Genomic DNA, 144,179 nt, shown 5'->3' on the forward strand with positions numbered 1-144,179 from the left:
ATACCCAGGACTGGTATATTGTTATTTTTACCATGGTAAACACAAGATAAATACCATTTTAATAACCTCTCATATGTATTTAGAAAAAAATGTAGTACAGATAATATAACAATAACCCATATAACCTTATGTTGCCTCCTGAAACACTAGTGTGTGCATTATGCAGCAACGAGTAACAGGTGGCATCGTTGTTTAGTGTTTAGTATTCTATTACAATATTTTAAAAAATGCTTTGAATCATTAAACTTACATTGCTGATTCCTCCCCTTTTATTGTTACAAAATAGAGTTGGAAAAGTAATTATTATAAAACACCAAGAAGAAATGATTGGCAAGGAATAGAAAGGAAAAGAGGAAAGGATGAATAACAAGATTAGCAATAGAACAAGCTATTTAAATTGGACAAAACAAACAGAATGCAGAAGCTAGCAGAACTAAGCCGCACAGTAGTAAAGGATTCAAAATGCTACTATTGGGAGACCAGCTAACTCATTTCTCTTCACACAAATTCTTCTGAGAAGATAAAGATAAAATCCCTTCAAGTTTGAGTTTGGCCTCTGGACACTACTATGTACCTATTTTGAGAACATGACAGAGCCCACTCCACCCACTCTAGTGGTCCCTTATCCCACATAATAACGAGATCTAATAAGTGAAGCTTTTCAAGATTAGCCGAGCTGATCAATTGTTGAGAACAAAATCTTTGCAGCTGCTTTTGTGTTCCCTTTTGCAGGAGTCTAAGGAGTCAAATTGTGTTTGAAGCTTTCTAAAGATCCTGGTTCTGGCTAGGACCACTTCACGTCGATCCTGCTTTACCTTGAAATAGTGAAGACCATCCAAATTTAGTATATACTCCTGCTATTTAGAGGTAGCACCGTGTCATTTCCTAAGGCTTTCATGTTCTTCCCGGAGCTCCTTGTTTTCATCACTCATTTTGATTTAAGACCCTTTAAGATTCTCAGATGCAATATATTAAATTCTGCCACCTCTCTTTTAAATTCCTTGGATTAATCAAAACACATAATATATTACTCTCCCCCACCTTACATTAATGCTGATCTTTAAACCCAACAGTATAATTTGTGAAGAACAAAAAAAAAATAAAAAATTGATGGGCGTGCTGTGGGAATTTCCGGCTCTTAGGAGACCTTCTCAGCTATTCTTCCAGATTGTAGCAACAAATAAAATTTCACAAAGTGTCACATACCAATATAACAAATACAGATCTGATAAATTTGAAACTCAGACTCTCTCAAGCAAAATAGCAAAGTTCTACTAATAAGCGCTTCTTTTATATACAGAAGGTCCAAAAAACCATAAAATATTAAACCTTTACAAACAAATTGGCTTTAAATTACATTAAAAGGAGAAAAAACCTCTCTGTAAAATACGCAGTCATACAGGTAGTCCTCGACTTACAATTGCTCATTTAGTGACCGTTCAAAGTTACAACAGCACTGAAAAGAGTGACTCATGACAATTTTTCGCACTTATGACAGTTGCAGAATCCCCATGGTCACGTCATCAAAATTCAAATGCTTGGCAACTGACTTATATTTGTGACTGTTGCAGCATTCCAGGGTCATGGGTTCACGTTTAGTGACCTTCTGACAAATAAAGTCAATGCATTAGCGAGATTCACTTAACAACTAGGTTACTAACTTAACCACTGCAGTGATTCACTTAACAGCTGTGGAAAGAAAGGCTGTAAAATGGGGCAAAATTCATTTAACAAATGTCTCATTTAGCAACAGAAGTTTTGGGCTCAATTGTGGTCATAATTTGAGAACTTCTAGTACTTCATAATCTTCCGTTTCACAATACATAGGTTGTATTCCTCAGTCACTGAGTACAACTGCCACATTTCATTTGTGTTGGCTAGAACTGTCTGGTACTCTAAATGCATTATTTTGCAAAGGTATTTGAGTGGGTTTATCAAGAGAGGCTAACAACTCTCATGAGTACTGAAAGTGGCAGAGATAAATAACATGCTACTCTAGTAGGTAATGGCCCAAAGCTGAAGCACACCAGAAATAGCCAATTATCTTTTGTCTAAATGTTGCATTTTGTTACCTATTTACAATGTTTGGAGAGGATATTAGAGCATTACAGGGACATGGTGATAATGTGTAGCATAGTGAGAGGGGTTGAGACGGATTTTTTTTTCCTGCTTTAAGGGATGTTTGCAAATTTGAAAGGTTTATTTTCACTGATCATAAATGTGACAAATAGGTGTATTTTGGACAAATACTCTCAACCAATCCATCAAAGAAAAAGCCTCCAAAACTTGCAAATTTTTGGTGATGGATCTTGGAGGGTTCTGAAGTTGCAAAATGGTTCCTTATGGAATCAAATATCGAATAAAGTCTCTGCCACCTAAACCAAATTGAAGGAGAATATCCAATTACTTCAGGGTGTTGTGGCCCATGAGCAGCCAGCAGAGCTGGCAGCAGATTCAGACAGTGAGGAGGTTGGGAAGGAACATGGGCCAGTCCTGGAGTCTGGGGAAGACTCTGTGTCAGAGGCAGAGAGGGGGCCAGAGCCTTATGCCAGTTATCAGCTGCCTTCAGAGTCAGACATCAGTAAGGCAGATGAACAGCTGGAGCCTGTTCCCAGTGTGCGCATGCGTAGAGTTGCTAGACAGGGAGCAGTAAAGAACGGGTCGACGTGGGAGTAAGGCCACAGGTGGATGATGAATGGCCCCTCCCAGAAGAAATGAAAGAGAAGCGAAAGGGGAATGGAGTTTGCAGGAGACAATTAGTTCGCTTAATGGGCTCATGACTCTGTGAGACTCCTTGCCAAGTTTTGCAGATATTGTCCTGGCAGCTCTCCAAGCCAGATAAGGTCTGTGACTATAAATCCTCCTTTGCTGTACGTGAATGAACAGAATTCGCAGTAAATTAATAAAAGAGGTTTTTGTCAGGATTAGGAGTTTGCTTCATGCTCTTGGGAAGCCTAGGTCAGACCACAGGGGTGTCAAACTCGTGATGACACATTGTTACCACATGACATACTGCAATTTCCTCCCACTTGTTAAACTGGGGGTGGGCGGGGCCAGCACGTGATGCATCCGGCCCATGGGCTGCGAGTTTCACACCGTGAGTTACTGGCACTCCTTGGGCAAATGTCTATGTATCCTAGAACTTGAGTCTTAAGCACTGTCCTTTATTGCTGAAGTTTATCTCCTGCAATTCATGCTAATATCTAAAATTGAGCTCTCTCTGCTTTTGGGAAGCGGACTGTGGTTGTGCCAAGTATATTTCCACGCCGCATTTATTTTTCCTCATGATTTGGAAAATAATTCTTCCTAATTAGAATGTAGGACCCCATTGTAGATTAGGACAGACAAATTACGCTTAAAATATGCTGCAGCTCTGCAAGATTAGGGGTAATTCATTATTTCACAGTCTCTAAAATGCATGCACGAAGCATTTTAAAACATTTACAACACATGTAAATGCAATGACTCACAAGTTAAAAAGCCCACAGGACTGGAAATTGAACATTTAATACTGCAACAAGATAGCATCTTCTACAGCTCACAAGGACAGTCAGGTTGTTTTGTTGCACTCACAAACCTAGCCATCATCTAAACAACACCCCACAGTAATGAGTGACTTTTATCCTCCTATGGCCTGAAAGGATGCAAAGTGTTGAAACAAGGATTGGATGATATCCTGGGCAATTGGGGGTGATGAAGTAATTCTAAATTTCTTGAACTGTTGGAACACACTGGAAACGGTGCTAGCAACTTTAAGATGCAGAGAAGAGAACTTTCGCCCAGGACTTTTAGCAATTATATTTGACTTGGAGAGAACACTGTTCGAAATGTGAAAACTGATGGAAAGATGAAATAAATGTTAAGAAGGTCAATTATAAAAAAATCTTTAGCTGTTATTTGCAATGTTGCTGGAAGATATTTTGCTAATAATTAAAAGATACCATCAATTCCAAGAGGATTCCACACTGCAGAAGGGAGCCGATGTGTTGCAGATGATGAAACACACATTGAAATGCAGATCATATGAATAACATGCTTGCATACAATCACAAGATGCAAGTAGGAAAGCCCAGGGAGTTACATTATGACTTAATTGGAATGTACTGTATGTTTTGTCATTTTCCATGACATAGCAATTTGTATTGGATACCTATGGATATCAATGTGATTAGCAGAGTTAAGAAAGCTATCACACAAGCTAATCTGAAGATCTAGTGTGATACAGTGAAAAGCACATGTTGACTTTTTTTCCTGTTTGAATGCAAGCCAGACATTTGTATGTCTATGAAAACAACAAATGGGAAGACCTGCTCATTCTGGTCCATTTCATGAATATGTTCTGTATCTGCTGTACAGTTGATGGGGCAGATAATCAGACGCAGAATGATTAAAAAATGGCAACAACTGCTGTGTCTCATGCTTAATTATCAGTCTTAATGTGTTGCAGTGAATTTCAGAGTTGTATCTTGACAGTTTGGAGCCCCTGTACTCAAAGTGAGGCTCTTCATCACTTAAGACTGCAAACAGTGGAGATGTTAAACAATCTCAGGTTTTCAGAAGGACAGTAGCAATTCATCTACCTCAGCGTTAAAATCATGTTATTCTCCTAGAACACTTGCATGATACAAATCAGGTACATTGAGTTGTGAGCCACCCCAAAGTCATTTGCTGAGATGGGAGGATAGATAAACAAACAAACAAACAAATAATAAATAAATAAATATTAGATTAATCTTAATTCCAAAGAACAGATCCACCCCACATATTGTTGTTTCATAAGCTGTAGATTCAGAGCAATTATTTAAGTAACATTGAAAACATGACACATTTTTTTTGCTGCTCATTTCAGTGGGTTACGAATTGTTCTTAATCGCACCTGTTTTACATAGTTTACAATGGAGATTCCAGTTTATCCCATGGCACTAAGTCACAACGTTAATGTAAACAAGGCTCTGTCTTTGCCTTTTCCAAAACATACACACACAAAAACCCAGGTTGGATCAAAGAAGGTTGATGACAATAGGCAAGATATATACACATGCAGTTAGTGCTCCCTATTTAAAGCATGGTTGCTTTCCAGATGTTTGATCCTAAGGCAGAATAGCATTGTCTTATTTCTTGGCTATGTGACTTTGTCTCACATCTCTTATAAATGCATGAAAGGCTTTTAGGAGTACTCGTCCGCTGATGTATAAGGAGAATTGATGTAACTTGACACTGCTGAACTAGCTTTGGAACTCCTGCATGAATACCCATTTGTGTTGGCTTCTTGTGCTCCTTTCTTGCGCATGGATTTGCTGCTTTCACCATCACCAGATTCAAACACTACCGACATGCTGGATTCCATCCTGGTAACGGTGAATAAACTGCTTTGCCTGGTAGGATGGAATCTCGTTGTCTTAAGCTCCAGTTCATCATAACTAGATACTTCAATGAAAGGACACCATTGAAAAGCTCTCTTGAAACCAGCCCGGAACCTGAAAAACACATGCATATATAGTACATACATACATACCACATACATAGGGTGTGTACTTGATATTTGAGATATCTCATAGAAAACATTTTTTTGAAAGAGGCGAGTTAATCAAATATACATTTCTAGATATCTGAGTTTAGTTCTGGGCTTCAGGAATGTTTCAGGAATGTATACAAACTGAAGTATGTCCAGCATGAAAAAGGAATATGATAGAGATTGTCAATTGCGGAATGGTTTAGAGATATTAAACCTAGAGGGGAAAAAAAATTAAAAGGGGAACATGATAGTGGCCTTTAAACATCAGAAGACGGAAGCAACTTGCTCTTGATTACTCCAGAAGGTAGAATTAGAGCTAATGGATAAAAACTGTAATGAACTTGGCTCAACAAAAGAAGAAACTTTCTAATTGTAACAGATGCATAGAGACTTCTTAATAGCAGGATTGAAAAAAAGGACTGGATTCCCATCTGCTGAAACTACTAGAAACCTAATAAAACAGAATGCAAATCCAGCTGCATCTCTGCATCTAATTTCAAAGTAAGTGTCAGACTGTGCTGCCCAGCTATCAGGGGCTAATTCACAATTTCCTTAATGCACAACGTCATCAGAAGAGCGGAAATAATCATCTGAAAAGTTATGGGTTAGATATTTTAGCAGCCCCTCCTCCCTTTCAGCTGGTTAATTTAGAGCTGGTTTCCATATACAAGGGATTGGCAACCTGCGGCTCTGGAGCTGCATGTGGCTCTTTCATCCCTCTGTTGTGGCTCCCTGTCACCGGTTGGCTCCACAATGAATAGGGCTTTCGGTTAGGAGAGGTAGAGGAAAAAGGATGCCGTGCTAGGAGGAGGCTCTATGGTGGGGGGAATTGGACTTCTGGTTGGCTCCAGAATTGAATGTGGGGCTTCCAGTTATGACCTTTGTGACTCTTTGAGTGTTTAAGGTTGCCAATCCCTGATATATACAGAATATTAGATATGATCTAAGATTAATATTGTTCTTACATGGTATTTTACACGTGATCCTAATGATTATCTTCGTAACGGGAAATCTGGTTGTTAGTGTAGGGGTGGCTAAGTTAAACTACAACTGTGCATATGATCTTACTTTAGTTTTTCTTTGCTTTACGAACAGTACCTGTCAAGTTTGTAGATACAAGGACTGGTTGCAAAGTATTTTTTATCACCATTGCTAAACGTGGCAGTCGCTAAACAAGGACTACCTGTATTTTCTGTGGATTAAAAGCCCTTCATATAGGAAACAAAAGGGGCAAAACTTCTTGGATTTGTACAGACATGTACTTTCTTATACTTTTGTATGTGTGCAGAATCACAAAATGCCTTTGCTCCGTCCAAAAAAAGTAATACAATTGAGGAACCATGTTTATAACTTGTAGCCTTGCCCTCATTATAAAACATCCAACACTTATTTCAAAATATGATCAAGCATCCCTGATGAATTAGGTCCATCCTGCCCTTTCTGCTAGCAGGTCCCATTTGTGTCCTAAATAACTACCTTGAAATACCACTTCAGAGACTGGATAATTCTGACTACAATTTATTTTTTTAAAAAGAACATAATTTGCAGTCCCTGACTAATATGTGGATCAGGTGAGTGGTACATACAAGTAATAAATAAATAAATAAAAATGTGGATGAGAAAGCAGTTCAAACTGAATGCTTTCTGGAATTTTGCAGTGGTAATTATAAAAGTGCCTATCTTGAAGAGGAATGTGTAGAAAATGTAATGTTTTAGCAGTAATTTTGAAAAAGATACTTTTAAAGGGAAGTATTTAAAATACACGCGGACTGAGAGTAGATGACAATATAACAAGTTGAGTAAATCAAAATAAAACTTCATGTGTATAGTTTGAAAGCAAATATTGAGTGGTTGAAGTTTGTTAAATGAAAATTATAAGAATGTTTATGGAATGGACGTAAACCAAACACTGACTCATCCATTTCAATTACCGCTGAGCTACAGCTCAGTTGATTCAACTCATGCCTAATTGTAGCTTGAATTTGCAAAGCAGTATTGCAAATAACACCGCGGAATGCAAAAAAAGCACGGAAAGGAAGCTCTCTTTAGATAAATTACTTGCAATATAAATTCATCGTGAATTTTTTGGGATAAATAATAAATGTTTCAATACATTTTCAGTTTGGATGGGAAGGCAGAAAGAACAACACAGCAGCATTTCTGTGCCAGATGCAAATCTTGATGGGATTATGTGGGTGTTAAATAAGATTGCAACAGGCAGGTGTTCGAACAAGATGCTGAAGGGCTGTGCTTGTTGTGTTTCTGCTATCATCTAAAAATATTTGCATATATATGGCAGGAATTAATGTCCCCTTTGAAATGTCTATCAAAATGGAATTAGGTTCTGATTTTTGTTTGTGTATCAATTTTGCTTGTATTGCACAGACAAGTCGCCTATTCCCATCTGTATTTTTGAATTTTGCTGGCTCTCAGGTTGGGTATCATGTAATATTAGACAGATTCTCTCAGACAGCATCTTCTACTTAAAACATCTGACCAAAAGAATCACAAGATTGATGAGAAGTCTTATATCCCTTTCATGTGTGAATTGTTTTCCATTTATATTTTATTTATATCACATATAAATTTAATGCAATTGTATTTATGTGTTGTAAGCATTTGCTGTTTCATGTAAGAGTTACAGATTCAAGTAGCATTTTTAAAAGTAATCAGATAACATTGGTTTTGTACAAGACAGAGAACATGCCTTGTCACTACCTTATTTTTTTAATATTGATTTTGATATAACATGCCTGTGCCAGTAAATAAATATTCTCGTATCTATTCTATGTTTTCCTATTGGTTCAAATTTCGTTTATGAAATTCAATTTGGTTTAAACATTATTTCACATCTACCTGACCCATCAAAGCGGGGAGGCAGGGAATGCTGTGGGCCCCATCCCGGAGGGAACTACAAGTGGTGGGGCCCAGAAGAACGGCCTTCTCTGTGGTGGCTCCCTCTCTCTGGAACATCATTCCCCCTGAGATTAGAATGGCCCTCACTCTAACACTCTTTTGGAAGGCGCTGAAGATCTGGTTCTGCCAGTGGACCTGGGGAACCCAGAGTGGGATGGAGCCCATTAAATGGCTTGTGTGATCTGCTGTCGCTGGGGTGGGAGATGATTTTATTATATTAATTTATTGGAGTCTTTTTATTAGTTTTACTGTTTTAAATGGGGTTTTATACTTTGTAAACCGCCTTGAGTTGCCATGGGCGAATAGGGAGCAATATAAATTCAATGATTTCAAGTTTCGTTAGGTCATATTGTACTTTAGAGTTTACAGAAAAGTAAAATCAGACTTTCTTCCAACTTTGCGGGATCTTACTTTTACTTACTTTACTTACTTACTTACTCTTCTCGTGAGGTTGGAAGGTCTGATTTTACCTTCTTTTTTAACCCCATGAACTTTTTGGGCTTCCCTACACGTTTTTTTCATTTGCAACCCAGCTTTTCAATTTCTTCAGTGAAAGAAAAGTATCTTGAGCTGTGGGGAGAAACACTGTGGAGCTGGAAAGCAGGTTTGTTTGGAAACCCCTCTTGCAATTTTTAAGGAGTGCCTTTGGCAAGCGAGGGAAGTGGGGGGATGATGTGCCATGCTCTGCAATTCCGTGGTGGCACAATTTGTTAAATCCAGACAGGTTTGGCATTCTAGCAAACAGCTGGGCACTCGCATGTGAGAGAGTTTGTAGCTCAGCAGGGAAGGGGAGAGGCCAGCCTGGTGCGTCTCCACCTGTCTGTATAAGGGCTCTGGCACCCAAAGGAGCATGGGCAGCACAGGGCTCTCAGGCACGGCACCAAAGGAGCATATTGCAGCATCTCTGGCATCATTTGTAAGTGTGAACGACTACTGTGATGCTGCAAAAGATGTAACTTTGGGACCAGGTTGTAAGTAGTTTTGGCAGGGATTTGGAACTTCGAATGATCACTAAGTGAACTGTCGTAACAGGAAGATTACCTGTAAAAGGTGACAAAAAGGATACAGGAAGGAAATGAATATAGATTGAAGAATGTCAATAGAAGTGTATATAAGGAGGACACAGAATATTATTTGATATGGAACAAATTTTATGAGTGGTTAGAGACAAGAGGTAGAAATTAGATGAAGAAAGATCATTGCTATGTATGAATTAAATATAAAGATTCATAATTATAAATATGCCAATATAATCAACAGAAGTATAAATAAGCCAATGTTAAGAGAAATTTAGGTAAAACTGTATGTACGTATGTATGTAGGAATAAAATAATAATAACAATAAAAAGAAATGCGTATTTCTAAACAACTGCTCTAAGGATTTGGGTAAATATTTTTTTTTATAATGAAGAGATCTATAATACCCTTTTTCCTTCTCTCTTGATTTCCAGGATGAACAATGAATAAATGAAATTCATTTAATATAGAAGAATGAAAAAAGAAAATTTTCAGGCTTCCCAACTCTAAATAGATTATTCTTAAATTACAACCTTACCTTTTATTGAGACAACAGTAGATAATGGGATTATACATAGTAGAACTCATAGCGAGCCAAAACGTTGCTAGGTAGATCTGCTGAATGTATTTCCACCGATTCCAATTTTCATAGATTCCAGTAAGAATGAAGTAAATGTGATATGGCAACCAGCAGATGGCAAATGTCAATACAACCACAATCATCATTTTTACAACCTGGAAGCAAACAGATGGAGGGGGAAAAAAAAGAGAGGATTTTCCTAATTTTTACAACTCTGTAGTCTGTAAGTGCCTTTTAATATTACCAACACTAAACCCTAGGCTGCTATGGCTGGAATATTAAATTTATTTAGATAGTTAAAAATTTGGAAAAACAAAAACAGAATGATATAAAAGGAATTAATTTATTTTGACATTTCCCTCTTTGCTTTGCACAGATAACAGAGAGTATTTTGATATGGATTTGAGCCTTCTGCACTTTACCTATGGGCTGAATGATTAAGTCTGACATCTGGCTAGATAGCTGTTGTGCTTTGCAGGATAGCTGAATCAAATAGCCATTGGTATAAAATGAACAAATAAAATAGCAGCTTAACATATGGCACCACAGATGACATCTCTTGGGAATATTCAGATAGATGGGAAATTCCAATAAAAGAAATAATGTTGCTTAGAGTTGAACTATAGAATTCTGGGTGTTCTCTGAGCTTGGTTGTTCGTTTGCTGACATTTCATTATCCAACTAGGTAACATCATAAGTGTGAATGAGTATGAGGCTTTCTCCCTGTTTATATACAGTAGTTTGCCCTGCCAGTTTTGGAGGGAGTGTGGCTTTCTTCTGGGTAGTTCCTTGATTAGAAAATATTGTTTTCTGCTTGATTGTTTGTCTGGTGCTAATCTTTGCTTATCTGAGTGTTGGCTGGTGGAAAGGATGAGTTCTGATCTTTTTGTTGCTTAGCTTTTTATTGTCTCTTTTGAATGGTATATAAATATGCTTTAGCTCAGTGCGTCTATTGGTGTCTGATTTGTCAGAAATGTCCAAAAATCCTCTGGTATTTTGGGATTTAGATTTGTCTAGGATCAGTCTCCAAAAATTGAAGAAGAAGAAGAAGAAAAAAGATGCTATTAGTTTCCCAGCTGAAACTGTGGCTGCTCATATGTTGTGAGATTAAAGAATTTTTCTTGTGTTTTTAGGACTGCAAGTTGATATTCATGGATACGTTCATGGATGTGCTAGTCAGCATTCATGGAAGTTTTCTGCCTATGTAGTGGTTGTTACAGTCCTTCCTCTGTATATTGTAGTTAACTCCTGTATTTTTTTTTTAAATAGGCAACTAGTTTTTTTCCCATTTGCTTAGGATGTTTTGAAAGGTGTCAGTTTGTGTCCTACAGTGATATCATATGGTTGTGATTGTTGGTTGTTTCTGAAATGTTTTTATTTGTGGTAGCGTTATCATTTTCATACTTTGTATTGGTTGTGCCATAAAAATGTAATCCCTAAAATAAGTTACTCACAATTGAAAAACAAAGACAAGGGCTCCAGTTCCAGCCTCACCCACTCAGCTATCAAAATATTGCATACCTCTTAAGGAAAACACTTAGTAATCAGTGATTAAAATCTTTGAAAGAACCCCATTTCTCTCTCTGGCATGTTTCTTTGGTTGATACCTGATGGACTTGTGGCTTCTTTCTGCCCAATACTAACATTGATGTTCAGTGGTGGGTTTCAAATTTTTTTAGAACCTCTTCTGTAGATGTGGCCTGCTTTGTGGGAGTGGTTTGCTGGTCATGTGACTGGGTGGGAGTAGCTTGCCAGTCATGTGACTAAGTGGGAGTGGCTTGGCAGCCATGTGACTGGGTGGGCATGGCCAACTGGTAAAATGTGGCAAAACTCACTTAACAACGCTCTTGCTTAGCAACCAAAATGTTGGCTCAGAAACTCAGGCATTTGAAGCACACAAAATTTAAAGCTGTCAAGTTACAAGACCCTTGCACCCCTAACCCTTTAGAAAAAAAACCCCAGGGGTGTTCAAACTTGACAGCTTTAAGACTTGTGGACTTCAACTCCCAGAATTCCTCCTCTCACTCTTCATCTTGCTGATGTGCGGACGGGCAGGGGGAGGGAGCTGGAACAGGTTCTAAATGGCACTGTAGATTTGTGGAACCTCTTCTATAGAAGAGGTTAGAACTGGAAGGAGCCCACCCCTGTTGATGTTTGCTCCCATCTAGTTTCCCCATTTGTATTGTCTATCAGTTCCATACAGAACTGTAGGATGAAAGGTTTCCACAACTCTAATTTTCTATCTTTTTTTTAACAGATTCCACAGGCGTGGGCAGCTGGGGGCTCACATGGGTTTGGGCGATCCTCTAGCTAGGATTCTGCCTGGTTGGGCAAACCCTCAAATGCCATGCCTGGCTGGCCACACCCACACCTCCCTGCCCCTTCCACCCCTTCCCTCCCCTCTCTGGAGTCTCCACATGGCCCATTCATCATGCCAGGTAAGTTCAGGGCCCGCACAGAGGCCCAAGGTGGGGGAAAACAGGCCTACTGGAGGTTCCAGAAGTCCAAAAACAGGCCTGTTTCCAGCCTCACAAGGGCCTCCGAAGCAGTTTTCGGTCTCTCAGAGGCTCAAGGAAAGCCTCTGAAACCTGGGGAGGGTGAAAAACGCTCCCCCTTTGGTGCAGGAGGCTGACTAGGCGACACCCACTATGGCCAAACCCACCAGGGGCCACACCCACCAAGCAACGGGGCAGCGAACCCATTGCGGCAATTTTTGAAACCCACTCCTGGGTATCCAGACTGCTTTGCACCACTGCAGAATCAGCCATTTGCTTCTATCACACTTGTTTTGTGCATTCATTGCAATCATTTTCACTACAATCATTTTTAAGGTGTAGTTGGAGCCCAACAAACCTGAAGGACCGTGAGGTGGGAGGGAAAGGTTACATTATATGTGTGTTTTGCATTCTGTTGCACTTCCTTGGCTGTACCAATACTTATTTATTTAGTATAAATGAATATTTATTTATTCGTTTGCATTTAGAGGCTGCTCAATTGCAACCATCACCAGGCCACTTACATTATAAAATTAAATAAACATATAGAGAGAAAAATCATAAATATTTGAAATGTTTTCCAAAATGCTCCTAAGAAACATAGACCTCCTAAGAAACATAGCACCTTATTTCCAGAACTGGCAGTTTTCAGTGATTTTCAGAATGCCATCAAGATGGGAATTGAACAGATTTCTTTTTGTGGGGAGGAGAGAAGGGTGTTGTATTCCAGAAGGCAGAAACGTCAACAAAGAAGCTATACTTTCTACCTCCTGAGGACCTAGCCAAGAGGCCTGGAAATAATTGAAGAGACTTAGAGGTATTCTTCTAGCTCTTACTGGGTGGTAATGTACAATTGAAGAGAGATGGCTCCCAGATATCCAGCACTAATTCTATAAATGGCTTCATAAATTATAACTATCATTTTGAATAGTACCTAAAAGCCAACAAGTATAGCTTGTAAACAAGTGTAGATAGTAAGGCATGGATAACAAATGGGCGTAATGTGATCCACTCGTTATTTCCTAATCTGCTGTGTTCTGGATCACCTGTAGCTCTGAGTGGACTTCAATGGCATTATGGATGACTTGTAGTAGCCCAGTACTGAGATAAGTAGCTTAAGTTGACAGAAGGATTATGTTCTCGGTAAGTGGTACATAAGATGGATCTTGTAAAGACCTTCCTGGCTACAGCTGCTGTCTACTTTGAGCTGTGAGTTCAGGATGTCCCTCTAATTTCATATTAATTTCAAATTGGGATGCACAATTCCATCCAAGACCAAAGATTAAAAATCCCCAGATCTAGGGCCCTAAATAACTACAGTTACTTGATCTTGGCACAATTGACCCTGAGCTTGTTTCTCCCCACCCAAATCCAAATATCCTTCAAATATTGGTTTCTGGCATTGAAAACATCACTTGGACAGCCTGGGAAGAATTATACTAGGTAGCATGGTGTACTGATATATTAGATCCTAAACCAATGGATAACTCAGGCATTGTTTTTATCTAAATGTTAAATGGGAGAGTAGAGGGCATTGAGCTCCAAGGCAGTCCATTAGTTCAACATCTATCCCCATCAACATTTATTGGAACTGGCCCCAGAAGAAGGAAAACCACTGTAAAAGAGTGCCATCTATGTCAAAACTGAACAGCCCTCTTCAACAGATGGGGAGGAATACAACATCATCTATCTCATCTATCTATTTCAACAGTTCCAAGAAGACTCCACTCCACTCAGGTGACCCTGATGACACAGATAAACCTCCAGGTGACCTTAATGACTCACTAAACTAATGCAATTGACCATCAGTCTGTAAGGAGTATAAAACCTTCCATTCTCCACCATCCAGTCAGAGCTGAAGAAGCTTCTTGGATGAGAAGCAAAACATCTTCAAAGAAAAACCAAAAAGTCCAATTGCCTCTTGAAAAAACAACCATGACCTGGATGACTGAGAATCTCCATAGACATTGAGGACAAGGATAGATGCATCATTCCCATCTACATTCCAAAATGATAATCAAAGAGTGATCAATGTCATTTCGACACGACATTCTGACCTAAAACCCAACTGAAGCGTGTCCAAATCGTAATATGTAAGTCACATGTATAAATAAGATATCACCTATTCCAAGCTATTTAGCTCTCATCAGCTAGCCATACCCTTACTGCGATTTGAACCTGTGCTGTATTACATATTAGGCAGCTGTGTTAGCCACTAAGCCACAAGCTCTCCTCCTTTATCAGCTTATTATATATATAATTTCCCAAATGCCAAACTTATGCAAAGGTGACTCCTCTGGTCCTCTTTATGGTGAAATAGAAATATTCATCTTAGAATTAACTTTTTTGTTGTTAGTGTTCCACTTCAAAACACTAGTTCGTTCATCTTTAAATTTCATGGCATTCCAGGGCCACGTCTAGAGTACTATTTTCTTATAAAATTTTTCACCTGTCTTAATTTTCAGAAGTGTTTACTTTTCTGACTACATTATGGTATCTTTATTGAACAGAATGCTGCTGAAAATGATTTTTGGGCATAAATCATAGCATAATTTCCAAGGTAAATTACAACTCTACACTCCATTACTCCTTGTCCCAAGAGGAAACATCATTCTGTGCACATAACTGGAAGAATTACAGTTTCATTCATCAAAATGAGAAAGCCTTTGGTGATTGGTCAAATTGATTCAATGGCTCTGTAAAATGCTTCCCCTGCTTTGCTTCATAAGAAACAGGCAATGGTTTTTAACTGAACATTCAGATATTTCAATTTAAAGCACAAAGCATGTCAATATATATTTCTCTATGCATACATTTGTTTTTCTGACAAGATTGTTCAAATCACCACTCAGTCTTCAAGGTCACAGAGCAACAATTTTGGGCCAATCAATATGTCATTCCCTAATTTGTGAAGCTGCGATTATGACAGTTATTGCAAGATTAAATTGAGGAGAAGACAGGAAGAGAAGTAGGAATGAAAGCTGTTAAAAGATAACATTTCCTCTCTGATGGCTGCATCCTGTAAGGTGAAAAAGGTAAAAGTTCCCCTCGCACATATGTGCTAGTCATGCCTGACTCTAGAGGGCAGTGCTCATCTCTATTTCAAAGCCGAAGAGCCAGCACTGTCAGAAGATGTCTCCATGGTCATGTGGCTGGCCTGACTAAATGCCGAAGGTGCACGGAATGCTGTTACCTTCCCACCAAAGGTGGTTCCTATTTTTGTACTTGCACTTTTACATGTTTTTGAACTGCTAGGTTGGCAGAAGCTGGGACAAGTAACGGGAGCTCACTCTGTTACATGGCGCTAGGGATTCGAACCGCCGAACTACCAACCTTTCTGATCAACAAGCTCAGCGTCTTCGCCACCGTGTCCCCTTTGCACCTTGTATGCTGCATTAAAAATATAGCTTATTATTATTTTTCTAAATAAGCAAAGGATGTTATGGGACTCGCTCACAATTTGCCCCACATAAACTTTATGAGAATGATTACCGCAAAGAATAAAATCTGAAGCAAACTTGAATAATAGTCTTCATTGCAAGCACCTGCAAGGGAGTTCAGAGAATGGATTTGGCACAGGAGGCTCTGACTCAAAGCCAGCTGAGGCTGTAGAGAACTGTGAACAGGAGCTCTTACATGGAAAGATTTTGCATGGAATCCCACTTAACTCAATATTTCTGCTCATATTTAGGGGCTTATGCACATATTTTATTATGTGCATAATGCACATTTTTTCAGTTGTCTGCTGTATGGCCTGCAGCTCCCTCACACAATCTTTATTCCTCAAACACACTTTTATTGTGTCAATGACCATATGTTGGGAAAGGCCCATTGCAAAAGGGATCACTAAACCAAAAAGATTAAACTAAATGAATAGAAAATGAATGAATTATGAATAATTAAATATTGTAATGACTTTATTTGTGAAGGGGTTCTTTTTTTTTTTTACTTTCCCGCCAACAATGCTTATTCTTTCATAACATGTACTCTCCCATAGATATGCAAATGTGCTTCATGAATGGAAGAGATAACAAAGAGGAAAATAAGCAGCAATGTGATGGGTTTGTTGCTGGTGGGCAAAAGAATTTAGGCTGCAAGCTGTGCACATAAAAGATAATATGCAAAACTTGTTATCTCTTCTAAGGAAGACAAGAGGGACATGGGGGCTCAGTGGCTAAGAAGCTGAGCTTGTCGATCGGAAAGGTCAGCAGTTCAGCGGTTTGAATCCCTAGCACCGCATAATGGAGTGAGCTCCTGTTATTTGTCCCAGCTTCTGCCAACCTTGCAGTTTGAAAGCACGTAAAAATGCAAATAGAAAAATAGGAACCACCTTTGGTGGGAAGGTAACAGCGTTCTGTGCCCCTTTGGTGTTTAGTCATGGCAGCCACATGACCACAGAGATATCTTCGGACAGTGCTGGTTCTTTGGCTTTGAAACAGAGATGAGCACCACCCCTAGAGTCAGGAACGACTAGCACATATGTGCGAGGGAAACCTTTACCTTTACCTTACTGCAGGGTACTTCTGACTGCCAGCTGCCTTCAATTTGTCAGTTCAAATCTCACCAGGCTCAAGGCTGACTCAGCCTTCCATCCTTCCAAGGTGGGTAAAATGAGGACAATTGGGGGCAATATGCTGACTCTGTAAACCACTTAGAGAGGGCTGTAAAAGCACTGTGAAGCGGTATATAAGTCTAGGTGCTAGTGCTATTTCATTCCAAGCGAAGAAGATACCCTATTTCATATTTCATAAAAGCAGCTTCCGAGTGTGCTTTCCTGAAATCTTTGTTGAAAGACCACCTTAAAAATTTATCCAGTCATGATAATTAGTCTAACTTTATTTCCTCTAATCAATTGGACTAAAAAAATGAAAATGTATTCTTCCTACATTTCTAACCTGCCAATCTGCAGGTAATAATCAGCATTTTTGGTGAAAGATGTGATAGTGGATTAAAAAAAATCTTTTCAGTCAGGGATTCTTGAAATATGAATTACGTCAGAAATTAAGGAATACAAAATTATGTATTTATATGTGGAACTCTCTAGGTCTATGGCACTTGTGCCACAGGTATCATGGGGAGCCATTTGTTAGGGTACACAAAGTGTTGCCTTGTCAGCTCCAGCACGTGCCAGCTGACTTCAGCCTTCATCTTTGGCCGTTTTTCACCCTCCGGAGGCTTCCCTGAAGCCTCCAGAGGACGAAAAACAACCCAAAACGCAAACGGGAAGTTAGGGAATGGACTTCCGGTTTGCATATTGGGCCATTTTTCTCCCTCCATAGGCTTCAGGGAAGCCTTCTGAACCCTTTGGAGAGCAAAAAACAGCTCTACGGGCAAACCAGAAATCCGTTCCCGAACTTCCGGTTTGCTCATAAAGCCGTTTTTTGCCCTCCGGAGTGGGTGGGGGAGGCCATTTTCATCCTCCCCAGGCTCCTAGAAAGCTTCTGGAGTTTGGGGAGGCAAAAAATGGGTCCATCACAGACCAAAAGTGGGGGGGGGAGGGCAGGGGCCATGCACACATAGTATTATGGGTGTAGGCATGCCCATTCATGACCCCTTTGCACTCCCCTTGCTTTTGGCACACGATGGCTAGCCATCACTGCTCTAGGTAAAGAAACATTATTAAGATATTATCAGAAGCTCTCCTTCCCTGAACAAACTCATTTCCTTATTAATTCTTACTTCTTAACAATATCTGTTTATGGGAAATATAGATTTGCCTCAACGTGGGATTTATCTACTTTGTATGCTGATTAGGAAGTTTTTACAATGTGAAACAACAGGCAGGAGAGGATTGTCTACTTTCTATTCATCAGCATTTATCTCTTATAAATGATCACCTCCCATCAGTCTTAAATTTTCCTTTCCCATGCAAAGTCAGATTAGACGGCCTAAAAGAGTCAGTGAGTGTATCCGGAGGACAGCAGTGATGATCAGATATTTGTTCTTAATTCTTCTGCGCCATGATAAGGTACATCTGTACCATCTTTTGCCTTATTTTATGATGACATTTATTTGGCAATGTGGAACTGCCCACCGCGAGACATTTATCAGCTGCCAAAGAATATTGCAGAATGCTGCTGTGTATTTGAAACATTGCCAGTACTGATTCTACAAGATAGATTTATTTCCCCCCCTTGCAGATGTGATTCATCACTGAAAACTGTGCTGATCTGACACATGTCCATCATTTATTTGGAATATTAGCTGGAATTGAATGGATAAAGCATTAGGAAATTTATTCTCTTCCATTGACATTAGGGAAGCGTGCCAGTGTGTGGAAACATATCTGCATCATCATGCTTGAAAACAATTAAGTACTAAGTTACACATCAATGGCACGTTGCCTCATTAAGTGTATAAATCATAGATTAAATGCTGGAAATTTAGTACATTGTTATTTTGTCTGCAGTTACAGATATCAGCATAATACAAGGAAATGAGGTGCAAGGAGCGTGCAAGTGCAGAAATGAAGGAATTAACAAGCTTAATTTGAATTAGAGATGAGAATGACAATGCAGATGATTCTCTTGCCTTTCTTATACTTGGAATGAGAAAAATATATATAGAATGGAGTCCTGATCTCGGGGAAAGATAGGAACAAAATCAATTCTTTCAAGGCATCTCCTCCACTGAAACTGATGAAAATAAAAGCAGCACAAATAAGTAACTATATTGCATTTAGAAGAATGAGCTTCCACAATTAGGTGGGGAAAAAACTTGTGGCCATAGACTAAATACAGCCAGTATTACTGAATTGGAATGAATGTGCTTACAGATAGAAGCTGAAGTTTCACTATCATTCCAAAGGTAATGAGCATTATTGGAAGACATTTCCTTGCTCTATTTCTCTTATTATTTATTTATTATATTTATGTATTATATTTGTTATTATATTATTTATGTATTATATTTGTTATTATATTTATTTATGTATTATATTTTTATTATAGTTATTTATTTATTATATTTTTATTATATTTGTTATATTTATTTATGTATTATATTTTTATTATAGTTATTTATTATATTATAGTTATTTATTATATTATAGTTATTTATTACATTTATTGGCTTCCCATTTTACCTTAGGGTAACTCTGAGCTTACAGTTATATCTCAGTTAAAATAAAAATGTTAAAATCAAACTTTAAAACTAAAGATCCATGGGGAGGGTGGGTGGTGGAGTGGGTGGAGGGAGGTGGTATCTGTTATTACTCAAATCAACCACCTCCATTGTGCTGTTTCCCCACTGGGGCACAGCCACATCTCTAAGCCTTACAAAAACCTAGGATGGTTGAAGCCAGATGTTCCAGTGGGCAGGAGCAACAACAGAGAAGGTCATCCTTCTGGACCCTGCCAGCCAGAATAACCGAGCTGACGGAATCCGCAGCACGCCTCCTTGGCCAGCACAAGTGGTACGGGCCAATCCCAATGGTTCACTGGAACCGGCAGTGACTCAGGCCTGTCACGTCCCCAAAACAGTTCTCGGCACCATCTTGTTTTTCACTTCTGTGCATGCTCAGAACAATTTTTATTGCACTGTGCATGTGCGTGCCGCACGCCCATGAGCAAACTGGCAGTAGTGCCTGCCGGAACCCACCCCTGGGTGAGATGATCCCTCAAATAACCTGGACCCATGCCCATGAAGGGCTTTAAAAGTGATAATTAACACTTTGAATTGCACCCGGAAGATTAATTGTTTGCCTCCCACTGAAACAACTGAAAATCCAATTTTATACTCCTAGGGATAATATACTATACTCTCCCCTCTTGAAGGGTCTAGGGAAAAAGAGGCCTTGGAGCCTGTAAATCCAAAGCTTCTGCCTAACAGTGTTGTTCCATATTGTTTTCCAAGCTAATTGCCATCAACAGGCCTCTTCCTTCAATCTATTTATGCCCCAGGGGTGGATTCCAACTGTTGCTACTGTCGGTTTGATCAGGGATGTGCTGCATGTGCGCGCTTAATGTGCGCTACATGTGAATGCGCAGTACTAAAAATGCTTCTGTGCATGTGCAGCAAATAACAAGAGAACTGGTTCGGGGGCGTGGCAAACCGAGTTACTATCTACTCAGTGGAACCGGGCCAAACCGATAGAAACCCACCTCTGCTATGCCCCATTTATAACCATCTAGGTGCGCAGTTCCAACATCCATGAAATATTTGCTAGTCAGAAGCCCAGCTTAAGAGAGTCATTCATAATTTTATTAATATATTGTATTTTATGACATGGCTGATCTTCCTGGGTAGTTATTTACTCAGATAGTTAAGAAGATGATGCAAGGGTTTCTTTTTTTGTTGGTCTCTCATACATTCATTAACCTGATCAGATTCAGCTGTATAATTGCTCCTAGGCTACTCATAGAGCTGTATAATGACTATTCTCAGTAGTAGTAGTCAACAGAGGAAGTGCTTCAGTAAGAAAACTTGCCCTAAATCTCAAATATATCACGTCTAAGTTAGCTTCATGATTCTCCTTTGGTAAATCCCATTAGAATTAAGAACTGAAGAAAGCTTCACAACTGCACACCTTCATAAGAATTGTGGGTGCTATTTCCTTTAGGTCAAATTTCTTAGGTCTAAAAAAGAAAGATATCACACAAATGGTTCACGCACTTCTGGTGCTATGAACACAGAGAGGAGAATAGGAATGCAGTCATGAACACGGTTCCAGCTTCTTAGTTATAGGTAAAGGTAAAGGATCCCCTGCACATGCGTACTAGTCATTCCCGACTCTAGGGGGGCAGTGCTCATCTCTGTTTCAAAGCTGAAGAACCAGCGCAGTCCGAAGACGTCTCCATGGTCATGTGGTCGGTATGACTAAACGCTAAAGGCGCACGGAACAATGTTACCTTCATAACTTGCATTTTTACGTGCTTTCAAATTGTTAGGTTGGCAGTAGTGCTAGGTTGGCAGAAGGTTACAGAAGGTTCTTAGTTATAGCCACTGCTTAAATTGTTTCTAATCCAATGCAGAGTCTCATCGTCTCCCTTCTGGGCTTGGCTAGTTTTAAGCAAAATGACATCCAAACAAGTCTATTAATGATTCCGAGAAAGGATTGTGACCAGAAATCTTTAAAAACAGCATAATCAGAACCCCCCCCCCAAAAAAATACAGAGAGAGTCTCCCTTTCACAGAATGACCCTGCCAAAAAGACCATCTATAATTAATACAGGGATAGGAAATAGGGTCATCTGGTCATCTCCAGATTCTTGGACTTCAATTTTCTCAACTTCCAGCCAGAACAATAATTAAAATGCCCAATGTGGGATTTTGCCAATTAAAATCTAACAGATTTGGTGAACACCAGGCTTGGAAGCTGAAATACAAGAGAAGTACAGATGGAATTCATAAATAATGTGGCAAAGGAACATCCTGGTTTTCCTAATATAATTTAGGATTAGTTATTTTATCTCTTTAAATTGTGGACATTTCTAGGATGCACTTCAAAGTTTTTGACAATCATCAGCGTAGAATTATACGTGTTAATGTCTGCTAAACAATTAAAACTTTGCATGGGAGAGTAAAGAATAGTGCATTTGCTCTGCTTTCTCCAGTGTCTTTTTTCATTATCTCTGGAAATTAGACAATAATTATTCAGACAGAATCCTGCTACTCTCATATAATCTCCTGGGAAAAATCTGTGTCCAAATTTATGCAGTGAAACCATACGACTGGCTGTTGTTATATGGTCACCATTCAAATTACTCTAATGTCTAAGCAAGAGTGAATCAGCAAACTGCACTGTAGGGTAAACATGATGTATTTTTGATAACATATTTTAAGAGTTAGATAGATTTAATTAATTCCTTCTCTTGTAGGACTACCAAAGTTAGACTAAAAAAAGTCTGGATGACGAGGAGGTGGCCCCACAAAATTAGACCTTGCTGCCTCTCTCTGCTCCATATAATTGTTCTACAGCTTTGGCAGCTCAGAGGTAGTCCAAGAGTCTTCTTCTTGTGAGGACACATGGTGAACATTGAGGACAGAAGGGAAAGAGATAACATGATTGAAATAGTTAAATATATTCAAGGAGTGAATAAGCTTCTAGAAGGCAGAACTTTCAATATTAAGCAAAAGAATGGGACTTTGAGAGGATATCAACAACTCTATTTAGCTCCATAATTAGGCATCTCAAAAAGATGGGGGCGGGGAAACAAATGATGACATCATTTGACATGGCATGACATCATTGTGTAAGCAGCATGCTTTGCATACTTGCATCAAACATCATGATGTCATTCGTCTGATGTTGTAATGCCATTTTGTAATGAGTGCCTCTGTATGATAACTAAACTGTACTAATGATATCCAGTTAATTTTATTACTCCCTATATAGTCACTTTGTAAAGTATAAATTCTCCCATAGTAAAAATTGTACTTTCCTAACAAAGTTTAGAAGGGCTTGAGAGACTACATCCAACTCTGAAGCACCAGAGTTGGTGCTCAAATGTAATGTGTCTTACTTTGATTGGTAAGAATCTCAGAATAAGATATGTTGAGTGATTATATTTTTGTCAACCTTAGGCATACATTTAAGGTTTATGGAATTTGTAAAATATTCATTTTGCTATCAAATATGGCCCCAAACTTTGGAAATGTCGCCAACTACCAGGAACATATTATCATATGTGGTGGACATGTAGACACGCAAAAAGCTATTGGGTTAAAATACAATCATGGTTAGAGAAAATGATACATCAGCCCATAGAATTTAAGCCAGAGATATTCTTATTGGGTATTCTACCAGAGAAATATACTAAAGAAGACTCATATCTGATTGTACAAATAATAACAGCAGTAGAATTATATTTTCACAAAATTGGAAAGCAGACAAAATCCCATCAGAAGGAGAGATAATAAAGAAGATATTAGATTGTGCAGAAATGAATCGGTTAACGTTGAGAATAAAGGAGAAAGAGGAATCAGTGTACTACAGGATATGGGAGTGATTTTATGATTGGCTTGAATAAGATACAAATAGAAAGAGAAAGAAACAAAGCACAAAATAAATAACTTAGATGACACATTATTAAATCAGGGGGAGGGGAAATAAGAAAGTATGAAAATGTAAATATACAGGCAGAAAAATGATATGAATTGACAAATGTTAAATAGCAATTATAAGAATGTATATTTAAGAATGAATTTTAAAGAAAAAATAAAGAACTTTTTTAAAAAAAATGTAATGTGTCTTACATTGATTGGTAAGAATCTCAGAATAAGACTTGTTGAATGATTATATTTTTGTCAACCTTGGCAATACATTTATGGTTTATGGAATTTGTAAAATATTCATTTTGCTATCAAATATGGCCTCAAACTTTTCCTCTGTTACACTGTGGCCTTTCCACTTTATCTTCATAGTCAGCCCCCAGATAATTCCTAAAAGCTGGAAGCCTTTGGTACAAGAAAATAAGCTGACAGCAATAATCCATAAAACTCTATTAAAAAAGAATTGGTTGTGACTTTTGTTACATTTCATGTCATTTTATAATCTGAAAATAGTGTCATGTATTGTTGTGGAGAAAATAGGAGAAGGAATGACTATTAGAATATTAGGTATGTTTGCCTTGAGTTTTTTTTTCTAAGAATAATATAGGCAGGATAAGAATAAATACTGTAAAACATATATAAAACTTCAATGTGGCACTCTTGATTGGCAGATCCAGCATATATATGAGATAACATGGATGATCAAGTATTAAGCAAATTGGTCAGACTTTCAGAAATAATTTTATTATGAGCAATGTTTATATATGTTTGTATATGTATGTGTGTATGTATCAGTGGTGAGATTCCAATAATTTAACAACCGGTTCTGTACCCTAATGACCAGCTGTTTAGGCGTGGCTCAGTGGTCATGTGACTGGGTGGGCGTGGCCAACTCAACGTCACTCAGGTCGATGGGTGCTTCACCTTAGCTGTTACAATGAAATAAGAGTTAACCGGAGAGGCAGTTTCTGTAAGCAGCGCAATAAAGATGAGGCTAGAAACAACACCAGAATGTTTCCTTCCTGCCTTCCTTACAGGATTAGCTCTGTAAAGTGGAAAAAAGCAAAAAGAGATTTATTCCAACAACCGGTTCTCCGAACTGCTTAGAAAGTTAACAACCGGTTCTCCCCAAATAGGTGCGAACTGGCTGAATCCCACTACGTGTGTGTGTGTGTGTGTGTGTGTGTGTGTGTGTGTGTGTACATATGTCATTAGAACATGAGCAGTAGAAACTGGATTTTCAACAAAAATTCATTTCAAACGTTTATACTTGAATTTCAATCATGGTTTCAGAGAGCCCTCACCCTTTTCTAATCAGTGCAGCACTGCTGTCTCTGTAGCCAAGTTATTAAACTAGCTGTTCATCTTTTAAATGTTAAATTTGTCAGCTAAGCCGAAGAAGCCTAAGATCTTGACTTAAGTTAAATGTTACTAAAACCATTTTTAGCGGCGTATCCATGAAAATTTCAGCGTGAGAAAAAGAGAGGTGCACCATATTTCAATTTCAACCATATTTCAATGACCTGCTAACATTTATTTTGCAGGAAAAAAAGAACGATCAATTTGCATCTGATGTTCCTGATATATTATATATGGACTATATGTCTGGGTTTGTTTTGGATCTTTCAAGCGTGTGTTGATTCATGCTGATTGCCTGTGGAAGTCTCTAAATTTTCCTGGAAAGGTTTTGTAAATCATTTTCCATTGTCTCCTTCATACTTCATGCTAAGAGAGGGACTGGCCCAAGGCCATCCAGCTAACTTTGTGCCTAAGTGGGGACAGGGTTTTATTTCCTTTTGACCCCCAAAATTTTGCTTGGGCCTTATTATTGGAGGGGGGCTTATTCGTTTGGGGTTTCCAGGTGGCTGCTCTCTTGCGAGCGGGCGCCCGAAGAGCTGGGCACAGCCTAGGGACAAATGACTGTGTTGTGCTGTCGCAGCAGCGCAACAAAGCCACCATGAGGTGACCATGAGGCAGGGAGGCACACAAGCTGGAGGCAGAACAAGTGCTCGTGCAACCTCTCTTTCCAGCTGGACAGAGCACCACTCACTGACCCAGTAATACCCCAAAGGCGCTAAGCCCTGTGGCGCTCTGCCCTGCTGGAAAGAGAGGTTGAGTGGGCAGAGTGCCATGCAGCTTAGCACCTTTGGGATATTACTGGGGCGGTGAGTGGCGCTCTGCCTGGTTGGAAAGGGGCATTGCCGGGCAGCTGCTTATAAGAGCAGCTGCCCAGCAACCCCCCGCTCCAGCTGGGCACAGCGCCACCCACCAACTTAGCGATATCCCAAAGGTGTCAAGCAATGTGAGCACCTTTGTCCTCCCTCCCCCCGGGATATCAGTAGGTTGCTGAGTGGCGCTCTGCCTGGCTGGAGGTGGTGGGTTGTCCAGGGGGCTTATTATTGGGGGAGGGAGTATATTTTTGCCCACAGGAAAAATATGGCATGGTCTTATTATCAGGACATGTCATAATTTCAGGGAAACACGGTATGCATACCCTTCTTGAGTTCCCCATATTAACTGATTTTCATGAATCCACTGTCTGCAGTCCCAATATTCTTATATCAATGGGTTGAAAATGGGTGGCCTTCAAATTCCAGAAACATTGAGAAACATTGTCTTAGACTGTTTCAATCCCATTGACAAAACTGTTGAAGGAGAATAGGAGGGCCATTTCCCACCATAAACCATTTACCAACCTCCCAAAACCTTATTGGGCAACCATTCCTTTCCAGTTACTCAGCAAAATATCTAGAAAATCAAAAAGGTTTTCAATTCTGATCGCTTAAGGTGATTTTTTGGTGGTATTTTTATGAAGCTCAGATTCAGAGAAATTGTAGGCACTGTACATTTATTGCTTCTCTCCAAAACTGCTGTTCTCCAATCAGTCATCAAATGCATGTTGAGACAGAAAAGTGCTAGCTGTGCTTCTGAAATTGACAATGTTCCACTAATGAAAATGGGGAAACTTATCACCCAAATGTTTCATCCCACGTGTTATGCAAAAGGCCATATACATATCCTGTCAAGAAGAAACAGGATGCCATTAAAGCCATGGACAAAAACAAATTGATAAATGGGATCTGGGGTGATTTGTTCATTTTGTTCAGAGCATTTAAAAATCTATAGCAAAGCCAGAGTCAGAACAGTGGAGAGGGTTATGGTCCAAGATCCTGCATTATTAAAGTAGTAACTGAAGATGAGTTCATTTTAAGCATAATTTGGACATTTTTTAAAAAAATCTCTTCATCATAGAGACAAAAAGAAACAAAGGAGAAAAAGAAAATTAATAAACGAATGGGGAAAAAGGTAACATAGTAAAAAAAATTGATCCCTATTCATATGATTCATGCATATTTTGCAGAATTCACACTTTAGAGCTCTTCATTACTGATCAAGTGTTATTGATCAAATATTTAAATATTTGCAGTAAAAATTTGGATTGCCCACAACATTGTAATGGCAGAATGTTTTATTATCATTAGGGTCATCTAAAATTCTTGGATTGCTCTCAGTATTGAAATGCATTTTTAAAATATATTATTAAACACTATTTAATATTAGATAATAAACAATAACAGATTATTATCAGCTACTTGCAAGGTTTCAAATAAATAGGATTTTACAATGGAAAGACGGTGCCATCCTGGATTTACAATTTTGGATTGATTAAACGTGTTAGCTCTCCCTGTATAAACTTGTTCTTTATTGACAAAATGAAATGACTGATCAATATTACTCTGCATGGTCAAGGTTTAATGCTGTCTGTATTGGAAAATAGTGACTTGGAGTGGAATTAGATGCTTTAGGGGATGATTTAATGCCAGTGTAGTCATCCCTCTTCGTTTACAAAGGACAAGCTCTATTGGCAAGTTCACTAGAGAAGAATCTTCCATTTGCAGCATCTTGTTTTGAAGGGTAGGGAATTGGGCGCACTCCAGATATTGAACTATGATCCCTATTAACTCCACCTAGCATGGTCAATGGTGAGGCTCTGCAATAGCTGCAATTCAAAACTGCAAAGGTTGTAAGCATCTCCATCCAAATACAATTTAATGATAAAGAGATTCTAAAGTTGTCCCTAAAGAGGACTCCCAAGAATGCCATCAACAGCCAAGAACACAAGCTAAAGGATCACAGAAGAAATCTACTAGAGTTGTCAATCAAGGCTCACATTATCCTACTTCTGACATATTATGCAAGGACCTAGCTTTCAGGAAAAGGTTCTCAAACTGGGAAAGGTGGAAGGAAGCAGAGAAGATAACAACTGGCATCAAGGTGGATAGATTCAGTTATACTGTTGGAAGACCAGGTTAGGAACAGATTGTCATGAAGAAAATTTACCTAAGTGATCACTAGGAATAGAAACTTGACTTGATGGCACATAATCAATCAATGAGCAGAGAGGCAAGTTATCTAACTAGTCTTCTCCTTTGTTGCAAGACACAATTGTTTTAAATGAATAGCAATTTTTAAATTTATGAATGAATACAATCTACATATGCACATGAGCCTAATCCTGGGAAAGATTGAGGGCAAAAGAAGAAAGGGACAACAGAGAATCAGGTGGCTGGATGGAGTCACCGAAGCAATAGATGTGAGCTTAAATGGACTCCAGAGGATGGTAGAAGACAGGAAGGCTTGGAGGTACATTGTCCATGGGGTTGCGATAGGCTGGACATGACTTTGCAACTAACAATAATAACAAAATTATTACTTCCTATAAAACATAACATTTGCTGCTAAATATTTAAAAACCAGTTTTGCCATCTGTATTTCAATCACTGATTAGTGCACCTCAGATGACCTCAGCTGTCAGCTGGGTCACAATATTCCAGAATTAACAATTGGCTGTAGTAAGCTGGTGCGAGCCATATTCAGCACATCACTGCATAAGACACTGTATCTTCCTTTCTTGGGAAATAAGTAGCAAATCAAAATGGAAGATCTTACTGCATTACTTGCCCCTACTAGCAGCAACCACTAAAACATACCAAGAACACATTTTATATTATAATAGGTTACAGCAAGAGGAGAAAAGAGAACTCCATGACATTCTGGGAACATCAAGGTCTAGACTTCTGTTTTATCACATACAAAGAAGAAAGGTCTATTAAATGAGACAAATGTTAGGAATTTAGGACTTTAATCAGGAAATCATCACATGAGGTTGTACTGGAATGCACCACGAAATTAGTCAGTTACGCTGCATAAAATTTCTATCACCTGGTATTTCCAATTCCAAATGCATTAGAAACCGTTTATATGTGAGTGCCTACCAATGTAACTTAAATCCTGAAAACTTCATTAAAGTTTTCTTTTAAAGTGAAGATACTATATAACATGACAGCCGGAAAATAAATGAGGCAATAAAGAAATGAAATATAGGCAATGTCAATACAGTATTCTATTTGTCTTAAATCAGTTTTGCTATTTGCATGAAAAGTGGTGCAGCGAGATGGATTAAAAAAAAAAAACACCAATGGTTTTGAATGATAAAAGGCTGGGAAGATACATAAATTATTGTTGCTACTAATCAGACACTTTCTTACTGAATAGGGCTCTTCCTGCTCATTCTGATCACTGAGGGGGCTTGCTGAACATCCCAACCTTAAATGAAGTGTGTGGATCAGAGGATATGTCTTTTCTGCAGCTGCTCCTACATTGTGGAGCATGTTTCCATTGGAGAACTACATGGTATCAGTCTTTCTGACCTTACAGAAGATGCTGTAAGACCATTATGTTGTGGGTCTATGGCAATTCACCATGGCCAACTGCTGCAGGACAACTCACTGTGGGATAAGAGTTACACTAATATCAAAGAAATGGTACAATACTTAAAGCAGTGTTTCTCAACCTTGGCAACTTGAAGATGCCCGGACTTCAACTCCCAGAATTCCCCAGCCAGCATTTGGGGAATTTTGGGAGTTGAAGTCCGGACATCTTCAAGTTGCCAAGGTTGAGAAACACTGACTTAAAGAAAGGATGCAAAAGGAGAGACAAAATGAAATGTGAATGGCAAAAATTAAACTTTTTTTTAAATTTAAATAATTAAATGGAATTGTTAAAATGTCCAGCAGCGAGTTGCCCTGCGATGAGTTGGCCATGTGGGTTGCAGCAAGTTTTTCCCTATTTTTCAGTGAGCTTTTGGCCAGGAATGAAAATTTGGGGAGCCATCCTTTATCTCATGACCTTATTTTTAACGATTTAATAATATTTTGTACACCACTTACAGCCTGAAGATAGGGGTAGTTTATAAACATTGTAAAATCCATTAATAACTGGTCAACAAAAAAAGCTGAAGTTTCACAGTACCTTTCTCTTAGCTTTCAACTGTTCGTGGTATTTGTCAGAAGTATCACCTGGGATCTCTCCACCCCACAGCGTGATTCCAACAATTGTATAAGTGATGCCCATGACAAGCAGCGGGAAGCAATAGACCAACACAATCACAATGATATGATACCTAGAAGAGAAGAACATGAGCCTGACACCAAAAAAAACACGTCTTTTAAAAAATGCTGTCATTTGTGCTCTTAAAAGCAACCAGCATCCCTCGTGAATATGATATCAGAACTTGCAACAGTTCAAAATCAGTCGGGGACATTTTAAATAGTATTGATTTCAATATACGTAGCTGTCATTAAATAAAAAAATTACACAGATTGATTTCATTGCAAAAGAGTGGAATTAAGAATGTCAAAGATGTAATGTCTCACAAATTCACACATAGACCATGATTTGCTATAATACGCAAACTAGCTCCCCAATGCAAGCATGTCTGTGTCATATCTACTATTTGTTAATGCTTCTATTCTGTTTTATACTCTATTCTGGCATCATACGCCTTTCCCCTCCACACAACCCATTCAGACACACAAATGCAGTCACTTCTACAGCACAATATTCCATGCATCTGATGAACTATAATATGCTACATTACCAGTTACCGTATTTTTCAGAGTACAAGACTCATGTCCCCCCCCAAAAAGAGGGTGAAAATCTGGGTGCATCTTATACACTGAATACAGCATTTTTGGCCTCCAAAACCTCACCCTCCTTTGCAAAAATAGCCTTTAGGAGGTTTCCAGAGTGCTCCTGGGGGCTAGAAAGGACAAAAATGAGTGAATAATGGACCGGGTTTTTTGCTTGTTTTTGCCCCCCAGCCCTCAGGAGCACTCTACAAACCTCCGAAACACTATGAATGTCCCTTTTTTTTTTACAAAAAACATGCCCGTTTTCACAAAAAATGGGCTGTTTTTGGGAGGTCTGCAGAGTGTAAAAACTTTTTTTAAAAATTTGCCTCTTCAAAATCTTGGTGCGTCTTATACTCCAAAAAATATGGTATATAGTAACAGACTTACTCCTATTTAAAGTGATACAGAACTCTATATGAGTTTTCACAGATGGAAAACAAAGCCATGTAACACTTCTCCAAGTCTTCATAGTTCTATTTTGGGAATGGCTAATGTAAGAATCTGATTTGGAACGATCTTATTTCATAACATCTGAGATTTGCAATCTACTTCTTCCAGAGGTTGGTTGCTCCCGGTTTGGCCCAATTCAGCTGAACCGGTCTGCTATGATAGGTATTATATTTCTATGCAAAAGAAGCATGCAAAAATACACAACTATTTAAAGTATTGACTTACGTAAAACGTTGTTTCATACCACCCGGCCAGGAAACATAGCACAGAATTCGTCCTGGCACCACTTGAGTCTTAGCAAAGAGACACTGAGGAAATGCGAGGAGGAAGGCTAGAATCCATATACTTGCAATCACTACTTTTGTAGCAGTGGCAGACAGCCTGGGCTTCAAAGGATCAATAATGGCCATGTATCTGTTAAAACAAACAAATAAACAAAGCAACAACCAGTGAACAGCAAGAAATTATTACGGAAGTGTAGAAGTATAGATAGTAGCAGAATGAGGTGGCTGGATGGAGTCACTGAAGCAATAGGCATGAGCTTAAATGGACTCCGGGGGATGTTAGAGGACAAGAAGGCCTGGAGGAACATTTTCCATGGGGTAGCGATGGGTCGGACTTTGCAACTAACAACAACAACAAATAGATAGTAGGAAATTGTAACTTGAGGGCTGCTGTTTTGTGCTGAATCACAATAGGCTTCTTCAATGTGACCCTTGCAAAATGCCATATTGCAATTCTCTGCATGCCTGGCTCTGTGAGTTCGATTCCAACACATAGATGACTCTCTGATTATGTGTCTCGTGATAATCTCTGACAATGTCTCCAATCATCAGGCTTGGCTGAGGGCTGCCATTCACAAGACAATAGCTACTTTTCTGTATGAGTGAAGCCTGTGCAAATTCACTGATGCTATATTTCAATATAAAAAGTTGTTCCTTGAAACTTTTTTTTGGTTCATCTGTTTTCTTTTTATAATTCCCTTTCAAAATTCCCTTACTTTTTTTTATTTAAAAAAGTTATACAGCTGCCCATCTTGTAAAACACAACTCTGGATGGCTCACAGTAATAATAACATCAAAACCATGGAAACCATGAAAATCAGGTAGCTGACCTACCATGTCCAATTTGCCAATCCATACAATTCTTATCCTGTACTAGGGACTTGGGGGGAGGGGGGAGACAGATCTTCACAGCTTTATGGAAGGCTAAAAGTGGTGTGGTGGAACTGTCAGATCCCAAGGGGGAAGGTAGAACCACTGTGGAGATCCTACTACAGAAATCCATGCTTCTTGGATTCCATTTAAGATGGCAGCACTTAGAGGCATGGTGTTAAATGTGATTTCATTGAGGGCCGCATATGGATTGTGTTTGACCTAGGGGGGATGGGATCAACATGGCCAGGGTGAACATGGCCAGCTTGATGTCACTTGTGTCATGGTGCCTGTGGTGGCCAGAGCACTCTGCCAGTGAAAACGGGCTCCCAAGCTCTGTTTTTGACTGCAGGAGTCTCCTGCAACCCTCTGCCAACAAAAATGGAGCTCGTGAGAGCCGCGGATGGCACTTACGAGCTCCGTTTTCAGCTGTGACTGCCTCCTGCAACCCTCTGCACACAGCCCTCCTGAGCTCTGTTTTTGCTAGCAGAGGCACCATGGGCCGGGCAGCCTTGTGGGTCAGATGTAAGCACCCCACGGCCCAGATCCAGCCCCTGGGGCCTTGATTTTGTCATCCCTGACTTAAGGGATGGGACCAGTGATGGGTTTCAATTTATATTACTACTGATTCACTCGTGCACACGACACTTTTGCACATGCAGGTGCAGGATGGGAGTAACCTCCTGCAGCTGCCACTACTGGTTCACCCAATCCGGGCTAAACTGGCAAAAACCCACCTCTGAATGGGACCTGGAGCATGGCTACCCTTTCCATCTAAATTGCTGTTGTTAATCTTCTGTAGTTAGTTATTAATCTAATTCAAGGTACTGGCTTGACCTTTAAGAAGTACCTAAATTTTACTTCATTCCAGATATACTTTATAATCCTCCTTAGGAGTTCTTCTGTGAGTAAGTCTGAGAAGGGAGATGCATATATGACTACCAATTGGGAAATATATTTTTTAGTGATGGTATCGAACTTATGAAAATCATATCCCCAGTGTGACTTCTCTGATGTTCTCTTACTATACCAATCATTACTCTTTATTTTCCAAGGCTTGCAAACCTATGCACATTTTAACTAACTTAATTTTATCTATAGCAATGCTGCATACCTTATTTACTGTTTTACTTGCTAAATCCAATATGTTTTAATGGTTGCTGGATAGATTTTTAAAATAATAATAATTATAAATCTCTAAAGGGACGGCGTATCTACCCAGATGTTAATATTGTAAAATCTGAGCAAAAAAAGAAACAACATTGTATTTTAAGCTGCCTTCATTATACTAATGTATGTGGAAGGCAGGAAATAAATTTGAGGAAAACATAAACAAATCTTGGTTCTAATTCTTTCTCCATTCTTTCTTTGTTGCATTGGATTATTTCATTATACATTAAAAAACATTGTTGTCCAAGGCTTGTAACATAAATCTATAAAAATTAAGGGGAACTCTACTTTCTCCATGACATATACATATGCATCTTCTCATTCACAGTAAAAGCCTGTTCAAAGGCCTTGGTTTGCATAGTCAAATTGGGCTTCTTGCCAGGGGTGGGTTGCTGCCAGCGTCACTGCCAATTTGCTTCACATGCGTGCCTACTGCATGTTGCTTGCACATGCGCAGTTGCCTGTACATTGTTCTGTGCATGGGCAGAACATTATAACATGACTAAGAAACATGCCAGCAACGGCATGGGTGACCGGAGAACCAATTTGGGGGCATGTCCAGCCTGCTGCCCCTACTGGTTCGGTGACCCAGTCCACTACAATTTCCACTACAGGTTCGCCTGATCCGGTGCGAACTGGTAGCAACCCACCTCTGGTTCTTGCTCTCCTATATTGCTCCAAACCTTTCTGTTTGGGAATTTTAAATGCACAACACTGTTGAAAAGACCACACAACAAGGGTCTTCATAGCTAAGTGCTTACCAACATCTAGGATTTATACGGAATCTGTTCTAGACCATCCCAATTCCTCTTCCTGTTGCTCCATTTACAAAGTCAATCTAGTCTATGAGAGGGTACAACACTGAATATTCACTTGTCTGATTAATCTTTAAAGGTAAATGTAAACATATGTGCTAGTCTCTAGAGGGTGGTGCTCATCTCCGTTTCAAAGCCGAAGAGCCAGCGCTGTCCAAAGACATCTTGGTGGTCATGTGGCCGGCATGAGTAAATGCCGAAGGTGCAGGGAACACTGTTACCTTCCCACCAAAGTGGTCCCTATTTTTCTACTTGCATTTTTACATGCTTTCGAACTGCTAGGTTGGGAGAAGCTGGGAAAAGTAACGAGAACTCACTCCATTATGCGGCACTAGGGATTTGAACCACCAAACTGCTGATCTTTCTGATCAACAAGTTCAGCGCGTCTTAGCCACTGAGCATTTAATTCAGATGCAGTGGGAAGAAAAGTGAAAGGTCTTAGAAGACATCACATCTCGGGTTGGACCTCAGAAAGACCTTTCTAATATACAAGCTATTAGTCCATTGAACAAGTGGAGCATGAGGTGATGAGTTCTCTTTCACTAAAGATATTCAAACAGAGACTGGATGGTCATGGCATATCATATACTGAGCAGGTTCAATTCAGATGACCAGCAATGTCCTTTCTGATTCTTATTTTTCCTATGAGTAATAAAATACTTCCAGTGAATCAAATGTAACATCAGGGTTCATGAAAACAGCATTCATGAGCCCCAAGGCCCTTCTATGTTTCCAAATTTATTCATGGTCTGATAGATGATAAGGATTTTTAAAGTACCAAAATCCAAATTGAGCAGCCTCGTGATCATGGCTGTTTTGTGACCAATTTGATGGTGGAATTTGGGAACCCACAAAGTAGGTAACCTCTGACCTGGGAAATATGTTATTTATAAGGACCTTCAGGAATGCTGAGAGCATTGTATGTGGTTATAGGACCAACTTCCATCTGAATTGAAAAGTAAAAAATGAAAGATAATTTGCCTCAGAAAGATAAACTATACCAAAGGGTAATTCTGAAGAAAAACTTTAAATTGCATGGCTCTTTTCTCAAAAGCAATATTTGCTATATTAGTAACTCCCCAGGTTATTCAAAGAAAAGTATAGGATGTTTTTAGCCATTTTTCAAAGACACAATTCCTGAATATTAATTTTGTGAATTCAATGTTTTCCTGATCTAGTTTTCTATGTCTGCTTTAAAAATATGACACCTGAGTTCATTCCTGAGCAGATTGACTAGACAAGCAAAATTTCAGAATGATTTTGAGAAATTATGTCCATTTTTGTATTATTATTGGAGTAACTTTCACAACTTTTTTCCTTCTCAGGAAAATCTCTCCTTCTAAGATAGAAATGGTAATGTTAACACTCACAGTCTCCAGAATTTTCCCAATCCTTTTTGTTCTATCAAACATCTTTATTATATTCATAAAGATTTAATTTTTTTCTGCTTGGATTTCTACGGGCAATAAAATTTGCCAATAAAAACTGAATCTATACTTTGATAATATAATACTCTGTTAGTGACTGCTTTATATGGATAAACTAAAGGTACCTTATAAATATACATGGGGATAAAGAGAATTCATAAATGGCAATCAATTATGTATTTTTGACAGCATCTGCTCGAGTATACAATGTAACAAACATTACATAATTATTGTCAGGAATTGAACTGGGTAATGCAGGAACCAATGGTTCCCAGGCTTGGGAAAACTAGTCTTGGTCAGCATAACCTGTCTCCCATGAATATGAAGAGAATTGCCAAATATACAGTGGCTTGGGACGTGGTGCCTCAATGGCTAAGACTCTGAGTTTGTCAATCAAAAAGGTCAGCAGTTCGGCGCTGCCTAATGGAATGAGCTCCCATTATCTGTCCCAGTTTCTACCAATCTAGCAGTTAGAAAGCATGTAAAAATGCAAGTAGAAAAATAGGAGCCATCTTTGGTGGGAAGGTAAAAGTGCTCTGTGAGCCTTTGGAATTTAATCATGCTGGTCACATGATCATGGGGACGTCTTCGGACAGTGCTGGCTCTTTGGCTTTGAAACGGAGATGAACACTTTAAAAAAAAAGTGACACCCTAACTTTATTTTTTCTATTAACAAAGGATTTGAAACCTGGGCAAGTTATATAAGAAATCTTTTATCCATAGGTGTAGTCATTATGAGAACAAAATACCTCTTGGGACTACAAAATAATGCTTCAGAAATTACAACTTAGGGTTTGAGGCAGGTGTCAGGCCTGCAGTCATATTCCTTTTAGGATCTTTGGCCTGCCACATTCTCTATTATTTTACTATGCTGTTTCATTAGTGGAGTGATTGGGAGGGGGAATAGTAAGGAGTAGAATGTGTTGTCAAAATAAAACATTCTTTTCTAGAAGCTCAAGGTCATTCTTTGCCTCCGCACCTCTGCACCTGACCGGAACTAGGTGGGTGGAAATGTCAGTGTGGCAGTGGAAGATTGGACCATGTGATGGACTTGTGGGTGTGGGGCAAGATCATGAACTTTCAACTGGGTGGGAACCCCAGGAAGTTTTCAGATTTGGGTTTCCACAGATGTGCCGACATGTCTCTCTTAATAAATTGGAACTTTGAGGATTACTTTGCCTTGAACTCTGATTTAATTTTGGATGATATTTGGAACACTGATAGCAGGCATGAAATTTGCCTGGTACACCAGTTGCGACCCTACCTGAACCGGGAGGCTCTCACAACAGTCACTCGAGCCCTTGTGATCTCTAGGCTGGAATACTGCAATGTGCTCTACATGGGGCTGCCCTTGAAGAGCATCCGGCAACTTCAGCTAGTCCAGAATGCGGCCGCGCGAGTGATAGTGGGCGCACCTCGGTACGCCCACATAACACCCATCCTCCGCGAGCTGCGCTGGCTACCTGTTGATCTCCGGGTGCGCTTCAAGGTGCTACTTACCACCCATAAAGCCCTTCATGGTAGTGGATCTGAGTACTTGAGAGACCGCCTTCTGCCGATTACCTCCCTTCGTCCCATCAGATCGCACAGAGTGGGCCTCCTCCGAGTTCCATCCACCAGTCAGTGCCGACTGGCGACTACGCGGAGGAGAGCCTTCTCAGTAGCAGCTCCGACCCTTTGGAACGATCTCCCCGTAGAGATTCGCACCCTCACCACAGTCCAGAGCTTCCGCACAGCCCTTAAGATCTGGCTATCCCGTTAGGCCTGGGGATAAGATCTTCATACACCCCACCCGAATGTTGAATGAATGTTGTGTTTTACTGCTATTATTATTTGTACTCACATATTATTTTACGTTCTGTCTTGCACCCCCTTCCCATGAGTTGTAAGCCGCCCTGAGTCCCCTCAGGGAAAAGGGCGGCCTATAAGTGACAATAAAATACTAAAAAATACTAAAAATGCTATCATCTTTGCTATTGGTTCGGAACTGGGAGCACATGTGCATGGGGCACTTCTTCACATGCACAGAGCATCCTTGATGACATCTGGGCAGGTGGCGGAGCCTCCCACCATTGCCACTACCAGTTCACCCAAACCAGGGTGAACTGGCGGAATACCACCTCTGGTTTGAGAAGAGGGATAAACTTCATCCCCAGATCATGGCCTTGTCAATTTTCTAGAAAAAAGGCATTCTTATTTCAACATTTTTAACACTTCTTCATTTTCCTCCTGACTGTTGTTTTACTAGGTAGCTCTTATGAAGCTTCATGGTTATAAGTATATTACACTCCACTGGATGGTGAAAAAGCCATACATTCGGCAAACTGTTTTCCCCAGGCTAATGCTCGAGCTAAATTGTTTGCACTAGTAACACTTTCAAAAGTCAAGAATCCTCATGGTTTTTTTATGTATATCAGTTTAGTTTTATCAGTTATATGGAGGCAAAGGGATGCTAAATCATTTTAAGAATAACAAAGAATTTCATTTCCAGAGTAATTATATATTTGCAAATAAGAGCATTTGACTATTGAAAAAGTCAGAAAATTCATTGTGGTGTTTACTCTTCCTAGAAAGGAAAGTGAAACAGATTGTGGCATTAGAAATTATAAACCTAGGAAAAGCTACAGATGCAGCACAGGCATTGTTGTGCTGAGCGATTATGATCAGATATGATATGATATGATCAGAAATACTGGCCTGAATTCAATCCATGAGAAATTATATCCATTTGTTAGTATAAGAGGGAGCTATCAGACCTCAATTGCAAAAGGCAGAATAACCTTAGATGGTAACAAAGAGATATACAAAACTCCAATTCTTTCCCCCTGTATTAGTTCTCTACACTTCTGCAGTCCAGAATAGTATTTTTGAGTATTTGAGTATTTGAAAATTTATTTATAGGCCGCCCTTTCCCTGGGGGGACTCAGGGCGGCTTACAACTCAAAGGGAGGGGGATACAAACAATAACACATAAGGACAATACATAATTAAAAATAGAACACAACATTCATACCATTCGGGTGGGGGTGGGTTACATTCTTTAATCCCAGGCCTGACGGGATAGCCAGATTTTAAGGGCTGGGCGGAAGGTCTGGAGGGTGGTGAGGGTGCGAATCTCCACGGGGAGATCGTTCCAAAGGGTCGGAGCTACTACCGAGAAGGCTCTCCTCCGTTTCGCCTTTTTCTGTTCATCTGAATCCATCATCTGTTGAAATGTTCTACACCGCATTCCAAGTTTTAAATTTATTCATTTCTTAGAAAAACCTTATGATAGTTAAGTTGCTTAAGAGAGAATCGATGCTACCCAATGTTCCCTCTATTTTTTTTTCAGTGTGTGTAGAAAAGTATAGTGTTTGAGTGGCACATTTTCATGCCTGAGCACCTGAATTTTTTTAACCATAATTGCCATCAGAGCAGATGTTGGGAAGGGGGGCAAGGAGGAAAAGGGTCCCCTCTCCCTCAGACGCCCAGGAAGGAAGGGAGGGAAGGGAGGGGTAGGGAAAGAAATGGGAAAGAAGAAAAGGAAAGGAAAAAGGAAAGGAAATGGAAAAGAAGGAAAGGAAATGGAAAAGAAGGAAAGGAAAAAGGAAAGGAGAAAGGAAAGGAGAAAGGGAAGGAAAGGAGAAAGGAAAGGAAAAAGGAAAGGAAATGGGAAAGAAGAAAGGAAAGGATGAAGAAGGGAGAGAAAGGGAAGGGAAGGAAAAAGAAAAAAGGGAAAAGGAAATAAGGAAATAAGGAAAGGAAAAGAGAAAGGAAAGAGAAAAGAAAAGAGAAAGGAAAGGAAAGGAGAAAGGAAAGGAAATGGAAAAGAAGGAAAGGAAAAGGAAAGGAAAAGAGAAAGGAAACAAAATGGGAAAGAAAAAAGGAAAAGAGAAAGGAAAGGAAAAGAGAAAGGAAAGGAAATGGGAAAAATGAAAGGAAAAGAGAAAGGAAAGGAAAGAAATAAAGAAAAAGGAAAGAAAAAGAGAAAGGAAATGGAAAAGATGGAAAGGAGAAAGGAAAGGAAATGGAAAAGAAGAAAAGGAAAAGGAAAGGAAAAGTGAAAGGAAAGGAAAAAGGAAAGGAAAGGAAGATAGAAGGAGGACAGAAAGGGAAAGAAAGAGTGGAATGGATTGGTACTGCTCAAAAATCAAGTCTCAAGATCCCGTGGACCCCTTTGGCTCAGGCAGTCCAATTCCACGCTGGTTCCCTCTCTACCCGAAGCGAAGGGATCACAGAAAGACTGCCCAGTCCAGAACGGGGCTTCAGACAACGCAATGCCTGAGAAACCCCAGATATGCAGAGAAACGCAGGCTACAACCAGCGAATCACGTTTTCCCAAGAACTGACGAAGCCCCATAGGACCAATGGGAATTCTCCCTTCTGTAGTGTCATCAGTCTCCAGCAGAGTCTTCCTTGATTTCACCAATCACCAGATGGAGGAGAGAGTTTGGTGCAGAGAGAGAAGGGAGGGAGGGGGGATATTTTCAGTCACATTTAAAGAAACACTGCGCTGCAGTTTGAAACTTGTGCGTGGTGTTTTCTTGTTATGTGCGCGACCACGCAGGCGCGCAGCTTGGAGGGAACACTGATTCTACCTCCATTGACCAGATGAGCTGTATCTCCAGTTAAATGAAGAATGACTTGAAGTACATTGTCTTACTGCATTCTATTAAGTTTAGTCACTTAATAGTGGGAGTTCCTTGAAGGCTCCCTCCTGTGGTCCAGTCGTGGCTCTGGGTAACCTATCTGAAGCATGACAGTGTACCAATGCCCTGGTACAGGCGTAGTATGCCTGCTGGGAGCACCAGGTACTGTTCTGGTGTGGTGCTCTGGAGGGCCCATCCACCCACCCTCCTTACCTGTATTTGAGCTGATCGGGGCTTCTGCACACGTGCACGGAGCGTATGGCGCCTGCACGATGCTCCGCTGAGCAGCTGGAGCGTCACGGGTGTTAAGTATGCACGCGTGCACTGCATGTGTGCACGTGATGGATGCCTGGCCCCATCGTACCGTATCAGTTGCAACGGGATCTGGAACCCACCACTGCAGTGTACCTAATGCTGTATTTTTTTATTGTGTTCTTATCCCTGACTTCACCATACTATTTCTCCCTATTGCTGTATTGCCTACTAAAGTCCTAGGATCTTAAGCAGCAGCTCGTCCTCCAACCTCCATTAACTTCCTAAGCTTGGCATGGATTAACAAACTCAAATGAATTATACATATCTAGTGATATATGCCTTATTTTCTCACAAGCATTCCTACCTACATACTTCTCAGAAGAAATCACATATCTCACAATCTGGAAGTATGTCCCATAGATGCCTAGCTCTGGAAGATTTAGAGGGCTGTGATTGGATCTAGTGACTTTGTCACCAGCACTGCAGCACTGCAGGCTACTGCTAGATCAGCAGGTCAGCGGTTCAAATCTCCCCGGCTCAGGGTTGACTCAGCCTTCCATCCTTCCGAGGTGGGTAAAATGAGGACCCAGATTGTTGGGGGCAATATGCTGACTCTCTGTAAACCGCTTAGAGAGGCCTGAAAGGCCTATGAAGCGGTATATAAGTCTACTGCTATTGCTATATTACAACTGATTTTGCTTGTTCCTCCTCCTTATCCTTTTATATGTGTGTACATGTGAAATCCACTTTTACTTCCCTTAGGGAGATATTTCTAGGATATTACTTTAATCTGTACTCTTCTAAGTATGTGCTATCCATTACAAGAACTGGGGCAAACCACAGGTTCAAAATTATGTTACCCTGCTTCCTGACAATTTTTACATTTTAATGAAAATAATACACTTGCAGACATTAAAAGAGTGCTAAATACTACTATATTAAAAGCTCCATTGATTCAAACAGGATAAACAGGAATGCACTTGCATCACATAATTTAAAAGAATTGAATGTTTTCAAACACATGGGCTTAGATCCATCTAAACAAGGCTAAGAAGCATATGGAACCTGTGCTTGAGTCACATATCACTTATGCTTTCTAAGATTCTTTATATTTATATATCTATAGACATATATATTTTCCCTCAATACACCAGAAATGTAAAGGCTGCAATTGCCACAGCACAAATAACTTATTCTTATTTCTCTATAAGGAGAGAAATCTCAAAAAATAAAGGAAGAGAGAAAGGAGGACAGACATTGTTTACCATGTTCAGAGACTTGTAATCATTATCATGAGCATTGGATGGTAGGTGGAGAGAAGGAGAGAGGATCTTTATGAAACTTAACATCGTTGTACCTAAACACCTAAAGATTTTATGAGTCTGTTTAGTTCCACTTAGAAAAAGCATTAGAGCAGAACAAACTACAGTATATTCTGAATAGTGAGGGAGATAACAATAGGTTTCTAGAACAAGTCACAATGATGCAAATATGGGGAAGAAATGGAGATAGTGACAGATTTTATTTTCCTAGCCTCCAAGATCACCACAGATGCGGACTGCAGCCAAGAAATTAAAAGACGTTTGCTCCTGGGGAGGAAAGCTATGGAAAATCTAGACAGCATACTAAAAAGCAGAGACATCACCCTGCCAACAAAAGTCTGTATAGTCAAGGCTATGGTTTTCCCAGTTGCAATGCATCGCTGTGAAATTTGGACCATAAGAAAGACCGAGCGCCAAAGAATTGAGGCCTTTGAACTATGGTGCTGGAGAAGACTCCTGCGAGTCCCTTGGACTGCAAGGCGATCAAACCAGTCAGTCCTAGAGGAGATTAACCCTGACTGCTCTTTAGAAGGCCAGATCCTGAAGATGAAACTCAAATACTTTGGCCACCTAAAGAGAAGGAAAGGCTCACTGCAGAAGAGCCTAATGCTGGGAAAGATTGAGGGCAAGAGAAGAAAGAGACAACAGAGAATGAGGTGGCTGGATGGAGTCACCAAAGCAGTAGGCATGAACTTAAATGGATTCCAGAGGATGGTAGAGGACAGGAAGGCCTGGAATAACATTGTCCATTGGATCACGATGGGTCAGACAGGACTTCTCAACTAACAGTAACAATATAAGCATTTGCAAAGGACATGGTACCTGGGAATTTTGGGAGTTGTGCTCTCAACTAGTCTGCATGGAATCAGGAAAAGTCTGTGAATAAAGCATCTGTTTGAAGCTTAAGCCAAAGGTTACTTACCTGAAGGCAACATTTTGCTTTTCCCAGGCAACTAAACCATCAACAATGCAATAAACCTCAATTTTCTTCCCCAGAGGTACTTTAATACGCATCAAAATGATTATGTGTGAAGCATTATAGAACAACAAAGGGAGCTGCAGATTTCTGCCCTGGTGAATTTTATTTGAAGAGCATTTGAGATAAATTATTGAAGAAGCATTTCCTTTGATTAGACAACTCACAACTGGGACATGTTTTAATTGAAGAGATTCTCATTCCAATGTTCTATGCATGAAGCATCAAATATATTTTCCCTTATCTTTTAAATTCCCTTCCTTTTTGATTCTAGCAGTCAGTGGCCCATTCAGTTTTACTATTTGTAAAAAAAAACAAATGTTAACTCATTCTCATTACTGTAAAGATCAGCAAGAGACACCCGTGATATGCGTTGAGTACACTGGAGGCATATAAAATTAATTACCCATAAAAATGATTTCTCATGAACAAAAACAATTGCAAGGATCTCAAGGGGGGGATATAAAAAGAGAAAGAACTAATCTTCTTCAGCACCCATGTCTTTGAACACTTTAAAAAGTATGAATACTCTTCTGTCCAAATTCAGGAAAAACCATCAACTTAGGCTTCCCACAGCTTTAGTAATGCAAACATCAGAGACTTCAGCAAATTTTATTCTTTCAAAATCTATATACATAGATATAACTATACTTAAAGTCACAACCCCTGGTATGCCCAAGTGTGGGAGGAAGGTCACACTTCCACTCTCTGTCATTAGGCTCGTCACAAGAGTCCATCCAGACAGAAACCCAATATTTTTACTGTTGCCTTTGTTATATTTGTTATATTTGTTATATATTTATCAGCACAAATAAAAACACAGATATAACTATCTATATACAATTTGCAAGGAATAGAGATCTGCAAGGAAGAGAGGAAAATAAATATATCACAGCTGGAAGGCTTGAACGCCATTTTAAAAATAATGTACATAAACCAGATGCAGGAAAAAAGAATTCAACTCAAAAGAACGTCCATACCCATCCAAACAGGATCGTATTTTTTTTTTATATATAGTTTATACACTAGTGAGATTTATACTGCATGGCAACCAAAGCAGAAGAGTCTTTTCATTAAACAAATTGAAATATACAAATATATATCAAAGATGTATCAAAAATGGATTCCAACACCACCATCTTATGTTAGCCAAGACTATATGACTTGGATCATAGCCAGCAATGTTTCTTGACATTGGCCAACTGATGGTTTAGTGAAGAAAAGCAAGACAGAAGGACTACAATTTCTTAATAGAATAGTTGCTAGCTATGATAATTCAGACTCATGTTGCCTATAAACATGACTAAAGAACTATCACAATGAATAAACACCAGTGGCCTTATTTTCCATTCTTTATTTTTTATAATTACCTCTTTAAAGCCATGTTATATTGTTGCAGGGAATTATATCAGTTATAGCTACACAAGATGGTGACAAATCCATGTTTTGATGATTTACTAGTGATTGCATACTAAATTAGAAACCTGATTGCAATTCTATTCCTCATAGCAACTTGTTAATTGCTGCCAAAATGAAAGATAAGACAGATTTCTTTCTCTGCTATTGTCACAAGCTGAGCAATGTCACAAGATTGATACCCTGGGCTTTGTCTTAGGAGATCGAGCAACGACAGCAAGCCACATTTTCACAGAGCTTCAGTGATGCATAACATCTAAGGAAGTGAAGAGATACTAATGTGATGATTCCCAAATCAACCTTCATGCCTGTGTTTGAATCCTTAAACTCTGCTATTCAGATATAGCTGCAATACTCCATGGAGCCTAGCCAATCCAGAACTTTTCCAAGTAGAAATTGAAAGATTGAGCTGTATTTTCAGCAGTTCTCTCCTGACTTTATACTGACGTCAGCTTTGAACTAAATGCAGAAAGAGAACTTGTCTGATGGACAATTCTGAAAGCCAAAAAAACTTCTGATGACATTAGCCAAATATTGTAGTGCGCATAATGCGCCACAATGAGGATTTGAAGGTAGAAATATGGAATGGAGCCCTCATAAGAATGCATGTAGCACAGGCCTATACATTCTTCAGCGCAACACATATATTCCTCTAATTGTGCTGCAGAAAATCATGCAAATGTTTTAAAGAGTTGCACTTGGGTGCTATGTACACACCATAATATTCTCTGACACTTCTTTTCACCTCTGAATCAGAAGTCCTAATAATGGAAGACTTTGAGGATGATTTTCATATAGCCATCACAAGATGAGCTTCGCTCTGATATTGATATTATTCGTGTGTGTGTATGTGTGTGTATGAAAATAAGGAATGTGGTGGCTTTTTGATCAGAAAGGTTGGCAGTTCGGTGGTTCAAATCCCTAGCAGAGTGAGCTCCTATTACTTGTCCCAGCTTCTGCCAACCTAGAAGTTCGAAAGCATGTAAAAATGCAAGTAGAAAAATAGGAACCACCTTTGGTGGGAAGGTAACAACATTCCACGCACCTTTGGCATTTATCATGCCAGCCACATGACCACAGAGACGTCGTTGGACAGCGCTGGCTCTTCGGCTTTGAAACAGAGATGAGCACTGTCCCCTAGAGTCAGGAACGACTAGCACGTATGTGCGAGGGGAACCTTTACCTTTACCTATATATGAAAAATGACCCTCTTTAGTTAAAGAGCAGTACTCTGGACTGCTGTATATGACATGTTGTAATGTACTCTAAGAGTAACATTGAGGAATAGGAGAAAAATCCACAACCAAGACAATGGTCAGATAAAACCATTTGAGTCAGAAGAAAAAAAGATAATTTGAGAAAGTGTCTCCGGTTTGATCCTTTCTAGTTTCCTTATAGATGAAGGGACGGAGAGTAGAGGTGCATTCAGACTTGCAAGAATCTTTTATTGTAACCCTATCAAAAAAGTAGTGTTGGCATTGGTAAGTTTGGCTTCCCAGCCTGGTCTACCTCAAAGGCCTTCAACAAATTTAACCAAAATGCAAAGATAGCCACAGGTATCCTGAATATTTATTTCAATAATCATATTCCATTGTTTATTATATTAATGGAGGTGGGTATTGATTTCACTAACCTCATAATCTTATAATCATTTTGCACTTGGCTAACCATAACGGACTTAACTATTTCCAAAGTGTCACCAATGAACTTAGTTTCAGAACTAAGAATCAATCTCCTTCCATGTGGCACAAAGACTTGTCACCTTCATGACTTAAGTTCTAGTGGGGCAGCCCAGTCCAAATCTAAGTTTTGCTCTGAATGCCCTGCTGTGATCAAAATCCAAGGATTATCTCTTTGCATATCGACTTGATGCTTTGCTGGATTGATGCACTGGTTTAAATTACAGTGTAATTTTTCTGGGCAGCATCCTCACCTGATCGATTGTGTAGCATGTTTTCATATCCTTATAGATATAGACAGATTGCGGCAGACTTAAATATTTAAAGACTTTCACTTCATTATTTGGTACCATTTAGTTCCAGGAGATGCTTGTCTGAGCTGGAACAATGAGTCCTTCACCCAGACATTTGATATGGTTTCACTAAAGCCCCTTCCCACTTTGTGCATGTGTCAATATTGCAGTGGAATTATTTATCTAATGTTAACTACTTAACAAGTATCTTTTGAACACAACTTTCCCCTTGGCCAGTGATGGTGAACCTTTGCAGCAGCAAGTTCTGAAAAGTTCACGTGGAAATGTTGCACATTCATCAGGGCCACACTCCGGAAAAGCCAAACAATCAGCTGGCCGGTGTGCCATGCGCAAGCCAGTTTTGGGCACTGCCGTGTGCATAAAGGGATTGCATTCTGGAAAAGCCAAACTTCCAGGTTCTAGCATGCATGCACACCTGACGATCAGCTGGTGGGCATGCATGCACAGGCCATTTTTTGGAACTCCCGTGTATGCAAAGGAATCACACTCTGGAAAAGCCAAACTTCCGGGTTCTAGTGCGCATGCACACCCATCAATCAGCTGGCTGGTGTACTTGCACAGGCTGGTTTTTGGCACTGCTGCGCACGTGAAGGACAGCTGATCATCACACATGCATGCACACCAGAAACCTGAAAGAGAGGCAAGGTTGTGCATTCTGGGTGACATGGCTTCATGTGCCACTTTGGACACGTGTGCCATAGGTTCTCCATCATGGCCCTTGCCTGTTACAGCGTCCTGCCAACTTTTCTGGAGGAAAGAACCTTTCATAATATTCCTGTGTAAGATTGACTTTGTTCTTGTCTGCTGGAGGAAAGGGAGTTTCTTGTGTGTTCTTGCAATGCCCCTTATGCACAGTTTAGCAAACTGAATTAATCATGCATCTCCATCTACAGTCATGTTAGCTCAGGGGAGGAGATTATTAGCTTCCTCATCACTGACAAATCACCAGGTATTTCCAGAGGGATCATACAATGTGTTGTAATTGCTGCAACTGTTAGACATTTAACTGTCTAGCAATTTTGTTAATTTGCATGTTTTTTTAAAATTGATTTGCCCGTCTATGTACGTTTGTATTTATTGTTCTTTAGCTATGTTAATATGAACATCTCTCTCTTTTTCCAGTTCATATGCTTTGCTCTTTCACCATAAAATCAATTAAAATAAAGTTGCTAGAAAATTAGTGTTCTTGCTACAACCTGCAGCAGTGGTCGTTCCTGTTCCTTTCATGCATTACAGCTTAAGCAAAGCAATAATTTGGAAGAACTGCTGTGTTTTACATTGACTAGCAATATTTATTCTCTTTATCCTCCTGAAATGAACTCTTTAAATCTCTGCCCCTTTACTATTGGAAACACAATAATGTTATTCAGACTTTTATCTTCCTTCTCTGTGAAATACACTATTATTATAGACGTATTTTATCCTGCCCTGTCACATGAAAAAAAATAAAAACAGCGTTTGTGATGGACATGGTTGAAAATAAATCCCATTATTTTTAAAGCAAGCAATAAAAGTGGGCAGCTAAGGAAACCAATTACAACATCAAAACTTGGCTTTAAAAACTTATCTGAATTTGAAAAGTTTCTTAGTTAGGCAATTGAAAGAGCTTGAGCGGCAAGAAGTAAGAATTTCATAACTTAGAGGCTTGAAAGTATAGTGAGATATTCTACTATAACCAGCCTTGGAGATTTTAACAGAAATCACCAACCCTAGGGGTTGGTACCAGTGGTGGGTCTCAATTTTTTTTACTACCAGTTCTGTGGGTGTGGCTTGGTAGGTGTGGCTTGGTAGGTGTGGCTTGGTGGGTGTGGCAGGGGAAGGATACTGTAAAATCTCCATTCCCACCCCACTCCAGGGGAAGGATACTGCAAAATCCCCATTTCCTCCAGATCAGCTGTGACTCGGGAGGCAGAGAATAGATGGGGGCAGGAACAGTCAGGGGTGGTATTTACTGGTTCTACGAACTTTTCAAAATTTCTGCTACCGGTTCTCCAGAACTGGTCAGAACCAGCTGAATACCTGGTTGGTACTCGTCTCTATTTCTTAGTCAAGAGAATCTGTATTGTCTGAAGACACTTCTGCGATGATGGTGCCAGCATGGCTTGAATTATACCCTAAAAGAAATTGGTAGCCAGTACAACTATTTTCATCATATGGGAGCATCAGCTAACTTTCTGTTCAGTCTGGACCAACTAAAGGCAGCCTGTTAGAAAATGTATAACAATAATAACTCAAGTCTAAAAGAAATGTGCCAGATTAAATAGAAGCAGAGTCTGCTATGTGGCATATTGGCCAAAACTGGACAAAATCTATCTGTCCAGTTGCAAACTCGGTGATAAAGAAACAATTATTAAGGATCAATAAGCTATGAAGTTTGATTCTAAAAGTAAATGCTATCTCATCCAAAAATCTTCATATCCTGGAAAACTTGTCTTGTCTAAATTAAGCTAGAATTTGTCTGAATTAAACTTCAATTTGCCCTCATTAAGCTGTAATTACAACCAGTAGTAATTCAGAATAGAAATAGACTCTCTAGAACAGTGTTTCTCAACCTTGGCAACTTGAAGATGTCCGGACTTCAACTTCCAGAATTCCCCAGCCAGCATTCGCTGGCTGGGGAATTCTGGGAGTTGAAGTCCGGACATCTTCAAGTTGCCAAGGTTGAGAAACACTGCTCTAGAATGTGATGGAAAGAAGAGAGTGTGCTGTAGCTTGCATGCCAGTTACAGCTCAGTCCAGATCTCCAGCTGACGTCTTCAAGTGTCTTTGTGTGATTTTAGGAACTGCTGTGAAGGGAGTTCTTTTACCAGCCTGTGTGTTTTGTGCAGTGTGTCAGAATTAATTCTACAGTTTGTGCTGAAGGAAACAGCTAGTAAAAGTTGGCATGTCTCACTTAACACCCATCTTGTTTAGCAATAGACATTCTGGTCCCAATTATGATCATAAGGCAAGGACTATTTGTATTGGCAAGCACTCAAAATACTAAGAATTGACCATTAAGGATCTTTGTTGTACGCAATCAAAGGTGGCCTTAGCAAAGATCCTTCATTTAAACAAAGGAATTATTTTAAGAGAATAATTTAAGAGTTGGAAGGGACTTTGGAGATTTTCTAATCCAGCCCCTGCTCAGGAAATCCTATACTATTTCAGACAAATGGTTATCCAATACCTTCTTAAAATCCTCCAGTGTTAAACCACCCACAACTTCTGGAGGGAAATTGTTCCACTGATTAATTGTTCTCAGTGTTAGGAAATTCTCCTTAGTTTTAGGTTGGCTTTCTCCTTGATTAGTTTCAATCCATTGCTTCTTGTTCAGCCTTTAGGTGCTTTGGAGAATAGGTTGATCCCCTCATCTTTCTGACAGCCCCTGAGATATTGGAACACTGCTATCATATCACCCCTAGTCCTTCTTTTCATTAAACTAGGCATAACTAATTCTTGCAACTGCTCTTCATTTGTTTTATCATCTAGTCCCCTAATCATCTTTGTTGCTATTCTCTGCATTCCTTCTAGAGTCTCAACATCTTTTTTTATATGAACATCTATAAGAACATCTGTAACAAAACAACCAAGCTCACAGAGCATCAAGGACCCATCAAGCACTATTTCTGAGGTCACTATCCAGAGCTAGCAATAAAATTGATGCAAAAGACTTACTCCATTCTAGCTGGAAAGCTTTACTATCTCCATAATAAAAGAACATTTGTTCATGTATAATCCTGACCATGCAAAAAAACACCCTTAAAAAATCAAAAGGAAGTGAGTATATATTACAATGAGGAAGACTGGGAGAGAAGTGCATTATTAAATGGAAACATTCACTCTGGAAGTTACACTAATGTTATTTTAAGCCTTTAAGAATTACTCCTGGAGGTTGGAGACAGTTTTCAATAATTTCTGATTTTCTGGCCCAAGACTGGAAATAGTTCTCAATACTTTGGCTTACAGAATATGCTTAAATGTTAAACTTGTGTAACAGCAATCTTGTGTTTGCTGAATGGTACTAGGAATATTTGTCTTGCACTAGTAGGACTGTAATACATTTCTCTCATTATTTGACAGTAGCATGAATCAAAAGAGGTCAAAAACATTTCAGAATGCTGAAATTCAAAACTTGTTCAGAAAGACAGGTGTCCGCTGAAATCACACACAGAAGAATTTTCTCCACATCTAACTGAAGTATCTCCAAACGTTACCATTTGGGAACATTATAATGAAAGGGCAACTCTACATGAATGAAAAAAAAAATGCTGTTTCATAAATTAGATGCTGTGCTGGGACATCCAGATAAAAAATGCCCATTTCACAAAAAGTTGGTTAAGTAAGTTATTAAAAATAACTTACTCAGAAACATGAATCCAAAGCAATAGTGGACTCTGGATGTCAAATCACAAAACTGCCCCTTTGTACAATTTTCTAATTGAAGATAACTCCTAAAGATATGTCACCTGCCATGAACAAACATATATCCACAAAGATTCATTTCTCTCTCCCTTCTGAATGTGTCCAGTTCCTTGGATTTCTTCTATGATATCTCCCCGGGCCACAAAGATCTACTTAGATCACTCTCCTTCTGAAACATCAAACAATACACACTATTTTTACATGTATGTATGTATGTATGTATGTATGTACTGTATGTATGTATGCATACATACATACATACATATATATTATTGATAGTTTAATAAATTATCACTTGCATGGTTCCATTATTCATTATTCAGCTCAATTAGAGCTCAAAGCTGAAATACACACAGACACACAGACACAGACACAGACACAGACACAGACACACACACACACACACACACAGTGCTGAGCAAAAATCTTAGGTTATATTTGTTGTTGTAGCAATGGTATAATGACCATATATAATTCTGTCTACATACATACATATGTACATACATACATACATACGTGTGTGTGTGTGTATGTATGTTTTATCAAAGCACTTGGTATGCCCGAATATGAAAGGGAGCATGCGGCTTCCCTTTTGACTTTCAGCCTCACTCCAGGAACCTTCAAGGCAGAAAAACTATTTTTGTGTGGCATTCTTGCTGATAAATAAATGAAGGGAGACTAGTATAGATCTATTTCAAGCTAATTAGCTCTCATCAGCTAGCCATACCCTTACTGGGATTCAAACTTCGACTGTTTTTACATATTAGGCAATCATATTAACTTCTAAGCCACAAGCTCTCCTCCCTTATCATATATTTATCAGCAAAAATGCAGCGCGCGCGCACACACACACACACACACATTTGTTTTCTGAGGTTTTCGTGGGTGTTTGTATGTAGGGTTTTCTCCCACGTAAAATTGGAAGTGTCTTTGCGACGTTTCGACGAAGTCTCATTCGTCATCTTCAGGCTGGTTTACTCGGTTTCGTGCTTCCAGGAGCAGTGTGAGATCGTAGCTGTTTCTTCTCTCCACTGGCAGTTAAAAGGAAGAAACAGCTACAATCTCACACTGCTCCTGGAAGCACGAAACCAAGTAAACCAGCCTAAAGATGATGAATGAGACTTCGTTGAAACGTCGCCAAGACACTTCCAATTTTATGTGGGAGAAAACCCGAATAACCAAATATATATATATTGTGTATATATGTATATATACTGTATATATATACTGTGTATATATACTGTATATTGTGTATATATGTATATATATTGTGTATATATACACACACACATATACATACATACACACACACACACACACATACATATATACATACACGTGTTCTGATTGTGTCCTTTTAAAAATGTTTTTATTTGTGAATCCCCACAAATAAAATTGGGCAGTGTACAAATTTAATAATAAACGCAATAAAATCTTCAACTTGAACTGCTTTCCATTCTCCTCTTTTAAAGCTGCACTTAAACCTACTCTGAATTTGGATAGCACAACACAATTTTGTGACTCCCAACTGGCTCCCCTGTTTCTTCTTTCCTTGACTATAACTGGTAGCCAGAAGTAGACAAGAGGGAAGAAGGAAGGATGGATTGGTTGAATAGTAAGAACTGTTGCTTTGCTATTTTTTAGCCAGGGATTATAATCAAGTGATGAGAGAAATAAAAGAAACTGATTGAAGTCATCTGTCTCAGGGAAAGCATTTTAAAATATGTAAAATGAGAGCACACTATCTTAATTTTATTTTTAATGTAGTTTTTTTATTTTAAAAAAACAGTAATTGGAAAATGTGCTTGAGGTGTCAAAACATCTTAAGCCTTCTCTATAAAGAATGACATATTATAAAAAAAAGTATATCAGGGGGGGGGGGAAGACAGCATGACAATGGAGAAATATATGCAATTAGTCTGCTTTGCACCCAAGTTATGAAAATAGAATATCAAAATCTTCCCTCCAGCAAAGTCAAAGCAAGTGGAAAGAAGATTCACTCCTTAGATGAAGTATCCAAAGAGTTTCATGGAAAATGAAATGAATTTCAAGATAAGTTTAGCAAGTTACTTTCCCTATCAGCCGGCTTTCCGACTGTCCCTTGTAAAACATTTTGAAAGCCTCAATCAGCAAAGATTGGTCAGCCTTTGGTTGGTCAAAAATCTTTACTTTGAAGTGATGGACCAACCAACTGAACTCAGTTCAATAGATGCATACCCAAACAATGAAAGAATTCAGAGTCCAGGAATTTAATCAGAATACTGAATGGATCTCATCATTCTATCACTAGCCCAACTTCATGATTACCTGAAGTATAACTTGAAAGGTGGAGAACAAAGTTGTTGTTGTATATGCTAAACAGCTACGTGCAGATAAGAACAATTGTCTGATCTACTGCATGCCATTCAAACAGAATGCCTGTTAATAAGATTGGCACAAATCAAGGACTATATAAGCAGTCTCTGAGAATTGGAAGAGAGAGAGAGAGAGAGAATGAGAATGAATTATTTACGGTCAAAGGGGAATTTTAACCAGAGCTTCCCCTCCCAAATGGCTGGGAGGACAATGAAAAAAAGAGATAGTCAATCAATAAAAATGTGTTGTTGGAGACAACAATCAATATTAATGCTAAAGTTGAACACTGAAGAAATTTGAATTTTTCTTCCTCCTTCCTTACTCTGCACACAACTGAGATAAAGAATTGCAAGAGGCTATGGATACACCTTTCCACACGTATTACAGAAACATATAAATTTTAATATCAGCAAAAAGGGAGAAGGCTCAAAAGCCATTACTCTCTGTCAATACTTCAAGTCAATTTAATATAGATTAATTGGAAGCTTTCTTTTACGTTTTTAAGATATTTTATTTTTATGAGTTTCTATGAACTTGGGGAAAATTGAGGGCATTTTGGCACAAGTGAATCAAGCAGCCAAGGATGTAAAGATTTATAGATGTGCAGATCTTAAGCATCATCTAGCATTAACAACAGCTGATTCCCTGGCTACCAAGTTAAGGAATTAAAAAAGAGGAAATATCATTAATAAAGACATCAGTTTGGCTTTTTCAGCAAACAATATGCTGAGTTCTGAGAATACTGTTTTGATCCATTAAAAACACTCCCTATTTTAACACCAATCAGTGGCAATGTAGCAGAACAAACCAGTCCGTTTGTAAGCTTAATGGACCATATGACATTGCATCTGCATAGAAAAGAAAATTATTCCTGGATAAACACCATATCTCTCAGCATGATTGCAGAATAATTAACGTAATGAAGCATGCTTCATAATCCTTTCCATTATTCTGATGGAGTAAGCTTTGCAAGAAGATTACAGAAATATAGCAGAATCAGCTAAATATTTGAAAGGCACAACATTCATCTTAGCGTCAAACAAGGATCTACACTCAGCCTTCTTCTTTGGCAGCTAAGGTGGCTGACGGGAATGTACTGCTGAATTCACTTGCAGAGAGTCATCATGTAGACCCCACGGCTGGGACCTGCAACTTGTCGTTCAGTGAAGTGGTCACCAAGTGAATCTGTGACTGTGCTTATGACTTTACTTCAGCTTTCCTTTGCTTACAGACCTGTGAAAGTCATACAGTAAATCCAAAGATTGGCCAGTTATTATTACATCACTGCCATAACTGTCACCACTCATTAAATGAGGCAGTTGCTAAATATGGGCCATCTGTATTTGCTCATCGTTTGTTCACCACTAATAGGCCAAAGTGATGCAATTAACACTTTTCCTACAGCTATAGCAGAGGTGTCGAACTTGATTTCATTGAGGGCCACATCAGGATTGTGTTTTACCTTGGGGGGGGACTGTGGTGGGTATGGCCAGGGGGCGACCTGTGGTGGCCTGAGCACTCTGCCATCAAAAATGGACTCCTGAGCTCTATTTTTGTTGGCAGAGGCATCACAGGCCAGTCCTTCACTGTTTCCAGGGTGGCCCTGCGGACTGGATCTGGCCAACAGGCCTCGATTTTGACACCCCTGAGCTATAGTGATGGTGCAGAGCACAATTTTGCATGAGGAAAATTCCTACTTCAATTTCTGCCATCACCAATATGAAGTGGCTCAGAGGGAAGGAATGGTAAAAACCATTCCATGAAAACACGAACGAACAGTTGCTGCTACAAATATACTGAATTTCTTACGAGTGTAAATCTCTTGATTGCTTTACCTAAAGCATTTATTATAGCAAACAACAAAAACTGTATCTCTAACCTGCATATCTCCAAGACACCGTCCAACTGCAACCCAAACTACTGAATGAATGTTGTCAAAATGGCCCCAAAGCTACAAAATTTAAATACACTCTGATACACACACACACACACACACACACACACACACACACACACACACACAGACAAAATTTTCGCAAAAATAAGACCTCCTTGGATAATAAGCCCAATCAGGCTTTTGAGGGCATGCACTAAAATAATCTCTCACCCAAAAATAAGCCCTTCCCAAAAATATTGCAACAGAGCAGTAGCCATGAGGAGACCACGCTTGCCACCTCCTGCACCTCAAAAATAATAATACCTCCCTGAAAATAAGGCCAAGCGCTTATTTTGGGGGTGAAAAGTAAATAAGACCCTATCTTATTTTTGGGAAACCCCCCCTCCCATGCACATAAAAACAACCCTTATACAGTGATGAAATCCTCAATCTATACGCCCAATTCTCCCTGCTAGCTAGAAATATTTGTGGCAAAACAGCCCCAACACCTTCATTTACTAACCATTCTGAACACCTGCTCGTAACCAGTCTGTCTTATTAAATAAGTTTTCAAATCTTTCTCAAATGCATCAAGAGTGGTAAAGCCAGAATAGCTCAGGAAGGGAATTTAATTGATCTAAAATTGACCCTACCATTAGGCAAACTTCCTGAGGCCTTGAGCAGCAAATACGATAAAGAGGCATATGGCGATGATGTTAAAGAATAGAAGAATATACTGTATATAACAGAAAAGCTAACCTACACTCTCTACCCACTACCAACCAAAAGTCATTCTAGCTTCTTTCTAGATGTAGAAATCAGGGTGGACAGCAATTTCTTTGTGCTTGACTTCAAAATCTCTTGCATTGGTTGCGTTAATGACTGTTACAAAGAATTTATTATGTTTGCTTTCAACTTTCCTTCAAACCAAAAACAAGGCAGTGTGAGGTTTGCAAGTTATTTAGCATCCCGACATTGACTGCAGCTATTTTTGCTTGATTTCAGCAAGGGAGCATATGCATATCTTATGTTTTTAATCCAGAATCTTAAATTATGCTGCTATTGTATTGCATCAGTATTAAAAAGTGGGGCAATTGGTTAAGACTCTTCTCTGATAAGTTTCTTTCATCCTGGAACTCAAAGTGGCATACAAGGGATAGAATATGTCTTGGTATAAAAATCTGGGACAGCTCAAGGACATCATTTTAATATATTTTATTATATTGTGTCTTTGTTCCATCTCACAGCTCAATGGAATCTTCCTGTCTTCAGGGTGAACATTAGACAGACCTATTCTACTACTTTTAAAAACTGAATAATGGAATATACATTTAATAATGGATCTTTTTATCATTTCTCACACTCTGGGATTATGTAATCAAAATTGCGTTTGTTGTCTTGTCACTTCATCTGTAATGTTCTTCAGGTTTTCAGCATTCAATCCCAGCTACACTTTATTATTTAAAAACAGGAAAAGAAACCCTCCACATGAAACGAATCTCTCTGTGTGTAGATAGATAAATGGATAGATAGATAGATAGATGAATAGATGGATAGATAGATGGATAGATAGATAGATGGATAGATATGGTAGATATATATAATGTTAAAATAGACATTTATTTGCAAATTAATGTGTTACTTTTAGATTAAATTTTAAGGGAATTACAAATGAGTTTTTGGTTATTTCTCCCTCTTTCTAGCCACCAAACTGATACAAATGATTAATTCAGAACTGTATCAGCAGGTAGTGATGCTAGCAATCATCATGCATTCATTTGAAACAAAAACATATGCCTATTCATAAGCAATCCATTATTTTCATCGATCCACTAGTTAGAAATTAGGCTGACTTAGATATATGCAGATGCCCTTGAATGTCTTCCATTTCCAACTATAAGACCGAGTTATAGCAGTTTTCTGCTTATCTAATAAAACTTCACAGAATGAACCACTTTTAGAAAAACTATATTTGAGATTGTGGAATAAGGTGGATTTTTGTCTAACCTGACATTTTCATTTTCAGCACTTTTTGTTGCAAGTGGGAGGAGGGAGGAAGAGTCCAAGATCCAGCTTCCCATAGTATTACTGGTATTATTTCAAGCCCCATAAGGGGACTTCAGGAGATACAGGTGTGCAAATATACTATGGCTTTGCATCTTCCAAGGGAAGTGAGTCATTCATGAGATATCTTTTAGACTACTGTATGGAGTTCCAAAGAGGGGCTAATTTTCAGCATTTCAAAGTATTTTTCAGAATCAAATCCAAAGCACTGCAGAGTTCTAACCATCATTTCCAAGTGAAACAAACAAACAAACAAACAAGCAAACAAAACTAAGATACTTTTGAGAACTTGAAAGTGCCTGAATGGAAAACCCAGTCATAAATGTCTATGTCTCTCTAGCTTCCCCAGAAATAGACATGTACAAACAGGATTATTTATCAGTTAGCAGTACATTTTAGGAAATAGAAGTATTTCTTCATATCAAAGATAACAGAATTTCCTGAATCATGATGCTTACTGCCCTTTTGCTTTAGATTTAAAAGGAAATAATAAGCACAAATGCAAAAGATGTAATATATGAGTGGCTACCAAGAACAACAAATCTCATCCAGTCCTTCCCCAACTCCTCCAACCAGGATCCAGGCTTACTTCCTTTTACCAGCACAACAGTCCTGAGAGGTAGTTTTAAGCAGTGAGATTTCTAATTTCCAAGAGAAATCCATAGACATTGTCATACAGTAGTTCTAGCCTGATCCACTATCTGAAATCCTGATTTATGCATTTGCAAGATAACAATGCCTGCCCTTTGGTCTATAAGGAATGCATCTCCTTTATTACTTAGATATAATTACAATATGTTTAACTTCAATTAAAACAAGAGAAGGTATTGTTCTGTTTGTAATTTGCACAAACACTAGGATGGTATTACCATCACGATAATTGCAAGCAGTTATGGGGGGGGGGGGAAGGAACCACTAATTCAGCAGATCTCCAAGTGGGGTAAATGGGGCAAAGACAGAAATTAGAACTGTGGTAGAAAAAGCGTACATAGAAAACTATGTTGGTGAAGCTTTTTAAAATTCAGTTTAAATCAACAATGTCCCCTCTATAGTTTCAAGAGGGTGGATTCCAGCTCTGCTAAGAAATATGACATTGACAAGAGGGAAATTTGAATGGCTTTGGTTTTCTAGAACTGATGAACTGGTCGGTGTTTATGGGTACTTCAACAGCAAGTGAGGACTAATCGGTCCAGAGAAAAGGTGCTGAAAAGGCTCCGGGTGGAAGGAGAAGAGGCTGAACATACTTGCATAGTTTGAAGAAGATCTAATGGGCCAACTGTCGCGGCGGTTAAATAGAGCCTCCTAGGACGGGGAGGGGAGGGACTCTAAATTAGAGCCTCCTAAGAGGGGAGGGGGAAGTTCGCCTCTTCGCACCTCTTCATGGTCCCACATGGCCAACCGCAAAAACCAGCTGCCTTCCCGACGAATCGATCAGAAAGGTCGGCAGTTCGGCAGTTCGAATCCCTAGTACAGCTCTCCTACGCGAGCCGGGGGGTGGACTAGATGACCTCCAAGATCCCTTCCAACTCTGTTACTGTTTACTGAACGCATTCAGGTTTTGTCTAAGCTTTGGGGCGCCAAGGTTGATGCAAACTCAGGGCAAAAAAAGAAAAGAAAAGCAGAGAGAGGGCGGCGTGATGCCAGCAAACACGCTGGCGGTCCGGGATCGCTCGCGTCCTCTCCCCCCACAACCCACCCAGTGCGCGGACCGTGGGTCATGCCGACACTCCCCCGCCGCCCCTCTCTCACCTGTCCACCGCGATGACCGTCATGGAGTAGATGCTGGCGAAGACGGCGGTGATGGGGAAGAAGTTCTGGAAGCGGCAGTAAGCCTCCCCGAAGTACCAGTCGCCGTGGAGCGCGTAGATAAAGTTGACCAGGGTGTTGAAGGCGGCCACCGAGGCGTCGGAGAAGGCCAGGTTGACCAGAAAGGAGTTGGTCACCGTCCGCATGCGCTTGTGGGCCAGGATGATCCAGATCACCACCAGGTTGCCGAAGACGGCCACGGCCACCACCACGCCGTAAGCCAAGGACCAGAGCACCAGGCACCACGCCGGCTGCACGAACTGGTTGGAAAAGTTGGCCCGCGGCGACGACCAGTTACTCCCCGCTGGGGCGGACAGGTTCTCGTTCCAGCCGCTCAGCTCGGCGCCGCTCCAGTTGACCGCGGGGGTGGAAGTCATTCTGGCTCGGAGGGACGGCCGGCTTTCCCCCACCTCCCGACCCAGGAAACCTGGCAAAGCGTCTGCTTGGGAAGTCAGAGGGTTCCCCCCTCCCCCGCCGGGTGCGCGCCGCTGCGGTTGCTCTTCCCCGGAATGCCGGTGGGAGAAAGGGGCGAATGGCCGTCGAAGCCTCTTATATAGCCTGGTGAAATCCGGAGTTGAGGATGATCGCCTCCATAGGCTGCTGGGACGGCTTCTCCCCTCCCTCCTTTGTTGGGTCCCTCCCCTTGGCTGGCTTTGGCGCTTTTCCTCTCTTCTAGGAAAGCCCACCAAAAACGCTTTCAGGGGCGCCCATCTTTCCCATCGCCGGCGCAACGCAGCTTCTCCCCTTCTCTCCCACCTTTCGCCCATCTGAACTCTCCTGCGACTCTTAAAAGCCCCGCGCCGGGACTCCGGGGGTCAAGGATCCAGGGAGGAAAGATTGGCTAACCGCCCAAGATGTTCCCGAATCCCACCTAAAAATATTCAAACTTCACAGAGTCAACGTGGATTCTGGTCAAATGCATCTACATAGATGAGTAAACACCTGGTTGGTACCTGAATGGGAAGTTTGGGCTAGAGATTGATTAAAAACTGCCCCTCTTTCCTTTAGAAGCCAATCCATGAATGGTCCAAGAGTCATGTAGGACTTGAAGGAGATTTTATTTTACAGAACTCTGATCATTCCAAGACAGATTCCCCACCCCCACCCCATTCTCTCTTGCTCTATTCAATGGAATTCATGCTCAAGTAAGTTTTCCATTTACAGTTCCTTTGCTTTTCTCAAGAATATTGTTTAATTCTTCTGAATAACAGCTTCTCTCTTTTTGTTTTTGTTCTTCATGATCCTTCTAAAATGTGTCCTATAAAATCCAATGGGGGAACCTCCTATTGCACTCTCCTAAAATGCCTTTAAATTCAAGGTAGAAGTCACCACTGTGATAGAGATAAAACGGCACCTGTGATATTCCACTAGGAGAGGCAGAAACTAAGTTAGGAATTCAAGCAGAATTTCTGAAGGAAGAAGGAAAGCTCCAAGCTTTTGCCACCCGAGTTCTGGCTTATTAGATGTTTAATGGATGATAATTTCACCCTTGTCACCCTCAGTTCCTCAGCTAGTCATCGTGAAATCAAATGTCAGTGAATATTTGCTTCAGTGTCTAAGGTTATCTCTTATTTCTCATGCAAGTATTACAAAGAGGGGCAAAAGCAGCCTTTTATCTCTCCCATGTTTAAATTTGAATGTAAGTATCAACAAGTGAAGCTTCTCAGAGCAAAAAGATAATAAATCATTAATAGAAGAGGCTCTCTATTTGACATTTATGAAATTCTAGAATCTCACCAAAATTCAAAACTCAGGCTGATTTGTCTCTGGGAAGAGCAGGATGATCCAGCTGCCCAGGAAATTTTGTTCCCCAAAGCAGAAAGGTGGATTGGTGGCTCTCTGGATATTGCTAAACAAAATTCCAGGATCTCTTAATAACGGTCTTGTTGGCTTAGGCAAATTGGAAATGTAGTTCAACACTATTTTTTTTTTTGCTCTGCTCTAAAACAGAATACTGTAAGTCTATTTCAGGGGTATCAAATTCACATCATCATGGTGGCATCACGTGACGTATTGTGACTCCCCGCCTTCACTAAACTGGGCATGGGAAAGGCCAGCGTGTGACATATCCATCCTGTGGGCCAGGTGTTTGACAGCCATGGTCTATATCATCCTCTACTTGATGACTTTTAAAGAGAGATAGGCATGCTTCATCTTAATCTTCCCTACGTTAAATGTAGTCTGTTCTTTTACATTTTGCTTCTAGGGCAGGGAAGCAAACTTGAGTCCTACAGTATGTTTTCCCATTGTCTTCACATTTACTGTGTTCACATCACACACACATCTGTGATTAATTTATCCATATTTACTTAACCAAATCAAGAGTCTGAATTGACAGAACACACTAAGCCATAAACAAATTGCATTTACTGGGTTTGCATAGCACATTGACATACAAACCAGTCCACTGTAGGTTAGCTTAGTGTATTATGGAAATAGTTTAGCATATTATAGAGATTAGAGAAATAGCACCAGCTAAGCTTCTACTCCTTTACTATCATACCTTTCAAGGATCTTTGCCTTTTTATTTAACAACAAAACCCACAACTTTTTAGATATTGTGTTTTGATTTTTCTCCTATTGTCATGCGTTACTTCTGATACTACTTGACAAGTAGAAAGGCATTATATATTTAAATGATTGGCAATTGGCATCTGAAGACACAGAATTTGTTCAAAAGTTGGCTGTCTCAGTTGGCATCTGAAATATTTCAAGTAATAAAGGAAATAGTACTGTTCAAGCTGCAGCGTTAATTTGAGCAGTAATGAGAGAAGGGTGGCTACCAATTATAAGACAAACAGTAATTAGAAGGCATTTCAAACTAATCAGTAATTAATTGTGGCCATCAAGATGAACAGAATGGCTGCTTTCTGTGGTTGGGCTGGCTAAATGTACTTCACAATCATATCACTCATGTAGTTTCTATAATGGATTGGGCCTCGATATGGAATGGTTCTACTATTCTGTTAAAGCAAATTATAATAATTCATTATAATTATAAATATTATAGTGATATAGTAAATAGATATGCAGTGATTGTATCTAAAACTATCAATAAAACTCAAACAGCTGTTTAGACAATAGTACAGAGGTTCAATAATCTAATGTGGCCAGCAAGGAAAAAGGACACGAAACAAATCGCAGCAAGACAAAAACTCCCCCCCTTCTCAGCTAATATCCTTGCAACTCTTTATTGTCCCTTTCTGGGTCTGTGCATGCACGTGCAATGAATGTTTATAGTTAACCTACTAATGTTAACTGACTGACCCATGTTCCATCATTCTTGGCAAGTTTTCCTTCCAGCTCTCATTAGCTCTTTCCTCTTCCTCCATTCTAGAAGCAAGCATCCGTCTGGACCAAATCCAAAGGAGAAGCAAAGTAATTTAAGGCAATTTGTTCGGTGTCCCTGGGCAAAAATAAAGCCAAGCTGGGTGTGGTTGGAACCTGGCCTGTCAGAGATATCTGGTCTAGATTTACATCTCTGCAGCTTAGGAAAACTCCTGTCTTGAACAACTGAGATAGACTGCAGTGATGAGTACAATATTGGATTTCAATAAGTGGCAAATGCTTTTTCAAGCTATAGTGTGCTTGGCAATCAGGGAAACGGGGCTAAATCAATGCCAGCATTGTAGGGGTGGATTGTGATATAGTCTACTGCAAAGCTTGTGCTAATTCTGATTTAGGAAAATCTCACGAATGATTCTTCTAGAAGTTAGCTTTTTTAGCTTGCTGTGCTAATTCTTTTTCTTTGACATTTCTTTTCCCCCTCACTCTGTACCTCAGCTAGTATCCTTACAACTCTTTTGCTGGCTATGAATTGTGATGTTTTCTTTTATATAATTCTATACTACTTTTGCCTTTTATAGTTATAGTTGCTAATTGTCCCAGGTAAGTACTCAATGTTATATTCTTTCATGATGTATATTCATACATTCAAGTCCCAACAATGACAAATCAGGAAGTTAAGACGTTTTCCTCCCAAAATAATCTTCCTTTGGCTTCATAGACTTCCATCAGTTTATAAGTGCCACAAAAGTTATCCAAAGACAATTCTGAAAATGAATCAGAGAGAGAGGGGGGGGGGGAGGGAGGGAGGGAGGGAGGGGGAGGGAGAGAATGAATATATCTCAAAAACCACTGATTTTGATTTATACTGATTAGTAGATGGCAACATGAGGTTAGATTTATCCTGTTTGGGATTCATTATACAGACAGATCTTTCTATGGATTTTTAACCCTCCACCAAAAATTAAACTCAGGAGCCATTTTATACTTGTGGCTCATTTATTAGATTTGATTTTAACATTTAAATTTGCCTGAAATTTTCATTCTGTCCAGGATGCCTTGGATCGCTTCTTAATCACTAGGTCAGGTTCCTAAGTGAATCTTATCAAGGTAATAACCATGTTTCAAAATCCTAGGCCTCATTTATAAAGCTGCAAGTTTCTAATTGCCCTTGAAGTGGTGTTTGTTATTTTATACCAATTACTCCATTCTATACTGCCAAATTCCAAGGCAGAGCTAAAAAAAAGAAAAGGAAAAAAAGAGAAAAAGGTTGGATAAATAAAGGCCTCCCAGACTCTTGGTTTTACTACACAGTTTCCATGGCTCAGAAACAGGGATGATTTAGTGCAGGGGTGTCAAACTCAGTTTCATTGAGGGCCGCATCAAGGTTCTATTTGAATTTGGTGAGCTAGGGTGGGCGTGGCTAGGGTGGGTGTGGCCAGCTTGACGTCACACTTGTTGGGTGCACCTGTGTTGACCCGAGTACTCTGCCAGTGAAAATAGGCTCCCAAGCTCCATTTTCGGCTGGGACAGCCTCCTGCAACTCTCTGCCAGTGAAAACGGAGCTCGCAAGGGTCACACACACCCTCCTAAGATCCGCTTTCACCAGCAAAGGCACTGTGGACCGGTCCTTCACTGTTTCCAGGGCAGTGCCGCGGGCCAGATCTAAATACTCCACGGACCTTGATTTTGATACTCCTGATTTAGTGGATTGAGAATGATTTGGTTTCCAATTTAATCTCAGAGCTCACTGAGTGATTGGGGGCCTGTCATTATCTCTCAGTCTATCAACATTATCCATTATCTATCAACTTTGTAGGATTGTCACTGAGTGTCTAAAAAAGAGATGATCCCTAGACTACACGATGCCTTGAGTTCCAGAAGGAAAAGCATAACATAAATATAACTTAGTATCAATTTGGGCAAAATGATTTATAATTAAGAATGAATTGTTTCTATTTTTTCACATGTTTACTATGACTCAAATGGGTATGTTGCATGGAAAAGTAACCTGCCCTCTTCCCACTCTCTTCATAGCAAAGGATAAGGGCAAAGCGTTAAATGATTGAATAGTAAGCCAAAACAGATAAAGAAGAAGATTTGAAGGATAAACTCCCAATTTAAACCATTCACTATCTGACTTGCCATTTTGGACTGGCTTGCCTTTGACAATATTCCAAGCTTTTGTCCTGCCAAATTACCTATTTATGGCTCAGTTTTTCTCATGTAAGCTGCTTTAAATCCCTTGTCTTCTATCTCTGGCCAAATGACAGGCTAGGGAATTTGAAATACGATCTCTTCTCTTGGCAGGATAATTGATTGATGAAAATATTCTCACACATTTGGGGATGTTTTTGCCCTGCTTCACTTTCAGAATTGGCTTATCTACTTTATTCACAAATGTTCCTATGAGACCTTATTTGTTATGGCACCTTATTTGTGTGAAATTATTCTCTTGAGCTCTAACTTGCTTCCCACTGTGGAGCTGTTCTCTAAAACAGCAAGATGTCATGGATGCTGTTTTCCCTAGGTTTTTCTTTTCTTTTCTTGCATGTGTATTTTTTAAAGCCCTTCTCATAATGCTTAAACAACTGTGATGCGTGTGAAACAACCTGATGAAAAGAAAGAGAACATGTCAGGGCATTCATTATAATTACAGCAACCTGTACAGTTAACCTGAGAAATGAATTAATCAGTTCCATTGCAGCTTTTTTCCCCTTGCTCTTGCCTTGGAATAGGGTAAACAGCCTGGGCTGAAAGTAAGCCACCATAAATTCTGAAATCTGATGGGAAATGTTCTTATCATTCTGTGTTGGAAAATATGTGAACACAGTATAAAGGTAAAGGTTCCCCTCACACATATGTGCTAGCTATTCCCAACTCTAGTGGGTGGTGCTCATCTCAGTTTCAAAGTTGAAGAGCCAACGCTGACTGAAGACATCTCCATGGTCATGTGGCCATCATGACTAAATGCCAAATGCGCACGGAACGCTGTTACCTTCCCACCAAAGTGGTCCCTATTTTTCTATTTGCATTTTTACGTGCTTTCAAACTACTAGGTTGGCAGAAGCTGGGACAAGTAATGGGAGCTCACTCTGTTACGCAGCACTAGGGATTTGAACAGCTGAGCTGCTGACCTTTCTGGGCGACAAGCTCAGCAACTTAGCCACTGAACCACTGTGTCCCATGGACACAGTACTAAGTTTTAAAATAGGCACGTCCCATTTAAAATAAATCCTATGTAGAACATTCCATCCTGTCATTTGTGACCAAGAGCCCACAAGGGCATCTGCAAAGGAAGTCAAAATGGTGGGTGTGATTCACTGTTCCCTCTAAGGTGCGCGGCTGCGCAGCCGCGCACATGGCAAGAAAACCCCGCGTAGCAGTTTCTAACTGCCGCGCAGAGATTTCTTTCAAAGCAAACGTGGGGAAGTCCTTTGCAGGCAGCTAGAACTGGCCGCCCGCAAAGGACCTCCCCAGACTTGTTTCAGCGGCAGCTCTCAGCCTACGGCGGCAGTGTCATGCAGGCTGTGGAAGGAGGGGGAGGAGGAGGGAACCAAAGAGAGGCTTTTACCGGGCCTGCGCCCTACAGCCAGGACCGTCCTTGCGCCTCAAGCCGCGTTTCTTCCTGTAAAGCCCTTTGGGCGTCAGGCGGAACTCTCGGGTTGCCCGAAGGGCTTTGCAGGAAGAAACGTGGCTTGAGGCGCAAGGACGGTCCTGGCTGTGGGGCGCAGGCCCGGTAAAAGCCTCTCTTTGGTTCCCTCCTCATCCTCCTCCTTCTTCCACAGCCTGCGTGACGCTGCCACCGTAGGCTGAGAGCTGCCGCTGCCGCTGCTGCACAGCTGAGGGAGGGAGAGCGAAAGTAGAGGCAGCCTCAAATTTAATTTAAATTCTTTAAAAGAATTTTTGGATTTCTCCTCACCAAACCGTTAAGACTGAAAGTTTTTCCTAACATGAACTTGAGCTAATATACTTAATATGAGAAAGGTGCAGCAATTAACACTGCTTTTTAAAAAGAACAATATTTCTCAATTGTTTATCTGTATGAAATCTGCCTATCTTAAGTTCCTACTATACAAAAGGTATTACCTTCTAAGGCAACCTGTATACAATACATTAGTGGCCAATGTTACATTGCTCCTAATGACAAAATTAGAGCTGTGTTAAGCCTATGAAAAAAGACCCCCAAATCCCAAATGAATAAAATCATTATAAAGACCCAATGAAAAAATTACAAAAATTATGCATAAACTTTCATGTTCCCCAAATTTCCAATCCAAAACTTAACCCAGATTCTTCAGACATAGATTTGTAATTCAGAGTCAGACTTGATTATTAGAATGAATGCATTAATCAGGGGTGAATAATGTTGGTGAAATCTCATCTAACCTTCCATAATAATAACATACATACACAAATAGCTGACAGCCAAATCTCTGAAACACTATTAAATCTGAACTAAATGTTTATCTAGAACTCAAATAAATAGCTGCTTTTTGGTTTTATTTTTTTAAATATTTATCAGTCTCTCTTTTATTCCATACTTCTGGTTGAAAGACTATTCTATGTCATGCTAAACAAATGCATATTCTAGTGGCAGTGGGGGCTCATTGGCATCTTCAGCAGCAGCCCTGCCTCCTGTGAAAAAAACCGAAGATGGAGCAGATCCACGCAGATGACGTTGCTGCAACATGACTGGAGGAGAAATTCTGGGAGTTGAAGTCCACAAGGCTTAAAGCTGTCAGGTTTGAAGACCCCTGGGTTTTTTTCCCTAAAGGGTTAGGGGTGCAAGGGTCTTGTAACTTGACAGCTTTAAGACTTGTGTGCTTCAAATGCCAGACTTTCTGAGAGAACATTTTGGTTGTTAAGTGATACTGATATTATATAACACTTTTAATTAAGCGGGTACCTTGAATAAACATAACTTTGAGTTTCAAATAACACTGATTTCGTTGTTGTCTTAGGTGACATCTGTGAAAAAAATTCAGGTGCTCAGGCATGAAAATATGCCGCTCAAACACTATACTTTTCCGCTCACACTGAAAAAAAAATTAGAGGGAACATTGGTGTGATTGGGTAGCTGAAGCCTCACCTCTTAACATGCATCACAGATGTAGCATAAAAAGGAGCAGGACTTAATTGTCTGGTTGCCCCTGCCATTTTGATCTTGTTGACCACTTGTGTGGATGCCCCTGGAGGCTCCACTCAATTCTTGCCTCTTGGCTGCTGCAAAACCTCACACATGACATCTGCCCAGATAAAAGGTTGCCCAGATTTTTCCATAAAGCAAAGACAGTTTTCTGATTTCTGCAGACAATCATTCAAGGACTGCTTTTCATCAGTCAGTTAGTCAAACCCAGCATGACTGGAGCCAAATATTAATGCATTCAGTTGCTTCCTCCATGCCACTCCTTCGTTTCTTTCTCTTTCATGCTTTGACATTGTCTTGCATCTTTTCCCCTTTTACTCTTTTTCCTCCTGCCCAGTGAGAAAATGAAAAAGGCAAATGTTGTTGTTTTTAGGAAACTGTTAAGGAGCATCTGCAGTGGGTTTGAGAAGTTAAGAGAACCACTTGCAATACTGAGCTACCTCTCATTGGAACCATGAGTTGTTGGACAAGAGGCTCCAACAAAAGTCAACCTTTGTGTTGAGAAAAAAAATCCTTAGAGTGGAAAACTATATTGGAATTGGTTGATGGAGCCTCAGCTACAATTTCATCCCTGGTGTGCAATTTTTATCTAGTTAGCAGAAAAAAAAGTTTTACAGACTCTTGTTGAGTGTAAGAAACTGTTGTAAAATCTACTTACAAATTATAGCCCTTTGCTTCTTCTTTGAATACTCTTCATAAAATTTTTGCTATAGTAGTAAGTGGTCAATATTTGGCAATTGTTTATATTGTATACAATTGAATACTATGAATAGTATTGTATACTATTTATACAATCTTAATATTTAATATAATCAAAGGTGCCCAGAGAGTGTACCTGGAACTTCTTTATTCACCTGGAACTTCTTTTCACTCAAGCTACTTATCAGGATTAGTAAACCCTTCATAATTTCTCTTTGTTCTACCACAGTTTAAGGGAAAGATGTCTTGCCAAGTTTAAGCCCTAAATTTTTTTCTCCAGAATTGTGTCCAGTTTTCCATGCTGCCATTTTTGCCCTTAAAGTTCAGTGAAAATAATCCATCTCTGCTAAAGCATTACCAGGGTTACAAATTGTGCAGTTTTATTTTATGACTCTTTCATCATAACATAAAAATCTGGTAATAACTGTTATTAAAACATTTTTGATTAGAACTGAATGTGAATTTATTTCAGGAAATGGAAGAGATCAGAAGGTTCTGAAATAAAATGGGATTTGATCTATATTCCAGGCTACACTAGAAAGAACTTTGTACTTCATACAAAAAAGAAATATTGGGGATTAGATAAACCATCCCACTGCAATACTCTATGTCTCCAGAATGCTATGTTTAGAAACAGTGCTGTTTATGCCATCCATTTTAATCTCATAATAAGTCATTCTTCATTTATTGACTACTGCATAACAGGAGAGTATTTAAGAACACCATTAAACATGGATCGGCACCTTCCACCTTCCAAATTTGCTGAAGCCAAGAGCTATTGGATTTGTTTTCATCAATCCAGTATCCTTGGTGGATAATAGTTCACTTCAAGCTGGCCAATCACAATGATGTTATCTGGAGGATAATGGGGAATAGTCATCAGACATCTCAGATTAAGGAAGACAGCAATGAGCTGTTGCTTTGACTATGCCAAAGATATTGATGAGCTTACATAAAGAAGTTAAATTTTATGTAAAATCTTTATTCTATTTTATATTTTGGTCTATATAGAGATTTTTATTTTTTAGATGCATTTTAATAATGTCTCCTACTGATTATGTGTTTAATGGTTTTAATAATTTTTATTACTTTAATTGCATTTTGTTAGTATGATTTTGCTTATTTTTTTGTAAATTTGAGAATATGGGTGAAATGGGTGGCTATATAAATTGAATGACTGGATGGACGAATGAATGAAATATAAGATATCTTCAAAAAGCAAAATACATTATTCTGAATTAAAAGAAACACTCTGACTGCCAGATATCAATAATATTTGGTGGATGGAGAGCAATTCATTCAGTTTTTATGTTTAGCATGAAGTCGGCTAGCAGTTTTATTAGACGGAATTAAAATATCTGCTTGTAGACCACAAGTGGAAATAATAAAATATATCATTATTACTTCTGTAACCCTCTGAGTATGCATGGTATGTTATAAAATAAAAGGAGTCAGATCCTTTCCCTCAATAAGATTATGCACTAAAACTTGATTTGATTAAACAACAGAGAAAAATAAGGCAGGATTATGTGATTATTACTCATATTTTTAGGTTAAGTTGTAGAGAGGCATTTTGACATTATTTCTAAAAATCAAGGGACCCAATCAAAATTTTAAAGGGAATAAATTCATAGTTAGGAATAAAAGCTAGCTTGCACTGAAAACTCTCTCATTCTGCAACAGTTCTCCATCTATTCTGTTCAAGAACTGAGCAAATTCATGTGTAACCTTGTCCTAGTGTACTTGAAGGTGCAGTTAATTTAGGGTTGTTTTGTTTTTTGAAACTTGCAGCTACGTTGTGCTTGTGGATAGTTCTGACAAAGATGTTTTTTCCAAAGGGAACTGGACTTCGTTTTTCCTTGAAGATGTTTCACATCTCATCCAAGAAGCTTCTTCATTTCTGATTGAAAAAACGCCAGTGGGACAACCATGATTCTGGATGACTGAGAATCTCCATAAACATTGTGGATAGTTCAATTACACATTGAAAAGAATTCTTGCTTACCTCATGAAAATATTGGCTCTCAATGAATTTGGCTGGTGAAGAGATTTCTTTAATTTGCATCAAAAATGGCACGTGTTTTCAGGATTGTATAAATGTTAGTCTAGGCAATTAAAATTCTACAAAGCAGTTATGCATAGCACAAACCTCTACCTTGCTTTCTTATTATGTTTCATTTATTCTATTACTGTCAATTACAGGAAAAGGGCAAATGGCAGTCCAGTATATTGAAGGTCTTCTAATAGTTACAAAACTTATTCAGTGACCTATCTGTATTTTGCAGTTGTAACTTGTCTTTCTAGCACTTTCAAGTGCCAATTCACTTGAAGGATTAGAAACTTTTTTTTAATCAGTAAAGAAACCGAATTATGCTGCTATCACTGCCACTAAAAAAATAGGCTGTTTGTGTAAACACAGCACATACACCCCAGCTAGGCTGTGTTTATCTTATCAGACCATATTTCCAATCCGTATCTTTTTTTATATGAAATAAAGACTTCGCTCTACAAAAGAGAAACATCTAATTATACAGATGCTATAACCAGCATGCTGATTTCATGGTGACTGCGCCAGATAAAGAAGAGGAAGACTAGGTTTATTAGTTCCAAATCTGGCAAATAAAATTAAAAAAGAAATAGCAAGAGGCATCGGCACTTACTGATGCTGAAAAAAAAAAGCAATAGTGCTTATTTATTTTATGCATTCCACAAGCCTGAAGTTCCTTTTGCTTCTAAACAATGTAACATCAGCTTTGTTGTATGGCTAGCGGTCTGAAAAATGGCAAAGCTATTGAAATTCTCTGGCTGTCCCCCCCATAGCAAGATGTTCTCAGCAGAGAGTGACAAGTCATCAACATCAGTGTAACGTCCTGTGTTGCCATCTGCACAAGCAATCATTTTCTAGTTGCCAGTTACTTTAACACTTCTTAATCAGGTATCTTAAATTCCACTCCAATCAGTAACCCAGATCAGTACAAGAAATCTGAGCAGCCTAATCAGCCTCTAGGACTGATCCTTTCATTCAGTAGTGGCTCGTTCCCACTGAGCTAATCTGGCAATGGGCAGGACCAAGACCAAAGGTGGGTTGAGTAATCCGTACTCCTTCACTTTTAGTTTCATCGTTTTAGACATCCCCTTCTCTTTATTTCCTTTTGATAATGTTTTTTCAGCCTAGCAACAATATAAATTATGAAAATGCCACGGATAAAACCAGCCAGAGAATGATATACAGAGAGTGTGTCTAAAACAATTTGCTAAAATGTCCATCTGGCTTCCCCTTGGGAAAAATTTCCAGAGCCTTGGTGTATCGTAATGTAATTATAAGTAGACAGAATGTGCTTAAGTCTCAATGGAGATAGGAGGAAATGTGGCAAAGCAAAGAGAAAGTGTAATATAGAGCCGTGATGGCAACCCTATGGCACCTGTGCCACAGGTGGCATGCGGAGGGCTCTCTGCCAGCACTCAAACCCAAGCTGAGCTCCACCAAGCATGCCAGCCACTGACTTGCTGCTCTCTGCAAACCACTATACAAGCCATATACATCCAACAGGAACAAGAAGTGCCTCACAGGAACAGATAGGGATAAATCCTAGAGAGGCATGAAATGCATCACTCAACAATGGAGATGAATGCTAGAGAGGTATAAATCTGCATACAAGGCTGACATAACTCCTGTAACAGCCTGGGCATGCACGGGGAGACGGGGACGCAGGCAGTGCACCCCCCCTTGCCCAATTTTTGGTCTCGGGAGGCTTCAGGGAGGTAGGGCTAGGCCCAAAATGGGGTGCGGGTGGTGGTGGTCATGTGTGCATGCACGTGGGGGTTGCGTGGGGCATGCACATTGTATTATGATTTTGGCATCTGAGGACAAAAAGGTTAGCCATCACTGATATAGAGATTTAAGAGGGAACAATCCTGAAATTGAAATCTGGAATTGAATATGACTTGGCCAGAAAAGATTGCCTTCCCTGCATGGGTGGGAAAAATAAGAAGCAGGCAAATGACTTACTAGGTTTTGTAGGGGTCATAACCCTTAATGAGTATTACCCTGGCCCTATTGCCAGCGCATTGCAACTGGCACAGAATTTCTGAGGTTGAGTTATAAAGCATCCTGAAGTGGCACAGGAGGAAAGCAACTTAGGCTGTAGTGTGGAAGTAATGAAGCTTATCTTGTAGTAATTTCTAAAACACAAAGTCATACTCATTGTGCTAATTATAAACCTATTTAATGAATGCATACGGATATTAAAATATTATCTGGGATTTTTGCTAAGCGATTCAAAAAGATAATGGTAAGGTCCGGTCATTCTTTTCAGACAAGGTTTATCTATGGTGAAGGACTAAACATTTGAAACCATTAATTAAGAATTTAGCTTCAAATATGCTGAGATGAATATCGCTAGGATATTTGATTAGATGCAGAGAGATTGATTAAAGAATTATTAGCAATGTCTCTGTTAGATTGAGTGAATGGAAGAGGCAAACTCAGGCTTGCAGTAACAGCAGTTCTTTATTAAGTGACAACTATGTACAATCCAGCAAAGACTCTGTCTGGCAGCAGCCCTTTCATAGGGAGCTGTCAGACGTCTTAACCAATCACCTTTGAGTATTTTCCCGCCAGATCAGAGGACCTTAGTGGAAACTACCATACTGTCTCTTAGTATGTAACAGTCTATTTTTTATTCTTTCCAAATAATCTTGTTTTGTCTCAGGAATTCTTAAAGTAGAATGCAATTTTCCATTCAAATCCACACGAGGAATAATGAGATTTTTCCTTTTTGTTGGAGGCAGATTAAGGCAACAATATCCTGTTTAGATTATTATTTTTTTTAATATATTTTTTAATTTCCATTTTCACAACATACAATCACATGTATACTATACATAGCCAGTATCATATAGTAACAAATAATGATCATATCAGTTCCTCTTGTCATCTTATTAGCTCTTCTGCTCTCCATACACCTCCCTCTTCTACTTCTCTCCTACTTCCTATCTTCCCTCCATCATCCCTTCCCTCTTTACTTCCCCTTCCCCTCTCCTTCTCCTCTCCCTACATTCCACTCCTGCCTATCCTGATCCTCCTCATCCTCCCCCCTCACCCTCTCTCCTATTCCTCTCTTCCCATCTTTCTTTCCACTCCTCCTTATCCTCCTCATCTTCCCCCCTCACCCTCTCCCCACCCCCTCTTCCCATCTCCCCTCTATTTCCCACTCTTCTTCTCATTGGTGTATTTCCGCTTCTGAGCAAACTCAATCTATGTTAATAGTATTTATACTTCCATAACAGTATACTTAACATATCATAGTTATAAAGAAAAAATGAGAGAGAACAGTATACATGTGCAATCATATTACGTTAAAGTCTAACACCCCTCGTAAAACCTCCCTCCCTCCTACCCTCGCCCCCTGTGTGTATATACTACAGAACCTTTAGAATTTGCAACCAAGCAGAAAAGTGAAAGGAAATTCATTCATTATCTATCCTTTCATCCATTCATTTAACTTATATGGCTGCTCTATTCAAGGTGAGTTTAGGAGGCTTATCACAAATTTAAAACCAATTTAAAACATTAAACCTTGCAAACAAAAAACTCTAACAACTGAAGAAAATCACTAAACTCTATAAAACATTTTAAAGATACATATCTTTATACTAACTTTATACTAACTTTACATATAATATATACTTTATATATTATATATACTTTATACTAACTTTATATAAAATATGTACGTGTACTTACTATCATATTTATAAATTGAATAGTCACTATAATGATTAACTTGAATTTCTAAGCCAACATTAGTAAAATTAATGTTTTTAAGTATTTTCAGTGTATTTATCTAAATAGGAATACATGGTTGGTGGGCGTGGGGTGTATCTTGTCAAATTTACTTCTTTCTGGACAGTTTCAATGGTTAAAGGAAATTTTTTCCTTGGGCTCAAAATACCTAGAGAGATACCTCAGATGATTAAACTAAATGACTTGCTTTTATGCTGCTTAAATCAAATACATTTAAGGTGCTTACAAAAGCTATGAACAAAATGTCTTTCTGTATGTTGATCTGTGTGCGTTATTCAAATATGTCATAAATGTCATTGTATATCTTTTATTATATATAATGTTTGTATGTGTGCATGTATGTATGTATATATGTGTATGTATGTATGTATGTATGTATGTGTATCATGGATGGAGTCACCAAAGCAGTATACGTGAGCTTAAATGGACTCCAAAGGATGGTAGAGGACAGGAAGGACTGGAGGAATGTTGTCCATGGGGTTGCGATGGGTCGGAAACAAGTTTGCAACTAACAACAACAAATGTGTATCAGAGAGAGACATAGCAACTATTAAGCAGTGCCTATATACATACTGGTATATTCATCATTGGTTCCTCTCTCCAAGTAGGTTTTCACCAACTTCTTGAGTATTAGGGATCACAGAAGGTGGCCTCTGGCAGAAAATACTTGCTTCTGAATGCCCTTTCTTCTTTGCCTCTTTAGGAATGGGATTCTTGGGATGTTCACTCTTATTGGGAGATCTTGCATGGACCAATTTTCCTTTGAGCAAATAGTTTTGCAGATAGCTAGGTCCCAGGATTGAGAATTTTTCACTTTTTAGTAGCATCATGAATCACATCTAGAAACATACTGGCTGTCAATGCAGTTCTTGTATTACTCGCATTACTCAGTGACAACGCTACATTGTTCTTCCAAATTACATGGAATTTGTTCTCGGATAAAAAAATATTGCATTTGAAATAAATCACATGAATACAGGGTATTTAGACAGTTTGGCTTCCAATGAATATTGATGAAAAATTTGAGCATGACTTTTTAAGAGATATTAATATAACTAAGCAGGAATATGACTTTTATAAGGACATGTTTTTGACATTTCCAATGGACTGAAACTGTGCCTCTCTACTTGATAATATCTGTACATTTATACATCACAGAATAACTTCAACAATATATGGCTGTGCCTTAATTTATATTCAGTTATGTTTGTAAGTGACTAGATTTCTCATGAATCTTAAAGCGACTCTGCTTTTTAAGAAAAAAAAATGAAGTGTTTTTTTCCTGTTATCTTGGAGAATTTTGCCATGGAAGAAAAAGTGGGGGAGATTTGCATTTTTCCCCTTGTCTCTTGGATTTGTTTTGGTTCATTTATTTGTTGTACAATGTGTCTTGGGAAGGGGACAAATTTGAGATTAAATATTATTAAAAGACACCAGAACTTCAGAAATGAAAGCACAGTGTTCCTGAAGCCAATTTCATTTAATCTGCTAATTCCTAAAAATAGGCTACTCCAAATTCTGGCAAATGCCCAATGGAAAAACCAAATTTTCAATGTCTTACAAAAGATTGGCAGGATTGGGATCATTCTGATATCAGGAATTATGTTGTTCCAGAGGCCAGGTATAGTGACAGAAAGGGCGTGTCTCCTGGGTCTCAATAAAATAAATACAGAGAGGACCACAATATACTTATTCTATTGGATTTTGTGGGACCCAGGCAGAAATATTCAGAGATAGACATTCCCACTAGTAACCTTGTGCCATGATGTGATTTGTTCCGAGAAAAACGTGTTCAAGATAGGTCAGGCAATTCAGTAAGACCCTGTGCTAGTAATATATTTCAGACATAGTTTTACAAAGGGAGAACCTTGCTGCTAATTATATGTTATCTCAACAGAACACAAAGAAGGGAAAGATTAAAATCTGTATTTCAGTTAGGTGTCCCAGTCTCCAGAGAATGTAACATTACTGCATTAAAAGTAGGTATAGAAAAGGGATGCTACTAACACCTAAAATATTTACATGGAAGGATTTAACACACTCACTTCCCATATTAGCACTCCATTAAAATAAATGATTAGGCAGAGATCTTGAACTAAACTATCTGTGAAAATGAAGATCTGGGTAATGATGCAGAAGTAGTGTCTCTTCTACAGTAATAGCACCATCATTTGTAGCTGGAAGCAGAAGCAAGCAATTGTAAATCAAGTGTTGAAACTTGCAGTTCCTAATCAAATGCTTATTTGAAATCTGCCTACTCCTTAAATGTTGGACAACCTTAGCCTTTTAATTGGGTCACTTATTATAGAAGTGTGTTGGATGTAGTCTTAAATCTACCACTTCCAAAGATTTGGGCCATATACTATATCAGCTGAGGTTGAATAATAGAGTTATCTTTCGGGGGCAGTGGGATTCAAAACAAAAAATATATAACATATAACATGGTAAGACAGTGGCTGGATTCCCATCAGTGCTAGTTATAGCTAGTTATAGATTTTATTTTCTTTGTTGGGTGTGTTTTTAACTAAAGTTAGCATTACCAAGGTGAAATGGGCAGCCATATAGATTGAACACAATAAATAAATATATGAACCACAAACTCTCCAAATCATTTTAGCTAATGTGTTTCACATACTGAACTAAAAAGAGAAGAAGGTGAAGGAATCTGTGGAATTCTGTAATCCAGGGAGATTTTTCCAGAGAGTACAAGATTTCAACCTAAACACTCATGAATTATATGGTTGCACACTTTCTGCTGGTAGATACTGCTTCCAAAAACAATGGATTTAACAATCTGACATAATTGCTTAAATTGTCTGCATAGATTATCTGGCCCATTCAAGCCCATAGGTTAAGTGAAACTTGAAGCAGGCAACCAGAGAAAGCTAATTGAGAGAAATAAGCAAGTATTTGCTGAATATTTTGGTGAAAAAGATATAAATGTTAAATTTCCAATACAGTGATCAGTGGTGGGTTTCTATTATTTCTACTACCAGTTTGCTCATGCATGCACATGCGACGCTTCTGTGTGGAAGTGTCAGAGTGAGTGGGTGGAGCCTCCCACTGCCGCTACTACTGGTTCACCTGATCTGGGCGGAACCGGCAGCAACCCACCTCTGACAGTGATGCTAGGGTTTCAGTAAAGAAAGCTTTACTCTATGACAGGGGTGTCAAACACAAGGCCTGGAGGCTAGATTTGGCCACCCTGAAAACATCGAAGGACCAGCCTGTGGGACTTCTGCTAGTAAAAGCAGAGCTCTGGAGGGCCGTGTGTGACTCCCCTGAGCTTCATTTTCACTGGACGAGGGTTGCAGGAGGCTGTGGCAGCTGAAAATGGAGCTTGGGAGCCCATTTTTTTCTGGCAGAGCGCTTGAACAACCACAGGTTGCTCCCAACATGAGTGACGTTGAGCTGGCCACACCTCCTGGCCACGCTCCCATGCCAAACACAACCCTGATGTGGCCCTCAATGAAATTGTGTTGATATCCCTGCTCTATGACATTCTTCAACCAAAGGGAGGTGATAAGAAAATATGGGACAACCAACCATGATGGGACTTTAAGAAAAGGAAGGAGCTTTAACTAAGGCTCTATAAACTAGATTATGTTCAAAGGCATTAAGTTCTCCATTCCTAAATTAAATTAAATGGCAGTCAGGTTTATCTCAGCCAAAACCTGGAACAACCAAGATGATCTGAGTTTCAATTCAGCTGGGCCACAGTTCACATGTCAGGCTGTATTTTCAAACCCTAATTTGTTCTAAACAAAACCCATTCCTCTTTGACCTTACAATATAGGGGTAACACAATTAAAATTCTTAATGGAATAATAAAGTGAAAGAAAGTGCCAATGAGGGGGAAAAAATCATAAGAATGATTGCTGCAAAAAAAGGAAAATCAGAGAAAGAAATTGCCCAACATGTAGAGAAACAAACCAATAATTGTGCAACATGGTGCCAAAGAGAGAAAAGAATGGCTTAGACGGCATACCAGAGAAATGGTAAAATATGGACATTATTTGTTTATGGTGTGGCCAGAAACCTGTTTGTATATGAAGATTGCATCTGTGCCTGATGTCTGGAAGAATTCCGCAATTGTCCATGAATACAAAAGGTAAAATAATATATGAACATTACTTGCATGGTGGAATTTATTTTCTAGATGTGCCCAAGATAGTGTTGAGCAGAATTCTGATTGAAAGGCTATGAAAGATGACAGGGATAAAATTTGAGAAGTTTTATGCAGTTTTATGTCAGACAGGGAACATTCAGATCAGATATTGGCTTGTAAGCAGATCATTGAGAAATGGATAAATGCAAGAAAGAGAGTTGATTATCCGGCTCTTGATATGGACAAAGCAACCATAATCAAGTAAATATATTTGAATGATGGGACATTTTACAGAAATATGTGGATATGATTACTATCCAAGTTTTAACCAGGACCAACCATGTTTAGTTAGGTGCGCTAGCAGATGAGACAGAACAAAGCCTTAGAGGAGAAGCTATGCTTCCAGTATTTTAGGCAAGCTGTTCTAGTACTTCTCCTCCAACAGAGCTAACAAGCAGATAAATTAAAGGTACTGCTAATTGGAGGGTCATACTGTGTAGCTGTTATTACAGAACATTCACATACTGTGCAACCTTTAATAATAATGCTATTGATTTTCCCTTTGTCTCTGATTGAATCTCGGACACAAAGTCCAGGAATTTAGTTATTGCAAGATCCTGCAGGAGAATTTATAATTTGAAATCTTCAGCTTTCCAATTACAGAACTCCAGTAACCAATCTCCTTCTCTGTCTGTCTGTCTTTCTTCCCCCTCTCCTTATCCTCTCTCTTTCTGTTTCATATATTCTTGAGGCCTAGTGCCAGACTTAGGACATATTACATATTATTTTATAAGATCAGCAACATTATTTACTTCGGTTCCTTGAAGACTTTCAAGTGGTGGCCACGAGACTGTAGCAATATATTTATTTATAACTTCAGTAAGTTCTAGCACATCTTTGCTATCAGTGCCTAGACCTACTCTCTAAACATTGGTTAAAGCTTCTGTATTTATCTAAGACGTCCATGGTGAAGGCAGATGCAAATCACTCATTACTTTATTCACTATCTCCTCTGTAAACTAACAGATTAACAGAGTTGGAAGGGACCTTGTAAGGTCATCTAGTTCAACTCCCTGCCCAAACAGGAGACCCTACACCATTTTTGACAGATGTTAGTCCAGTCTCTTCTTGAAAGCCTCCAGTGATGAAGCTCCCAGAACCTCTGAAGGCAAATTTTGTTCCATTCGTTGATTGTTCTCACTGTCAGAAAATTTCTCCTTATATCTAGGTTGAATCTCTTTTCCTTTCATTCACTTATCAGTTCCTGGTGCAGCAGCTCACTGGTGAGTGTTCTACTTTTAATGTAGTTGAATAATGGTTATAGTTGGTTTTTATATTTCTAGCCAAGTGTTCTTCAAACTCTTCTTTGTCTCCCTTATTATTGTCTTACATAATTTAGCCTGTGCTTACATTTACTTCAAAGTTTGGGAAGATTTTAGATTCACTGAATGGGCTCTTCTTATGTTTTACAACCAGCTTGATAGCATTTGTCAGCCACATGGTTCTCCTCTTTTTTTATTGAACATTTTAATCTTTAAAAACAGAAAGAAAAGCACAACAAGAAAAAAACAAAACGCAAAACATACATAACAATATAAAGTAATTATACAGCCTTCTGTATCGGCTTTCATATTTAGCCTTTATAGTTCTCTATTCTGCATTGCCTTCCTATTGCTTTTACCTTGTCCTATTATATAACAACATTAGTAGTAACATTTATAGTAATTTTGATTATTTATATCATCATTATATTCTCTATTTTCTGTTTTCTTTATTTTCTGTTTTGGCTTCTGTTTTCTAGCCACTTATAAATTCTATTCCATATTTTATAGAAATCCGATTCTTCTCTTTCTTTTAGTTCTATTGTCATTTTGTCCATCTCTGAACATTCAAGTACTTTTCTAATTATTGTTTCATCTGCGAGTGTATTGATATTTTTCTAGTTTTGTGCAAAAGCAATCCTGACTGCAGTGAGTATGTGTATTATTATGTATTGAAATTGTCCATTTTTTGATCTAATAGTTCTAATAAGAATGCTTCTGGTTTCAGTTCTATTTTTTGCTCTGTAATTTCTTCCAACCAGTTCCAAATTTTGCACCAGTACTTCCTTGTGATGGGACACATCCACCACATATGGTAGAATGTTCCAGACTTGTGGCTACATCTCCAACATTTGGGGGGATAAATTTGGGTACATTTTGGCCAATCTCGCTGGGGGCAAATGCCATCTATAAAACATTTTATAGAGGTGTTCTTTGTAAGCTACTGCCATCGTAACTTTATAATTTCCTTCCCATAGTTTATGCCATTTTTCTAACTATATTATGGCCAAAATTTCTTCCCCAGCTAATCATTGTCTCCTTTACCGTCTCTTCCTCCATTTTATATCTTAAAAGAAAATTATATAATTTAGTAATCATTGAGAGCTAAATAGCTTGAAATAGATCTATACTAGTCTCCCTTTATTTATTTATCAGCACAAATACAACACAAATGTAACAAAAGGCAATAGCAGTAGACTTATATACCGCTTCATAGGGCTTTCAGCCCTCTCTAAGCGGTTTACAGAGAGTCAGCATATTGCCCCCAACAATCTGGGTCCTCATTTTACCCACCTCGGAAGGATGGAAGGCTGAGTCAACCCTGAGCCGGTGAGATTTGAACGGCTGAACTGCTGATCTAGCAGTAGCCTGCAGTGCTGCATTTAACCACTGCGCCACCTTGGCTCTTAGGAAACAGTAAAAATATTGGGTTTCTGTCTGGATGGTCTCTTGTGATGAGCCGATGGACAGAGAATGGAAGTAGTGAACTTCCTCCCATATATATATAATGGTATATATATGTTTGTGTGTGTGTGTTTGTGTATGTGTGTGTATGTGCGAAGGTAGATACGTACATAATTTTTTTTACCATGAATGACCCATATTTTAACAAGAAAAGTTCAGAAAAAGAAAGGGCAGATATTAAAATTTGTGTGCCAATATCTTGGGATATTATCAGAATAAACCATCTTAAATAAAAACATATCATGAACCTTTAAGAAAGTGAACGACCTGCACAATGTCATCAAGAAGAAATAAACAATGTGATGTGAAAATGAAATTCAGCACCAACCTTGTGAAAATAGTAGATATTTTTTATTGATGTGTGGTAATAAAAAAGAAAGTGTTGCAAAGTGCATTTTACTGCTTCCTCTGACAAGTGATCTGCTGCTTAAATCTATGCAATCTTTTCTGGTTTTTGTGTCAGAAAGTCATTGGCTTTTGATGATGAAATCTATGAGCTCTATAAAATCCAGTATTTGATGAGTTACCAATAAACACAGATCCTGAATAAGTGAATGGATGGATGAGTGAATGAATGGATGCAGGGACTCGCTGCCCCCTAATAACTATGGGTGGATTGCAGTTTAAAAAGTAAAATGAAGTGAAATGAAGAGTTAGAGTATATGCACCCAGAAAGGAAAAATAACGCAGAACAAACAGAAAAGCTTACAAGGACTTGCCAATCCTTACCCCAAGGCCTGGGAGAATAGTCAACATTTCAATATCTTTGAAATGTGTCATCAGGGTGGAAACTATGCAGATCTTGACTAGTATGCTATTCTGGAAGGATGCTGTGAAAGAGAAGATGCATATCTGGGGTCCCAATAGGCAACAATGATTAATTGAGGGTACCTGAAGCACATCTACTTTGCCAGAATTTATCTGATGGGCAGAAAGTGAGATAAGCATCCCCAGAAATAAACTGTCTCTATGCCATGAAGTGCAAGGGATGCGGTGGCTCAATAGCTAAGACGCTGAGCTTGTCTATCAGAAAGGTCGGCAGTTCAGCGGTTTGAACCCCTAGCACAGCATAATGGAGTGAGCTCCCGTTACTTGCCCCAGCTTCTGCCAACCTAGCAGTTTAGCAATAGCAATAGCAGTAGACTTATATACCGCTTCATAGGCCTTTCAGGCCTCTCTAAGCGGTTTACAGAGAGTCAGCATATTGCCCCCAACAATCTGGGTCCTCATTTTACCCACCTCGGAAGGATGGAAGGCTGAGTCAACCCTGAGCCGGTGAGATTTGAACCGCTGACCTGCTGATCTAGCAGTAGCCTGCAGTGCTGCATTTTAACCACTGCGCCACCTTGGCTCTTGGCAAGTTTAAAAGCACATAAAAATGCAAGTAGAAAAATAGGAACCATTTTAGTGGGAAGATAATAGTGCTCCGTGCGCTTTCAGCGTTTAGTCATGGTGGCCAAATGACCATGGAGATGTCTTCGGACAGTGCTGGATTTTTGGCTTGGAAACGGAGATGAGCACCGCCCCCTAGAGTTGGAAATGACCAGCACATATGTGCAGGGGAACCTTTGCCTTTACCTTTATGCCATGAAGTCCTTTACAGAGGAAAAACAGTGACAACAGAATAAATGGTCTCAAGTTCTGGCTAATGCTTTTGACTTCAGAGCCCCTGCTTCAAATGCACACCCAAATCTGCTCAGCTGTCTCATGTGAACAAGTACTCCCTTCTGCAACAGTCAATTATTGTTAATCTTCAAGTCTCCCTCACAAGATTTTCAATAGCCAGGTAGTGTTTATGCACATAAAAGCTCCAAATGCTCCTATGATGAGGATTGTATCAAGGCTAAAAAGGCTCTCTTAAAAGGAAAATTCTTTGAGTGCTTCTCAATTACCTCAATTTGCAGGAAAAAATTATAAAGACCCTTTGAAGATAAAGAAAAGACAGGTTGCAAGAGAGAATTGGAGGAATTTAATTTCAGCAAACAAACTTAAGAACTTCCTATAGATCTCCAAATTTAAGGTGTCATATCCAATATTTATCTTATTTTTCCAAAAGGGTTCACTCTTCTATTTATTATCCATTAGGATTCAGAATTTTTGCAAGGCTTACGCTTTGGCGAAGCTGGCTACCCTGCCCTTAGTAATCCTTTTTTGGACAATATAAGGGTACTGTTATGCATTTTCTGATATGTTCATGTGGGGATGATTCAATAGAAACTATATGCCACGTCAGGGATGTCAAACTCAAGTCCTGCGGGGGTGCTTAAATCTGGCCCATGTGGCTGGCCTGGAAATAGCAAATGACTGGCTCGCGGTGCCTCTACCAGCCAAAATGGGCCATGGAGATCAATATGTGGCCCCCCATGCCACATTTTGATCAGCAAAGTGCTACAGGAGGCCACTCCCCCTGTCCACGGAGAACTACAATGCTGAATCGGCCCTTGAAGAAATCCAGTTTGACACCCCTGTGCTATTTGCTGGTCCCTCATTATATAAAGACTCTAGGCATTTTAATATTTATATTGCCACTTTCTAATGCCTTGGTAAGGTCACACTTGGAATACTGCATTCAGTTTTGGTCGAAATGATGTAGAAAAGATGTGGAGACTCTAGAAAGAGTGGAAGAGCAACAAAGATGATTAGGGGACTGGAGGCTAAAATATGAATAATGGTTGCAGGAACTGGAAATGTCTAGTTTAATGAAAAGGACTAGGGGAGACATGATAGCAGTGTTCCAATATTTCAGGGGTTGCCACAAAGAAGAGAGAGTCAAACTATTCTCCAAGGCACCTGAGGGTAGAACAAGAAGCAATGGGTGCAAATTAATCAAAGAGAGAAGCAACTTAGAACTGAGGAGAAATTTCCTGACAGTTAGAACAATTAATCAGTGGGACAGCTTGTCTCCAGAAGTTGTCAATGCCCCAACACTGGAAGTCTTTAAGAAGATGTTGGATAGCCATTTGTCTGAAATGGTATAGGGTTTTCTGCCTAGGCAGGGGGTTGGACTAGAAGACCTCCAAGGTCCCTTCCAACTCTGCTATTGTATTGTATTGTATTATCTTCAAAAATTTTCTGGGTAGGGTGTATAATTTCCATTTAATGTTACTTATTTCAGATAAGGACTCAAAAATTTCTTCCCAAGTCAACCACTTTTGTGCCACCATCTGTATAATATGCCATACCATCAATTAAATTCTGAACTTCTTATAATACTATTTTGATTCTGTTTTATTTCATTATCTTTTATTAATTACTTTTAGTTTCTATTATAGTTAACTAGTTTTCTGTATTATACCTAGAAGTATGTAACAGTTCTACTATCATTTTATTGTGTCTGACCTTAGGTTTGTAATCAAATGTTTTAATTTGATTTTGAGCACCTTGAAGCACACTGGAAGCCAGTTGCCAAGCAGTGCAGTTTGCAGAGCAGTAACATCATTCTGGACCAGCTGTAACTTCTGAGGGCAGCCCCATGTAGAAGGCAGTAGTCCATTCACAAAGTGACTAGGGCTTGAGGGACTGTCTGGAGGTTTTCCCAGTTCTGGAACTGGTGCAGTTGGTTCACAAGATGGGTGGGCTGCTGGGGGTTTGCGGGGGTTTGGGAGAACCCCTGGCTAAGATTCTGTGCAGTTCAGAGACCCCCCCCAAATTCCACTCCTGGCTGGCCCTGCCCACCCCTCCCCTCCCAGAAATCACCACACAACCCATTTTGGATGCAGGTAAGTGCAGGGTGCACACGGAGGCTTGGGGAGGGAGAAAAATGGGCCTATTGGAAGTTCAGGAAGGCTGGAAACGAGCCTGAGAGCCTCCAGAGCCTGGGGAGGCCGTTTTTGCCCTCCCGGAGGCTCGAGAAAAGCCTCCAGAGTCCTGGGAGGGCAACCCTCCCACCGTGGAACAGGAGGCCAACTAGGCCACGCCTACCATGGTCATGCCCAACCAGCAGAGAACCCCTTGCTAAAATTTTGGAAGGCTATTCCCTGTGTGAAAGCCCTCTTAGTCATAGCTGCTACCTATTTTTCAAGCAGGAACTGTGAACGGATGAAGACCTCAAGATTGCATAGTGGTGTCAAATGGGAAAGTACTGCCCCATCCAAGACTAAAGGTGGAGAAACTCCAGGATCTAGGGATTCTAAATAATCCCAGTCCTTTGGTCTTATCCAGATTGATCCTGAGTCTGTTCCTTTGTGGTCAGACCCACACAGCTGCTAAACATTACTTGGATGACCTACAATCAATATACAATATCGGCATTATAAGTATACTGATAATAGCAGACTCAAACTGACGGATGACCAACTAGTGGTTTCATATAAATGTTAAACATTAGAATAGAAAACAAATGAAGGGTCATGGCCTCAATCTTTCATCCCCTTAAACACCAAGCTAAAGTAACCACAAAGAATGGAAAAGAATTATTGTTGGATGATGCTTTTTTCTGCACCCACCAGGAGAATAGAAATCGTTATGCAATTTGTGCCACAAGTCAAGTGTGAGGTGGCTTTCCAGCTCTAGAATTGCTGCTTCTTCCTCCTTTCTCAAATCACACAAGTCTAGAGAAATAGCTGTCATCGGGTCCTTATACTGTTGTGCAGGCCTGTCAGAAATGACCTGTCAAAGGACAATGTTTGAAAGAGTATATTTAAATGTAAAAAAGGGTAAATTATATGAACTAAAGGTAAGTAGATATAGTTATCAGTATCAAGAGTAGACATGGAAATAATTTTCATGTCTAAAGAAAAGAATTTAATAATTTTCTGTCACCTCAAGAAAATGTCTTTCCCAGAGATGATGATCTTTTTGTGGGGAAAAATCCACCTGGTTCCTACAGAGAATGTCTGTATCTTCTTTGGCTGAAAGTTCTAATATCTGTTGGAGAAGAAATTATATTTTGCCAAAGAGATGAAATATGGTCCAAGACACTCAACGAAACTATAATATTGTCCAGAGATGGCTGTCAAAATGTAATTATATATCAGCTATTATTAAATTCTAGCATGTTACAAGTAAGGCCTACCAGTGTAATTAGGTGTAGTATTCTAGGAAAAGGAATAGTAATACAATTACTTGGAACAAACGTATAGCTTTGAATTATCAGTAATAGCAGAGGAACTTTCTGATAAATAATGGCTAGACTTAAGTCATAAGGTTCGCTCAAGAGTTTCTGAAAGATAAGAATTCTCCTATGATCGTGGAGACAGCAGCCAGACTGGGTTGCTCCATCCAGTAACCAATTGGACTGAGTCTACATTTGTAATGTCATCCAGCCCCGGCGACGCCTCCCAGTTTAGACTCAGTCCAACCTAGGACTAGCTGTGAGAATTGATCTCTCCTCCTTGCTATTGCTCTAAATTGCTCTATTTTACTGGATTGGCATTTTTCAAAATTTAATTTTTTGATAGGAATATTATTTCCTTGTCTCCTGCTCTGATTTGGGTGGGAGATTCAAAAATCAGCCTTCGGGCTTCACTTCAGCTGCCTGTCTGCCTTGCAATCACGAATTCGCTCCGGGATGCATTCCAGCCTCAGTCAGCATGGTGCTGACTCCTCAGCTCATGAGCTGCGGCTCTGGGGCTGTCTTAACGAAGCACACTGCATACCCTGACCATTGGGAAGTGACCGTTGTCTCAGAAGCCTCGCAACCAGCCATTTCGCTCCCCAGCTGGCATCGGAAGAAGTGGCCGCCATTTTAGAGTCTGCCAGCCATAAAAAGCGCGTGAAGACCAGTGGTGGCCATCTTGCGGCTTGGAAAAGCATGCAAAGAAGCAACGGTCGCCATTTTGGGTACCCAGCATTGCGGAGGCAATCATGGAGCTGAAAAACGTTCCAGGCTGCAACGGCACACCTGACTGTAATGGTGAGATCGTTGCCAATCCCTTTTCAGCTTGAGGTCTAGTTTTCTTGCAGGTATGGCTGAAGGAGCAGCTGCAAAAGGATAGTTAAGGAGGCTCCTGACACAGGGAAAGCTACTAAAGCTTCTAAAACCTCTCTTAGAACTGAGGAAAGAAGACAAAAGGCCCTGGAAAAGGAGTTTCAGCAGGCCCAAAAACAGGCGAGCCAGAACATCCAGGCCTCTCCTCCTCCTCCCATGGGGGATCAAGTTACCTCCCCTTTCCCTCCCCCCAAATTACCACCTATTGGGCCTTTTCCATCTTTAGATGAATCACATGGGGAGTTGTCCTCCTTCTCCTCATCATCCTCCATGGAACCTGATACCAGGGGAAATTTTTTCGATCTCCCTCTCAATAGGGATCATACATTTGAACAGGCTGGTCGCCTTCCAGTTCAGAGCACAGCGGTGTCTCAGGCCTCAATTATGGTAGCCATAATTTCAGAGGCCATAAAGCAAGGCATTGCTGCCAGGCTTCAGCAGCATCCATTTTCTGGGCCATCTCATAGGCACAGGCATAGGTCATCTAGGGACCCTCAGCGAAATCCACCTTCTGCATAGGTCACTCAGGCTTCTATTTTTGGGGATCACCCTCAGGGACTTGGACCTATCAGATGATGAGGGGACCACCACATATGCCCCTGCCTTTGCTGGATTGTTCAAAACTGATCGCTTTAAATCTCTCCTGTTTAAAGCAATAAAAGCGGCTAACCTACCTTCTTTTTCTTCCATTTCTCCTACTCAAGACTCAGACTGCTGTGCCAAATTTGACTGAACATCCTAACACTCTTTTCTCTGAACCTACAGTGGAAAAGAAGGTTATCCCATCTCCGAAGATCTTTATGAATGTTGTTCAATGGCAGTGGGACTCTCCTGGCACAGGTCCCCAACCAACGCCTCTACAATGTCGTCCCAGAATTTACCAGGTTTCTTGAGACTCCTCCAGTGGACGCGCCGGTTGCAGCCCTGTCTTCGCCCACAGTGGTCTCTGGAGCCCCAGAGGAAGTCCTCAAACCTGAGGAGAAAAGGGCAGATCAAATATTAGTAAAAGGTTATCAGGCAGGTGCCTGGGCAGTACGGGCCTCCACAGCCACTTCATTTTTCTCCAGGGCTGCTCTAGTCTGGATCGAGCAGCTCCAGGAATGTATTGCAACCACTGATACCAGGTCACACAGGGATCTGAACAAAATTAGGGCAGCCATTGAATATTCAGAGGATGCTTCTTTGAATGCTGCCCGGTTTGCTTCTAAAGCCATGGCCTCTTCGGTCACTGCCAGGCACCTGCTATGGCTTAAACTATGGCAGGCAGATGTCTGGACCAAGTGGTGCCTAGCAGCCTCCACTTTTAGTGTCACTCAGCTCTTTGGAGCTCCCTTGGATCATTACCTCACAGAATCTAAGGATAAACGCAAGGTCCTTTCCTCTATATACAAGAAGCAGGACAGTTGTCCCTCTCCATTCTATAGAAGGTCGCCCTTTCGGCCAATGGATTGGGGATCCTACTTCTCCCATCCACAATGTCAGTCCTTCACACCCAGAAAGGGATCCAATCAGGACAGGTCTAGCCAAAATGCTCAGCATTTCCCCCCCCCCCCCCAAGAAGCCTTACCGGGGATGAGGTAACCACCACTTCCCAAGGCAATAGTGACTATCTGGACTCTCCCAAACACTGGTCACTTTGTGTTTTTTGCTCATCACTGGGAGAAGACCACAACAGACAATTGTGTAATCAAGACAATAAAATTCAGCCTTCTTCTGGAGTTCCTCCCCACCCCTCAGGAGCACTTTGTATCATACCCGATCTCCCAGTGCCCTCGCAAGAGGCTGCTGATGGATCAGGCCACACAGCATCTACTAGAGATTTGGGCCATCCAGCCGGTCCCTCCCCATCAGAGGGGTCAGGGCTTTTATTCCCACCTCTTTGTGGTACCAAAGGCTTCTGGGGCTTGGAGAGCGATCCTAGACCTAAAGTCATTGAACACCACATTGTTTATCAGCGGTTCAAAATGTACTCCCTCCACACCATCCTGCAGAGGGTCAGAAAAGGTGATTTCCTCACCTCGGTAGACTTGACCGAAGGTTATCTTTACATTCCCATCTTCACAGACCACTGAAGATATCTCCAGTTCTCTTATGGGGGGAGGCACTTCCAGTACTGAGCCCTCCCGTTTGGCCCCTCCTCTATCTTCACAAAGGTGCTGGTGGCCCTAGCAGCCCACATCAAATCATCACGCATCAGAATCTTTGCTACCTGGATGACATTCTCCTGTTGTTCAGATCACCTTTTCAAGCAGAGAAGGCTCTAGCCCAAACCATCCCAACTCTGTGGGATCACGTGTTCAGGGTGAATCTCAAGAAGAGCCACCTCGTTCCTGGGGCTCGCATTCTACATCTCGGAGTCATCATAGACACCGTGGCAGAAAGAGTGTTTCTTTCCCAAGACCGCATTCTCAGCCTCAGGGAGATAGTCAGGAGGGTCCTGCACCAACACAAAGTGTCCCTTCTACTGCTGTCCCAGTTATTAGGGAAAATGGTGTCTTATTTTGGGGTAGTACTGTGGGCCAGATTCCACAGCAGGACCCTGCAGTGGTTCATGCTCCCGCATCAGAAAAACAACATGAGCTGCTCCCCCCCACAGGGTTCTCCTCTCCAGGAGGTTATCCAGTCTCTGAGGTGGTGGCAATCCCCAGCGATCTTGCAGGGGATGTTATTCAGAGAGCCGGGCCATCTCACTCTTACGATGGATGCCAGCTTGACAGGATGGGGAGTGCACATGCAGAATCTGGTGGCTCAGGGTCAGTGGTCATTAGAAGAAAGCCAAAACAGCATAAATTGGTTAGAACTGCAGGGAGTCTGCTTCGCCCTGATACACTTCCAACAGATGGTTCAGGACAATCATATCCTTGTCCTAACCGACAACACCACTACCAAGGCACACATCAACAGGCAGGGGGGGGGGGACCCTGTCCTGGCTGCTAATGCAGGAAGCCAATCTATTATGCTGTTGGGCGGAATCTCATCTAGCATCCCTCAGGGCAGAGCATATCTTGGGGTTCTCCAACATCCAGGCGGTCTGGCTGAGCTGAGCCAAAATAGTGATCAGGCAGAGTGTTCACCTGGACCTCTTCCATCTACTTGCACTACGGTTCGGCATGCCAGTCCTAGACCTGTTTGCGACAGCGGACAAAACCCAAGTCCCCAGGTACTATTCAAGGTTTGTGGACCCCAATGCAGAAGGGGTAGACACTCTCAGGTGTCAGTGGCCCAAGGGCCTCCTATATGCATTTCCACCACTCCCTCTCATACAAAAGGTAGTACAAAAGATGTTGGAACAGGAGGCAGAACTCTTACTCCTGGTACCCCACTAGCTGCGACGACTTTGGTTTGCTGACCCCATGACACTGTTGATCTCCCCTCCATGGCGCATTCCATGGTCACTAATTTCTCTTCATTAGGGGTCAATCCTACATCCCGACCCAGTGGCTGCAATTAACCACATGGCGATTGAGCAGCAAGCCTTAACAGCTGATAACATCTCCCTCAATGTCATTTCTACTATTCAGGCATCTCGCAGAAATTCAACAAACCGTATTTATGATGCCGCGTGGTGAGCGTTTGCTCTCTGGTGCTCTACCCTCACTATTGATCCACTCAGGGCTTCCATTCCTCAAGTGCTGGACTTCTTACAGAGAGGGCTAGATCAGGGTCTCACCCCAAACACATTACATTGAACAGGTGGCCGCCTTGTCTTCCCTCCTAGATGGCTCATCCACAGAATATCTTTCAACTCATCCTCTGGTTCGGAGATATTTCTGGGGTGCCTCAAACCTCCGACCTCCTGTCATGCATAGATACCCGACTTGGGATTTACCATGGGTCCTGGAGGATCTCATTTGAACCATTAAGGTCCACTTCATTGAAATTGTTAGCCTTCAAGACTTTGTTTCTAGTAGCTATAATGTCTGCCAGACGTATTTCAGACATGGTGCCCTGTCAGTGAGGCACGATCTGTGCATATTCCACCCAGACCGAGTTGTATTGCGCCTTGATCCTACCTTCTTGCCAAAAGTCAACAGCCGGTTTCACAGGAGCCAAGAATTGACATTGCCTGATTTTTGTCCAACTCCTCGTCATGAACGGGAGCACAAATGACACGCCCTTGATGTACGACGAGCTCTTAAAATCTATCTCGACCGCACGGCTTTGCTGCGCCATTTGGAATCTCTCTTTGTCTCCTTTCACCAGGCGTCCTTGGGAAACAAGGCTTCACTGTCAAATCTGGGGCGGTGGATCAGAGCCTGTGTTAACATATGAACTTCAGTCTTTACAGGTTCCACGGGACATTAGAGCACACTCCACCCGGAGTGTGGCAACTACAGCAACATGGTCTACACAGGCTTCTTTGGAGGAAGTTTGCCAGGCAGCCACTTGGACATCTCCCACGGCCTTCATACGCCACTACAAATTAGACAAGTATGCGTCGGCTGATGCAGCTTTTGGCCGCAGAGTACTACAACAAGTACATGTGCCTTAACGATATTTGCTAAACTATCCCCACCCTAGTGGACAGCCCTTTCTTTGGTATGTCCCAGTCTGGTTGCTGTTTCCACGATCATAGGAGAATGGGCATCTGATATGCTTATTCTCTGACATGGAGACAGCAGCCAGCCCCACCCTAGTGTAAATCACTCTAAATGGAACATTTTTGTGCGGAGGAGAGAATATGCAGTTGGCAGTTATCTTTTTGTTTCACAATTCTCACTTGAGTCTACAGTCTACTTCATCTAAACTGGGAGGAGTCACCAGGGTAGGTGACAGGAGGAAGAGCTACAGACTGACACCAGTATGTTCAAGATTTCTCAGCTCTCAGATGGGGAGATGGCATAGGAAATTTTTCAGAAAGGACCATCCCTGATTTCTGGAGCCTGAAAAGAAACAAGAGTAGAAATACATTCAGTCTTGCAAGATTCTGTTAATGTAACTCAAAATAAATATTGAGTTAGTATTCATTGTGGTGTTTTTTGTGTGACTTACCTTGCAAGAGCAAATAGATACAGAGCACAACTTTTTTATAGTTTATCAGCACTATTAAGAATACAAGTGCACATTTGTTACAAATTGTTACTAACTTCTAAGCTGGTCCAGGTGGAAGCAGTTTTTGGATTAGTAATGCATATCTGATAGGAAATGGATGTTACTTTCTTCATGTTAAACTTCTCTCCCATATTCTTTCTTGTACATATATATCTTTTCTCTAAATGTTGAGCACAAAAAACTTTTAAAAAGTCTCCCTATAAGATAACCTTAAGGACCTCTCAGAAGATTTATTCAAACACCATCAGAAGATTTGCCCACAGAAATAATAATCAGACATCTTCAGAAGATCTAATCACAGCAGCTGTCCAAAATACTATCAGACTTGTGCATAGAATGGGCGTTGGTCCTTACCTGATACACTCATTCTCTGTGACGTGGAGACAGTAGCTAGACTGGGTTGCTCCATCCAGTAATCAATTGGATTCTCACATACCATTATAATAGAAAAAGTGTGTTCCCAATTAATATAGCAATTGACTCTTTTACCAATTTAACAACAGAGCACATGTTTTCTTCAACACTGACATTGACAAAGAGATAATAGATTAGAATTGTAACAAAACAAAATAGAGACTATCCTTTTTCTCCCAAAGTATGTGGACATGACTTGAGCAAAGTCCAATAATCCCATCAGAATCAGAAAATACCATTTTGCCTTTAGACCAAACTTCAGTGACACAGTCAGATCAGAAGAGAATAAACCCCACATACCACTCACACACTATAACCCAACAGGCAGTCATAACAAGGAAACTTCAACACAGTACCTTCACAGATATTTCATTCCTAATCAAGGGGATGTACCTGATTATTTTAGCATTCTATCTCCAATTGTTTCCCCCAGTTTCTTCTGCAAGTGCAGCTTTTCTTTTACAACAGAAATATATCCCATTTACATTAGGGACTCTGCCCAGCTTCCCCCAATTTTGCTAAAGAATCAGAGCCCCAGGATTCCCATCCACAGTCTTCAGTTCTTATCAAAGTCTTCACCTTTTCATTGTTCTGTTCATTTCTCTTGTAAAGCCCTGCCACAGTTGAATAAACTGTTGGCTATTTTTCCCCAGTGCTGTGTATCTTTCTTCTGAAATTTTCCACAACATAATAAAGACAGTATAATATACTGCTATATAAAAGCTGATTCACAGAGAAAATCTATTTATGTGGTCCCTAAGAAATGACACTGACACACAGTAGATGCCCTTCTATATCCAGTCTTCCCTGATATCAAGAGAAAAGTTTCTGGAGGAAATGATGCTTAATTTGTAGTGCAACTGATCGATATGACTTGAATTAATTTATATCTCAAACTGTCAGGCAATATGCCAGTGCTTGGCAGTAAATCATGGCTATTCAGACATTTCACCCCTTACTTTGTAGCGGATTACTTTAGAAGATCCTCGGATATTACTTTGCTACACTAGATACTTCATTTCAGAGACGTATGAAGCTTATAATCCAATTGATGATTGCATCTAGAACTTTCATATTCTGCTTCAATTTTTAGACTTGACCATTTCATCTGGCTTTTCCAAGCCATATGGTCAGGCGCTTGATGGTTACAGGAGTCAGCTGTGATATAATTCCGTAATGGTTCTCTGTAGCCTTAAAAAATGCTGTTTCAACTCATTTTGCCTCTAGTTTTGAAGCTCTTCATACTTGACATTAATGCATACATGGAATTACATCTTTCCACAAGCATTTTTCACCAGATACTTTGTTCACATTTCTGTCCTTTTGCAGATGATTGTGAAATATGGTAACAAGGGAAGGGCCATTACCTGGGGGGAGGGCCTTCTCTGTGGCGGCTCCGGCCCTTTGGAACGAGCTCCCCACAGAGATTCGGACCCTCACCTCTCTCCAGGCCTTCCGAAAAGCTGTTAAAACCTGGCTGTGTCGGCAGGCCTGGGGTTGTTGAGTTCCCTTCCCCTCTCGAATTGTGTGGCTGTTGGTTGTTTTAAATGCCCTGTACTTTTTGTAGTTTTTGTGTTTTTCCCTCCCCCCCTTGGGTTTGTGCGCCGCCCTGAGTCCCGCTGGGAATAGGGCAGCATATAAATAAAATGAACCTCGAACCTCGAGGGCAATTCTCGGATGGGAAAACCAGATTGTAAATGCTTTCTTGAATAATTCCCTGATCTGTGGATATGTTGAAAATAAGGCTATATTTAAGTCTTTTAGTTGGATCTGTTTTTATATGACTGTTTTGTTTTCTTATGTATTCTCCAATATTCTCATAATGACTTAAACTTGTCCATTGATTCATATGGAAGTAGACATCTCTTGATGCCACCATCCTTTGAAAAGTTCAGGTTTATCCTAGAGCAGAGGAGCTTTCAGGCTACTGATTTTGTTTAAATGGAAGTGAAACAGAGAAACACCTGCTGCTGCCTTGAATCATATCAGTAGGCCTCTGTGAAAGTACACAGGTAGTCCTCAACTTACAATCAGTTGTTTAGTGACTGTTGAAAGTTACAGTGGCATTGAAAAATGTGACTTACAATTGTTCCTCAGCCTTATGACCATTGCAGCCTCACCAGGGTCACATGATCGAAATTCGGGCCTTTGGCAATTGCCATGTAGTTGTGACAGTTGCAATGTCCTGGAGTCATGTGGTTGCCCTTTGCAACCTTCAGTCTTTGTCCATACAGTTTTATACATACAGTTATAAAGCAGAAACAAAAATTGGGATAGTTTGTGGGGTTCATTCTAATCTACTATGAACTTGATACTTTGATAACATTCTAATCGTAAATTGAAAATCTGTTTCTATAACAGTTTGATATACTGCTTGATATTATTGATTGTGTCTTTCTCTACATCCTTGCCTCTTCTGGCATAATACAGACCTGGGCATTCTATGCAGTGGTGGGATTCAATTTTTTTTTACTACCAGTTCTGTGGGTGTGGCTTTGTGGGCATGGCTTTGTGGGCGTGGTAGTTGAAGGATAGTGCAAAATCCCCATTCCCTCTAACCTGCTTTCCAGCTCCATTCTCCTGTTCAGGGTAACAAAATAAGAGCAGCTGCGGGGCACGCCTATTTGCCGGTTCTCTGAACTACTCAAAATTTTCGCTACCTGTTCTCCAGAACTTGTCAGAACTGGCTGAATACCACCTCTGATTCTATGGCACATGGGCCACATCTGACCTTTCAACTATCCTCATTTGGCCTAGATGGCAGCAGCCCTATTAGTTTGGCCTTCCACAACAATCCTAGTTTTGCATTGGCTCCTTGGGAAAAATTGCCCATTCCTGAAATAATAAATGAGAAGTTACAAACAGGTTCCTGCTCAATGGAAGAATAGGATAGCAAACATGTATAAATCAAGGTCCTTTGTATTCCTCTCTGTTCTGAAGCCAAAACAGAGGGCATGTTGGTTTGTATTCAGTATGCAGTGGTTGAAAGTCACTTGCATAGCTTAGTCTTTCATGGCTGACAGAGAAACTAATCCATTTTAACTACTGAAATATTATGAATAAAAAACAATTCTGTAATGGTTTACCAGAGAAAGGTATGTAATTATACACTGGTTATCTATTTCTTTGAAACCTGCCTAAGAAAGACTGCAGTCTTAGAGATTTACACCTTTACTTGGGTGGAGTATAAAGATAAGCAAGTTACATATTGCGAGGTACCAATGAAGTTATAAAAGAAGCGTTTGGAGCCCGAAGCATATCTGACCACCTGCTGTGTAAGGCTATGATTTAAACATGTTGTCATTTGCCACTTCCAAACCAACTTAAATTTTGAGACAGGATGCATTACCTTTGTTGACAATTATCAAACTAAATCATTTGACCACAGCTTCAATTCTCAATTATCTAACTTTAGAATCTTCATTAAGCCTTGTTTGATTATCTTAATTGCATAATTAAATATACTTCTACATAGGGGGAAAAAGAATTCTCAAATGACAATGTGAATTGAAAGGGGGGGGGGAAACACATCTATTGTTCACTTTAGACATTCAGGAAGTTTCTCAGCTGCTGAAAGTTAAGTGGTAGAAAAGTCACACATGTCCAATATATGATTCAAAGAGGAATATTAGATACTAGCATGGTAACATACCTTTCATTTATTCCAAACCTGATTGTATTTTTAACACTGTACTGTTTGTTTATCCTCAGGAGCATCTAGGAAAATGTATATAAAATTAAAGGAGAGGAGAAATGAACATTTAATATCACACATATATCTAATGTGAAGGAACAAAGGAGACAACATATTTAACCATTGTTAGCTTTTACAAAATGTTAATGACTATTAATCCTAATTTACTATTAACCATTAATTCCTGCTGTGCCTGCAGAAGACAACAAAAATAACCAATGCTTGAAATCAAACACCATCAGTAGATTGTCGTTGTTCCCTCCCTTACAAATTTTTAATATATCCACTGACATCCTGAAAGATGCCATGGCTATACAATGCAGCATCCACAGCCCAATCCAATATACATTCTGCTATTTTGAATATACTGGTATCTGTTGATATACTTTGACCACCTAATCAGAAGGAAGGACTCACTGGAGAAGAGCCTAGTGCTGGGAAAGATTGAGGGCAAAAGAAGAAGGGGATGACAGAGAATGAGGTGGCTGGATGGAATCACCGAAGCAGTAGGTGTGAGCTTAAATGGACTCCAGAGGATGGTAGAGGACAGGAAGGCCTGGAGGAATGTTGTCCATGAGGTCGCAATAGATCACAACTAACAATTCAGGATGATGGTTCCTTTACAGTTTCTGTCACTTAAACATACGTGATCACCAACAGCCAGAAAAACCAACAGAACCAGAAAAAAATGACTCCTAACACTATTTCAGGATTATTCAAAGTTCATGACTAAATTATATTCAGAGAAGCAGCTTCTGGGGATTGTATTTTAGAATAAACTACAAGAGCTGTGAGAATCTGAGAAACGTATGGGACTGAATAACCCTTTTGAATTCTTAATTTTTCCAGATCAGAGGATGCTGATCCAGATTGAAATTAGATCAACTGTGCTCACAAAATAGGTCTTTTGCTCTCATAGACGTTGGCAAGTACCTCCTGTAAGATTTCCAGATTGGCACAGAGATAGAGAGCAGTACACAGCATACTATTATTAAAATCTACTTTGCAGGGGACTTGAATTGTGGCAGTTTTTGAAGACTTTAACACTGAAGTTTGAAAAAATTGTACCTGCTCCAAAATGATATGGCAATGAAAGATACATTGCACAACAACTTGGGTTGACTTGAGTTTATTGATTATTCAGCTTTTGCATAGGCTAAAAAAATCTTCCAAATTCCTTTGTGAGGAGATATCCCAGGAGTCTGCTTCTACTGTATGTCATTGCTTTCCCAGTGAGAAAATGCAGTGTTGTTTTCTCCTAAATATTTAGACATTTTCTACAATTTTTTTCTTGCTGAAGGCAAATAAAAAAAGCAGCAGCTTGGTTAGCTTGTAAACTCTCTGAGTGCAAGTCTTAATTGTTGGCATGAAGACAGTATTCATTCTGGTTCCAGCTCCAAAAGTTGGTGGCTGAGAAGCAATAAATGCTACAAAGTTAATTCTCACAATTTATTCACATAGATTAGTAAATCTGAAGATAGATGTTTTATTTGCAATGGAATGTTAAACTGCCCTGTGCATTAAGAGAATTCTCAGACATTGCCATAAGGCAGTGGTTCTCAGCCTTTTCTTCACCTTGAACCCCCTTTTGTGGCCACAGACCCCCCCAAAACTTAAGATTTAAATCATAACATTTCTTCAAGCTTTCGTGGACCCCCTGTGAGCACATTGTGGCCCCACAGGGTTTCACGGACTACAGATTGAGAACCACTGCCATAAGGATTTATTTATTTTTTACTACCAAGGAAGGAGAACAATATGGTTTACTATTAGATAAAGCGAAATAATTGCTTCAGGCAACAGGGGTAGTGTATGCTAAAAGCAAGTTACTGTGAGAGAGAATTGTATGTCATGTGGCTTCCCTTTATTCCCAAAGCTAACCTGCAGTCTTCAAGTTCTGTGAAAGATGCCATGCCATCATCTCTGTTGAAAAAAATAAAATAAAGTGCAAGTTCGGTTAGCTTTTTAAAAGACTAGGAATAAGTTACTTGCTAACAATATGTCTTGAGATGGCCAAGGAAAACAATAGCTCATCACACTTCATGTTATTATAGCATTTTTATAACTGAAGGGCTTTTAACAAGGAGCCTGTGCTATCATTAAATGTGCTTCAGGAGGAAATAAGATAGTATAGAGAGCCTTCTGCAGCTTTGTCACTCCTGATTTTTTAGCATTATCAATCCCAGAATTTTCATTGATGATGCTTGATGGGAATTTTGTGAGTTGTTATTCAACACATTGGAAGGTTACTAGACTGAAGAAGACTGGCCTAAGGGTGCTTTCATACTGTTTAAGAGATATAGCACTTACAACTTTCTGAGATTTATTATCTTGGTCGTAAATCAGTGAACCCAGTAGTGGGGAAAGAAATAATGTTCCAACAGAGGGAAATAAATTAGGCAGAGGTGTGTATGTAGTTAAAGTCGGTGTTCTTGCCTGAAATCTTAGCACAGCACCATAATAAATCTTTTTGATGAGAATTGCCAAACAATTACAAGAAAGCTTGTTGTTGTTCAGCTGGTGAGTTCCAAAAGCCCCCTTTAATGTCAAAAAACCTAATATCCAGCTATAGAGGAGTAAGAGAAACTAGGAATATGAAGCTAAAGGATTACAGATCAAGTAAAGTAGGATTGTCAAACTGGCGGTTGGATGCATCACATGCAGGCCACACCCACCCCGGCTGCGCAAAGGCAAAATAATTTCATTTCATTTCATTTTATTAGGGTTTATAGGCCGCCCTTTTCCCTGAGGGGACTCAGGGCGGCTTACAATCACCAGGGAGGGGGTGCAAATCAAAATAAACAATATACAAACAAATAAAGTAATAAAAACACAACTTGCATACAACATTCAACACTCGGGTGGGGCAAATTAGAGACTTATCCCCAGGCCTGTTGGGAGAGCCAGGTCTTGAGGGCTGCGCGGAAGGCCTGGACGGTGGTGAGGGTGCGTATCTCGACGGGGAGATCGTTCCACAGGGTCGGAGCTGCAACAGAAAAGGCTCTCCTCCGTGTAGTCGCCAGTCGACATTGACTGGCGGATGGGATTCGGAGGAGGCCCAGTCTGTGCGATCTTATCGGTCGGAGGGAGGTAATCGGCAGAAGGCGGTCTCTCAAGTACTCAGATCCACTACCATGAAGGGCTTTAAAGGTGGTCAACAGCACCCTGAAGCGCACCCGGAGATCAACAGATAGCCAGTGCAGCTCGCGGAGGATGGGTGTTATGTGGGTGAACCGCGGTGCGCCCACTATCACTCGCGCGGCCGCATTCTGAACTAACTGCAGTCGCCGGATGCACTTCAAGGGCAGCCCCATGTAGAGCACATTGCAGTATTCCACCTAGAGATCACAAGAGCTCGAGTGACTGTTGTGAGAGCCTCCCGATTCAGGTAGGGTCGTAACTGACGGACCAGGCCAACCTGGGCAAATGCCCCCCTGGTCACAGCCGACAGATGATGATCGAGAGTCAGCTGTGGATCCAGGAGGACTCCTAAGTTACGGACCCTATCTGAGGGGTATAAAATAATGTCGTGATATGTCACATGACCAGAGGTGGGTTGCTCTGAGTTTTACTATCAGTTCGTTTTGCGCACAGTTTGTGCTCACATGCTCATGCATGTGCAGAACAATTTACAGTGAACTGTGCACATGCGCACACTACAAAACAACATGCTGGCAATGCCAGCAGGGACCAGGGAACCGGTTCGTGTGTACAGAGATAGTTATATTCAACAAGAATGGAAACTTGATGGAATGTTGATTTGTAACCAGAGTAATTAGAGGATTTAACACTCTTTCTTCACAGTAGCTAATTATCTCAGCTCTTTTAAATACGCCACATGTTCTTGGATTTGACACTTGCCCAAGTCAAAGCCTGAATCCTTGTCAAAGCCAGCACTCATCCATTCTGAGTCTGAATTATTAATTTTAGGAATTGCTTAAGGACTGACCATCACTGTCCCAATTATAAGATGACAATGCCCCAGGTTCTCCCTACTTTTCTCTCCAGCTTCACAGTCTAAAATGGCTATAATAGCTTTGCAATTCATGACTCTGAGTTGAATCCCTAGCATTTTTTTAAAAATTGCCAGGTAGCTTCTGGTGGCTGAAACTCCTACAGCCTTATAACACTTTCCTTGAGTTATATTATTTGTTTTGCTTTGGATAGCGAGAGATGCTCTGGCCCTTGCACTGTTTCAGCCAAGTTGAATCCATGGGTTATCTGTAGAAAAAGCCTGCTAGTGATCTTTAAGAAATCTGATTTTATGATTATTGGATTATGATCATCAGATTTTTTGGGGAGTGTTCTTTGGTTTGTCAGAAGGACATATGAACTCAATTGCACATCTAAAAGTTAACATAAAGATATGCTTTAAAGATATATTTGCCATTCTTTAGAAATCATCCCCTTTTTTTGAAAGTTTTGTTTTATTCAGCATATAATTTTAGCATAAATGTCACCTACATTTTTATATTTTAAAAAATCAATGGGAGAAAGTTAAATGAATAATTAGCAAGGATGAGGAATGCCATTATTTTGAGTATTTCTATTTTCCATTTTCAAGACATAGATTTCCAAATATTCTTGCTTTTCCTTATTTTCCTCATCTTTGCTTCCTTATCTCATCATCTTGCATTTTGTGAATTTCTTCCCCATCTGAATGGTTTCACCATTAACTATCAGTGGTTTTGTCAGGAACATACAGTATATAAATATTCATTAATTATGGATACTGCAAGTTGCTCCAGTCTACAGATGGAGCAACTTGCAGTATCTCCTTAAAAAAAAAAAGATATTAGTAACTCTCCTCTACCTCTCAAATGGTATCACTAAATGATTGCTACATGTTAAAAACCTGGCCATGAAAGGGCTGGCTGTTTTAAGGGATTTATGCAATGCTAGTTGGAAATGGAAAGGTCATATGATGGCAGAGATTTACAGTGCATGGGACCACAACAAAAAATATTTGCTAATTTGTCAATATCTCCCTATTTGCATGGAAATATTATGATAAATAAATCCGTATGAAATTCTCCTGTCTTTAGAAGAAATATTCTCATGGTCAAGAATTCATGGCAATATATAACTCTACTAGCATGGATAGTAGGCCCTTTGCTCAGTTGATGGATTTTAGAACTAGTCAGGTTCTGTTTGTCCTCTTTGTTTTACTTCATCCTTGCTCTCAGCAATGAGTTGTTATGGTATATTGTGTGTGCTTGGCTACCAAGGAAATGTGTGTACACTACACTTGAAAAGCAACTTATTAAGATGGTGGCACATTAACTTGAATTGATTGAGAAATGGAGTAAATGAAGTTAAATTTCTGCTGTGTGTCAATCTTAAAGTAACAATCTTAAAGATATAATTTAAAGTTTAAATATTCTTTGTCTACCATCCTTTAAAATTTGCTTTACAAATAATATCCAGGACAACTTTAGTTCTTTATTGCACCAATTTCATTCTTTACATATTTAAAAGCAATTGTTTCTGATTTTGAGCTAGTGAATATTTTGTTGCTGTTGCTTTTAATGTGCATTTATTTTGCAAACAAATTAAAAGCAATGCAGCAGAATATACAGAAAGAGAACATATAAAAGTGAAATAGTTATAACACACACACACACACACACACACATATATATATCAGCAGTCATTCATTGTAGTTCTACTTAACTGCAATTTATGATGAAAAAGATGGAATCAGAAATAATAAAAGAAATAATGCATGGCTCTCATATATTTGTACTTGCTTTTCCTTTTCAAAGTTATTGCAAACAGAAAGCAAAGGAAAAGGAATGAATTCTAATGGACAATTTTAGAGATGTTAGTGTTTCTGTAGGAATTGATGTAAAAAAAACCTGATAGCTAATGTGATCGTGCTAGAGATATTCAAAACATCAAATTTGATTTCCCCTTAATTTACATCTTCCCTATTTGTTTTTTAGTATCTTTGATTTGAGCACAATTTCAGCCATATCGGTTACAGGTAATGTTATGGAATTTGGAGTTCTCCTTTTTGAGTTCATTACACGTGCCTCAAATCCAAAACATCTGTTTTCCATGTTGAATCAGTTATCTCAATCACATTGAAAATGTTTTGCAATTAAAACTAGGTTTTCAATTCAAAACAAAGCTGTCTAGACTCAAAACGTCCGTAGCATTTGAGACAGGCATTTTTGAAAATGAAACAATTTTCACAGTCAGAATAACCATAAGATTATAAATTTGAAATGTTTTGTAGTCCCCCCAACGTCATAATATTCTTTCTTCCTTTAATTAATATTTAGATTATTTACAAAATATTAAAATTGTGCCAAACAATAACGGTGCCTCTACATTTAATTAGCCTACATAATCCTTCCTTCTGCTATCATTTCTCTCTCCTTTTGTGGGCGGGAGCAACATGCTCAGTTCAAATATAGCAGTAATTTAAACCGTACAATTTCTGTATGTGGCTGAAGGATGATGACCCTGAATTTATGACTCAACCATAGAGTACACATAAACATTATAAATACAGACCCCAATTCTATGCAATGAAAACTTCTATATCTTCTTAGTCTATGCTGATATTTCCAAATGAAACCAGCTTTTTCTTATAACTATATAAATGTGGTACAATTCTAGCCACATATATGTATATAGGAAACTACATTTAAAAAAAGAACAAGGGCAAAGAGAGAGAGATTGAGAAAGATTTCAAATAAATGAATTAAAATTAATTGCCCATAGAGAATTGGCCATTACAAAATTAATTGAACAACCATCTGCATATACCAATCTATTTCCCTTTCATGCCTAAACCACTCCTAATAATAGAAACTAGTATGCACAGAGAAATACCCCCTTTTCTCCTCCAAGCAGAAACCGTAAAAGAAAAAAAGTGCATGATGATAATAGCAATAATATAAATTTGGATTTATAGCTTTATCACATCAAAAGACCTAGGCTGTCATCATAAAAATACAAATACAAAATCAAATATACAGAGGCAATACATTAGAGAAAAGATATAAATTTAGAGATGGATTGGGGTAGGGAGGATGAAAAATGGAAACTGTTGTGGCCCTCCAGCGGACAGCGGAGCTGGCAGCAGAGTCGGACAGTGAGGAGGTTGGGGAGGAATATAGGTCAGCCCTGGAGGCTGGGGAAGACACGGATGAGGGCTCTGCATCAGAAGCAGAGATGGGGCCAAGGCCATCTGGCAGCTGCCTTCAGAGCTAGACAGCAGTGAGGCAGAGCTGCTCATGTGCGCATGCACAGAGCTGCCAGAAGAAAAAAACAGTTAAGAAACCAGGTTTGACTTGGGAGTAAAGCCACAGGTGGACGGTGAATGGCCCCTCCGATAGGAAATAAAAGAGGAGCGAAAAGGAAGGGCACTTTTTCAGGAAACAATTCATTCATTTGTTCTTTCATTTCAGGAGTGTGAAGAACTGTCCATGAATCGCAGAGACTATGTGCCAAGTCTTTCCTTGCACAGCACTTGGAAAATATTTACAGGGCAGTTTTTCAAGCTAGATAAGGCTAGCTAGATAAGCTATGCTTTGCTTATTTATATCATTTATTTGTGCCATTTTTTCATGTGTTTTCATACTTGTTTCCTTGTACTTGTTGACAAATAAATAAATAAAATAAAATAAATAATAATACAACAATACAAAAAATCCAAGCAAGTAAGATATGTTGGTAATCAAGTAGGGTAATGCCATCCTTCAACATGGCAAAGTTATGAACATATAAATATGAAAACCTGAATATGAAAATATGAATATAAATTCTGAGATGAGAAAGGCAGGATCAAAGCTTATCATTTGACTCCTGGCAAATAGATACGATTTTTATGCGGCGGTGCATAAACCTCTCCATTATCAGAAGGAAGAGAGGAAACACCAGGCCTTCCTGTGTGTTTGTGTGTTTAGTCCTCTGTCTGCTTCATGTCCATGCAGGTTGCCTTTAAGGACATAAACTTCTTCATGAGGCTATTTTTCTGAACCATTTATGTGAAGCAGCTCTTCTTTTAAGCACACCAGCAAAGCTCCTCTTTTGAAAGGGCATTTTGCTTACAAGCTTAGAATCAATACAATCCATGCAGGAATTATTTTATATGAATGGATTCCCCACTGGATAGGCAGCCATGTGGCTTTTCTTCACCATGGTAACTAATGCTGCAATGAGAAATGGGACTTGCTGTTCCAAAGTATGAATGAGGCATGTAGATAGCAACTTGAGACTTATCTATTGTGTTTATCGTAGCATGTTATGAAACGGTAAATGCTTAATTTCCCTTATAACTAATAGCAGAACAGTCATTTTCCCATCAGTCTCATAGAAAATGTGTGAATAAATAACAGTATATAATGATATGCATTTCTTATATGATATATACTTATGTACATGTATGTACATAAATTATGTATTTATGTATGTGTATAAACATAATGCAGGGACACCATGGCTCAGTGGCTAAGATGCTGAGCTTGTCAATTAGAAAGGTTGACAGTTCGGCGGTTCGAGTCCCTAACACTGTGTAACAGAGTGAGCTCACATTATTTGTCCCAGCTTCTGCCAACCTAGCAGTTTGAAAGCATGTAAAAATGCAAGTAGAAAAATAGGGACCACCTTTGGTGGGAAGGTAACAGTGTTCGGTGCACCTTCAGCATTGAGTCATGCTGGCCACATGACCATGGAGACATCTTCGGACAGTGCTGACTCTTCAGCTTTGAAATGGAGATGAGCATCGCCCCCTAGAGTTGGGAACGGCTACCTTTACCTTTATAAACATAATGTACATAAATTATTTATGTTTGTATATATCTCTATACAATAGATATAGATATAGATGATATAGATATATGGTTTTGCTGTAATACAAGAATAGATACAATAAATAAATGGGGAAATTGTTAATTACAGAAAAGCAAGTATTTAAACTATTTATAAGGGTATACAAGTTTGGTAAGTATCATAGTGTCATTGACTTAGCTTTTTGATGGTTAATTTGCTAGTTATAGAATATATAGCTAACATCTGCTATGCACTTAAATTATTGACTTGCAGACAGTGATGCTTAATAAACAAGAACAGACTGCATTGTCCTGCTGATAGTAATAGCAAGGGTATCTTTCCACAAGAGGACATTGCCTGCAGCATTGGGTATATCAGTGATCCATACCAGTGTTCAGGAATTCTTCTCACAGCCTAATCACTTCTTAACAGCATCACGTTTCTTTGCAGACTGTAAGCCAGCCTTATCATAAGTCCCATGTGCATTTTTAGAAAGTAGATATGGCAGAATGCCTGCCTTCTGCTTTCTCTGGTACAGTGTACCCTCATGTCTACAAAAGAAATGTTTATTAGGTAACTGACTATCATTATAGTCACTTGTCCAAGAATACTCACAAAAATGCTCAACTCTTCCAATATACCACTTAACCACAAGCTTTGCCAAACTGAAGCTAATCAGAGCTTCCACCTTCAATGGCAGTATATTGCTTATACAATACAATACAATACAATACAATAGCAGAGTTGGAAGGGACCTTGGAGGTCTTCTAGTTCAACCCCCTGCCTAGGCTTCTCTCCTTGATTAGTTTCCACCCATTGCTTCTTGTTCTACCCTCAGGTGCCTTGGAAAATAGTTTGATTCCCTCTTCTTTGTGGCAACCCCTGAGATATTGGAACACTGCTATCATGCCTCCTCTAGTCCTTCTTTCTATTAAACTAGACATATCCAGTTCCTGCAACCGTTCTTCATATGTTTTAGTCTCCAGTCCCCTAATCATCTTTGTTGCTCTTCTCTGCACTCTTTCTAGAGTCTCCACATCTTATCTACATCAGGGTGACCAAAACTGAATGCAGTATTCCAAATGTGGCCTTACTAAGGCATTATAAAGTGGTATTAACACTTCACGTGATCTTGATTCTGACCCTCTATTTATGCAGCCTAGAACTGTGTTGGCTTTTTTGGCAGCTGCTGCACACTGCTGGCTCATATTTAAATGGCTGTCCACTAGGACTCCAAGATCCCTTTCACAGTTACTACTGTTGAGCAAGGTACCACCTATACGGTACCTGTGCATTTAATTTTTCTTGCCTAAATGTAGAACCTTACTCTTTTCACCATTGAATTTCATTTTATTAGATAGTGCCCAATGTTCAAGTCTGTCAAGATCCTTCTGTATCTTGAGCCTATCTTCTGGAGTGTTGGCTATTCCTGCCAGCTTGGTGTCATCTGCAAATTTGATGAGTTCCCCATTCATTCCCTCATCCAAATAATTAATGAAGATGTTGAAGAGTACTGGGCCCAAAACAGAGCGTTGGGGTACTCCACTGCATACTTCTCTTCATGAAGATGCAGTTCCATTGAGGACTACACGTTGAGTGCAGTTGGTCAGCCAGTTACAAATCCATCTGGTGGTGATGCTGTCTAACCCACATTCTTCTACTTTATCTAGTAGTAGGTTATGGTCTAACTCATCAAATGCCTTACTGAAGTCCAAGTAAACTATATCGATGGCATTCCTCTGGTCCACTAATTTTGTCACATTATCAAAGAATGCAATAAGATTAGTCTGGCATGATCTGTTTTTGACAAACCCATGTTGGCTTTTGGCTATTACTTTGTTTGCTTCTAGGTGTTCACTAATTTGTTGCTTGATTATCTTTTCCAGAATCTTTCCTGGTATTGAGGTCAGGCTGATAGGTCTATAGTTTCCTGGATCTATTTTTTCCCCTTTTTTGAAGATGGGAACCATATCAGCTCTTTTCCAGTCCTCTGGTAGTTCCCCTGTGCTCCAGGATTATAATGATACTTTTCAAGTAAAGAAAGGGATATGCTAGTAGGCAGAAAACCCCATAAATAATTCTTCCATCCTCTTTCAGTAAAAAAATGCAACAAAAATAATTATTGCTGCTCTCTCAGACTTGCTTACCTTGATGTCTGGTTCTGATTTGTGCTGCTCAATGTAATACTGGTTGCAAAAATGTGATTCCTTAGGGGCAGAAATAGAATTTCAGATTCTTATGGGATATACATTTCACCTTTAGTAGAAATATAAGAATAACTGGTATTGAGAAGAGTATGGAATAGCTGAGCTTTAAATTATGGTTTTTGCATATATATATATATATATATATATATATATATATATATATATATATATATATATTAGTAATGATAGTTTTTACATAGTATACATTTGCTTCTTTATCTTACAAGGCATTTGGCAGCGTATGTTTGTGTTCTCAAAAGATTCTTCAATATTCAGATTTTTTTTAAAAAATTAATCATTACAAATGCTGTGTCTGCTCTTCTAGTTTTAGTAATATTTTTCTGATGGCATCTCTCTGTGGCAATTAAAACTTAAGTAACTGCGGACTAGGGTAAGGAATTGACCATCTGAGCAACAACAGTCAAAAAGTCATTTAAAATACTACTGTATATTGAGATCTAAATAGTTATTTTTCAAGGATATTTTTTTTGAACAACACAACATTTTCATTTCATTTGCTTTAACAGAGACATCTTTCACAGCACTGGTTCTTTCACAGAATTTTACATTACAGCTTGTGCTTGAATTAAGGGCAAAAAGGATGATTAGAGGACTGCAAATTGAAACATATGAAGGTTAAACACAAGATTGCAGTTTAACTTTTAAGCATGTTCTATAAGCCAAAATAGACTCAGGCCTGAAAATCAGAAATTATGGAAGACAGGAGGCTGGGGACAGTTTTTAAAGGCTTTGAAGGCTTAAAATATCATTAGTGTAACTTCCAGGGTGAATGTTGCCATCTGATAATGCATTTCTTTCCCCATCTTTCTCATTGTAATATATACTTATTTCCTTTTGATTTTTTGGCATGGTCAGAATTATGCATTACACATGAAAAAAATGCCCCCCCCTTTACCGGAGCAGTAAAGCTTCCCAGCTAGAATGAAGTAAGTCTTTTACATCAATTTTATTGCTGGCTCTGGATAGTGACCTCAGAAATAGTATTCTGTGGGTCCTTAGTGCTCTCTGAGCTTGATTGTTTTCTTGTAGATGTTTCATATAAAAAAGACGTGGAGACTCTAGAAAGAGTGCAGAGAAGAGCAACAAAGATGAATAGGGAACTGGAGGATAAAACACATAAAGAGCGGTTGCAAGAATTGGGTATGCCTAGTTTAATGAAAAGAAGGACTAGGGGTGATATGATAGCAGTGTTCAAATATCTAAGGGGCTGCCAGAAAGATGAGGGGATCAACCTATTCTCCAAAACACCTGAAGGCAGGGTAAGAAGTAGTGGATGGAAACTAATCCAGGGGAGAACCAATCTAGAACTAAGAAGAAATTTCCTGTCAATTAGAACAATTAATTAGTGAAACGGCTTGCCTCCAGAAGTTGTGGGTGCTCCAACACTGGAGGTTTTAAAGAAGAGATTGGACAACAATTTGTCTAAATGAGATTTCCTGCTTGAGCAGGGGGTTGGACTAGGACAAAGATCCCCATCCCCTGGTCTTTGGACTGGAACCGGACCACAGCATGCCAGAAACTATGTTGCACAAACAAGCAAAGCCCCATCTGTGGGATGCAGGAAGCGCATGAAACCGTGCCCTTTTGGTCCACAGAAAAACATATCTCCATGGAACCAGTCCCCGGTGCCACAAATATTGGGAACCACTGGGTAGAAGACTCCCAAGGTCCCTTCCAACTCTATTATTCTATTAGGAAGAGGAAAAAAGCAAATCATTCTAATGGAAATTTTTTATCCCAGAAATATCCCATGGTTTTTTTTAAAATATAGCTACTGGTAAATGAAAACATCACCAAATGCAGTGGCACCGAAGAGCTTTTTTTGAGATATTTAACAGCACAGATGGAAGTGCCATAGGCCATAAAAATAACAAGTATGAAAAAAGGGCTTAAATTGCACTGTTTCTATGCTTGTTGTTATAGGTACCCAAGTCTGATCAAGGACCTTTAAGCACAACTTTCACTGGCAATTTCTCAGACTGACAAGAGAGCTGGATCAGGCTATTTGCAGCTCTGGGCATTTTCACCTTTTTCTAATTTTATCTTTGCAAAGTCCTATTTCTTTTATTTTGTTTAATAGAAGGAATTTATAACTACATCATCCCTGAAAAATACATGATGAATAGTCTGAGGGCTGTTTTTAGATATCTATCTATTTTCTTTTGCAGATCTCTTTGAACGCTTGGGTAGGATGGAATGGCATGCATTAACCATATTATGCATTTTATGAATAAATTTATGAGTTTGGGGATTTTTATTAAAAAATGAAAGTGCATAGAATTCTTATCTATCTCCGTTACTACCTTTTTGCTAAATTCTTCAATTATTGAAGAATTCCAGCTTCATTTGTCATTTTTATTTGTTTCAATGGGGTACATATATCAGAATACAATAAGGATAATGGTCCTATCTTAGTTTATAAGGACACCCAGAGAAGATGGAAGAATTCAAATAAGAATGAATTCTAAAACAGATGAACACATTACTGTATAAAGAAAAGACAGGTCTGACCTTCATGCTACAAGATAATAACATGACTTTTAGGACCTTGGATAGATCATCAGGGATTGAGAACTTCTTCCAACAAAGTTCTTGCCCTCTCATGGAACATTTTCCTGCCCCTGAAGAGAAATACTCTGAAGTCTGCTACCGATTCGCTTCGAGTGCACGCTTCATGCGCATGGGCACCGCAGGCACTACCGCACAGCACTGAAAAAAGAGGATTAAGAAGCCTTTTCTGAGTCTGCAAAGGTAAGTAGAACAGCAAGGGGGAGGGGAAACAGTTATGCTGCGTGATTTAGATTCGCTAGGAAGCAGGATTTACTGCTTTCTAGCGAATATTAATCACGCGGCACAGCTGATTGTTGCACAGCTGATAATCAGAGCTACTGGTTCACCCAAACTGGTAGTAAAAAAAATGCTACCAGAAAATCAGCTGTGCGATGATCAGCTATGCCTTGCAATTTCTAATTGCGTGGCAAAGCTTTATGTCGCACAGCTGATTGTCAGAACTACCTGTTTGCCCGAACTGGTAGTAAAAAATGCTACCAGACGATCAGCTGTGTGACGATCAGCTATACCATGCAATTTCTAATCATACAGCAAAGCTGATTGTCAGAACTACTGGTTCGGGCGAACTGGTAGCTTTTTTTTACCACTAGTTTGGGCGAACGGTAGCATTTTTTACTACCAGCTCGGGCGAACCAGTCCAAACCGGTAGCATTTCTGAATCTCTGCCCCTGAATATGTTCTTTTTGAACCCCATTCCCTAAATGTGGGTGCTTAAAAATTCAGGTGCAGTACTAGTCATATTTCAATTGTTTTATTTATAAAACCAATGTTAAGTTTGAAGACTAACTTTCTATCACTTTCCTTTACATTGATAAAGTGTAAAGGTATTCCAAGGTGTTCAGGAAAGTTTATCTGGTGTGAGCTCAACATGTCCTAAAGGTGTTGTTTTCAGGAATCAAGGGAACTTTCTTGTTTTTTCTTTGAAGACGTTTCACTTCTCATCCATTCCCTACTATCCTGTCAGAGCTGAAGAAGCTTCTTGGATGAGAAAAAAAGCACCTTTGGGACAACCATGACCTGGATGACTGAGAATCTCTACAGACTATGACCTCAACAGTTTTTAGTTTACTTGAAAGGTGAGTGGGTGGGTCTAAAATAGTACTAATCCTGCAATATACTCAGATTTCAGGATCTCTGGCAAAAGGTCAATGGCATCACAGGTTCTCATAAAGATGGTTTATTTTTAGATTAAATTCTATGATGATGGATTGAAGTAACTGAATTAATTCCGTTATAACAAGAAGAGGCAATCAAGAGATGGTATGATAGCCTCTCCAAATACTAAAAGAAGCAAAACAAGAATACCTGATGTTATAAGTAGTTTAATGACAGATTGCCTCTGAGGTTGATAGATTATCCCTTATTATGGGATGTAAACCAGAAACTGAACATTCACCGAGAAATGTAAATTATTATTTTTAAAAGGAGAAGACGATCTCTTTGTAGCAATTCTTGCTGTACTAAAGAATAATGCAATGTTATTTCCCTTTGTATTTCAAAACACATTTTACCTTAAGAATCTGATGTAACCCTTTTTCTAGAGAGTGGGGAGAAAATTATTTTGAGTATTTACAAACTGTACAGATGTTTTGTCAAATAAAGGCTAGGAAATTGTCATCCTTTGCAAACATTTTTGGGAATGCTAGAATGCATTGTCTATGGAGATTCTCAGTCATCCAGGACATGCTTGTCTCCAAAGGTTCCTTTAGTAAAAGGCAACTAAAGTTTGCTTTTCCTTGAAAATACTTCGCTTTTCATCCAAGAAGCTTCTCCAGTTCTGACTGAATGGTAGAGGATGGAAGGATTTATATTCCTAGCAGCCATGTGGTCATTAGTACTCATTCTCAGGGTCATTTAGGCCACTTGGAGGTTTATCTCTGACCTCATGATCACCTGAGTGGTGCAAATGGGTGTGGAGCTTTCTTGGAACTGCTGAAAGGACTGTGTTGTAAACAGGAGTCAGGTGGTGTTGTATCCCTCCCCGTGTTAAGTCAGGACTTTTCAATCTTAATGTAGACAGCTTCTTTGAGACCTCTCTCAAACCAGCAGTCCTCTTGGTCTAGAAAGTGGACTATGCTGTTTTCAAAAGAGTGGCCTTTGTCTTTCAAAAGCAGATGGACTGCTGAATCTTGTCCGGATGGATTTGTTCTCCGATGTTGTGCCATGTGTTTGTGAAGTGGTTGTTTTGTTTCTCCTGTTTACAGATCTGCACATCTCATTGCATTGTACTGCATATATCACATTGGTGAGTTTGTGTCTGAGTTTGTGTTTTGTCCTTGGGGTGGACAAGTTTCTGCCTTAGTGTATTTCTGGGTTTAAACTGTGTATGTATATTGTGTTGTTTGAAAATATTCTTGAGCTTTTCAGATATTCCTACAATGTATGGAATGACAATGTTGCTTCATTTGTTGTTCTTTTCTTTGTCTTTTATGAAGGAGCTCCTCCTACTTTTTAAAAATTATTATTATTTTATTTGATGAAGGACCATGTGGGATAGCCACAAGTTCTGAGGGCTTCCTAGATGTGGTTTTGTTCTCCCCCCCCCCATCTTTCAGCCTGGTGGTGTAGGTTCTGTTCACTCCAGTGGGCTCCAGTGGGTGGTGAGAATCAAAATGGAGATACAATACAATACAATACAATACAATACAATACAATACAATACAATACAATGCAATAGCAGAGTTGGAAGGGACCTTGGAGGTCTCCTAGTCCAATCCCCTGCCTAGGCAGAAAACCCTATACTGTTTCAGACAAATGAGATATTGAACTGTGTGTGGAGGTTTTCTGTAAACTTCAGTGTTAAGGCTTCTGCTCATTTTTTTTTATTCTGAGATTTCATAAACCTTGTATTGTTATTATAATTAGTTATTCCACATAGCAAATTCAAATGCGATAATTAGTGTGCCAAAGTATGATTGATATGAATATGCTTAGTATATGTTAGTTTATGTCTTCTGCTGCAGAATCACCCAATTATTTCTTTTAAAACACTTTTCTAATGTGCATAGGGTTTTGTTATTGTTGTTATCCTCTGTAATTTTGTAATGATCCATATCTTTTACAGAATATAATTAGCCACTCTCAGAAATACATTCATTTCTTAAATAATCCTTAAAGTTACTTCTATGAGAAAATAGTTGATCACATTGTTGCAAGAAATCACTATTTCTTGCAAATCACCAGCTACCATTGACAATATAAAGTCTTTCCACATTCCAACTACATTATCATGATGACGGTTAGATGATTAGAAAATCCTGTTGGCATTTTAGAGAAACCATGAACACCAGACTAGATGAATCAACTAAAAAGATTTATATTTAATATAATGAAGTCATGTAACACTATGTGGCAATGACCTTTGAAGACTGGACAAAGAGAAGCTACCTAGGGAACAGTCAGATTAAGGGAGAGCATTGCCCAGGGAGTCAGGAGGAACCCTATCTAGGTTATCAGGCTGTAAAAGTGACAAAGGGAGAATTGTACTTTCAAACATGTTAATACAGCTTTCAATTGATTTATCTTCCCGTATTTTATGTCTGATAAGATTTACATCAATCTTAACAAGCCTAGACCTGAAGAAACATTCAAGTTTCAGTTGCTTCCACAAACTCTTGATGTCTACAATCTTTCTCTCTCCCTTCTCTCTCCCTCTCTCTCTCTCCCTCCTCTCTCTCTGTCTCCCCCCTCTCCCGCCTTCTCTCCCTCGCTCTCTCCCCCCTCTCTCCCCTCTCTATCTCCCTCCCTCCCCCCTCTCTCATCTAAAAGGCAAGTACCACTCACTCATCACAAAATCTCCAGAACTGTAAAGCCTACAAACTTGAAAGTTGGCACATATGTTCCTTTTGGCTTCTAGGTGTTTGCTAAGAAAGGATTTTTCAAAATGACCATCAAATAATTAGTATTTCTTATATAGTAATTAACATGCTCTGATGCTAAGGAGTTCTACTCCCCCTCTCCACCTGAAAAGAACTCTGTTCCAATTGCCAGTTGCCTCACATTCCGTTACCTCAGTTCAAACTGGCAGGCATTTCACTCCTTCACTCTGGGGCTTCTTACAGTATCAAACATTGGTACGTCACCAAAATGTCTATGCCTTCCACTTATGGAACTGCTTCTGGACTCAAGGCAGTGGGACTGATATTCCCTTATGTGTTTCAATCTCCAACTACCATTAAGACAACTGATTGTGAACCAGCAGCCCCTGAAGAGCATTCGGAGACTTCAGCTTGTCCAGAATGCAGTCGCGCGAGCGATTGTGGATGCACCTCGGTACACCCACGTTACACCTATCCTCCGCGAGCTGCACTGGCTGCCTATCGGTCTCTGGATACGCTTCAAGGTGCTAGTCGTCACTTATAAAGCCCTTCATGGTATTGGACCTGGGTACTTGAGAGACCGCCTGCTGCCAATCACCTCCCAAAGACCCATCAAATCCCACAGACTTGGCCTCCTCCGAATTCCATCTGCCGGCCAATGCCGGTTGTCGACCACCCGGATGAGGGCCTTCTCTGTGGCTGCTCCGGCCCTTTGGAACGAGCTCCCCGTGGAGATCCAGACCCTCACCACCCTCCAGGTTTTCCGTAAAGCCGTTAAAACCTGGCTGTTCTGACAGGCCTGGGGTTGACGAGTTCCCTTCCCCGCTCGAATTGGGTGACGAGTTCCCTTCCCCGCTCGAATTGGGTGACTGTTGATCATTTTTAAACCCTCTCTGTATCTTGTCTGTTGGTTGCTTTTTGTTTTGTATTACTCCCTCCCTTGGGTTTGTTAGCCGCCCTGAGTCCCTTCGGGGAATAGGGCGGCATATAAATGTAATAAACCTATAACCTAACCTAAACCTAACCAAATTTCTCCTGCATAGCCCGATCACATAGTTTTGTTGTGAAGCACGGGTATCCAGCTACTAGTTTCTAATAAAGTGCATGCATTTTCTTTAATGCTCATAGAAACTAGCAGATATGTTAAGTTTCATGCTACTTTGGTAAAATAGGAATGTTTGTGTTAAATGGGACTGACTGACTATTTTCACATTTTGCAAGCCAGAGCAACACCCATCTAAATGGATGGTATGCGATATCTACCCTACCAGTGGTGGTGTAGCACTTTATGGATATGTCTTTTTAGCAGCTGCTCCCTGGAATTCTAAAAATGAACTGCCAACAAATGAATTTAAGTTTTTACACCTGCCGAACACATACTTCTCGTTGCAAAGCTCCTCACAGGGCTTTAGACAAGTTATAATCTTCACTCCAGCATTTTCTTTTTCTGGAAGGTGCTGTGACTCTCAAATACACGCTGATTGATGATGCTATTTCAGAACAACTGGCGGAAAGCAGAAGAGCTAAATTGCCTTACCTTTAAGAAAATCTTTGATAGAAGTGCATTAAAAATAACAATTATTTCAATGAAAATAATGGAAACAGTGACACGAAGTGCAGCACCATGAACTGTGGTGAACAGTTTGTATGCAGCAACCTGAACAAATTATATAGAAATAAAAAACGGAATGAAGAACAAGTAAAAATACACGAGGTCCAGAAATATTAGTAATTTGAACCATCAGTTTCAGGCAATAAATATTTAGGCATATGATTAAATAGTTTAGAAAATTACAGGTTGGATGGAACTTGGATGTCTTCCAGACCAACCTTTTATACTAATGCAGGATTTTCAGTACAAAATGAAATTATGTCATCCTTGAGAAATGACTAGCCAGCTTCTGCTTAGCTGAATGCACCAGTCAAGGTATATTTTGTACAAGGTAGTCTGTTATAATCACTTATAAAATAGATGATTTTTGATTGCTTATTAATTTATCTTTTTATTTTTTGTAATGATTATTTTCCAGAATTAAGGCGAGGTATATAGCACCCCTTGCTCTATTTTTCTCCTCAATAACAAATCTATTACAGGGATAAGGCAAAGATGTCCAACGGTAAACTGGGTGATCAATAGAACTACATGAGACAAGATGTTTCTTTCATGGTTCCCTTCTGTGAACATCATCTTCAAGCTGCAGCCAATCGCTTGACGGTTGCTGGCCACTTCTTAATGTGTCATTACTTTTTAAGATTTTCTCATTTTCCCTCTCCATATCTGTCATCCACTCTTCTTTCAGGAGTCCTTGGAGATGTGGGGCTGCTATGGGTTTACCCAGGTTCGGGAGAACCTGTAGTTAACATTATGGCTGGTTCGGAGAACCTCCAAATCCCATCCCTGGCTAGCCCCACTCACCACGTCCTGCCGCTGCCACCCCACCATGCGCCTCTCAGGAGTCTCCACATAGCTCGTTTTGGATGCGAGGTAAGTGCAGGGCCCGCATGGAGGCTTGGGGAGGGGGAAAAACAGGCCTCCTGGAAGGCCTCCAGAACCAGAGGGAGGCAGTTTTTGCCCTCCCAGAGGCTCAAGGAAAGCCTCCGGAGCTTGAGGAAGATGAAAACAGGCCTCCCACCATGGTGCAGGAGGCCAACTAGGCTACCCCCACCATGGCCACATTCACCCTGCAACCAAGCACCTGTTGCTGAAACTTTTGAAGCCCACTCCTGTATCAGGACTATGACCTATCAGAATCTAACATAAAAACTATTCTTTAGCTCCATATCAACAAGGTGAATACAAATTATGCTTTGATATCTGTAACAAGTCATGGCTGAAGGCTGATGGCAGGGAGTAGAGACAAATCTGAGCTATTCTGAAGGTTGTGCCCATTCCATATTCTTTCTATGTTGTGTTGTGTTTTAGTTTATTTTATGTTATTTTTTCCATCTTTCATCTCAAATTGTCACATTTCTGAAAAGGAAGATAAGGAAGGGCCAATGGAAAGGCCTTTTCCCAGACTAGCTGCTGTATGGTAGGTAATTTTGGAGACTGTCTTCAACCTGCTGTGTTACAGTATTCCATCAAAAATATCACCTATGTCTACTGCATTTGATCTTGAAAGCAGTTTTATATAGAAAATATAACTACACATCTCCAATGAAATCTTATATAAATGTGGTGCCAAAACTAAAAAGATCCTATCCTTGGGTAATAATCAACCCAGACAATTTGAAGCGTTAGTCTTGGACTAAGTCTATACAAATACTGTAATTTAGCTTTGCAACTTGTTGTAGCCCAGCAGGTGCCATTGGAGCTGCCACCAGACTCTGACAGCGAGGGGCCCTATGAGTCGGCTCTGGAGGATGTGGAGGACCCTGGACAGGGTTCTGACTCCGAGCAGGGCGCAGAGAGGCTGGTTGGCCACCAGGAGGCGCCTGAGCTTTGGACCAGTGGGGAGGAGACAAGGGAGTGTGCTCCGGACATCATGCATTGGAGCAGTGGGGAGAAAACAAGGGAGTTGTTCCTGGATGCCCAGCAATGGAGAACTAATAGGCGTAAGGAACAGTTACGCAGTTACAGGAGATAATTGCACTCAGCTGGTGGTACTTAGGCTTGTCTCAAGACTGTAAAAGGAATGATTGTGCACACGCCCTTTGCAGGAGTCAACGTATTCATTAGAGTTGGAGAACTCTCGTGGCTAGCTTGGCAGGCTGGATTGCTGCCAAGGTTGGTCTGTGCTGGATTGCTGCCAACGTCTTGTTTATGCTGGATTGCTGCCAACGTCTTGTCTGTGCTGGATTGCTGCCAAGGTACTGTCTGTGTGTTAATAAATCCTTGAAGTATCTTTGCCTCGGCGTGCTTTGGGTAGGACGAGGGGGGTCAGAACAGTAACTTATAGGGAATTTAGGGCAGTGTGTGTAACCACTATCCCATACTAGTTATCTGAGATATTATTTCCTTTTAAAGTCACTGAAAGTCACAGAATTGGAACTTCAAAAATATATTTTTTAAAGTTTGTATCTTTAAATGGATTCTAGTGCTTGAAAATTTATTTTTCTACTAAATAACACGGCTGGGGGATAAAAGGGGGTGCCTTTAGGGTGAAATTCTCCATGTCAAAAATGACAACACATTGACAAATCTGCATCTTTTGTACAGAGAAGCTGCTAATTTTGGATGCAGTTTTAAAATGCAATTAATTCTTTGTATCCAATTAATAGCAGCTGGAACAACCAGAGTCTTCCAACCCTGCAATTTATAATGCGCAATGATTTAGTTCATTTGTAATTGCCCAAATCCTGAAAAGTACACAAGAATGCAAATGAATCGGAGGTATAGATGGAATTGGAAACAATATTACTGTTTAGAACTCAACTGATATATAGAACTTTATCCAAAATCTGGAATATCTCAAATCTGTGTCAATGCCATCAGTATGAAAAAGGAAATGCAGTTTTTCAACTATTGTTTTCCTTCCCTATAAAGAAGCCATGTTAGATTTTAAATGGATTCTGTCCTAATAAAAGCAATTCTCTTTTAAATGCCAATAAATGGCATTTTATTTTGTATAAAATAATGTTATTGAAATTCTATATATAAACTTAAAAACAGAACACACACACACATACAGAGAGACACACACATACACACCAGCAAAAAGAATGCTAAGCATATAATTTAAAAATATATAGCCCATATTTGCATTTCACTTTCCTGATGGATCCATTAACCATTTCTTATTCTTTATTTAATATACAAAAGCATTTATACTTAAGCTATAGTTTCTGCTTTTGTAATATAATCCATAAACAGACAGCAATATTTAATAAAAAACCTCTATAGATTTCTTTCTATAGATACATCAGTAAGTCATTTCTGACAACTCCATAACTTTAAATATCTGATCTTCAACATTTTGAGGTTCTTTATTTTTCCATTTCTGCACCTAACAATAATAATTTTGCCCTAGTTATAATATATAACAATACGACACCATGCTTTTTATTCAGGTATTCTTCCATATACCCTAATAAATATGGTTGTAGTTTCATCTGAAAAAGGATTCTAAATCTATATATAATAATAAGTTGGATGGTCACCAGAATACAGATTTCCGATTTTAAGCCAAACAGAGCTGCTCAGAGGAATATCAATGAAATAAGAGAACAAAAAAGTATATAATTTCTTCCCAAAGTGGGAAGCTTAAAATAATTTTTGACTTTTCAGAAAGCTCTCTCCATGGCCACTGAAACTTATACCTTCAGAGGAGGATCATGCTGTTCACTTCCTATCTAACTCCTCATGCTCCTGAAATAAGCCACCTGTGACTCCTGTTATATGGGGATATAGAGAGACTTGGCATTCTGAATCTTCAGTGTGATACTATAATGTCTCTCAGAAGCTGTATGTATGTTTTTCTTTGCCACAGAAGAGAAATAAGAACATTGGTGAAAAAGGTCACAAAAAGAGCGGAGCAATTGGATGTTACTGTTGTGTGAGCCTAGCTTTAGAGCTATTGTGATGCTGAACCACATAGAACCTATTTGCTTGGGTACCTACTGAAAAATCGTATACCCATGAAGGGTTGTGTTGTTTTACAGGGATATTTTAGAATTTCAATTTTGAAGATTGGAACAAGGATAGAATCATTTTGAACTTTGCTTCTACTTAGCCTGTTTTTTTTTTGTTTTTACAGAAAAATTGTGAAAAACTGTGTCACTGATTTGCAGCTTTTACTGTGAGAAGGGACTCTAGGAGCTACAGAAAAAGGCCCTACTATCATGTATCTCAATTCTAATTTTTGGTAAAAAGCTCCAAGTTCTTAGATATTCACTCTTTAGTTTGGACTGCTGTCGATTTATGCATATTGCTGCTTTTGAACTCATAATCATGCTGAGTTATAATTGTAAAATAAAGTCTCTTATAGAACTTGATTTCTTCTGATTTCAGGGACAGATTCATGCTTTTTTTAGACAAAAGTACTTAGTGTTTTTTCTATGCATTCTCCCAGGAGAAGTCTATATATAATATTCCTGGGATTTCCTAGTGGCCTCCCTTCCAAACACTAATCATTACTAAGCTTTCTGCGATGTCAGGTTAAAGTAGGTTTGTCTGAGCTGAATTAGAACTGTCTTTCCCCTCCAATGACATCACAAATGCCAATTATAAAGCAATTTGGTCTTGTATATGTTGGAATAGATGTGCCAATTACATGCATAGGAAGAATTATTTTTTCAGGACTTCTCTTACTTCCCAACTTTTTTCTCAAAAATCTTTCATTTATTCAGCTGTGTGTCCCCCCGTCTAAAATTGGCTTCCAATAAATCTCAACATTTCATGGTAATACAGTATTGTAGTTCACTTTAATTTCCTGTTTGGAATAAACTTCATTCCAGATTAAATGGAGACTCCTTCTGCTCATCTTTCGTTGCTCAGAATTTATGCTAAAACTTCACTCGTTCCTCTGTGAATAATATATATTCAAACAAGTGGTATTGGAAAACTATCTTTGAAAAAGTATCTTTCTGTGAAATTTATGCAAGAAAGACTAATAACAGGGGATCATGCATATCAAAGGATTTTGCTGAGGGATCTGTGTGAAAGAAAAATATATATTAGGTGAAGTTGTACATCAAAATTCTGTACATCAAGGAGAATTATGAATAAAAACTGATGTATTTCTAAGACAATGATAGAGCAGAATACCATCAAACTAATGTGAATAATATATTTGTTATGCGGATGGTAAAATGGACTATTTATATCGATCTGCTCATCTCAGGTGTTGATTGTTGAAAAAAGAACAGCATCTGGAGATGGATAACAAAGACCTTTTAATGTTACCTGTCAAATTTACATGTAGACTCTTTCTCTGAATCTCTACAGCAGAACAAGGAAGACAAACTTTCCATCAAATTTTCAAAGGTATAACGCAATGATACCATCTCTGAAGGAGCCTGGGTGGGAGGAGTTTTTTCTTGACATGATGATAGTGGAAGTAAAAAAATGAGCATCCACATACATGCAGCTTGGCTGTCTTGTAACTAGAAATGCCATCCTCCATCCTCCTGATGTCTCCAAAATTCTTTTCTTTCTTGACATAATTTCTAAAGCAAATTATTTTATTATAAACCAAATGGGAACTAATCGAAAGAAATACACCTGGCTTTTTCTGCCCAGCATTATTATAAGATGAAAGCACAAACACAAGTTAAACTGGGAGTAGCTGTCAGTGCAGTTTCAAGCTTGTTCATAGCTGACTGAACTAGTTTCAACGGCAAATCCAGACAAAGAAAAAAAAAGTGGATGATGGAAGACAGAAGAATGAACCGCAGAAAAGGAGGCAAGTATTGCAAATTTACAAATGAAAATGTCTGCCTAAAGAAACTGAAAATAGATTGGAATTATGGTGTTTATGTACCAGTGGTGGGATTCAGCCAGTTCGCACCTATTCGGGAGAACTGGTTAGTAACTTTCTAAGTAGTTCAGAGAACCCGTTGTTGGAAGAAATCTCCTTTTGTTTTTTTTCCTCCCCACTTTACAGGGCTAATCCTGTAAGGAAGGCAGGAAGCAGGAAACATTCTGGTGTTGTTTCTAGCCTAATTTTTATTGCCCTACTTACAGAAACTGCCTCTCCGGTTAACCCTTATTCCATTGTCACAGCTAAGGCGAAGCGCCCATCGACCTGAGTGACCTTGAGTTGGCCACACCCACCCAGTCACATGACCACCGAGCCCCACCTACCCAGATGGTCATTAGGGCAGAGAACCAGTTGTTAAATTATTTGAATCCCACCACTGGCATGTACGTAATTGATATATAACAACATAGCTATCTAATCAATCTGACAGTAAAACAAAGTAGAAGTAAAATATAAATAACACTTATCTGACTGAAGATTTTTTTTTGTTAAAGTAGTGCAGCCACCATAATTATGGCAGGAAATAAATGGCTCTTAATGTCTTCCTTCACTGATTTCAAGTCTAGGTAAATTAGAATAGTTGGGCTCTGGAGTAATCAAGTGAATCTAATGAGTAAGACTAATTATTATAACTAAATTTCATCTTGTAGATATTCATCTCAGTTAATTATAAAATATAACTACTGGGGATTCCACCAGATAATCTCATTCATTCTCTCTCTCTCTCTCTCCCCTCCCTCCCCCCTCTCCCCCCTCCCTCCCTCTCTCTTCTTGTTGTTACAATATGGACTGGTTGCCGTTATTATTAGACTTCTCTCTCTCTCTCTCTCTCTCTCTCTCTCTCTCTCTCTCTCTCTCTCTCTCTCTCTCTCTCTCTCTCTCTCTCTCTCTCTCTCTCTCTCTGTGTGTGTGTGTGTGTATGCATGCTTGTGTGAGATTTTGCTTCAGATATTTCTCCTTAGGATTTAATTGATGCATGATCTGCCAGGGAAGGTGCAGATTATTGTGAAATGAAAAAAAGTGACATTCAGCAAACTGCCACTCACCCATCTTTTAATTAAAATAATGTTTATATGATAGTTTTCACTTTCCCCCTACCTAATCCTTCAAGTATTGGTCTGGAGGTGTCAGGCTTTTGAGAAGAAGCATAAACTATGACTACTAGCACCTTATTTATTGTAAGGTTATAGGAGCAGAATATTGGAAGTTTGAAAATGTCTCTCTCCTCCTTTACTTTTAATTTCCAGTAAACGAAGGGAGGGTCCCTTGTGAGATACTTTTCATATTCCCTTTGCTTTTGTGATCTGTGATACCGTTTTCATGAGAGATATTTAGACCACTTATTTTCTTCCTGTCTCCCAAGGTCATTCCCGCATGGCATTACAAGAGGTTATTGAAGTGTCATTCATTCTTTTTTGAAAGCTAAGAAAAGAAAGCACCAAGAGCCAATTTGTTTTCCATTCTACTGATCAATAATAGAGTAAAAAAATACCCAAAACAAATAAAGCAAACAAGCAAAAACAAAACAAACAAAAAAAAACCCCAACAGACAAAACCCCCAGAACTCAATCATGGTACTTCTTTTCAAGCAACCACAGCTCCTCAAATCTCATCATATAAAAACAAAAACAAAATAAATGACTAAATCCTCCTCTCCCTTTTAAAAATATATGCTCTATCCATTTTTCCTGGCATTTATTTTTATAAATAAGTTCATAAAATTGACTAAAAATTGATTAAAAGAATTAGGCTGGGTACACTGACAAGGTTGAACAAAGTCTTCTTCTTCTTTCTTCTTTCTTCTTTCTTCTTTCTTCTTTCTTCTTTCTTCTTTTCCTTTTCCTTTTCCTTTTCCTTCTCCTTCTCCTTCTCCTTCTCCTTCTCCTTCTTCTCCTTCTCCTTCTTCCTTTCCTCCTTCTTCCTCCTCACAGCTTATGCTTAAATACATTTTGCCATATGAGGATTTTAAGCAGATGATCTTCATATCTATTCTGCTATCTAAAGACTAATGATTGATAGGCAACTTCAAAGTCTATGCAGTTCTCTATTTTTAATCCTTTCTTTAAAAACATCGGTGAAATATAACAAAGCAATGATAAAGTACAACAAAAATATAGATATAGTGGTAATAAAATCAGCAAATAAGATACAGAATAGCAATTAACAAATGACGTATCAAGAAACTAAATCTGTATCCATACATTGTTAACTTTAACTAGCTCAGTTCTTCAACCTATTATTAAATATAGCCATACAAACCATCTATTTCTCCATCTTCTTAGTTTTGATACTTTTTAGGTATTGTATTTCAACACCAAGATCATGGCCCATGGGCTGGATGCGTCACGTGCTGGCCACGCCCACACCCAGTTTAGCGAAGGGGGGGGAAAGTCCTGATATGTCACGTGACGCCGCTGTGGTGCTGCAAGTTTGACACCCCTGATATAGAAGAAAGCAGTTGGAAGAAGAGATGAAATCGCTGTATCAGTTAAGATATAAGTGCTCCCCCTTCATTGTATTCCTTTTTAAAAATGACAATCTCAAGTATTTGAGCATCCTCTGTTTCATTTCAGCACAATCGTGTGTCTCAAGCAGATTCTGTTCAAAAACACATTAATCTTCACAATGAGACTATATGGCTTGTAAATTTTTAACTGCAGATAAACTGTTTATATTTTTCTGTATAGTAGCCATTGATGTGAGCAATCTAACTTTACAACAAAAAAGAGGCATTTGAAAGAACAGACCAAGCTGCAAAAGGAAAATACCTCATTATCACAGGAAAAAAAATATTGCTGGAGACAGCAATTAATTTGAAAGTTAAAAAGGGGGAAATCTTTCTAAATGAGAAAATGTTCTTCTCATTTATACCACAGACATTTCAATCAGATGCCCATGAAAAGTACATAACATAAAATAACGTAACAGTAAAAGCTGTTCATAAATGGGCAATATGATATTTCCAGACTGATGTTTATCATATGATAAATCACTGTTATCACTTAATTTGAGCTTTTCAGCTTTTGTTAGATTTTAAACTGCATTGAATCATCACTATCATTATCACCACCATTGTCTGCGTTGGGCAGCATATGCACTGAGAAATGAATTAAAATAAGAACAATACTCCATCTGATTATAATCACGCTTGCACAGGAACGAGGCTGAAGACACCAGGATGAGGATGACGAGTGGGACCTCGTTGAAACGTCTCCAAGATACTCTCAATCTTACACGGGAAAAGACCCAAATACACCAAAACCTGCATAGCTGTACCCATGAAAATCTACGAAAACAAACAAACAAACAAACATACATGCATGCATGCATGCATGCATGCATACATACATACATACATACATACATACATACATACATACATATATATATATAATATTTGTGCTGATAAATAAATAAAGGGAGACTAGTATAGATCTATTTCAAGCTATTTAGCTCTCATCAGCTAGCTAAATAGCTTGAATTGCGTTCTGTCTGGATGGTCTCTTGTGACGAGCCGAAGGACAGAGAATGGAAGTAGTGTAAAATCTAAATAGATACCTTTCACCCTGGCTGGCTGATAAGGAGTCGAGCTCTGTGGCTCAATGGTTAACACATCTGCCTTAGAGGCAATACAGCACAGGCTCGATTCCCAGTAAGGGTATGGCTAGCTGATGAGAGCTAAATAGCTTGAAATAGATCTATACTAGTCTCCCTTTATTTATTTATCAGCACAAATATAACAAATGTAACAAAAAGGCAACAGTAAAAAAAAAATATTGGGTTCTGTCTGGATGGTCTCTTGTGACAAGCCGAAGGACAGAGAATGGAAGTAGTGATCTTCCTCCCATATTTGGGCATACTGTGGGTTGTAAAATCCATACATATATATATATAATATTTGTGCTGATAAATAAATAAAGGGAGACTAGTATAGATCTATTTCAAGCTATTTAGCTCTCATCAGCTAGCTAAATAGCTTGAATTGCGTTCTGTCTGGATGGTCTCTGCATCAGACCCATGGGGTGCTTAGATCTGATCTGTGGAGCCGCCCTGGTAACAGCAAAGAACTGGCCCATGGTGCCTCTGTCAGTGAAAACGGAGCTCAGGAGGGCTGCACACAGCCCTTTGGCCCCCATTTTTGGCCACGATGGCCTTCTGTCAGTGAAAATGGGCTCTGTTTTCACTGGCAGAATGCTGCAGGAGGCCATCAAAGCTGAAAATGGGACCAGGGATTTCAAAGGAGAAAAGGAAAGAGGAAAGACAAAGAAAAAGAAGGGAAGATGGGAAGAGAGCAAGGAAGGAAAAAGAAGGAAAGAGGGAAAGTAAGAAGAAAAGAGAATGAAGGGGAAAGGAAAAAGAGGAAAAGGAAGGAAGGAAGATTGTAATGAGAGTGAGGTCTGAGGGAAGTCCTACCTTAGCACTTGGCCACCACTGGTGCCCCAAATATGAGTGATGTCAAGCTGGCCATGCACATTATGGCCGCACCTACCCCAGATGCAGCCTTCAGTGAAATTGAGTTTGATATCCCTGCCCTAAACCAAAAGAGCAGCCAGCTCCAGCATCACCAAATGGACTGCTGTCTGAGCCGCAGAGGAAGTGGGTCAAAACAGCAGACTCTCTGAAGATAAGGGTGCAAAATAATCACCCACTCCAAATGCGAGAGTTTTAGGGGCTGAAAAGAGAGCAAAGACACTCTGTAAGACTGTTCATGTGGAAGGAGTCTTGCCCTAATAAATGAGCTGCATCAGGACCGCATCTATTAAAATAGAACAGCAAACACAGCAGTGGTGTGTTGCAGGCGGTACACCCTGGTTCGGGTGTACCAGTGCCTGCCCGGAGCACTGGGTAGCGTTCCGGTAGGGTGCTCCAAAGGGCCCACCCACCTGCCCGAGCTCCTTACCTGTATTTGAGCTCTTTGGCGCTTCTGCGCGCGCACACGGAACACACAGAGCCTGTGCGATGCTCCGCCGAGCAGCTGGAGGCTCGCAGAGGCGTCACAAGAGATAAGGACACATGCGCACACTACATGTACCAGTATGCAACCTACCAGTTGCAACATGATCTGGAACCCACCACTGAAACATAGGCTCTATTAATAGCAAATACATGTTAACTCCTACTCCATATAAGTTGACTAAACAAGCTCAAAACCTTGAGTTTGAACATGGAGCAGCCAATAAATCTGCTACAAGCTGTGATCCTTACATTCCGCCTGACTACTTTCCTGTCTGCTGTTTTGATTTGAAGCTCTAGTAAGGCAAACTTCTTTATATACTGCAAGGGTGTGTGTTTTCAAGCTTCATTTAGTATAGAGAACAAAACCACCCCTTTGTGTATGTTTGCTTGGCCTGGCACACAGCAGTTATTGGTTTGGGAGCAGCACTATTTTGCCTTCTGTGACGCTTGAATGCTCCATGGACTAGTTCTGGATGCTGCTGGCCACAGTCGCTCACAAGCACTGCCATTCCTTTAGCACACTTATTGAATTGGGCTATTTGGGAAATGGAAGGAAGCTGACAAGAATTCTGCCTATGTCCTCTTTTTATGCCTGAGTAACTATCAGTATTGCTGAAGGATGGGATAAAGCATCCCATCTTGTCTTTCTTTGCGTCTGTCCTCTGCTTCAGCCTGTCAGTCTGATGCTTTGTGCCCATGGGTACAGCTCCTCCAGAAGAGTGATAGGCCATATTTCAAATCACTTGAATGACAGGCCAGAGATATGAAAAAGTTCACTAGTGACCTGTCATTCTGTCAAGTGGAAAACTGGCCAAAAGCCTCAGGCACTCACACATATGGTAGTTAGCCAAGCCAGCCCTATCACATGTAAACGCAGTCATTTATGTATGTGTTTCTCACAGGTTGTACGAGATAGGAGAGGAAATACAGCCACAAAAATCCAAAGTAAGGCGAACAGTAATTGCCAATCTCATCACTGAGAGAGAGTAAAATTTGATTATCAGGCTAGCCCAATTTACACTGCTTTACTTTCTGCTGATTCAAGGACTGTAAGAATGCATGTCAATGTGGAAAACCCTGCAGAACGAACATTTATAATGATGATTTTACACCTCGTTATCTCTAGTGCCAACAAAATGATTAATCTCAAGCTAAGAGTAAAAAAAAAAATCTTAAACCTTAACTGGCAGCCTTGCAGCCACTTATGAGTTAGCAATTACCCCACAGGTTTTCATGGACCACTGCTCTGATCATTAGTATCAGGATGTGAAGATCGATAAGAAAAAATAATAATAACATCAGAGAGAAATGAAATGTAGAAATTACAGACAATGTAATGTAGAAATTAGAGACTCATTGGCAGTAGACAATGATAATCCTTACCTTCTGTTTAAATTTGACTTTCAGACAAATCAATCATCAATAGACAGAGAAACCATATTTACATGATATTCAAAGGAGACAACAAGAAACCTAGGAAGGAAACAAGACTAGATACATCCCCCTTCAGCAGCCAACACTCAGATAACCATGGATTAACAGAATCTGGCAGAAAACAATATCTAATCAAGGAGCCACCAAGGAAGAAACCACACCTTCAGCAAAACTGGTAGGACAAGCTACTGCATGTAATCAGGGAGTCACCCCACATCACTTGCACTGATGAGGTTACCTAGTTAGTAATGAAATGTCTCAAAGGAGCCACAGAGCTTAGAGAGTACTAAAAACCCCACACCTAGAAACTAATTTCCCAGCCTCATTTATACTGTATTCATTAAGATGGAGTTTCTTGTTGAGATTTAAAATACTTCTTCCGAGATTTTCTTCCTGTTTGGGCTAAATTGCCAATTATGAGACGAGCTGTCAACTGACTTGTCTACTATGTCTTGGTGGATTAAGCCTGTCTTCTCTTCCATCCCTTTCTCAGTCTCCCAACAAACTTTTCCCTATAATGGGCTCCCTACTTCATCAGCTATCAAAGCAAAAAACTTTCTGATTGCTAGGTACAGATTTCCCACTGAGCCTGGAAACAGCAGCTGCCCATCATATATATATATAGATAAGCACCAAAGCTTTTTAGTATATTTTGCTTGTAATTCCTTTCAGGACATCCCCTGGCTAGTTGAAGTTTATTTCTGTTCATTGGCTTGTGGCAAAGAATCACAGAATCAATTGTACCTATACTCCTTGTGAGGACTGGCTAAAGTAAACATAAAAAACAGCATGGAATGGGAAGAGAGACTAAGGCAGTGGTGTCAAACTCAATTTCATTGAGGGCCACATCAGGATTATGTTTGACCTCCAGAGGCTGGCTGGGTGTGGCTAGGGTGGGCATGGCCATCTTGACATAACTCATGTTGGGAGCACCTGTAGTGACCAAAACACTCTGACAGTGAAAACGGCGCTTGGAAGGGCTGCATTCAGCTGGTTTCCATACCTAAGAAAGGACTGGAACCCAGCACCTTAATGATTATACCATGCTGGTGATACAGCATGGGTTGCACAGGTAACCCCACCAGTGGCTGGCCAGGTTAGGTGGTCTTAATAGAATGGACCTTATAAATTCATATTAGTTTGGCTTTTCATTCTAGTGCCCTGGAGTCCCAAAGTTGACTTTTAGCTGGAGTGAACCTTCTCCCCAACTTCCTCATAAGTATTACAAAAAGGGCTGAACAGTGTGGCAAGACCCTGTAAAGTGGAGGCACAGGAAGCCAGACGTGGGTGAGAGATAGAACAGAGGTAAAAGCTGCTGACAGCTTAAGACGAAATAGGAACTTCTCTTTTTTATATTTCTCCTATGTCCTTTGCTGTAACAGTCCCAATGAACTTCTGCTTTTTGAAATGTCATGCTTGTCTCGTGTATGGAAACGCCTTGAGAATGCACCGTGTGGAACACGGCATAAAAGTAGGATCCTGGGCAGAGCTAAGTTCAGTTCAGATTTTGGTGTGTGAACACGCTGAACTCAATGCATCCAATAAACCTGTTTCTCTCACTTTCGTGGTCTCAAGTCCTGCTCTTTCATAAGTAGATTACAAACCACAATCTGCTGCAACACTGGTTCTCATATATATTAAGTAGGTACGCATATATATCTGTGTGAGTGTGGGAGCATGGGTGTATGCATGCTAAATGAACTCAGTGTTAATATGTATCAGATTATAAGCAAAAGAAGGACCTTCAACAAACAAGGAGAGTAGAATGAGGGTGTGCAAGAGACTGACTATTTTTAGAGAAACAACAATTGGGAGACAGTGAAACAGTATCCTGGAAGGAAGTATTGTTTGGTGGTTGACATCCTATGCTGGAGCACTCATGCTGCAGTGTCACATGTTGTACATTCAACTTTAGTTTTTTCCAGAACATGCATTTTTTATACAACCCATTCTCACCTTGCAGTATGTAATAACTTTAGGGATCTTTCCCCTCATCCAAACATCATCACTGAAAGCAAGCCAAATTCTTCACCAGTACAAACATCTTTAAAAAGCCTCTTAAGAAATTATGGGAAAAGCAACCACAAATAGAAAGATATATATAATTATGTATGTAGCAACTTCAACAAAGCATTTATCCTGCTGATAACGAACTGTAATTAGTCATTTCCCTCCTCCTTTTAACAGGGTCTGGCTTTTCCCTACAATGATATTGGCATAACAACAGAGGTATTAAAAAGCAAAGGAAAGTAGTCATTAGCATCAGATTGGGACGTGTCTGTTTAAATTTTGGATGTTTCTTTTGTAAGAAAGATTAGAGATCAGGCTGTCTGGGGCTTTTGCTTCACTGCCATTTTTCTTTCTTAATTAAACTATCTGCACCTAGACTTTCAAAAATACGAGATCCAGTTCTGTATGCATGAATTTTAAAAAAAGAAGAGAAGTAATTTCCAAGATTAGCTGCAGACTGGAACCTTTACTTAATTTATCCTTCTTTCAGAGACTGGAAATCATGTATAGTTGCAAGTATGGTGAGATGTTTGCCAGGCCTTAGAGTGAGTTTAGAAGTATGGTATATATTTAATGCGCTGCATAAGAATGGATTTCTGGAGAAATTTCTAATGCTGGGAAAGGTGGAAGGAAAGGGAAGAAGAGGAGGCCAGCAGCAGTGTGGATGGACTCAGTTAAAATGGTAATCAGGGCACTGATGGAATGACTAAAGAACCAGGTAAGGGACAGATCACCATGGAGAAAATCTTCTGTGGTTGCTAAGACAGCTATGACACACAATAAAACAAGCAACAAGGATGGAACTGACTGCTTGTGATGGATTAAATTCTTGGGTTGAGAGTGAAAGTTTCTAGGTAGTTGACATCTGGTAGACTTTATAGCTGCTGGAGAAAAAAGGTGTGTGTGTGGGGAAGCATCAGGACTAGCTATGAAGAGATTTTAAACTATTTCCTAGAATGAAATGCAAAAAGCTTTGTATGACTCCTTTACAAAGCTTTATATTTTTGCGGTTAAGTTTGTTCACTGCGTATTTGCTTACACAATCTTTTTCCTGAATGTTTTCTTTGAATGAAAGCCATTCTGTGCCAATTAAATCAAATGTTTCTGATCCCAAGCTAAATGATTCAGTGAGGGCTATCCCTCTTAGTGCCACACATTGGCAAGAACTGATAATCGGGTTTTCCAAATTCAATTTCATCTCTGAATGTTAAGTGGTTTTTCTGATTTCTCCAGAATAATTGCTTACTCAACTTCCTTCAAAGGATGAAACTCCTAGCTCAGGGTGGCATCTCCGAAGAGTTCTGGCTGGTACCTGGCTGGGAAAAAGTTTAGGAGTATTAACCATGAAAAAGGAATAAGTGACTCAGAACAAGTTTTACTCCATTCCACTATTTAACAGATAAGAAGTCTTTGCAAGATCAAAAAAAAATCATATTCAAGAAATGGAGTCAAAAGGATGTAATAGTCCATAATTCTCAAAGAGGCTTTGAAGCCTATGAGTGAGTTTGGGTACCTAAGAAGCATGTAAATAAGCATGTCTTTTCCCCCTTGAAAAACAACTCAGGAATGCCTCTATTCTCGAGTTAAAATGAATTTAGATTCATTTAGTTGGAAGTAAAATGGAAATTATGAAAACAGACATCACTTTTCTTTATACGTAATTGAAATTATATGTGACAGTTTGGTCGTACACTCAGGGTTGATTAATAGGCAATCGCCTTTTATAACCCCTGCAGAGAACAAAAACAACAATAAACCTCTGAACTGCAACTTGGAATATTTCCATGGCATTATTTGGAATGAATTTACCAGCGCTATTACACCAGGAAAGCATCAAAGTCTCAAATGAAGTGTAACTCACAATTTATATTGTTCATGTAATTTTTTAAGATATCAAAGCCAAAATTTGTTTTTAAATCACTAGCTGCCAAGAGAAAAAGACATTGCATATTTGCTAATACTGAACTCTTGCAGAAACAAATCCTTTTGAGGGCATATTGATCAAAATATGTCTGGGCCAGTAACATTTTTATGATGGATAATAGCTTTCTGCCTTTACAATATGTTAGGAAATCTGTGATTCAAAATATACTTGGTATGAGTGCCAAATATATCTGGTGCAGAAGGAATACAGTTTTTTTTATGAAAAATATTTTATGTACAATCTATTTTCCTGAGCAGTAACCTATTTTGGTAATACCACACAGGGACAGTTTTGGATCTTTTGATGACTAAGAAATTATAGAAATTCTGTAGTTGTAACTCACCATCCATAAAAGTGGGCATTCCTTCTTCACCTAGATATGCACATTTTTTGGTTGGTCACAGGTCTTAAAACAGCTCTACCTTTTATGAAGAGCACAGCTCATAAAACAAACCCCAAGTACAGTATGTGTGCAGGGGTGGTGACAAAGTTGTTGGGGGGTAATAAAGGCAGAATGCAAATAAATAAATGAATAAATAATGGCAACAATAATAATATATTACTATCATAGTAATAGGCTCCTTGGATGCCATCCCAAAACAATGATCACCACACAAACACCATCAGCAAAGTCATCACCAGTCAATTGCAAAATTAGCTTTACTTGGAACAATTTACATCCTACAATGATACCTTTAATATTATTGAACAACAACATCTCCCTCTCCCAGGTCCTTCAATAGGTGAAGAAAAATGCCAAATATGACTATGCAACCAATCGTAACAATGATATTATTAAACAACATCTGCCTACCCCGGGTCCTTGGAATGTCTCAATAGGGAGATAAAAACATCAAATCCAGTCTAAACCTCTGGTGGACTGTAACAACAACAACATGCCTGACATCACAATTAATGGAAAAGAAAAAAGTCTGGCTCAACTAGAAAAAATAATGAAATACCGCAATCTGCAAATTGAACTTTAGTGATTGTGGAAGAAGAAATCAATGGTTCTACCAATAGTAATATGAGCCCGTGGAGTAATACTCAAAGATACTAGATACTTGTAAATTCTTATTAGACCTAAATATTCTGTAAAAAACCACCTTATTTGCAATTGCCTATATATACAGACCAGTAGTGGGTTTCCATTTTTTAAATTACTGGTTTGCTTGTGCGGCCGCACACCGCTTCTGCACAAAAGCATCTGGGTGGGTGGGCGGAGCCTCCCACCACCGCTACTACCAGTTCATCCAATCCGGGCCGAACTGGGAGCAACCCACCTCTGATACAGATGTTACCTTAATAGCTCTAAAGTCATTGGTTAGGATTAGAACTGTTACATTTTTCCCAGTCCCAGACTATGAAACAAATTGAAGATAATAATAATAATAATAATAATAATAATAATAATAATAAGTTTACATCCACGTGGTGATACTGATAGACTATATCTGCCCCGAAAATCAGGTGGCAGAGGATTATTACAAGTGAAGCAAACAGTTGAAGAGGAAAAACATGCACTGGCTGATTATTTAAAAGAAAGTCAAGAACATCTATTAATCGAAGTAAAGAACAAAAATCTACTGAAGGCCCAACAGACAAAACAAGAATACAGAAAAGATGTGATAAAATCAAGAATGGAGAGTTGGCAGAACAAAGCACTGCATGGTCAATTTCTGGAAAAAATAAAAGATAAAGTGGACAGTGAACAAACTTGGTTATGGTTAAAAACAGGTACATTAAAGAAAGAAACAGAGTCACTAATCCTGGCTGCGCAAGAACAAGCTATCCGCACAAATGCCATTAAGGCCAAAATCGAAAAATCCTCTGATGATGCCAAATGTAGACTTTGCAAAGAAGCTGATGAAACTGTTGATCACATACTCAGCTGCTGTAAAAAAATCGCGCAGACTGATTATAAATTGCGGCACAATTCAGTAGCACAAATGATCCATTGGAATTTGTGCAAAAATTATAATATTAAAACAGCAACAAACTGGTGGGAACATCAGCCTGAAAAAGTCACCGAAAATCAGATGGTCAAGATCTTGTGGGATTTCCGTATACAAACCGACAAAATACTGGCGCATAATACACCAGACATCACACTGGTTGAGAAAAATAAGGTCACAATCATAGACATCGCAATACCAGGTGATAGCAGGGTCGCCGAGAAGGAACATGAAAAAATCGCAAGATACCAGGACTTAAAAATCGAAATTCAACGACTATGGCACAAACCAGCAGTGGTAATTCCAGTGGTAATTGGCACACTGGGTGCTATTCCAAAAGCACTGGAATTACATTTAAAACAGTTAAAAAATGACAAAATCACCATCAGTCAAATGCAAAAAGCCGCACTGCTTGGATCTGCACGCATATTACGAAAATATGTTACGACGTCCTAGGCCCCTGGGTGGGGCCCGACTAGTAACCAATGCCAAATCCGGCGAAACAACTGGCCGCTGTGATACAATTGTATAATAATAATAACAATAATAAATCTATATGCTGCCTGACTCCCAGCAGCTTACAATGATTAAAACTTTAAACAAAATACAGAAAACATGAAAGCAAAATAAGACAGGGGACAACAATGCAAAGGAAAACAGGAAGGAAGGAAGGAAGGAAGGAAGGAAGGAAGGAAGGAAGGAAGGAAGGAAGGAAGGAAGGAAGGGGCATCAATTGTCATCTCCAAAGACTGGATGAAGAGTCAGGTCTTTAGAGCTCTTTAAAATTCCAGTTGGGTTGGAGCTGTTCAAATTTCCAGGAAGCTCTGCATTCAGAAGGATGAGGATGTCTCTAACACAGTAGGATTCAAGATGCAACACATAAGTGAACCAAAACTGGCAGAAGCCCTAGAAGCACTACCCAGACAATGGGAACATTGTCCTTCTGGAAAGCATATTGAAGCAAAACAAGCATAAGGAAGCCTGTGGAGCAACCAACTGGGCAGTAGTTTTAAGACCTGGCTGTAGTGAGCTGCAGTGTGGAAAGTCTGACTGGATTCAAGAGATGGAATAACTCACTGTATGCAAGAGTTTATTTTATGGATTTAAAATGACAAAATGGAAGCCATTTGCTTGGATGGGCCATTGGAACACTTGGTTGCCCTATTACAGAACCTAGGAAAAAGAAATCATTACAGAATCTAAAAGAGGGAGTTTAGATTCTATTTCTTTTCTCAAGCATAGAGTGTAAGTTGCAAACCAAATGGAAACCTCCCTATACAGTAGTGGTGGGTTTCAAAAATTGTTCGAACCAACTCTGTGGGTGTGGCCTCCTTTGTGGGAGTGGATTGCTACCCATGTGACTGGATATGAAGATGCCGACGACACTTGTCAGAACCACCTTAAATTACCTCACACACAGCACTGGCATGCATAAGAATATGATGTAAACTTGTTTTTTAAAATGCATCTTTGGTTTGCGTTAAAACAACTTTAACACACGCAATGTTCTGATTGCACCACAAACGCTGTAGTCATCCTTACCTTTCACAGAGGCACTGAGTTTTATAAATATGAGCATGATAGTGTAGAATAATCATATCCAAGGACCAGTGGTGGCTTTCAAAATTTTTTGGAACCTCTTCTGTAGGTGTGGCCTGCTTTCCGGGTCCACTGATGGAACCTCTTCTAACCAGTTCGGTAGATTTGATGAACGGGTTCTACTGAATAGGTGCGAACTGGTAGGAACCCACCTCTGCTATAGAGTCTTAAAAATGACACAGTATGTTTATCAGTGGAAATTGGTACAGAATGGGAAGTAATATTTGGCAGCATAATAACAAACACCTGTGAGTCATCTTCAGGAAGATGAAACTCTGAATGCTGGGGATTGGAAACAATCTAATATCTATGGAGATTGTCAATCATCCAGGTCATGGTTATCCCAAAAGTATTTTTCAGAACTGAAGAAGGTTCTTGGATGAGAAGTAAAATGTTTTCAAAGAAAAAAAAAGAAAAGAAAGTCCAGTTGCCTTTTGGAAAAGCATTTTTGGGAAATGATCCAATATTTTGCTACTTTAAAAGTGAAAAAAGAGAAAAACCTGAAAGCTGCAGGAGTTAATAGATTCTCATTGGTAACAAGAGCCAACGAAACTGTCAAGAGATACCATAACATTGAGACACCATATGTAGTAAATACAAACTAAAGAAAACATAGACAAAATAAAATATCAGAGGGAACAGGAATACAGAATTAAATTTAAAATAATAGATTACAGAAATATAGAAATAGGCATTCATAAATAAGAAACAATGTCCTATTTTCCACTTCCAGGACCTGGAAAGCTTTACATTTTTACAATAAATCACTTCTGATGGGGCAACATCAAATCTTGTGTCTAGAGTCCATATCAAGAAAAGCCATTGGGGAAATTTCTATATTGAAAATAAAAGAAGGCATATGTAATTAAGAACAGCTGAATCCAATAAGCATGGTTAAACAGATATCATTTATTCTCAGCATGAAGTGTGATTTGATTCTGTTATTAGACTTTAGATGGAATCTGTGCTTTGTTTCTTATTTATCCTGTTATTTATTACATTATATTCTTGCATGATTTGTCAGAGGCTTATTCATAAATGAAGTTTAGAATCCATAAATTCCTTTAGTTGAATTCACTGCTATATTTAGTGGCATCTATTTTAATTTTAAGTGTCATTTTTAAAAGTTTATTCTTACATTATTCTAACTCATCCCTCTTAATGTTTTCTATTCTTTTAATTAAAAATCTTTATATGTACAGTAGGCTTTTCATTATTAATCTTATCAGTGTAGCCTATAGAACTATAGTTATATTTACTTCACAATGTGATTTGTGTAGATTAATAACCGTTATAAGGATAAATGATGATACTGAATGTAGATGGAAGGACAGCTTAAATATAGTTAAAATTCACTGCTATAATATTAAAACTCAGCTCACTCATTTTCATTCTCCCTTTCAGTGCAAATTACAGTAATTTGTAATTCTTTTCAAGCAAACACACTGGCTAAAATGGGAAACTATCCTCTGTCTTAATTCCCATCATCAAGAAGTTGCTTCTAAATTACTTAGTTATATGTGGCCTGCCAACCTTTAATCTAACAATAGCCAGGCAACAATTTATTCATGCTGTCATAAGTATATTCTACGAATTATATTGTAATCCTTTTGTTGTAATGTAATATAACACTATTATAACCCCCACATTGCATCTGTATATGTGAATGGACACATTTGTGAATTCATTGGGAAATGCAGAGCTGATATGGTATTATTCACCAGGAATTGAGCTTGAATGAAATAAGATTTTTCCATTGTATACTATTAGTTTAGAAAAGTATCTTAGCTATATACAGGGAGTTTTTGACTATGGTTCAGATGCTTGGCCAGCAGAGGTGGGTTCCTACCAGTTCGCACCAGTTCGGTAGAACCAGTTCGTCAAATCTACCGAACCGATTAGAAGAGGTACCACCAGAAAGCAGGCCACACCTACAGAAGAGGTTCCAAAATTTTTTGAAACCCACCACACACACACACACACACACACACACACACACACACACACACACAGACTCACGCAGAGAGAGAAAGAGAAAGAAAGGAAGAAAGGAAGAAAGAAAAAAGAAAAAAGAAAAAAGAAAGAAAAAGTGAGAGAGAGATGAAAGAAAAAAAGGAAAAAGGGACAGAGAGACAAAAGGAAGGAAAGAGAGAGAGAGAGAGGGAGAGAGAAAGAAAACACCTGGCCGGCAAGCCACTCCCACCAGGTCACCTGGCCGGCAAGCCACTCCCACAAAGGAGGTCACATCCACAGAGTAGGTTCGAAAATTTTTTGAAACCCACCACTGTTGGCCAGGCCAACTTTACAAAGAGTACTAATTTCCTTGACATTAAATAAAGTATTTTGATAATTGATTATATTCTTACAGTTATTGTAAAACAGGGGTTCAAACTCAATTTCATTGAGAGCCACATTAGGATTGTGTTTGACTTTGTGGGGAGTGGGGCACAGGGCGTGGCCAGGGGGCATGGCCAGCTCAACATCACTTGTATCGGGGGCATCAGTAGTGCCCTGCGTGGGGCTGGGGGATACATTGTTTCCCCCGGAGCCAGGGAGAGATCCAAATCCTTGTCCTCCAGAGGAGCCTTCCTGTCAGCTGGTGGCCAAGTGTTAAGGCAGGACTTCCCTCCCTCCCTTTTCTTCTTTTTCCTTCCATCTTCATTCTCCTTTCTTCTTCCTTCCCATCTTTCTTTCTTTTTCTTTGTCTTTCCTCTTTCCCTTTCTCCTTTCCTATCCCTTCTTGGATGCTCAAATGCAAAAGGGGAAATGTTTCTCCTTTTGTTTTGCTTTCAGTTTGTTTTGCCAACAAACTAATTGGAGCATGTGTTCCCCCCCCCCCCTCAAGGCCCCGTTTTCAGCACTCTGCCAGTGAAAATGGAGCCTGAGCGGACCACACGCAATCCCTGGCCCCCATTTTTGGTCTGCACAGCCTCCTGCAGCCCTCTGCCAGTGAAAACAGGCAGAGCTCCATTTTTTGCTGACAGAAGGCTGCAGGAGGCTGCCCAGGCCGAAAACAGGGCCGGGGGGGGGGGGGCTGTGCATGGCCCTCGCAATCTCCATTTTCATTGCCAGAAGCACCGCGGGCTGGTCCTTCACTGTTTCCAGGACAGTCCTTCTGGCAAAATCTAAGCACCCCGTGAGCCTTTAATTTGTCACCCCTATTGTAAAGCATGAAAAAGGGAAACAAAAATGCAGTGCTTATTCTTCTTTCTTTCTGCTGTTTATTCCTTCACAATGTATCTTTGCCCAGCTCTGAAAAAATGTCTTTGCCCCATCATATTAAAAAGTGAAATGGTTCCTTGAGTAAGACCTGGAAATTTGCTTTTATATAAGTGTCCTTGCCAATTGATTATAGTTTCATTTAGTTCTTCCACGAAACTACAAATGAAACTTTACCTGCAGGACATTATGACATATTATCATGTTTCTATTGGCAGTTGGGATATGAAGGAGAACAAACGAAACTATTAACATTCAAGAAGCATTCAGAGTGCTTAAAAGACATTTAATTATCTAATGTGAGTGTCTATATCAGTTTTTCCTCAACTTTGGCAAGTTTAGGATGTATGAACATCAGTTTCCAGAATTCTTCAGCATGTAACTGAGGTCAAATAGCTGGCCAATTTTTTAAATGAATGAATGAATGAATGAATGAATGAATGAATGAATGAATGAATGAATGAATGAATAACCATCTTAAACTTGCCAAGGATGAAAACCTTTAGTCTGAACCCAAAGCAACTTGGACTGTATGTCAGATTAAAAAGCTTTAAAAAATAGCCCCATTTTGAGAAATACATAGGTACTTTGGAAGCAATCAAAATGGGAATAAAAACCTACTCTTTCAAGCTGGCTGTCTCTTCTTCCCAAGATAAGAGGTAGAAGATTATTTTGGGGAAGAAGAAAAAAATGGCTTGAAGGATTCATCAAGTTTCTAGAAACTTGAGGAACAAGTATAATTTCCCCAAATGATTTATTTATTGTTTTTATATGCCTATTCACCTCAGAGAATGTCACTCTGGATGGCATTTTAAAAAGTCATCCACAAACAAGTATAAAAGAAAAACAATTACTATTAAATCCAACTAATATAATATAATGATGATTGGAATTAAAATTTATTATAACTTGGCATTTTACTTTTTTGTATTAGGTCCACTTGCTGTGGACTTTACAACACATCCACAAATGCCTCTATTCTGATTGGCCAGACTGTACTGAAATAATTGTTGCTGTTGTTATACATTCAGTAGTGTAATGCTGAAACAAGGACCCTTTGCTTTTGTTTTAACTGGGTGAAATTGACTAGAAGTTTGTCAGATTTTCCCATTAGTTCACCTGACGGAAAGAACTGTAACAATAAAGCTGGCTTTATTATTTTTTTCTTTTTCTCCAGGTTTCAAAAGAAATGTTCACAGAAAGCCGAAAAAAATGGGTGATTATTTTCTTGGCCTGGATGGGAAGGAAAAAGGAGCAAGGAACACTGCCTATATTAAACACCAAGTTGTGGTAAAAACGGAGCAGGAGGTTGAAATATATTGATTAAGCCAGCTTCATTTTTACCCAACCTACGGAAGAAAGTCAAGCAGTTGAAAATTGCTGGGTGGTAAAACCCTAACTCCCATAAATATAGTAGTTTGCACAAGACAAAGTAGCCAATTGGGGGATGTTATCTTAGTTTCAAACAAGGCTGTATCTCTTTCAGATCAGCTAACCTGCACTGGATTAGTTGAATGGATGTTGGTTTGGGTAGACAATCTGCATCAACATGCTCCCTACTTTCTCCTCTCTGTCCCCCTACCCCAATATACCCAGTTAAACACACCATACAGGCTGGGCTATGATGCTATGTCTCTTCATAGCAGTAGAAGGAAGCACAAGTGAAAGAGGACTACCTGGAATACTGCTCCAGAGCAGGGGTGTCAAACTCAAGGCCCCCAGGCCAGATTTGGCCTGTGGGATGCTTAGATGTGGCCTGTGGGGCCACCCTAGAAACAGGAAAGATCCAGCCCACGGTGCCTCTTCCAGTGAAAACGGAGCTCAGGAGGGCCACATGTGGCCCTCCCGGGTTCCATTTTTGGCCACGACAGCCTCCTGAAGCCCTCTGCCAGCAAAAATGGAGCTCTGGGAGCTGCATGTGCCCCTCCCAGGCCTGTTTTTGGCCATGACAACCTCCTCTGCCAGTGAAAACAGAACTAGAGGGGTGGCTCCATTTTCACTGGTAGAGGGCTATCAAAACAAACTAAAAATAAAACAAAAGGAAAAATGTTTCCCCTTTTGCATTTGAGCATGTAAGAAGGGACAGGAAAGGAGAAAAGGAAAGAGGAAAGACAAAGAAAAAGAAGGGAAGATGGGAAGAGAGCAAGGAAGGAAAATAAGGAAAGAGGGGAAGGAAGAAGAAAGGAGTCTGAAGAGGGAAGAAAAAATAAGAAGGAAGGAAGGAAGGAAGGAAGGAAGGAAGGAAGGAAGGAAGGACATTATAATGAGAGTGAGGGCAGGTCTGAGGGAAGTCCTGTCTTAACACTTGGCCACCACAGGTGCCCCCAATATGAGTGATGTTGAGTTGACCACGCCCACTCTGGCCACACCCATACCGGCCCCTCGAGGTTAAACACAACCCTGATGCGTCCCTCAATGAAATCAGATTTGACATCCCTGTACTAGAATAAGGGCGCACCGAGGAAGACAGGAAGCTCATTTAATGCATCAGGGTTTTCCCCTCTTGTGACAGTGTTTCACTGGAAACCTTGCTGTATTTAAGATTTAGTGGAAAGATTGATCAAATCAGGTTTGCTACCGAGAGACCATTTTTCTGCTGTCATAGGAATCCTATAATTCTTTGGTTGTCCTCAACTTACAATTGTTAATTTAGTGACCATTCAAAGTTGCAAAGTCCCCTGAAAAAAGGGACTCATGACTGTTTTTCACATTTATGACCATTGCAGCATCCTTGTGGTCATGCAATCAAAATTAGGATGCTCGACAATTGAAATGTATTTATAAAGGTTGCAATGTCTCGGGGTCATGTGATCACCTTTCGCAACTTTCTGACAGAGAAAGTCAATGGGGAAACCAGATTCACTTAACAACCCTGGTCCTAACTTAGCAAGTTCAGTGATTCACTAAAACAACTGTGGCAAGAAAGGTCGTAAAATGGGTCAAAACTCAATTAACAGCTTTCTTGCTTAGCAACAGAAATGTTGGGCTAAACTGTGGTTGTAGACCAAGGACCATCTGTATGATACCTGCTTAATGCATTTGGAGTCCTTTTCTTCGGAGTATATTATTTGAAAATTCTCATAGGTATTTTGCCATTAAGCCTTTCTTCTTAAATAGTATTTGTTTAAATGGGAGATATATGCTGTCTATTTTTTATATAAACACTAGAAAGGTGAGAACTACATATTCCTAATGATTGTTTCTTTTACAAGAAAACAGATTAAAAATTTATATTCCAAGTGACCAAGAAAAAATAGGATGTCCCCCCCCCCAGACAAGATAATAAATACTGTTATATACTGGAAACCACTTAGATATGTAAGAATCATATTTGACTCTAGATAAACAGGACCAACATTTCTGTAATGCAAGCAGTAGGAAATTCTCCAAGCACAAAGAAATAGTAGGAGAGAAAAAAAAGGAGAGGAAGACAGAGTGAGTGAGTGAATGAGTGAGTGAGTGAGTGAGTGAGTGAGTGAATAGAGAGAGAGAGAAGGTGGGAGGGAGGGGGGAGAGAGAGTGAGACAGAGAGTGAGAAAGAGGGGGGAGGGAGGGGTTGAGAGGGAGGGAGGGGGAGGGAGGGAATATAGATAGATAGATAGATAGATAGATAGATAGATAGATAGATAGATAGATAGATAGATAGATAGATAGAAGGCGGGAGGGAGGGGGAGAGAGACAGAGTGAGACAAAGAGAAAGGGAGGGAGAGAGGGAGAGAAAGAGACAGAGAAAGGGGGAGAAGGAGGGAGGGAGGGAGGGAGGGAGGAAGGAAGGAAGGAAGGAAGGAAGGAAGGAGGGAAGGGGAGGTGTATGCATGCATCAGGCCAGCAAGGAAGTGCAAGAAGGCAGAAAATCAATGTATTGTGACAGCCCTTTTTTCAAAGAATAATTTGTTCAGACAGTATTATGCTTATAGGCAAATCATTTTTTAACTTATGCAGAGATAAAAATAGCAATAACTTTAAAAAAAATCGCCTTAGCCTATCACGTTTACACAGACAAAAGCCTGGAATTGAAGACTATTTGGAAACACCCCCCCCAAAAAAAATTAGGGAAGAGACTTGACATTGTATCATTTTCCTTTATGGAGTTATCAACCAATCAGAACTGATTGATTATGATGTCACTTGACAACTACATAACCCTTAATTAACTAACGTTATGGAAGTTGTAAGTTTTTTTTTTAACAAATTGAAATATCATCCAATTAGGAATGGAGGCAATTGGGCAATATTTTGAGATATTCAAACATGTGTTTTCACACTGACAGTGTTCTTCAAAGAAAACTGACAATTGTGTGATCTGTTCCAGATCACTGACCTCACAAATCTGATAGATCTCAGGACAAACTCAAACGCACAATTTCTGAACTTCCACAGCAGGATCATCAATATCTGTGAGAGTCTGTTTATGGTACTTTGTGTTCTAAATACCCCAGCTTGCCAAAAAATTACTGTCCTGGTGTTAGCAATCAAGTTAAAATAAAGCAAGTTTACAATTAAAGAAGCAAGCAATAGAATTGTGTACACTGCCATAAAAATAGCTAAACGTTGACATACAGTTGTTCACCTGCATCCTGAGATCATAGATGTACGTTCATTATATAAGATGTTTTCAACTTACATTTACAATAAAGATTTTCTGATGATTGAATGTCAGATATATGTAAGATGAATAACTCATATTCTTTAATTTATATACTTTCTCTCACTTCCCACTCTGCTTTCAGAGTCAGGAAACAAAATCGTATTTTCCAATTTCCTTCTTGGAAATGTTATTTTTCTATTCACAATTCAAATACTCTGTGGGTGAAAGAGTCAGATCTGAAGCACGCTCTCACATACCGTTTATTCTAATTCAGGGTTGTTGTTATTTTGTATAATTGTTTTGTGCTATAAACAAGGAATATTTAAAGGGTTAGTAATGGGATACTTTTCTTCCAAGATGAAAAGGGATGACTCATAGATGACTTCAACACCATCAAATCTCAGCCACTATTTATCATCCATAACTTTAAAGCAAAATCATGGGTAATCAACCAATAGCCAATTAATAGCCCAATGTGACAGCAAGCAATGGGCAAGAGAATAGGTTAATATCCTGAAATGAAAATGCATTAAATTATTAATTTAAAAAATCAGAAGCTGAATTTATTTTTCAGATTCATTGCCTCATATATTGGGAATTCTACAGTAGCCAATTTGAGAAAAAAGCAAATAGGTTACAATAAATATATGATTTTGTAGATATAGTTCTTTCTCATTAATATACCATTGTTTTCTTTCAGTATTACTACTTGGCTTATTCTGATGAAACAACAGTTTTCCTCTCCAATTACAACACTTTTTCCACTTGAGAAACCTAATAGTGTCTTTATCTCTTGTGCAGAAAGGAATCTCTTTCTAGGGATCCCTAATGAATTTCATGCCATTTAAAAATGAATACAATCAAATGCCTAGGAGGCATATTATGAGTTGGTCTAAAATGCTAATCTTTGGGCGGCCCCATCCCATTTCTTAATATCCTGATCATTATGAAATCCAGTTAGGGAGGAAAGCAATCACAAATCAAATGCAAGCTCTTATAGCCCAAATACATCAAGAATTCAGGCTTTACCCATACCTCATTTAAATCCCTCTCCAGGCATTTAATAAGATGCTCAAACTCATTTGGTGTATAAGACATTCTTACTTTAGGAATTACAAGTGAGACAGGAGAGGAACAAAAGTATGCTATGTGTGTTAGATATGCCATCAGTGTTCTTGCATTTGTTATCCTATTCTTTTTATTGTTCTTCCTTCCCCTCTCTCTCCTACCTATCTGGTTCATGAAGAAGAAGCCAGTGGTGTTATAGAGCATTACCAGTATTCTCCTGGGATATCAGACATTAGGGCTGTGTCTACTTTGAAAATCATATGGAAGAAGTGCTTTTGAATGAACATTTCTATCTTGTCCATTAAAGCAGCCGCACCTACGCTGAGATTTCCAATGGAAAAAGACAGGACTATTTTAACGAGTAGCCCAAGTTCTGAAATACTTTTGTAACATTTCATGTTGTATGTAGATTATTTGGTGGTTGGAGTTGTTGTGAGAACATGGGATATGACTTGCTTTTCTCCAAACTCTCACTTTTTTTTACCTTTCTAGTCTTTAAAGAAGGACTAGAATTCATTATCGCATTGTTTCTAGGCCAGCAACTTAATCACTACACCAAGTTGGTTCTTTTATAGGATTATGGTTTATGATAAGTTCTGCAGAAATGACTTGCCATTGTTTTCTTCCATCGACTAAGAGAGGAACTGGCCCACAGTAACGCATCTGGACTAGAACTCACAGTCTCTCAGTTACTAATCATGTGCTTTAACCACTATCAACTAGCTCTCCATGGAAGGTAGTAAGCCATCAAATAAATTGATCCTATGCCAGTCCTCTCTCTCTTCACTCCCCCTCTCTTTGGAGTTAATGTTGAAAGCAATCCAGTATTTGTCTGGTGTGATTAGGTAGATAGATGGTTTTGTACATGCACTCAAGGCATGTACCAAAAATTGAATTGAATTGAATTTATTACATTTGTATGCTGCCCTTTTCCCCGAAGGGGACTCAGGGCGGCTCACAACCCAAGTCAAGGGGGAGGGTACAAATAAGGAATAAAAAGACAGACAAAAACAATACCATAGTTTAAAAGCACACAACAACCATACCATTCAAGGAAGGGACAAGACTCATTAGCCCCAGGC

The 144,179-nt window shown here is 39.5% G+C and overlaps 1 protein-coding gene across 1 annotated transcript; it reads right to left on the bottom strand.

Annotated features, from left to right (window-relative positions):
• Positions 1-246: 246 nt before the first annotated feature.
• On the bottom strand, positions 247-58,977 carry TACR3 (tachykinin receptor 3). Its single transcript, XM_087724170.1, has 5 exons — positions 58,544-58,977; positions 31,165-31,353; positions 29,828-29,978; positions 9,987-10,183; positions 247-5,477 (listed from the first exon to the last, which is right to left on the bottom strand). Exons 1-5 carry the CDS (start codon positions 58,975-58,977, stop codon positions 5,168-5,170), a joined length of 1,281 nt encoding a protein of 426 aa, XP_087580296.1. The 3' UTR covers positions 247-5,167.
• Positions 58,978-144,179: the final 85,202 nt, after the last annotated feature.

This window comes from Thamnophis sirtalis, unplaced genomic scaffold (genome assembly GCF_051295495.1).
Source record: "Thamnophis sirtalis isolate CommonGarterSnake01/CBP01778 unplaced genomic scaffold, rThaSir2_p1.2 scaffold_10, whole genome shotgun sequence".
Classification (NCBI taxonomy): Eukaryota; Metazoa; Chordata; class Lepidosauria; order Squamata; family Natricidae; genus Thamnophis; species Thamnophis sirtalis.

What these genes read in the sequence shown, in the direction of transcription:
- TACR3 (XM_087724170.1), bottom strand. Translation starts at nt 58,977, where the DNA reads ATGACTTCCACCCCCGCGGTCAACTGGAGCGGCGCCGAGCTGAGCGGC. An exon ending in AGTTGAAAGCTAAGAGAAAG is followed by an intron (nt 10,184 to 29,827) that starts GTACTGTGAAAC and finishes GTTTGCTTCCAG; the next exon opens with GTTGTAAAAATGATGATTGT. An exon ending in TACTGTTGTCTCAATAAAAG is followed by an intron (nt 5,478 to 9,986) that starts GTAAGGTTGTAA and finishes TGTGTTTTTCAG; the next exon opens with GTTCCGGGCTGGTTTCAAGA.